This window comes from Mesocricetus auratus, unplaced genomic scaffold (assembly GCF_017639785.1).
Source record: "Mesocricetus auratus isolate SY011 unplaced genomic scaffold, BCM_Maur_2.0 Super-Scaffold_100001, whole genome shotgun sequence".
Lineage (NCBI taxonomy): Eukaryota > Metazoa > Chordata > Mammalia > Rodentia > Cricetidae > Mesocricetus > Mesocricetus auratus.
The window spans coordinates 16,784,517-16,906,412 of NW_024429187.1; the positions used below are offsets into that span (position 1 = coordinate 16,784,517).

General features: G+C 43.7%; 1 long non-coding RNA gene and 1 pseudogene across 3 annotated transcripts; one reads left to right on the forward strand and one right to left on the reverse strand.

The window, feature by feature from the left end:
- The window catches only part of LOC110341397, a 15,507-nt pseudogene extending 9,934 nt beyond the window's left edge, over positions 1-5,573 (forward strand).
- A 7,063-nt stretch (positions 5,574-12,636) lies between these two features.
- On the reverse strand, positions 12,637-114,898 carry LOC110341432. Of its 3 annotated transcripts, none has more exons than XR_002383383.2 (3): positions 114,526-114,898; positions 56,884-57,012; positions 12,637-13,300 (listed from the first exon to the last, which is right to left on the reverse strand). It is a non-coding gene; the product is annotated as an uncharacterized LOC110341432 (long non-coding RNA). The 3 variants fall into 3 exon arrangements; XR_002383385.2 differs by lacking the exon at positions 12,637-13,300 and adding an exon at positions 18,244-18,542; XR_002383384.2 differs by lacking the exon at positions 12,637-13,300 and adding an exon at positions 54,552-54,641.
- Between the last annotated feature and the right edge of the window lie 6,998 nt (positions 114,899-121,896).

The window sequence follows — 121,896 nt, forward strand, 5'->3', positions numbered from 1 at the left end:
ATTAAAAATGAGGCTGGGCGGTGGTGGCGCACACCTTTAATCCCAGCACTCGGGAGACAGAGGCAGGCGGATCTCTGTGAGTTCGAGGCTGGGCTGGACCGATAGCCTCCAAAACAATACAGAGAAACCCTGTCTCGAAAAACCAAAAAAAAAAATTAAAAATGAGATTAATCTTTTTGAAAGATACTATTTGATTTGTTTTATAACAAAAAAAGATTACCTAGCAGTGTATTCTGCCTCCTCTTGCTTATTTTGGAAGGCAAAATATAAGGGCCCAAATTTTTTAAAATAAATATTCAAATTCAAAATTAGTTCATAAACATACAAATAATAGTTCTGAGAATGAGATCTGAATGCAAACAACAGGTTGTCCAGAAGAAAGACACAAGTCCCACTGTAACCCACACCATTTACAAGAACCATCCCTTTCAGCCCCAGCTCAGAATCCCATGGCCTGACCAAGCTGTCAGCTGCTGGCCCAGAAGGAGGAGGAAGCCCAAATACTGTGTTTGCCCAACTCTACTACAGAAGAGCACATCGTGTGGTATACGGAAACAGCACTCAAGCTCACAACCTAGAATTGGCATTGCCTATATCCTAGGGCTACCAGGGAAGACGGGTGGAACAAAGGAAGGGTGGGCTGAAGGGGGAGAGAAAAAAAAACCCATCTTGTGAAATCACCCCGGATTGCTCTTCTTGCTACTGCCTGTTCAGCAGATGCTGGGTTTTGACATAATTCAAAAGCAATCCTGCCTAGGTATTTGACTGTTTGGCTTTTTACTAAACCAATCTGAGTGACACCGCTTCACCGTGCACAAAAAGATTATTCCACAACAGTTTCCCACAAGGGTTTTTTTTTAAATCCCTTTAATACCCCTCACCAACTTTATAACAATTTTTAATAGGTTGTACTTCAAATCCTTAACAATCCTAAAGTTTCATTCCAGATCAAGTACCCAGCACACTAGTCTTAAACTTCCACCAGGACCATCATGGAGCGTCAACAGCTTGTGATAAAAGTGGGAATAGACAGGAAGCCAGGGCATCTAAAGTCCCAATATAGAATTCATGATTAAAGATAGGGGCCCTTGTTTCTACTTGGAAACTAAAAGATTACCATGTCAGAATATCTTCATGACTTACAACTAGCCTTGAATATTGTTAAGAGCCGATGCTGTTCGTAAACATGGTACAGAACCTCAAGCCACCTTCTCTACAGTCTTCCAGGGGTTCTTCGGGGCCAGTAGGGGTGTGACATTGCAATGCTGAGCTTTGTCAAATTCAATTAAATTTCAAAACAATGTCAAAATACAGCAAGGAAATCCTGTCACACCACACTATGGGAGCTAGACACTGCAGGAATGTGTTGCATTACTTATTTTTGGCAGGCATGATCAAAGCAAAAGGGAACCAAGACAGAGAGACCCATCATTACCTACATAGACTGATCAGAACATGCAAACCACATGTAGGCATGGTGGATACAGACCCATGGGTTGCAAAATGGAGCTTTAAAAGCTTAGTGGCTCAGGAAGCCATCAGAATGAAGCTATGGGAGGATTAGACATAAGAGAGCTTATTGCTTTCTATTTGTAGACCCTTACAACTATTAACAGATTAACTAGAGAATTGGGAGTTTTCAGAACTGACCAGCCACATGACATGGGTTTCTTATTCTAATCAGAGGAGCCTTTTAAGAGAGAGAAGGGGGATTTGTTAAAATGCTCCAGGGGTCTTCATAGCAGTATTATATTTGGGGGTGGGAGTCCCAATTCATAAAATAAATGACATCACGTGACACCGTGATCATCAGGCTCCGCTTCTAGGCCCAGTAACCTTCTCAGTTGTGACAGGGCATGAGAACCCAGGGACAAAAGGAACAATACCAGATGTCGGAAGTGCCTGAGACCTGAAAGGAAGCAGCTGGTAGCTGTATGACACTGCCAGTCACAGGTTCCAGGGTGGGCATCTGAGCTTAGCATGTGGGAATGAAAAGGTCCCCCTCCCTGGAACCTGTGGGACAATCCTGTGAAGGAAAACTGCAATAAGGACAAAGGGTGCAGTGTTTTCAGGTTAAGATGGGCCCTAGACACGGTTCACTGCTTACGAAAGGGATGGACCAACTGCGCACTCAGACATGATGATACATTATTTATGATTTATTAAAGCTTGCCTGAGGATTCAGAAAGCAAAGCCAGCCTTAAGCTATAGAGATCAGGAAGTGGTGGTACACACCTTTAATCCCAGGACTCAGGAGAAAGGCAGATGGATCTCCGAGTCCAAGACTATCCTGGGATACTAGAGAGTGAATCAAAGCTCACACCTTTAATCCCAGGATTTGAGAGTTATAAAGGGTAGAGAGGCATTCAGTCTGGGAATTAGTTTCTAGCCATGTTGAGGAGAGCAGAGCAATGTGAGTGAATCTGAAGAGCAGTGAATTTGGAGCAGTTTAAGGATCACCCCTTTGATCCAAGCTGAGGTAGAGGTAAGAGCTAGTGGCTGGCTGCTTTACTTCTCTGATCTTCAGCTAGAAGCATGAACCCCAATATCTGTCTCTGGGTCTTTTATTTATTGTGCTCCTCTGAGGCTGGACTAACCTGCCTTCTACAGCCCTGGGCACTGTTTCCCCCACGCAGAGCAGTACAGCCACGGCTGACAGAAAAGCAGACTTTAAGAGCATCTCAGGATGCTTCTAAAAAATTTGGGGACCCCCAAATTGGGTGCATATATTACAAGGGAAATACAGAGTTCCTTTGGCAGAGGTGCTAGTCTCATTACAAAAGAATTTTAAAACAGAGTTGGTAGGAATGTCAAGAACAATTTTGTTAGAGTCCGAGAGACAAACACCAGGGCAGACCAGCTGTAAGTCTTGGCAGTGGTCAAAGAGAGACAGAAGAGGAAGGGTCAAAGGGAGGCCCTTAGGAAAGCAGGTAGGTTCAGTGTTGGGGATCAGTGAGCACGGCAGACGGGTAGCTGCATGGCAGAAGGGAGGGAGCTTCCAGAAAAAAAAAAGAACGAGAAACCTCAGAGAGTCAGGGAAAGCATGCTCAGACTTTGTCCAGAATCAGAAAGAAAAAGATATTGAAGATTGGAAAAGCAAAAGTTTTGCCTCTCCAAGTAACTCAGGAAATGGGTTGACTGCACGCAACTTTACAGTTGCCCCAAGGGAGGGGTTTCTGGGAAGGATAAGTACATTATCTCATTAAGGAGATAATTACTCCCCCCTCCTCCTTAGCATGGCTTTAAGTAAATCAGCTTCCCTGGGGGATGAACTCCTGGTAGGTGATTGACAGGCCCAGCTGGATTAACTCTGAAGGGAGGAGGTAATAGGATGTAATGTTCTCATTTTTGGAACAGATCAGAACGTCATGTGTCCACCCAAGGCCAGAAGTAGACTTCATTAGGAAGGGGTTCATCCTCCATGCTCTCTGAGGCTACAATCTATCTAGCTACCTATCAAGGACACATGAACTGCTGTTGTAAACACCATACTGGGAGATGCACCACCATAGGCTGTAAAGCTATGCCCCAGACCAGTTCCAATTCTTCCAACCCAGCAACACCAGTTCTTAGAGCTACACTGTTCTGGGTCTGACTGGGGTCTTTCACTTCCCAGCAGAATGACCCCAAGAAAATTCTCAAAACTCTCAGATCCTGCAAAACCTTCAAAAGCACCTGCGTCATCAGGTCCCCAAGGAATGAAACAAATCATAAAGTAATGGGGGAATGTCCTTCTGGATATACGCTTCTCTTATTGGTTGATGAATAAAACACTGATTGGCCAGTGGCCAGGCAGGAAGTATAGGTGGGGCTATGAGATGAGGAGAATTCTAGGGAGAGGAGGCAGAGAAACTGTTGTGCCCAAATTCTGAACCCCAAAATCACCAAGAGGCCAATTTCGATGCAAAAGCAAAGAGTCTTTTATTGTAGATGTTTAAGGAGCTAACCCCATTAGCTCGGGCCCTTCACCCCGCCACTATGGCTAATGGCTGGAGAAAGACCCCAAGCAGCCTGGAGGCAGGGACCTAAAAGGTAGCGTAAAGGGAGTGTCTAGGGGTATGAAACAGTCTCAGGATTGGTGTGCTTCCAGGTTTGGATGACCCGCCCTGTGTTGATTGGTCAACTGGTTATTATGGCCCATAGGCCCTCCCAGGGTGGTTGCTATGCTCTGCAGGTCACTGTTGTGTACTATCCGTAAAGCACACCCAGAGCCGTAAAGCACATCCCCACCAGCTAACTTCTGATTGGTTCCTTGCCACAAGGAGGGCATCTGACCTCTTGCTGACCAGGACAGGAGCAGCAAGCCTGTAATGGCTGCTAAAACAGGAAGGCTGGTCACTACAAGACCACCAGGAAGAGATGCCATGCATAGACCTGAATGATAGGCCAGGCATTCTCCGATAAGGCCATGTAGAAATACATAGACTAGCAGTTATGGGTTAATAATTAATACAGAGCTAGCCAGTAAGAAACCCTAGCCATCTGTCAACAGTTTAATAATTAAATGTCTCTATGTGCTTATTTGGGGCTGAAGAGTGGCAGGACCTGGCTGGACAAAAACATTCATTAACAATAAAGTACTCACCCTGATGGTTTCCATAGAGTGAACTCTGCAAGTTTTAGCAATTATTATCTCAGTGTCTTTTAGCTGTAATGACTTAAAGGGAAGGGGGATTTAAAAAGTAAGATGCCGGCGATCAGCTTCATCACAGATAGACTTCTGCTTAAATAATAAATTATGCTCAGCTTTTGGGACTTGGTTAAATGATTTCCCTGCAACTTTACAGAACAAAGAGAATCTTTTGGCTCTGTACCAAAGGCCCTACTGTCATGTCCCTGCCTTCCCTCAAGCCTCATAGGTCACCACAGTGCCAACAGGTTGTAAATCACTCTATAGATCAATTGAGGGCATTTAAGACACACACAGTTCTTATAAACACGTATTTATTAAGCCACAATTCCACCCAAGTCACAAAAATTAGAAATACATATCTATAAACCAGTTTTAATTTTGCAAACAAAAAAATCTAGATACAGCTATTTTAACTTTTACATGTGACGAACTTTTGGGTTATTTCATAATAGAATTTTTAATATATAATTTTTAATATATAATTTGTATTTTATGCTTTTCTTTTACTTAACTATACAAGCTTAGAAAAAGTAAAACTCATTCAAATTACACGCAGGAGAAGTTTACAGTATTTAATACACTTAGCCCCAAATACTGAACTATTTACAAATATACCCCATTTCACATACCACCCTGTCAACCTAGTGTCCTTTTTCATTTTTACCCAGTGTCCCCACGCAACATCTGAAACCTACCAGGAGCACTAACTTCTAGCTACAAAGGAGGACTCAGCAAGGGGAACCCTGGGTGCCTGTGTCCAATATTAAAAGGTTTGTTCCCAGGGTTGAAGTTGGCATTGGGAAGGGAAGGCGCAGGAGCCAATGATGCCGTGATCGAGCTTCTGAGAAATGGGACAAGGCCGAATCTGCAACTTTTGAACAAGGAGTCATCGCTCTTCTCTGCCAGGATGGAAGACAGTGAGACTGACTTGCTGCTGTGAAGGAGTTCTTGTTCTGTCCCCTACCCACGTGTGATTACAGAGTCCGTGGTTGTTTACCGGCTCCATCAGAGCCGGTACCCATCAACGTTGTCCAGAGCCGCTCTTCTGTGAAATTGCTCATACCAAACAGAGTTGTCCGGACCTGAATTTTCTCATCAGGAAAACACTTTCTTCAAAGTCAGGAATGCTCTGTCTATGTTTAAAGCTTCGCGTTCACCCTTACATACAGAGCCTGGAGAAATGTCTGTTACCCCCACCTCCCTATAAGATGGGACCACACATGGGAAGGATACCGGGTCTGGATTTTCTGGATGTCTCCTGTTTCTCTTCCAGGTGTTTCCTATCCCAAACCCTGTACTCTTCAGCCTAGCCACACACATCCCCTCTTGACAGCAGTTCAGTTTCAATGTGGGACTCCGACAAGCAATGGAAAGACTTGTGCTCCTCGCTTTTCTCATGGCTATGACCAAATACCTACCCGACAAGAAGCAACTCAGGAAGGAAACGTTTCTTTTGGTTCATGGTTTGAATACACACAGTCCATTGTAGCAGGGAAAGTGTGGTGGTTTGAGATATGTCCCAGATGGACTGATGTATTTAACACTTGGTGCCCAGTATGTGGTGATGTTTCAGAAACTTGTGGGACCCTTAGGACAATGGCCTCACTGGAGGAAGCTAAGTTACTGGGGGTAGACTTTTTTAGAGTTTAGAGCCTCACCGCCACTTAAAATTTTCACTCTCTGTTTTGTATGTGTAATTGAGAGATCTCTTGACTTCCTGTTCCACTCACCTGACACTATCCCTCCCCCACCATGATAGACTGTACCCTCAAAATGTGAGCCAAGACAAACTCTTCCCTTAGAATTTACATTTGTGTGTGTGTGTGTGTGTGTGTGTGTGTGTGTGTGTGTGTAGGTGCCCACAGAAGCCAGAAGAGAGTGACAGCTCTCCTGGAGCTGGAGTTACATTCAGGCACCTACAGTGATCTGATCTCTAGTTTACATAACATTTCCCTTAAAGGCCCATGTGTTCACAGCTTGATTTCTAGGTCGACACTATTGGGAGGTAGAGCCTGGAGGCAGGTCCTAGGTCATTGTCACTGGGATCACATCCCTGGAGAATCATGACACTCTGGCCTCTTCCATTCTCTCTTGCTTCCATCTCATGAGGAAGATGGTTCTACTTTACATGGGTTTCCACCATGATGGGCTGCCTTCTCACAGGCTTAAAAATGATAGGTCAATCAATTATAGAGACACTGCTGAAATAATGAACCAAAATTCTTCCTCTTTAAGCTTAACTATCCCAGGTGTTTGTTGAAGGAAAAGAAAGTTGGGGAACACACACTCATATCCATGCACACACACACACACACACAAAGGAAATGCACACTCAAACATGATGGTGAACATCAAGGAAAAATTAAGTTCTTAAAATAAAAAAAAAGAAGCCGGGCGTTGGTGGCGCATGCCTTTAATCCCAGCACTCGGGAGGCAGAGGCAGGCAGATCTCTGTGAGTTCGAGGCCAGCCTGGTCTACAGAGCGAGTGCCAGGACAGCCTCCAAAACTACACAGAGAAACCCTGTCTCGAAAAAAACCAAATAAATAAATAAATAAATAAATAAATAAATAAGAAACCAGGCAACTATTTAAACCTACATGACTGCAAAGATTGTTTGAATATTTGTTCCTTGTGCTCCAATTACTGGAAGGAAACAATGAAACTCTCTAAATCTAATACCAATTTTATGGCTAAGCTATTTTCATTTACTTGAATAAAGTCAGGTAATAAAGTAATATCATGATTTATAGAAATTTTACTTATTACGAAGGCTATTAAAAAGAGAAACAGAATAATGATCTGTGTGCATAGCACAGGTTTTTCTGTTGCCTTGGCTGTGTACTTGGGGGCTTTAAGGATGCCAACAGCTAACCCATGCTTTCCAAAAAAGTATGTTCATTTCCAACAGGGCTCCAGATCATCCCATTCATTGTTTTTTTTTGTCTTTTATACTGTTTTGCTTGGCCATAAAACCTGCATTCATTCATCTTCTTTCCACTGAAATTATTTAGAGGATGGAGACCTAGTACCCTACTATGCCCAAGCTATGGCTTGTGCTGCAACTTCACAACAAGCATGAAGTTATGTACAAGTGTGTTATTTCAGGTTCTAAGATTATCTTTCTTGGTAAAGTAATTCATTTATGAAATTAGTCAATGAATCGATATTTATCAAGTTTAACATGTTCAGGATAAGAATTGCTAGGAGAGGAAGGAGGAGGAGATGGAGAAGAAGACGGAGAAGAAGAAGAAGAAGAAGAAGAAGAAGAAGAAGAAGAAGAAGAAGAAGAAGAAGAAGAAGAAGAAGAAGAAGAAGAAGAAGACAGAAGAAGAAGAAGAAGAAGAAGAAGAAGAAGAAGAAGAAGAAGAAGAAGAAGAAGAGGAGGAGGAGGAGGAGGAGGAGGAGGAGGAGGAAGAGGAAGAGGAGGAGGAAGCAGTACTACCACCACCACTCCCCAGGGTATTGATAATGAAAGAACACAAATTATCAAATTATATCGATAAATAGTCAAACTGTAACTGATATGGATTATAAGTTGCAATGAGTCATGGGAGTAGGGTATAAGAAACAGCAGCACTGGGGAAGCAGAGGCAGGTGAATCTGTGAGTTCGAGGACAGCCTGGGCTACAGAGCGAGTTCCAGGACAGGCTCCAAAACCATACAGAGAAACCCTGTCTCAAAAAACCAAACCAACAACAATAACAACAACAAAAAAGAAACAGCAGCAAATGCACTACTTCATGTCAAACAAAATTAGTTAGAAAGCACAGGTTCACTGGGCAGAGAGAGAGAGAGACAGAGACAGAGACAGAGACAGAGAGAGACAGAGACAGAGAGAGAGGGAGGGAGGGAGGGAGGGAGGGAGGGAGGGAGAGAGAGAGAGAGAGAGAGAGAGAGAGAGAGAGAGAGAGAGAGAGAGAGAGAGAGAGAGAGAGAGAACAAATGGCCTACCCAGGGCAGAAGCAGGAGATGGGGAGTGACAGTAACCAGACACTACCTATCTACAGCTGCCCAAGAAAGACAGGACCAAGGAGGAGGTATCAATGTCATAGACTCTGAGGCCAGATAACATTCCTTTCCGGTTCTAGCTTTGCCACCTACGGGTGTCACTCTCTCCTTCTGCTAGAGATGACAGCAGCAGCTGCCTCTGAGAATCCCTGATGTGTGTGCTAGGAAGCTCCTTTTACAGAAGGTCAAACAACAGTTTTCTCAATCTCACCCCTGCAGAGGGGCCAGGGTCCTACTGAAGGGTCTTGGTGTGGAGTGATGAGATAAATCATTCCTCACTCTGGAAAAGCGTCCACAGTCTTCCTCCACACCCTTGATGCCCTTCTCAGAAGTTTGGCTAGTGAGGCAGCATAGTTTGAATTGGCTTCTCCCTCAGCTGCAGTACTATAAGACAGCCGAGGGCCCCAGGAACAACACTCCCCCTTCAGTCCTCCACCAGGGGTTCCCAGGAACTCTTCAGGGTCCACTCTTGTAAAAACGCTGGACTTCATGGTACCATGGACACGAGCACGGGTGGAGAAATATCTGGGTTTGGAGGCTACGTTTGTCGTTCTTGATGGGTAACCTCCTCACCCGTTGTTTTTCTTGCCTGTGGAAATTTCTTTCTTTTTTTTTTTTTTTTTCAAGACAGGGTTTCTCTGTGTAGCTTTGGAGCCTATCCTGGCACTCACTCTGTAGACCAGGCTGGCCTCGAACTCACCGAGATCTGAGATCCGAGATCCGCCTGCCTCTGCCTCCCTAGTGCTGGGATTAAAGGTGTATGCCACCACTGCCCGGCCACCTGTGGAAATTTAAATCGGGAACGTAACCTGCTTCAGTTATGAGATGATGGCAGCAAAGGCAGATAGGTAACAGAGCCAGGAAGACAGGCATGGTGGTGCACAGCTGTAGCTCCCATTACTCGGGAGCCTCAGGCCACAGGACAAGTTCAAAGTCAGGCTGGGATAGATGGTGAGAGTCTGTCCCAGAGTGAAGGAGCACAGGAAACCCAGACGCGGCGTATAGCAGGCGGCATGCAGTGTTTCAAGAGGTCCGCTGCTTGGCAAGCGGTGGGACCCAGCTTAGTCATAGCACACACAACACAGAGCGTAACATTCACAGCGGAACACAGCACGGTCACTTTCGCCATCACAACAATCCATGAGGGAGACCCTATTGTTATTCCCATTTTACACATAAAGAAATCGAGGCGCAGAAAGGTTCGATAGTTTGCCAGGTCACACACGGTAAGGGTGACCCCATGATTCTACCTGACCCAATGCATCCCCACCTCCTCAGAATTCTGACAGGGTGACCACAGGACACAAGTTGGTTGCCAGGCCCCCCCGGGCATCCCCGACCTACCTAAAGCCTTCAGCCACGAGAATAACTCAATACAAGCTGTACTGAACGGAAAGCATTTACCTATGACATTTTGTCCACAAGGTCACACACACTGTCCTCTGTTCCTGTTCTTTTTCTTCCCAGAAGAGCAAACATGTTTTAGTGAGACTTCCTGTCTTCTTGCACAATTCCGCATCCTTTCTCCTAGTTGTGACCGGCTGAAATCTATAGTCCGATTCCAGTGTGCCCCACCTGAACTGCATAGGTGTCTCTGTTCAAACCCTCACCCCTGCTGGTCATTTTCTCAGAGCCTGGGATAATTGTCATCTCTCTGGCCCCTACTTCCTCCATCCACTTCTGCTCCAGTGCTTCCTAAGGGAACTCTCCACTCATCCATTCTGAGGACACAGGGCCCCACTCTTCAACAGCAGTTTCCGGAGCACTGGCCCACCCCTGTTTTCACTGACATCTCTTTGGAGACTTCCATCCAGCACTATACTGGGGATAATAGCATCTCTCCAACCTAGGTTCTCTCTAAAGTATATGACAGGTCTGAAAATATATTTTTGGATCAGCTACTGCCTCCCTGAATAGCCAGGGCTACCTGTTTAAATCAAAGTCACCTCCGCTAACCCAGGGTAGCACTGGGACATTTTACTCTTCTGGGTGTCTCCTGCGCTTCAGGAGAGAGGAAGTGGGAGTCCACAGAGACAGAGTGTGTCTTCTCCGGGGTCAAGCTGAGTCCCTGCAGCTGGTAAGGTCATAAGGTCACACACGCACCCGAAGGTCACATGTGCATCAGGTCACACACTCACACACACACACACACACACACACACACACACACACACACACACACGTTGGCCGTAGTCTCCACGGGATCCTAGTGTGTGACACTCAGAACCGGGAAAGAGTGACAGATCTGACCCTGCATGTGATGCCAAGGTCTGGCGTATGCATCGTGTGGATGAACCCCTCTGCTGTTTCAGGGTAACTGGGACTTTCAAAGTTTTGCTCACAGTTTCCAAAACCTCCCACAGGGTTGTGTCAGTCAGCGGACGCGTGTCCCGCATCCACAAATTGTGAGAAAACCATAAATTACAAACTAAGCAAGACATTTCAAACCATGTGTTAGCTTTCCATCGATGGATCAAAGTGAGACAAATCAACCCAAAGGAGGAAAAGTATTTTTGCTCCTGGTGGCAGAGGTTCCAGTCCATAGCGGCACGGCCTTGTTGCCTTTGAGCTGTGATAAAGCCTCACATCACCCTAGGTGTGAGGAGCAGAGGAAAACTGCCTAGGTACCTCCCAGCAGCTAGGAAATACCAAGCAGAAGAAGGAAGTGCCAGAGAGTTCTGATACCCTCTTCAAGGGCACACTCAAATGACCTAACTTCCTCCTTCCAGGTCCCACCTCCTCAAGGTCCCGCCCCTCTGGCACCCCCCCCACCCCACCCAAGGCTCCAAACCAAGGCCTTCATTCAACACGGGCGTCTTTGCAGGAACATTTCAGATCTAAACAATCGCCAGCTGAATTCAAAAGGAATTGAATAATTAATCTTTTCAACTGTGACATGCTCCCCGTGACATTCATAATGGACTGCTGTTGTCGGTATTTTTATGATTTCTATTTAAATTTATTTTGCTTTGATTTCAAGAGCAATTTGCATTACTATTTTCTCTTGTTCTGCTGTCTGCAACTGAGACTGTCATAATAGCTATTTCTAGCAATCAGATCCTTCTGCCTAGAGACATCTCATGGTTTCATTACAAGCCCTGTAAGCCACACCGTGATTATGGGGATTACCTGAGACCTCCAGGGTTCTTTCAATCCTATGTTAACAATCTCAGAACATAATTTGGTAACTCTGTTTGTGTGAGTTTGGTTTCTCAGATGTATTTGGTTCATGTCCCAACCATGGGGCGGGGCGGGTCACAAAACTAAATATCCTTTTCAAATACTTAATGGACAAGGAATATGTTTACTGAAGCTGAGTGCGATGCCATGTACCTGGGGAGGCTGAAACGGGAGGATCCAAAATTTGGGCCCTTTCTGCTTCAAATCCAAAAGAGACAAATATACATTTTTAACTAGCCCTAAATAAGCTAGGGCTGTGAATTGAACCAAATACATCTAAGAAACCAAGCTCACACAAACATATTCACCAAATTATGTTCTGAGATTGTTAACACAGGATCAAGAACCCTGGAGGTCTCAGGAAAACTTATTCTTGATAATCCAGGTGAGCCTCATTCACTCTGTTGAAACGCCTTAGGGACAAACTTGAGGTTTTCCCTCAGAAGAAAACAAATTTGCCTGAAGACTATTCCCTGCACCCAGCTAAGAGTTCCCAACCAGCTTCCTTCCCTACAGGCTGTGTACTATAATCTACTAGGGATGCACAATTATAAAAAACCTCTTCAAGACTTTGACAAGAAGTCGTCTCTGAGGCTGGAGAGATAGTTCATGGGTTAAGAGTATATGATGTTCTTTCAGAAGACCAGAGTGTGATCCCCAACACGTATGTCAAGTGACTTACAAATACCTGCAAATCCAACTCAGGGGAGGAAGTCTGGTGCTTCTGGCTCCCACAGACACCTGTACTCACACAGACACACCATGAACACATAATTTCAAAATAATAAAAATAAACCTTTTAAAAAAGATAAATCGCCTCTTGGTACATGCTGTATTTAAGCTCCAAAAGGTCACCACACATACTAATTTAGTGAACACAGGGTTATTGCTCCTCCGGGAGATATGAGGCTCAGCACTTGCAATTCTCTGATCACGCTGCTTTTAAGTTTGTAATAGACTTATTACAAACAATCGGTTTTCACAGCCTTTGAATGATTTAAAGCCGGGGCTTTTGAGGACATTTTGTGCTCCTTGGCGTCTTAGCACAAGGTAGTCTCACATAGTCTGAAAAGCTGCTCCTCCATGAAACCCTTCTTCCTCACCTTGGCAGCTGCTTTTGGAAATCTTCTGCAGATTTCTGATTTGCATAATCTTCCTTACATGCCCGCATCACACATATCATATGGCACAGCTCTGGGGGATGTGTGAGTCAGATAGCGCTTGCCCAGGGACTAAGTAAGCTCTTGACAGACCCTGGGTCACATGGCTGAGCTTTGTCTTTCTTTTGTTCTTGAAGCAATGCTATCTATTATGCTTTTATCCATTATGATCTCAGGAATTCACAAATTCAGCTAGATTTAAAGTATTTTTCTTATCCACATCAAAACTTACATATGTTGTGTTTTTGTTGTTGTTGCTTTGTTTTGTTTTTAACTTTCCTGGTGACTTCCTGTATGGAACAGTGAATTTCTTCTTCCTACAGTGAAAGGAGATATGTTGTAACATTGACTCATTAATATTCCTAATGATGGCTCGCTAACACATGGACTGTCCCAGAAGGCCAAACACAGACTTAGGCTTAAGAACACCAAAGGGAACTTAGCCCAAGGCTTACGATCCACTATAGAGAGTAAATATTAAAAATTAAAAAACTTTAAAAATGAGGGAAAAAACATAGAATGGCACTAAAACACAGTGCACACATACACACACACACATGTGCGTGCATATACAGCAAAAAAAGAACTTGTAAGTGTAAGCATTGAAAGAAGAAGGCACAGTGAGCCAGATGGGTGTGGTGGCATGTCTATAATCACAGCAGCAAGGATTCTGAGACAGAGAATTATAATAAACTCAAGGCCACCTTAGGCTACACAGTAAATCCTGCCTCAAAAATAAATAAATGTGCCGGGCGTTGGTGGCACACGCCTTTAATCCCAGCACTTGGGAGGCAGAGGCAGGCAGATCTCTGTGAGTTCCAGACCAGTCTGGTCTACAGAGCGAGTTCCAGGGCAGGCTCCAAAACAATACAGAGAAACCCTGTCTCGAAAAAAAAGCAATAAATAGATGCATAATTAAATAACAAAAATGAACTAGCCATATCCAACCTCCTCTAAGAATACTTGGGTCAGGCAGCTCCACAAACACGGTGGGTAGTAGATGGATTACCAAGTATGGAATATGGGTATCAAGACAATATGCTCCCATACACATAGTGTGTGTTCATGACTGGGGGGGGGCAAATGTGGGGTGGGGAGAGTGCTTGTGTGTGTCCTACTGCTTCCATTTCCAGATATCACTCCTCAAGTACCCTAGGAGATTCTTTTTTTCCTCATTGGAATTCAGTATTGAATCAGCGTCGAATAAATATTTGTGATTCAACTGACAGGAATGTCCAAGTTTCATAAAACATCCTGGCATAAAATATGATATTAGTGAAGGAGCCCCAAATCACAGATGGCTCGGATGCATGTCTCACAAATGGGGTTGGGTGCTGCAAGTCACCACTGGCAGGATGACCTCATGACAGTATGACCAGAAGGGCAGTGTTCACCCCTTCCGATGCTAACATAGGAGAGATTGCCCCAGCTCATAAAGCTGGAAAGAAAAGAAACCACCCCAAATTATACACGGGATTATTGGTACAGTTAATGCACAAAGCTACACACATGGGCTAATTCTATAAAGGCCAAGTGTCCTTTAGAAAAGCTGAAATTTGAACTAACAGAGGTTGAGGGGTCTACTGAAGGGCCCGGATCTCAGGGTCACCTAAAGGAGATGCTGTGACAAAAACACTGGTTTACTCCTTTTGAAGGTGTTCAGAAAATGCTCTGGTGGTCTGGTGAAAGCATAGACATTTAAAGAACTTCTTCACAATATGGATCCAGGCTAACAATAAATCCAATGTTAAAAATGAGAACACAAAAAAGAAACTGAGAAGTGTAACTCCCTGAATAGCTATAACCAAGCGAGGTGCTGTAAATGGCATTATGTTTCATGCGTTTTCATTATTATAAGATCACCTAAAAGTTACAGTTATCTACAGTGAGATGGCAATGTTTTTAAATGTAGATGAATTTACCCCCCACCATGTCAAGCATACTAAGGAAATTCTCATAACATGTTTGAAGGGATGTTGGGTGTGTGGTTTTCACATGACTGTGACAAAACGGCCGATGAAAGCAACTTAGGGAAGGCTCATTTTTGGTTTGTCAGTTGGTGGTAGAGCCTATCCTGGTAGGAAAGTCATGATCGTGAGGCAGCCCCCATGACATCTGCCATCAGGAAGCTGAGAGGCATGGATGCCAGGACTGAGCTCACTTTCTCCCTTTTCACTGAGTCCAGTATCCCCCCCATGTGATGGTACCCCCACCCTACGTTCAGGGTTGGTCTTTCCTCTCCAGGTAAACATCTCAGAAAAGGTCACAGGCAGACCCAGAGGTGTGTCTCCCAGGTGATCAAGTCAAGTTGACAATGAAGATGAACCATCGTCACACTGTGGAATAAATACATTTATCTCACAGAGTAAAAGAAGATGGGAGGTAGAAAAATTTCAGAAGCAATACCTTTATAGATGTCATGCAAAGCAAAAGACTTGGGGAAAGCAGCAAGAAGAATGTTGAAGATGTAGTAAAAGGAAGGACTACAAGCCCTGTATGGTGGGGTACACCTGGAATCCCTACACCCAGAAGCTGAGGCAGGAGGCTCCCCTGCAAGTTGAAGGCCAGCTTGGTCTACACAGTCAGATTCTGTTTCAAGAACAAAAAGAGAAGGACTAGAAAGAAGAGGAAGAGGAAAAAAAGCCTCTAATGATCTTTGCTTCCTGGAACATGTGCCTTTCTATAATCCTGTCCCACAATGAATGAGGGATTGCACATGTGACTAGCAGAGTATTATAGAAATGATGGTTATGACTTTCAAGGTCTGAGCATAAAGGCAACTGCCACCTGCCCAGCTCTGTCTGCTCCCTGTGGGAGAGCCAGCTATAGTTCACAGAGACAGGTAACCAACCACATGGATTTCCTGCAGGGACAGGAAGAGAAACTGCAAGCGTCTAAAATCACTCTTCCGGGCAAGAGGAATACTTGCGTTATTTATATGTGCTTTCCCTCCTCTTTTTTGGTGGGTAATTTGACCAACGGAAGAATAATTTTAAAATATGGTTGAAAAAGGAACAGTGTGTTCTAGGGTAAAGAATTTAAAAGAAACATACAAAGTATAAACATAGGGTCTCAGTGTAGGAAAAGGGACCAGTCAAAGAAACATACCCTGAGCAGAGCCAAAGAAACACACTTTGACCCTGCAACCAGAACCAAAGAAATGTACCCTGACCCTAAAACCAGTGCCAAAGGAACACACTTTGTCCCTGGAATCAGAGTTGGTGAAAGAAATGTACCCTGGCCCTAAAATTGGAGCCAAAAGGCTTAAAAGGACCAGAGAAAGAAACACACTTTGGCCCTGAAACCAGAACCAAATCTGACCCTAATTCTGTGTAAAAAAGTAACCAATCCCGGAGCAGAGCTCTAGCCAATCTGAGCTCAGCACTGAAATCGGACCAATCCCTACTCTGGAAAAACTTCCCCACCCCCCAAGAATCCCTATATAAGCCCTGTGTATGTTCAGCTTGGCTGGTCCAGCTGCCTTCCAATAAACCCCTTTGGATGAGCTTTGGGTGAAGATCTTCTTTTGCAGTGGCAACAGAGCAGAGGTGACCCTGGGCAGAGCAGAGCAGAGCGAGCAGCGCTGTAACACTTGCCCGGGAAACCTTCCTCGGCAGATCGGAGTTGTTACACTCTGCTCCCCGCTCCCCGCTCCCCTCTCCCTGCTCCCCAGGAGCAGAGCTGAACTATAGCAACTTAGCCCGAGAAACCTCCTGCCAAGCAAAACTGCTACACTAGGCGAACATCCCCAGCTGGAAGACCCTGTCCTGCTGGAGTGGAGCTGATACACCGGAGAAGCCTTTCTCTGAGGCAAGGCTGTAAGCTGCTAAGCTTACTGCAACCTGTGGTGGTCCTTGGCTCCCGAGCTCCAGGATACCTTTCCACCTGAGCTGTGTAACACTAAGTATTCTGTGACTCCCAAGTGCCAGAATACCTGACCCACTCCTGTCCCGACCCATCCCGAAACGCTTACACTCAGGACATTTCATTTCAAACAGGAGGCATACCAGGTCATAGTTACCCTTTCCTCTCACTTGAATTAGCTGCCTTTTTTTTTTTAGAAAGAAAACTTAACAAACGACATACCACAGTTCACCACCGTAAACCTCTGCAGTAAAACCACTTTACCCACACTGAATGCTTGTTCAGACATGCATTCACTTTAAAATCCTGGCCAAAAGCCTGTAAAGTAATTATAACCTTGAAAAAGATCCAGCCCTCGCAAAAGTTGCACATAATTTTTCTCCCCCAGAGGAACAGAATGATCTAAAAAAAATCCATACGCTATTAGGACCCAGGTTTAATTCCTCAGCGAGTTAGCACTTTACAGGGAAGGTGGAGTGCGATGAAGTTCCCGTTTTGCACCTGAGTTTAACGGAGCTTCTGGAAATTGCTAAGCCCAAGGCCCTGCACCGTGGACTCTCACTGTTCTCCAACCCAATGATGATGTGAGTGAGACTACAGCAAATTATCAGCATCTAACATGTGTCAGATGGAGGCCAAATCCACGCAGGACCCACTGGGATAAGGAGAAAAATAGACCCAAACAACACTCTCCATGGCTGCTTTGTTAGGCACTTTTTCCTATTGCTATAACAAAACACTTGACCAAAACACTTAGGGAAGGAAGGAGGGGCTTCTTTTGTCTTGCAGTTTGTTGGAAACCACTCATCACTGTGGAGAAAGCATAGCAGCTGGAAGTAGCTGTAGCCACAATCATGAAGCAGAGCAAGATGAACGCTGGTGCTCAGCAGGCTTTGCCCTTTTCAGTCCGTCTAGTGCTCAAACCAATAGGATGGCGCCACCCACAACCAGGGCAGGTCTTCCTTCTCCCAACTAATAGCATGGTGCCACCCACAAACCAGGGCAGGTCTTCCTTCCTCCAACCAATGGTGCCACCCACATTCTTCCTTATTCTTTCTTCCAACCAATAGGATGGCGCCGCTCACAACCAGGGCAGGTCTTCCTTCCTCCAACCAATAGGATGGTGCCGTTCACATTCAGGGTGAGTCTTTCTTCAGTTTAACCTTTCTGGAAACACCATCCCAAGTCCTGTCAGTTTGGTGGAGGATTAACCATCTCAGTTACTGAACATCCCAGCTGTCAAGGGTTCAACCTCACAAATACAGGGCTGACAACACTGCGAAATCTGGGTCTAAATTCAAATACCTAAGCATCCTATTTTCTCGGTATGTGATTGCCAAGGAAATTATACAACATTTCCTGAGTTCTGTATATCCTAGGGCAAGTGTGGCTTTCAGGGTGTGTGCCAGCCAGAAGCATTACTTTTCTGGCTTAACACAGATACTCTTTAGCATTTTACAGTGATAGAGAGATGAAAAATTAACCCAAATTTTTTGAGAAGTTGAAAGAGGATGTCATACATTTACTAGACATGAAGTTTATCTGAGACCTCCAATTCTGGGAAAATTGTCAGCTCTACAAAGATTGTTGTGCAACAATGACATAACCTGTTTCTTGATGGACAGTAGATCCAACCCGATGCTGCAATGTGCTTGTCACTTCACTTGAAACATAGACATTGAGTTTCAGAAGTTCCTAAGGAGCAAGCCAGAAAAATATATTTCTATTGCTTCTGCTTACTTTCTTGGCCAGCAACATGCAATCACTTAATCACCTGTTCCAGCACAACATTTGCCAGCTGCCTGGATGCAACAGGCAGGAGTTAAATCCCATACCGTGCAATTAGCTAAGCATTACAGATCACCAGGTACTCAAAGAATGATGTAAAGGATGCAGGTGGATGCATGCTCAATAAATGGTCCTTGTTCTAATCTTCCCCAGCAGAGCCAATGAAACACGTGCCCTGTTTGCTTTCCCCAGTCGAGGGAATTCAGATGCATCTTTTAACATAAATAAGCTGCCATTTCAATCTTAAAATTATCAAGATGAAGAAAGATAGACTTTGGAAACCAGCTATGTATGTTTAATACATGTATGAGAGCAGGAGCATAAGACATCATTGCTGTGTGTTCGTTTTGTTTCTAATTACCCATATTGAAGGGGCAAATGTCTCAGACCTCACCGGTCAGTACTCCCTTCAAGCCATATACATCCAGCTGTAGATGTTCAGAAATGATTATAAGAAAGTTTCCATTAATCTTCATGTTCTTCAGGAGAAAATTAAAGTCTCAAACCTTAAATCAATTACTAGGTATGAGTAATAGCACAGTAGTTTCTCCATCCCACAGGACACAAAATCAATCATACCACAAAGACTCCTGATGCCATTTCTTAAATATTAAATTCCTTCAAGAAACAAATAGATACAAAGGAACTCACTTGATATTATCAATAGCAAGCCTCTACAAACATGCAGGATTCAAATATGATTTTTAAAAATCTCAAAACTCTTGCCATTTTTCTAAAAAGTATTATCATTAGTATGAAAAGGCTTGAATAGTTTGAATCATTGTGTTTAAATATCACATTCTTTCTAACACAGAATCACTTTTTTAAAAACATGGGAATAGAAGCCAAAGGCAACCACAACTGTTGCCAAAGACAAGAGCTCTTTTGACACTGCCTCCAACTCCCTCCACTTGTTGTGGAATATAACTTTAACTACTGTAAAGATGTGTTACATTTGTTTGTTGTGGGATATTACTTTTTAACCTTGCAAAGGTGTGCTGCTTTTGTTTATGCTACATTTGCTTAATTATGTAAAGATGTGTTGCTAGTGCACCTTGCCTGCCTAAGGCACCTGATTGGTCTAATAAAAAGTTGAATGGCCTATAGCTAAGCAGAGAAGGAATAGGTGGGGCTGGTGGACAGAGAGAATAAATGGAGGTAGAAAAAGAGAGAGATTGAAAAAAACAAAAAAAGAAAGAGAGAGAGATGCCCAGAGCCAGCTAGCCAGGCAGCTGATAGCAGACAGACAGACAGAGTAGGACATACAAAATAAAAGAAAGGTAAAAAATCCCTGGTACAAAACATAGATGAAAAGAAACAGATTGATTTAAGTTTTAAGAGCTAGTGCGACAAACATAAGATAAGGCCAAGCATTCGTAACTAATAATAAGTCTCCATGACATGATTTGGGAGCTGGTTGGTGGCCAAAATAAAGCCTGTTACGTCTACCACCAGGCAGGTACCTGTCTACCTCCCCATGACTCAGCCTGAGCGGCCACTGTCACACTCACTCATCTGGAAATCATCCACCCCCGTGCTAGTTATGGTGCACTTTCTGCTTAGAGACTTCCCCACCTCCCTTTAGTTGACTATTATAATCTGCTCCAGCTAAGTTTCCGCCATTGGATGAGAGTCTGTGGGCTGTGACTGACAGCACTATACACATACTTCTTATCTTTGTATCAGCACCACTTTTCCACTGCTGTGTAAGCAGCCATCATAACCCACCCCAGGCAGTCTCTTGTGTATGTTCATGTTCGTGGGTGACAGAAATGGTTCCTTGGGAATGGCCTTGAAAAACTGAGCTATCTTCCCAGCTGCTGTACTTCATTTCTCAGAGAAACCATGCAAAGCTGGGCTAGAGGCCACTCCACTCACAAAACAGGAAAGTCAGTCTTTGAAGAAAAGGGAAGTGAAGGCCACCTAGACAACAGACAAAAAGAATTCTCAGAGCCTAGAGGAGGCATAGCATGAATCAGTCAGACTTTTCTACTTGTTCTGTCCAGAAACTAGTACCCCACACCCACATTCAGGTTCTATGAGATCTCCTGCATCCTTCCAGTGAATCCCCAGCTTTTGCTTACCAATTTTGGAAGAATTTTAGTTTCTAGCAAGGTGCTAATATGCAGGAAGGAAGTGTGATTGGGGAATGTCCTTCTGTATATATGTTTCTCTTATTGGTTGATAAATAGACATTGTTTGTCCAATAGAGGCAGGAAGATAGGCGGTACTAGAAGATGAGGAGAATTCTGGGAAAGGTAGGCAAAGAGACACCTTGTAGGGACAGGGAGGATAGAACGTGCCACTTGTTATCTGGTAGATAAGGCCATGTAGAAATGCATAGGTTAGTAGTTATGGGTTAATAATTAAGACAGAGCTAGCCAATAAGAAGCCCTAGATATCGGCCAACAATTTCATAATTAATATAGTGTAAGCATGTTTATATAGGGCTGAAGCATGGTGGGACCAGGCAGGACAAGAAACACCAGCAACAGAAGTGATAAGTAGCTGGGTTTTCACTGAATGATCAGGGACTGTCTTTTAACATTTTAGGTTGGAAGAAAGATTCCCTCTCAGATCCCAACACTAAGCAGAGACTCAGAGTTCTCACCTGCTGTGGGAAGAACATGAATGTTCCAGAGAATAGCAGCTCTGCAGTTTTATAAAAATTTATAAGAATGCCAGAAGGAACTGCGACGGTGGCTTAAACAGAAACGCCCTTTCCCTGCTGTCATCTTCAAGATGAAAAACTAGAAACCAGAGAAACAAAACTGCTGGCCTGAGGCCACACAGTCACAGTCGGGCCCTAACAGGCATGCCCTTCTCCCTCCCCTACCTAAAACATCTCATACTTTTAACGCATATAGGGACATACCTACACGTGGATGCTGGCCTTCAGAAGAGCATGCCATGAGTCATGCTACGTCCTGATGTTTCTAGGAAGCAGCAGTGAAGGTCAATCAGATTAGTGGTCCTTCAGACATTGTAATGTCTTGGTTTCATCATGGTAACCTCTGCCTCAAGAATAAGAGAGACTCTTGGTCTCAATGTTTCTCTGGTGTCTGCTCATTTTTTCTCCCATCATTACAAATTGGGTGATGTAGCAAAGAATTGTTGGAGCACAACAAACTATATATTGGAGATAAAATTCTGCATAAAAAATCAGACAATCATATTAAATAAAATGTACATGATTGTCGCAGCTAAAGCCCAGATTACAATTCTTGCCACACTTCTAAGTAAAATTGCTTAGGCTAAAAGATAAGAAGAAAATCTCTGATAAAGATTAAGGTTACACAATGCTCTATCAACAGCTAAAGCATATTGATAATCGATTGGGCTTAGTTGGGTCCCCAGGCCATAGCATCAACACACATGACTGTTTGGTTTTCTTTCCTTTTCAAATTATGATAAATCAATTGTCTCCTTCCCCTAGACGCCTGGATTTATGTGTTCTTTAAATATTCCACCAATACTTGGGAGGTTAAGTCTTTAAAATCTCACAGTAGAAACTGACTTCAGAAGCTATGTGCTTCTACCAGATCACATATAAATAGCGAAGTCTGTGGCATGCAAAAGATATTGTAAAACTTAACTCAACAAAAAAAAAGACTTCCTGTATGGAAATAAAGCTTATCTACCAAAAACATTAGTAAAATATGAAGGCAGTGAAATGGTTGGGTGGGCAGGCCTGACAACCCAAGTTCAACCACAAGAAGCCATGTTAAGGTAGAAGGAGAGAACTAACTCTACGAAGTAGGACTCTGATCTCCACACACATGCTATGGCATGTGTACCAGACCACAAATACATCAAACATCATCATCATCATCATAATAGATGATTTAAAAATTAGTAAAATATGTGGTTTTGACTAAAGAACTGGTCCCCCTACTTAGTGTTCCTAGAATGTGGTAGAAACTCCAAGAGGCAGGATCTAGTAAAAGGTCCTCCCCGCACTGGCTGTGTGCCCTTAGGGGATGGAGAGGTCCTGCTCTCTCTTCTCTCCCTTGCTCACTTCTCTGCCATGAGGAAAATGGTTTTACCCTACAAACATCTCGCCCCGGATGTGCCACTGAGGCCCAAAGCAATGGAGCTGGTCATGAGTGAGACTGTCACTACCAGGCCTGTGACTTGGTCCCTAAGGCCTTAAGTCACAATAAACCTTTGTACACTGATCATTCCAGATATTTGTTATAGTAACAGAAAGCCAACTATATAAAGCAGAGACTGAAGAGAGGGGGGAGGAAGAGGGAGGGGAGGAGAAGGGAGAGGTACATTTAAAGGTGTTCACAGAAAAGTCAAAAGCACCACGAATATTTTCAGTCCATCTTCACCTATTAGATAAACACGCCCTCCTGGGAGGATCTGGCTTGGCACAGCATCTGATTCCAAACAACACTGGGCTTTATGTTATCCTGGTACATCTTTCCTTCTATTGTATATTTCTTTACGCTGTTTTTGCTTCCTCTCACATGCTAGGAGTCCATAACAAGAACACAAATAATTCATATCATAAACACCTCTAGCTGAGATTTTTTTTAACCATTTTCCTTAGCTTAAAGTAACGGGAAATGCTATAAAAGAGAAACTACCTCTCATCAACAGTTCCTCAGTTGCCTTAGGATGAAGACAGGATTCCCTTACAGCAGCCCTTGTACCTCTATACCAAGTCATCTCCATGGCTTTTTTATATTACGTCACTTACTCCTCACAGTAGTCCTAACGTGCAGGCAGTAGTGTGTCTGCCATTGCATATGTGAAGAAACTGAGGCACAGAGGGCTTCATCAATTCACTCAAGATCATCTACTTGGTGAGTAACATTACAGGGCAAAAGCTCAGCCTGTTCAGGATAAATGCATCCATGCTCTTAGCTACTCTGAATATTGCCTAACTCCTAGGCTTTTTATAATAAGAAAAAAATTACTTGCAAAATGGTTACCATCATCTTGACCATAGAAAGCTAGCCCGCATCATCTACAAAGAAATCACTATGCTGATCACTAGGCTGATGTTTATGAGTCACAGTGAATATTGATGGATCATAAAGTAATATTTATATTTTTAGATTATCTTATATCTATAGTCCTATTTTCTTTCTGCTGGAAAAAAATTGGGCTTCTAAATTCTTTGAAACTACAAAGATTTACTAGTTGGCTTAAAGTTATGTTCTTATGGAGGAAAAATATTCATGTGTCTCCTGTGTTTTCTCAATATAAAAATAATTGATACGTTTTACAATTGTAATCTACTGAAAACAAGGAAGGAAACACGCACATGCACGTGCACGCACGCATGCACACACACACACACACACAGAGGCATGTGCACACTTACAGCAAAACCAGAAGCATCTACACCCCACAGGATATCTTTTGATACATGTTCCTGGTGATATATTGGGAAGCTGATGCCTAAATTTGATTAGTTCCAACTGAGAAGAGGAAGAGTTTATTTTCTATTGACAGAACCTCGCATGAGTGATGAAAAATTGCCAAGTCTCATCCAATCCACATGAAGCAAAATGAGCCAAGGAAACAGTAGCCAGAACCTCTACCAGATGCAACTCAGGAGTTAGAGGAATTTTATCTCCTTCACATGTGATTTATTTGGAAGAGCTTTTAGTGATAATTTCTAAATGAAGCCAAGAAGCATTTTATTGAAATGAGGCATTTCAGTGCTGAGTTCTGTCTAAGGAACAGCCCAGTTTCAAACAAGCATTCAGCATAAAACATCAAAAGAATCTGTGCCTTACTATATACACTGGGGATTTGACTAGAAGGAATAACTACAGTCTTTCATATATACAGAGATGAAAGATTATGGATGGATGGATAGATAGATAGATAGATAGATAGATAGATAGATAGATAGATAGATAGACAGACAGATAGACAGACAGATAGATGATAGAAAGTAGATAGCTAGATAATAGACAGATGATAGGCAAATGATGAAGATGATGATGATGACAGATAGACAGATAGAATCTATCTAACCCAGTCACTATGAAGGAATTAGAGAGGCCTAATTAGGCACTCAACCACTCAAAGAACAATAGAGCAGAACTCTCTGACACAAGCTGGTAAGCCTCTCTTCCCTAAAGATAATATCTAAAGGAAAGTAGTACACCCTTAAGAAAATGAGCAATGCCAATCATTCATGGATCCCATCATTCCTGCTTCTCCTACAATCAGGCAGGTCAGCCAGATACATCCCTCTTTGAATATTTCTTTCAAGAAATTCAGAGGCCCTCACCACAGACTACTCTAAACTTGGAGGCCTTCACCAAAGCCTCATCTGCAGTGAGTACTACTAGAGAGGAATAAGGCCAAGAGAAATAGACATGCCTCGGGCCAGAAGACCTGGTATGCTGTTAAGATCCCTGTGGGAACCCAGGTCACACACCACGCACAACACAGCAATATCCCAGCACTGGTGGAACCGAAGGGCCCAAAGCAGCACTCACTAAAGCTTAGCTGTGCTTAGCTACTGATGGCCTACTCAAGAGCCCTGTGAACATTTCAACTGTGCATCAGTGAGATCCTTGGTACCAGCTAATTTTGCAGTAAATTTAGCTCATGGTCTATGAGGCTCAAAGTCCAAATACATAGGGTAGGCTTGAAGAGGTCTGCCCTTCATTGCCTCACTTCAGGGCTCACAGAGAATGAGAAGTGGCAAATATAGGGAACCAAGAACAGGAGCAGCCCAGGGATTACATCTCCCTCCAGGACAGAAAAAAAATCTCCAGGCTCTAGACCCACCCTGAGAACTGCCTCCCAAGGGCACATCCCCAACCATCTAAGGACCTCCCCATGAGGCCTTGCCCTACAAGTCCCTCACATCCCAGTAATGCCACCCTGTGGACCACACCCTCAATCCTAGTGGACCCAGAAGGGCACAAACATAACCAGCCACAGCACAGGTAATTTATCATTTACATAAAGTTTTCAATATGCCAGGGAACTTCCAGCTCACAGAAAAAAAAGGACTAGAGAGTATATTTAAATAGCAAAGTAGCCAACACACAGATAGACCCATAATTTATTTTACTGTTAGACCTATCAGCCAGACAGGAACTGTAAAATAACCATGATGGTCGTGTTTAAACAATTTAGTAGAAAATACAAGTAAGATGTGTCTGCAAGAAGGGTATTTGTGGCAATTTGAATGTAATTGGCCCCCATAAGGTCACAGGGAGTGGCACTATTAGGAGGTATGGCTTTGTTGGAGTGGGTGTTATATTTGTTTATGCTCTGGAGTGTTTGTTTAGCGATGTGAAGATGTGCTGCACTTCTTTATGTTGTGTTTGTTTAACTCTGTGAAGCTGTGATTGTTTGCCCATCTAAAACATGTTATGGTCTAATAAAGCACTGAATGGTCAACAGTGAGGCAGGAGAAAGATAGGAGGGACTGGCAGGCAGAGAGAATAAATAGATAGAACAAAGAGAAGAAGGAGGAGGAGGAGGAGGAGGAGGAGGAGGAGAAGAAGAAGAAGGAGAAGGAGAAGGAGAAGGAGAAGAAGAGGCAAGATAAAACAAGGAGAGGTGGGTGTCAGGGGCCAGCCACCACCTCGCCACCCAGACAGCCACGGAATAAGAGTGAAAGTAAGGTATACAGCAGTAAGAAAAGGAAAAAATCCAGAGGCAGATGGTAGATGGAATAATTTAGGTTAAGAAAAGCTGGCAAGAAACGAGCCAAACTAAGAAACCTCTGTGTGGGTGATTTATTTGGGAGCTGGGTGGTGGACCCTCAAAAGACAAAGAACCCAAAGAGCAAAGAGCCAAAAGAGGAAAGAAAACAACATTTTGGCACTCAACATGGGACTAAAATGACTTACTGAAGTTAAAGCAAGATCAGATCACCAATTTTAATAGACCTACAACGCTAGTAAAATAGGAACAGTCATTAAGTCACTCAGCCAGAAAAGAAAAGCCCAGGGCCAGATAGTTTTAGCTCAGAATTCTACCAGACTTTTAAAGAAGACCCAATACCAGTATGTCTTTATTAGGGTTTCTGTTGCTGTGAAAAGACCACAGAAACGCTTAAAAAGGAAAACATTTAATTGAAGTGGCAGCTTACAGTTCAGAGGTTCAGCCCTTTGTCATCATGGTGGGGAGCATGACAGTGTACAGACAGGCATGGTGCTGGCTACATCTTGATCAGAAGACAACAGGAAGTGGACACTGACACTGAAACTTAAGCAAAATAGACCTCAAAGCCCACCCCCACAATGACACACTTCCTTCAAAAGGACACACCCACTTCAACAGGGCCACAACTCCCAATAGTGCCAATCCCTATGAGCGTATGGGGGTCAATTACATTTAAACTACCACACAATATTCCTTAAATTATTCCACAAAATGGAAACAGAAGGAATATTGTCAAATTCATTTTAAGAGATCATGGTTACCCTGATACCCAAACCACATAAAGATTCAATAAAGAAAGAGAATTACAGACCGGTATCCCTTAGGAACATAGATCCAAAAATACTCAACAAAACACTTTCAAACTGAACCCAAGAACACATCAAAAAGATCATCTGCCATGATCAAGTAGGCTTCATTCCAGAGACACAGGGATGGTTCAACATATAAAAATCAGTCAATGTAGCCCACCATATAAGCAAACTGAAAGGAAAAAAATGATCATCTCATTAGATGCTCAAAAAGTCTTTGACAAAATCCAACATCCCTTCATGAAAAAAGTATTGGAGTGATTAGGAATATCATAGACAGACCTAAGCATAATAAGGGCAAGTTCAGCAAGCTTACAGCCAACATCAAATTAAATGGAGAGATATTCAAAGCAATTCCATCAAAATTAGGAGTAAGACAAGGTTGTCCATGCTCTTCATATCTATTCAATATAGTACCTGAAGTTCTAGTCAGAATAGTCAGACAACTAAAGGAGATCAAGGGGGTACAAACTAGAAAAGAAGAATTCAAAGTATCTTTTTTTGAAGATGATAAGATAGTGTACATAAGCAACCCCAAAAATTCTAATAGGGGACTTCTACGGGTGATAAACGCCTTCATCAAAGTGGCTGGGTCCAGGATTAACTCAGTAGCCCTCCTATATACAAATGGACTGAGAAAGAAATCAGGGAAACAAAACCATTCACAATGGTCACAGACAATATAAAATACCTTGGAGTAACCCTAACCAAACAAATGAAAGTCTTGTATGACAAGAACTTCAAGTCTTTGAAGAAAGAAATTAAAGAGGACATCAAAAGGTGGAAAGATCACTCATGCTTATGGATTGGTAGAATTAACATAATGAAAATGGCCATCAAACCAAAAGCAATCTACAGATTCAATGCAGTCCCCATCAAAATTCCAGCACAATTATTTACAGACAATACCCCATTTCATATAGAAAAAACAAAAACCCAGGAAAGCTAAAACAATCCTGAACAATAAAAGAAATTCTAGAGGTATCATCATCCCTAATTTTAAAGGGATGGAGCTCCCACAGTGCTACAGAGCTATAGTAATAAAAAATCTTACAGTATTGGCATAAAAACAGACACATCAATCAATGGAATCAAAGACCCAGATATAAATCACATACCTATGTGTAGGGAGAAACTTAGGACTCCATCATTAGCCATGTGGCGCTCTAAAGATGCATATGGATGTGGTAACGAAAGGGCAGAACCACGCCGCTAACCACACCCACTTTGGGCATGACTAGACACAGAGTGGTGTCTAGTCATGTCCCTAGCCATGCCCAAAAGTGCCTGACCCCTTATTCCTATGGCAGCTACATGATGGCTCCCTGTGTTTCTCCTTCCCAGAGTCCTCCTCAACTCCTAGTCCTACCTATTTTGCTTCCCTATCGGCCAACAGTACTTTATTGACATATACACAGGACTTCCCCATCACCTATGGACACCTGATTTTTGACAAAGAAGTTAGAAAGAAACAATGGAAAAAAACAGCATCTTCAACAAATGGTGCTGATCTAACTGGGTGTCTGCAGGTAGAAGAATGCAAATAGATCTGTATTTATAACCCTGAAAAAAACTCAAGTCCAAGTGGATCAAAGACCTCAACACAAAACCAGATACACTAACCTGATGGAAGAGAAAACAGGGAATAGCCTTGAACACATTGGCACAGGAGACAACTTCATAAACAGAACATCAGTAGCATAGGCTGTAAGATCAACAATTAATAAACGTGACCTCATGAAACTGTAAAGCAAAGGGCACTGTCAACAGGATGAAATAGCCACCTACAGAATGGAAAAGATTTTCACCAACTCCACAGCTGATAGAGGGCTAATATCCAAAATACATAGAAACTAGACATCAACAAAACAAATAATCCAATTTTTAAAATGGAGTAAGATCTAAGCAAAGAATTCTGAAAATAGGAATCTTAAATGGCTGAGAAACACTTAAAGAAATGCTCAACATCCTTAGCCATCAGGGAAATACAAATAAAAGCTACTTTGAGAGTCCATCTTACACCTGTCAGAATGGGTAAGAACTATAACACAAGTGACAACTCATGATGGAGAGGATGTGAAGCAAGGGGAACAGTCCTCCATGGCTGGTGGGAGTGCAAACTTTACAGCCACTATGGAAATCAATATTCCCTCAGTTCCTCAGAACAGGCAGTTCCTCTGAGAGTTGGGAATCAATCTACCTCAAGGTCTATCTGTACTACTCTTGGGCACATACCCCAAAGATGCTCCATCCTACCTCAAGGACCCTTGCTCAAATATGTTCATAGCAGCCTTATTCATAACAGCCAGAAGCTGGAAATAACCTAGATGTCTCAACTAAAGAATGGATAAAGAAATGTGATGCATTTACACAATGTAGTGTTACTCAGTTGTTTATTTGGGAGCTGGTGGTCCCAAGAAAGACCTACTACATTTAAGTGCTTCCTCTTTTCATTTATTTATTACTATTATTAATTATTACTATTATGCTTAGAGTATTTAAAACTCAGAGAACTTATAACAGTTAAGTGATGTCATCTTGAGGTAGCCAGTGTATAGCAGTTAAAAGCACTGGGGAACTTTTGACCTGACTATGTGTTTTCAAATTTCAGCTCTGCCACTTAGAAGCCATGTTATTACAGGCTGATCACTAGACTTTCTATGTTTTACTTTCCCTATCTGTGAAATGAGATCATAAAAATATCCTGAATGTTTAATGATGTTAGAATACTGGAGATAGAATAGTTACTAAGTAGCTGATATTTAGCCAGTGAACAGAAACATTAGTCATTACCATATTTTGTGTTGTTACAATACAATTGGTACATAAGCAAGTGCCTCCCCTTTCTCCTTTGCTCACCGCACTAATAACGTTGCAAAAGTCCAAGCACTAAACACCTCCTAACCTGTGGTTTATATTTACCAGGTGGAACCACAAATCTATTTGTACACCTGTAAAGGAAAGGATGATCCCTTTTTGGCAGCCCTTTGCACACCTGTAAAGGAAAGGATGATCCCTTTTCCGGCAGCCCAAAGGAGGCCATGTTGACTTTATTTCCTGTAGCCACGGTAGCCATGTTGATTCAGTATTCACTAATGACCACTAAGGGAAACCATAACAGCACTAGAGACACCACAAAGCACTGGGGCACTTGCTTTTAAATAGCTAATGAAGCACTGAGAAGTTCAAACAACCACAGAATCAGAGTTGAATGAGGTAGATGCTGTAGTTACATCATGGTACTACAATGAGCATAGAGCACAGATACTGTCTGGCATATTGATTTTGTCTCCCTTGAATACTGTGGTAGTTTCTTCTCTCATTGCTGTAACTAAAATACCTGACAAGAAGCAACTTGATAAGGGACAGGTTTATTTTTGGTTCAGTTTGAGAGAATGCCATCATCGTGCCAGGGGAGGCATGGTGGTTGGTGCGAACCTTAGGTAGCATTTCACGTTGCACCTGTAGTCAGGAAATAGTGATGAGTAGTGGCACTCAGCTTGCTCTCTCCTTTTTATTCACCCTGGGACCCCACACCATGAGATGGTATGGCCCATGTCTAGGGTGGGTCTTCCTCTCTCCATTGAACTTTCTGGAGACACTCTCAGACATTCCCAGAGACGTTTCTATGGTGATTTTAGGCCTTGTCAACTAGACAATGAAGATCAGCCATCACTGATATATACCGCACAGTAGGGTCATCATTGGACCACATTGTAGGTTTTCATTTCTATTTTTTAAGGAATTAACTATTATTTTCCACATTGTGTTCCATAATGGCTATACCAACCTATATCCTAGCCAATTATGTGCAAGTACTTCACAAAAGCCAAAATATGGAACCAACCTAAAAGGGTGAAAATAAAGGAAATGTGGTATCTGTGTTTATAGTGGAATACTGTTTAGCCCCAGAAAAGAAAATCCTACCATTTATTACATCCTGGGTGAACCTAGAGGACACTATGTTAAGTGAAATAAGGTATTCGTGAAAAGACAAACTGATTTCACTTACATATATAAACTAAGATTTAACTCGTAGTCACAGAGTAACTGGTGGTTACTAGACCTGGAGCCAGGAGGTAAGAGAAACAGAAGCAGCTGGTTACATTGCACCTGCATGTAGGAAGCAGAAAATGATTAATGCTGGTCAGATTACACAAAATTTATCATAAAGGAGAAATAACCTCAAGAAACCTGTCATAGTCTCCCTTTTCTTTACTGGAGATACAGTCCAAGCCTCCAGTGGATGCCTGAAACCATAGAGGACAATACTTACTGGGTGTAAAGCCCTGTATACGTACCAATGATAAAATATGACTTTAAGTTTTGACAGTTAATTTTTAAAGCCAGTAGTAATATTGTACAATTACAACAATTAACTGTAGTGAGAAGGACTATAATGTCCTTCTCTTGAAAAAGTCAAGGCAAATGTCAGCCATTCCCAGATGTCAGTTGACTGTAGGTAACCATGACGGGTGGAACCACAAGTAAGAATTTCGATATTGGAGCCCAGCGTTGGTGGTGCACACCTTAAATCCAGCACTCGGGAGGCAGAGGCAGGTGGATCTCTGTGAGTTTGAGACCAGCCTGGTCTACTGAGCAAGTTCCAGGACAGCCTCCAAAACAATACAGAGAAACCCTGTCTCAAAAAACCAAAAAAAAAAAAAAAAAAAAAAAAAAGAATTTCCATAATGGATAAAGGAGCCATTCACCCAAGAAACATAGCAACCTTTGATATGTATTCATCAAGCTGCAGAGTTTAGATATACTGATAGAAAAGAAGCTAGCAAGTTTTGTCAGTGTTTATAGTGAAATACTGTGTAGCCCCAGAAAAGAAAATCCTATGATTTATTACATCCTGGATGAACCTAGAGGACACTATGTACTGCTTTGTGCTCCCCATGGAACCAAATACAGATACAAATTACTGCCTCCTGGGCATCTGTTATCATTGCTTTTCCTGAGTCACCATGTTGTGACAGCGGGCTTAGCATCACTATCATAAAGGCCTACAACTAGGCAGGAGAGCTTCTCCCTCACAAGGAAATTAAAATATTCATAGCAACCTAAGTTTCACGACATCTTTGAACAAAGACATGAGAAGATGGGAGAAGTGACCGTTAGGGACACAGAGAAGGGAGGAGGGAGTGGGGCACAACATTTCCAGAAAAATCTACAATTCCACCCATTGTCATGGCACCCATAGTCAGGACAATGTCTAGACTATTATGCAAGGAGTCTTTTCCTGTGAATTAGTCCTGAACTCTGGTGGGGAGATATTAAAGTAAAGGGAGTTTGGCAAACATCAGTGTAACATGGAGACTTATTCAGCCTCACACCTTGTTCATGTTGACAGACAGCGGCTTAATGACATCCAGAACTATCCATGTGAGCCCAGTATGGGGGTGGGATTACCTTCCAAGTTAGTGTCCTATCCCATGTACTCTTAGACTCTCAAACTTTTGCATAAGACAAAAATCTTCATTTGCTTTGAGAGATTAAACAACTTGAAAATTATACAATGTCTTCTTTGGGGGAAAATGACAAAGCACGAGACCCCTGCCAATAAAACAGGACCTATCAAGAATGAGTCACCAACCCCACGGGGCCAGTTAAGATAACTTGGGAGCCTCCTTAATTCTCCAGTCCTTACAATTTCACTTCCATGCCACCCATGAAACCATTCTGAACCTGGCCCTGACCCAGGACTTGGCCTTCCTGACTTGTACAAGGACATGGAAACAGGGACTTCTGAGACCCACTGGGTGGGTTTCATCCAGTTTACAGGCAGACCAGATCCGTTTACGTGTGCAGGATTTTTGTCCTGTTGACTGCCACATTTTCTCTATAACGATGGCACCCGGTGTATAACAGGAACTCAATAAACACTGTTAAAAGAGGGAATCTGAAAGGGCTTTAAAATAGGCTTCTCAAAAAAAAAAAGAAAGAAAGAAAGAAAGAAAGAAAGAAAGAAAGAAAGAAAGAAAGAAAGAAAAGAATAACAGCAGCCAGGAATTTGCTGAGCCAAGAGCTGTTTCAATGAGTCCTATGGTGTTGATCATCAAAACGTGAATACACATACATATGAAGAAAAAAGGAAATCATCAGGTACATGCTTGTAATCCCAGTACTCAGTGGGGGAAGGTGGGAGGATTGCTGCGCGCTCAAGGCCAGACGGGGCTATAGAGTGAGATTCCAGAGTGAGTTCCAGGATAGCCAGGACTGTTTCATGGAGAAACCCTGCTTCGAAACAAACAAACAAAGAATAGATAAACATGAAGATAACACTGGCCGGCAAAATGACCCAGTGAGAAAATATGTGCGCTGCCAAGCTGAAATGACCTGAGTTCAACCACCAGAACCCATAGTGAAAGAAGGACACTAATTCCAGAGTGCTCTCCTCTGACATCCATACAAGCACCACACACACACACACACACACACACTCTCTCTCTCTCTCTCTCTCTCTCTCTCTCTCTCTCTCTCTCTCTCTCTCTCTCTCTCTCTTTTCATAAATGCATATGGAAGGTTACTGCTACAGAAGCTTCCTATAATATATATTACACTAGACAGACAGACAGGCAGACAGACAGACAGAAAGTGTAAGTGAAGTTACCCTGTAACACAACAATAATGCCACTGCTAGGCACCACAGGCTAACAAACAAAAAAGTCCAGTGCCAGGAATGGGTGTCTCTTTTGGAGTTTTTGACCAGTGAGGTCACATTGACCACTGACATTACAAGCTACTTCCAGTGCTCTCGGTTACCTTGTTGCCAAAGGTTTCTTTTAAAAGTAAAGAACTGGAAACTGAGTTCTGATGCTTCTAAGACCCATTCCAGCAGTGGGATTGCTTCCACAGCTTTAGAACTTTGTTAAGACGGCGCTCAGAGATGGGAGCAAAGGAAGAACTCTCCAGAGATGGGATGAAAAGCGGAAAAGATGTAGGTGACAATTACCAGACAGCCTTTAGACACTGAGGATGCTAATTCACACAAAAAGTTTAAAAGATCACGACTGGACCAGTGAGTTCCAAGCCACAGAGAACACTAATTCATAGGGAAGCCTTAGATGTGGACCAGCAGAGAGAACACTTGTTACCATCCACTTGTCGGTGAGAAAAGTAGAAGGAAATTGAGAGACAGTTTTGTTTTGTTAAATTAACAGACTTGATTTTTTAAAGGCATTTTCAGATGCACAGCAGAGCTGAGCACAGTGCTGAGTTTCCATTGACCTCCTCCTTGTTCCCCATGACTAGTTTTTGAGAAGGGATCTTTACCAGACAGAACAAAGCAGAGGAGATAGGGGCTAGGTCTCTGATAAAGAAGGTTGGCCTGTTAGTGCCTAAATTTTAATTGTCCCTCTGGCTAAAAAGAAAGAAGAAAGAAAACTCAACATGTGGCCAAGGGTGCTTGGGCTGGTGGCATTTGGGTCCTGGATCATTTTATTGTAAAATCTATTCTGAGCTGAGGTTAAAGTCACACTGGAGCCCCACTCCAGGGGCTCCTTGGCAGGGGATTTATAGAGGCTGACAGAGTATCCCTGCTAAACCATCCCCAATTATCAGCTTCACAGGCAGGGGCATGATTAAAATTTAACAACATATCCCAGCTTGTTGCCATTCGATAGAGCTGCCGCCATCCTCCTGTCAAGGGGGATAAAGAAGTGGGAAAGTTAAAAGGGGGGATATTTTTGAGGTAAAAGTCTTCCTTTGACAGGGTAGGAGAATAAATCAGCCATGCAAAGAAAAAGATCAGAAGTAATGTTCCCCGATAATGACTGACTTCGATTCTGCATGTCAAATAGTTACTATTTATGGAAGTAGTGGGGGAAAGAATTTCTCAGCGGGTGTTTTAACTTTTTATCTGCTTAGTCATGGCATTCTTGCCAACGTTTTACGCATTAAAATGCCTACAATTTACACCTTCCTCAGTTAAATGGACTACTAGGGCTGTACTTTCATTTTAATTGTATATATTAAGATAATGTAACAATTCACCCTTGGGGTTCAAACAGAACTTCTGTGGAGCTGCACTGACCACGTCCCCAATGGGGCAGTATTTTGCAACACCACTAAGGTACCTAAAAAGGTCCCAAGGGCAGGAGTGCCCTTCGATGTGGATGGCACCGCTTGCATACATTAATTGAAATTCAGGTAGCTGTGCAAACGGAGCTTCACGCTGGAATGGCATGGAGACTCTAAGGAAGGCTTTGAAATCACATGCACAAGCTCTGGAGATTCATGAGACTTTAGGTGCATAGCATTATGAGCCAGAAGCTAGGACTCTAGCTATAGCAATTTTTCACTGAGACTTAAACTGTAAATTACCTCTGTGTGATCATGAGACATGACAAACGCAATCGTTTCCCCATCTCATTAATAACCCCAGTACAGTGTGGCCTCAAGTTGGCTCTTTTGAGGTCTTCATCCTAGTTGGCATAGAAACAGACTTCAGAGCAGCATCTACTGTGGGGAACTCATGGTGTGGACAGCGATCCTTACTTCAAATGGCCTTAGATCATTGCTTCAGTCAGTGGAGTAGCTCTGTCTTTCTCTTCCCCATCCTCGTTCTCTGTCTTAGCTTTGTCTCTATTGCTCTGATGAAATACCATGACCAAAAGCTACTTGGGGAGAAAAGGGTTTATTTTACTTTATAGCTCTCATAGTCCATCACTGAAGGAAGTCAGGGCGGTACGGTCTTGCCTCACACCCAAGGAAAGAACACGGAAGCAGGAACTGAAGCAGAAGCGTAGAGGAACACTGCTTACTGGTTTTCTCCCGTTGAGTTGCTCAGCCTGCCTAAGTCTTATACAGCCCAGGACCTCCAGCCCAGAGGTGGAGCCACCTACAGTGAACCGGATCCTCCTACATCAATCAGTAATCAAGACAACACACTACAGACAATCTGATGGATGCAGTTCCTCAACTGTGGTAACTCTAGCTTATGTATCAAGCTATCAAGAAAAAATATCAGCCACTACATGGCATCTTCCCTGTCTCTCTCTGCCTACCTCTCCCAGAATTCTTATCTCCTAGTCCTGCCTATCTTCCTACCTCATTGGCCAAACTGTTTTATTCATCAACCAATAAGAGAAACATCTATACAGAAGGACAATCCCCCATCATTCCATCATACTGTGAAATGATATTAATATTCACTGCTAATGGGATAAAACTAGGAATCACCTAGGAGACACACTCTGATGATGCCTGTGGGGATATTTCTCGAGAGGTTTAACTGAGAAGAGGAGATCCTGGATGAGTGTGTCACTATCCTGTAGGTTAGGATCCTGGGATGAATAAAAAGAAGTAAGGTGGCCGGGCAGTGGTGGCGTATGCCTTTAATCCCAGCACTCGGGAGGCAGAGGCAGGCAGATCTCTGTGAGTTCGAGGCCGGGCTGGACTGACAGCCTCCAAAACAATGCAGAGAAACCCTGTCTCATAAAACCAAAAAAAAAGTAAGGTGAACACCAGCTCTCATCTCTCTCTCTCTCTGTTTCCTGACTGTGGGTGCATTGTGACCAGGAGCCTCACGCTCCTGCTGCCACGCTTTCCCCGCCATGTGATGGACTATACCCTCAGATTGTGAACCAAAATAAGCCCCTCCTTCCTTAGGTTGCTTTGGTTATGTGTTTTCTCACAGCAATGAGACACATAACCAACAATACACCTAGTGACTTGTCTTTCCACTGTGTATTGCAGACGCCCTAGTGTTCCCTCCCAATATGCATCATCCTAGTTGACCCCTGCAGAAAGCTTTCAAAGTTCAGCTCCACCCTATGCCAGGGTCCTTGTTGCTAGGTAACAAGGCATGGTCAAGATCTAGCATAAAGCTCCATCTTAGGACTGCTTTCTGGGATGGCTCCTTTGACCCAGCCTTATGGGTTGGACCCTCAACAGGAAAATCTAAAATGGAATTTTTCTTGTCTGATGCTTTTGAAAGAGTACCCTTGAGATGAAGTTCTCTGTGCACCTCTTTGATCAGCTATTGACTGTTGGCTGCTCTAGGAAGGAGCAACCAGGACACTTATGGTCCTTCAGTTGAAGCAATCTGTCAAATGTCTGTCGGCAATCTGGAATGAGGTGGAGTGGTGACCAGAGGGATGGTCCCTGAACTGCAGCTCCTATGTGTGGCGTCTGTGTGCTTATTTGGGGCTGAGAGGAAAGTGCAGAAAGACCACAACAATGGAATTGGTGGGTTATTGCTTTGACAAACACTGCTGTGGAAGCAGGGATGTGAGCACTCATAGCCAAGATGTTGATCACTGAGATGTGAGAGTCAAGGAATGCTTAATCCCTCACAGAGGCTTCACCCTCTGCAGAGGCTGAGTGGAGCTGAGGGTAAGATACAGGACTAAGTACCAGAGGGATGGCAACTCCCATCCAAGCCCAGTCCACAAGCTGACACCAGGCCTAGGTAGGGAGAAACATCTGATTAGATTCCCCCTGTATTTTGAACCCATATATCAGAGTCCCCAGATCACTGTGGATGATACAGAAGTGGCCCACCCCTCCTTATCTGGAAATGACCCTCCCCCATCCTTGCTGGATGAACTACAGAGGTTATCCCCTCTGGATACCATGCAGTTCTCCTCAGCAGGCAGGCTGTGCCCTGAAGCTGCTTCAAGATAGATCACCCAGTACTCATAACAAAAGTACACATGTATCCTGAGGGCCATGACAGAGGATGGATGAAAAGAGATCACCAATTTGCAAACATTCTTCAGGGAAACAATATCTAGCCAGTTTGCGGGATTGAGGAGCAGGGAGGTACAAAGAAACAGAAGTTGTGAACTTTCTAGGCTCTAAGAGACAGAAAAAGTGACAATCCAAGAAGTAGCTAATTGATCTTGGAAAAGGCTGAGAGAAAGGCAAAGCAACAAGGACATACAATGCAGAGTCTGGGAACCCACCAGATGGCTGTGTTCTTCAAGAAGGCCTAGATGGCATGCTAAGGCAGGTGGCCCATATCTCGTGTCTTGAAGCCAGGAATGACAGGAGGGAAGGCCAGCATCTGCTATGCTCACCAACTGCAGTGTGGAAGGAATTATCCCAGAGTAGCAGAGTCCACTGGGTAGCAACCAACTGCCAAAATCTGGCTAAGAGCAATTATCACAATGAGCAGTAAGACTGGACCCTGAGAACCTGACCATAAAACCCTTGCTGTGGTTAGAAAACAGTGTCCAACAGGCTAAGCAGATGGACAGTCAACAAGGACACCATTCAAGTTTGCATCATCAAAGTAGTTCAAGCATGGATTATGAGGAGTCCGAGGAAACTTTCTCCTACAGACAGACAGACAGACAGAGATAGATGAGAGAGAGAGAGAGAGCTAGATAGATGAGAGAGAGAGAGAGAAAGAAAGAGAGAGAGAGAGTGTGTGTATATGTGTGTGTGTGTGTGTGTGTGTGTGTGTGTGTGTCCTTGCAGAATTTCCAGATATGAGTAAGTTCTACCCAGAACCTACTGGCAGAGGAAGGGGGCAAGTGTAGAGGAGGGACTCCTCAACTCCTATGAAGTGAACTCTACAGGCTCCCCCAGATTCATGGTGGCTATTTGGGGAAGCTGTTTGATTTTAGGGTGAGGCTTACTTGTGGGAAAAGGAGTGAGTCTTTGAAGACAGTGTTTGGCAGTTGGGCCCCTGATTCCTGCTGTGCTAGCTGCTTCCTGGTCAGCCATGATGTGACCAGCTCCCCACTACATTCCCAGCCACTATGATGTCCTGCCCAAGCTTTTGGGACCAAGAAGCCATGGGCTAAAACTCTCTGAAGCCACAAACCAAAATGAGCCTTTTCTTTCTTAAATTGCTCGCACAGTCTTTTGGTCACAGCGATGCAAGGAAGTACATCACCCTGTAATGTAATGGATGGGCAGAGGGAGGAGCCCATACTGATAAATGTCCATTTCCTTTGGAAACTGTGTTGAAGGAAGATCTACACATCTTATTTTTTTGAGCCAGTAGGCATGGGCCTAAATTGGCATCCATATAGTCTGTGTAGGTTGGTACATATGAGAGCCAGGGGGCAAATGGAAGACTGGGTCTACTGTCCAAGGTGGTTCCACAGGACGGACACATCTGCCCCCTGACCACTTTCGAAATCTCTGAATATACAACTAGAATAGAAGTAGTCGGTAGGTGGATTCATTACTTCTCCCATTGCTGCAGACAGATACTTGACAAGACCAACTTAAGGCAGGAAGGATTTGTTTCTGCCTTATAGCTCAAGGGCATACAGTCCATCGTGGTGTGTATGGTGTGGTGGCAGCAGGAGGCAGGTGGTCACATCCATAACCAGAAGGCAAAAAAGGGACAGGAAGTGGGGTGAGGCTGTAAAACCTCCAGCAATGTCACACACACACACACACACACACACACACACACACACACACACACAGCGACCCACCTTCTCCAGTGAGGCTCCACCTTTTAAAGGTCCCATGACTTCCTAAATAGCATCACCAGCTGAGGACCACATGCTCAAACACATAAGTCTGTGGGGACATTTCAAATTCAAACCATAATAGCATACAATGCTATGATTAGTGTTATCTAAACGGTAGTGCCCCCAAATTCTTCTACTCCTCATATTAATCTAGTATGATCTAGTTTTTGATACTATTACAATTTGAAATCTGCTATGTGGTTCTAACTCCAGATTGTGGTGTGTTTTTGTTGTTATTGTTGTTTACTGAAAAGACAAAAAGTGTTTGGGGCATGAATATAAAATGGTAATGCGCTATCAAAATTGAGAAGCTACCTAGCACCAAACCCTCTCTTCCTCCTCCTCCTCCTCCTCCTCCTCTTCCTCCTCCTGATCCTTTTCCTGATATTGTCCTGTATCACATTGCCTATACACTTCTATAGAAACTCATCGTATGTTCTAAAAATAAATAAAAACAAGGCCAGTGACTAGGTCAGAAGGTGCTTGCTACCAAGGTTGTTGACCTGAGTTCAATCCCTAGACCTTCATAGTGAAAGGAAAAAGCTGATTCCCCCAAATTGTCCTCTGACCTCCATACATATGCCCTAGCATACACAACACACACATACCACGCACACGCATGCACACTAATTTTAAAACTCTTATTAAAAGTAAATAAAGCATAGCACTAACCCAGATAAACCCATCAGCCATGATCAGGTTGGTTTTTGTGGTCAGTGCTAACCACTGGAGCAAGAGTGATCATTTACTGCTGCCTCTCTGTGTCTGAGAAATGTTCCAGCTTTGCTCTCCGAATTAACTTATGGTCAGGAAATAGGTGTCAAAAGTGCGGCCAACAATTTGCAAATGGCCAATTGCCCAAATCTGTTGCAATTGCTCTGAAAGATGGCAAGAACAGCTTGGCTGACCCAGCTGCTCTCCAAATACCCAGGGGCCCTATCACCTATAAGGACAGCCTCACTCAACCATCTGATTTCATTGTTATTTGCTTAATGCCAGACCCTGAGGTCACAGACAATTTAAACAGTGCACAACTGAGTGTTCAATTACCCATCTGCTGGGCCGCTTGATGCTAACGCTCCCCAGAAAGCCCTGTCATCAACACTTTTCTGTCCACTGCATCAACAGAGGGCAAGGGCGTCTGTGGTGACACATTCCGGTCATCATCTCTCTCACGCACACTTGCAAGACAGAAGCCTACAGCAGAGAAGGGCTTTGGGTTGGAAGACTACTGAGCCGCCGCCGTCACAGTCCCCGTTCCTGAAGGTGCGCAGGCCAACCTCCATGCCCAGCTTCATCTCTTAGCTGAAATCTCCAACTCTAAATAAAATAGGATTTCTAACTGCATTAAACTCTGAAAGCAAGATGAAATTCTTGACTGGTCCTTACTTAAAAGATTAAAATCTGACCAAGAGTGGTGATGCCTGTCTGTAACCAGACACCTGGGAGGTGGGAGCAGGAAGGTAAGTTTGGGGTTAGCCTGGACTACATAGTGAACCTAAGGCCAAACCAGATATAAGTAACTTTTATTAAGTCATGATTTAGACTTCATTTTTTCCCCCCTTGTTTTTCATGATACTTCAAATTTTTGCAATCCTGCTACCCCTGCCTCCTAATGCTAGGATTGCAGATGTGTATCATTCCATTGGCTCCAAATGCTTTCAAGAATATATAAGCCTATAATCCCAGATTCAGGCAGTAGGATCACAATTTGAGGCCAGCATGGACTACATTTTTTTAAAAACTGGTAATAAGAAAACAACTAAAGGAATATATGTGCTGCTGAGTCAGAAAGGTTCCTAAGTTTTTCTCTGGAAAGTCTAAATTTTTATAACTTGTGTAACAGTTTCCTCCAGAATTGAAACATTCCATCCTACAGGGAATTTCCTTCAGCAGGAAGATGAACAACTCACATAGCTTCAGGAAGTCCCTGAAACTGACCAGATTCACCAGGCCCCTCCCTGCCACAGTAAACAATAAGGGCTGAGAGTCCTTCTCATTCATGCCAAGCTGTAAAGAAAACGGACACCAGAGCATCTCCTGGAAGAAGCAGAAACCAGATGATCCTCCTGAAAGAGACCACCAGCTGAGGCACCTGGATAGGACACTCTCCAACTTGCCAAGCTGCTGCAGGCTATGCAGTGTGCTCCAAGTTCCCATCTTTGTGAGCTGCTGCCTGTGCCAGGGCAGTCTGTAGTGATGCAGCTGTCTTTGAGTCATTTCTGCTCCTATAAGCCAGCCTCACCCACATCCCTGTAAGTAACCCCAATAAAATCCATGGTTCATCAAGTTGTACTTTGGTGGTATCCATACTTCAGTCTGTCAAGGTTTCCTTTCTGGAGTGTAGATGTGTTTGTTGCCTCTTCCCAGGAAAAGTTTTGTCACACAACGTAACTATACCATAAATGTCATACTATCACCTAAGTATTTTAAAAATTCTAGTCTTCCCAAATCTGCTCTTGTAAAACCTTGAGTCTAAGTTAGAGATGTATTCTCCTACCTAGTTTGTCTTCATAAGCTTCCAGTGCTAGTTAGCTGTGTGCCTGTGAACAAGATTTTATCCTGAGCTTCACGGACCTGTGAGCTTTTTACTAGATAATGAACCACTTCAGGGCTTGATGGCTCTAAAACCAAAGATGAAGGATATTCCTAACACGGCATTGCGCGGCTCAGCAGCTGGGGCTGCATTCTGCTGCTGCGCGGCTCCGCCATCTTGTCCTGGTTCACGGGTGCATCTTTGGGCTGCTGCAAGATCACTGTTGCTGACCTCAGCTAGCCTCTTCACAGGTCTGGGCACTCATGGAGGGCGGCTCGTCTTTGCTTCACGTGGCCTTTTATCTTCTCACCCTCTGGCAGGAGAGCTGAGTCTGTTCATGTGGAGGTGTCAGGGACCGAAGAGAGGAAGAGACGTAGGAAGATCCATGTACCCCAGGCTTGCCCCATCGGTACGTTTTCCTTTTCTTTTCTTTTCTTTTCTTTTCTTTTCTTTTCTTTTCCCCAGGGTGCTGAAAAGCGAACGCAGGGTCTTGCACATGAGAAGTGAGCACTCCACCACTGAGCTATGCCTCCAGCCCCATTGTCACCCCCCACACTGTATTCTAATGGACAGAACAGGGCACAGGCTGGCAGAAACAAAGTCTAAGAAAATAAAAACAATCACATCTTTGTGGTAATAGAAGCATTTATGGTTATTTTACAATGACCTCCTTGTCTTTATTGTCTGCAAATGTTTTTTTTTTAAATCTCATTAGTCATGGTACTAAATGGAACCACTTATAAAAAAAAATCACAGAGTGTGTTGGTGTCTTTCAGACCAAGGATATGGAGCCCAAAGCAATGAATGTCCTTGTGTGGCTTGTAAATACCATCTGATTAACTGAAGGTTTAAACAAGTGCTTTTCGGGGTTTACTTTGATTATCTAATAAATCTGTAGATAAATACATTACAGTTGACTTAATTATCCCAGCACTGGGAGGCTAAGGCAGAAAGAGTACTAGCTCTAGAACGATCTGGCTGCGGTACAAGATCCTGTCTCAAAAGACCAAAAAATAATAGTTTAATTTCATGCTTCCATGGCTTTGTCACCTACAACGTGCTACACTGATGTGCTATTTCATGGCTGCCTCCTCAGAAATTTGATCAAGGGTCTACTCTAAAGAGTCTTCCTGTTTTTCACTCCGTGGTGTAATTCGATTTCCCGGACACACTGTGTCTCACCTCCTTTCTTCTCCTCTCCCACCCTCCTTCTAAGGTCTAAGGTCTTCTCTAACACGCCTGGCTGAGTCAGACTCTGCCTCTCACACCTCTTTGCCCTTTGATTATGTTTCCATGGATTCTTCTTAGTGCCCAAGTATGTCAGGACCTTCATGAAAGGTCCTTTCAGAAGCAGAACAGTCTCCTCTGCATAGACCCCTCTAAATTCTCAGTATGCGATGGTATTAGCGAGCTTCCTGTGGTTTGACGAGTTCCCTCTTCACAAGGCTTTGGCCTGGGGAAGTAGTGGCCAGACCAGTTTCTTTCTCCTAGTCATTGTCCTCACTATGAGCACTGATTTTTCTTTTTTTTTTTCTTTTACTCCCTCACAAAGTTTTATTTTGCTAACAGTCCATGGGGGGGGTGAACGGCACTGAACTGCAGATCTCCACGGTGACTGCTGTTTCCCATATACTAACTTCCTATAATTTTGCTTAGATGCTGAGCATTTTATATTCTCCACGCGATTGGTTTCTCTAGCCAGTTTGTTTGGAAAACTTAAGATCAAAGTTCTAGGGTGAACTGTTAATCCCCTCAAGATACATCTTAAAGTTCTAACACTAAGCCTCTTAAACCATCACGATATTTTAAATTGGGCTCATTAAAAGGCTTAATTAGATTAAACTAGTGAGTTGGGCTCTGGTTTAATGATGGCGTCTTTACAAAATCTGGATACAGGTGTTCACAGAGATAAGATGATGTGAGGATACAGAGATGTGGTTATGTAATTGAGGAATCACATCTAAAAGCCAAGGGGCACCTGCCTGCCTGTTTGCAGCTGAAGAACCAGGCATAGTACATTTACCTGCACCTTCAGAGGGAATACGGTTCCACAAACAGTGATTTTTGTTTTGTTTTGCTTTGTTGTTTACCTCTGACCTTCAAATCTGTGATTCATATATATACTTGTGTGTGTGTGTGTGTGTGTGTGTGTGTGTGTGTGTGTGTGTGTTCTTTTTGGCAACTCAGTACGTGATGGTTCATTATAGCAGTCTTAGGGTGCTAATAAAATCCATGCTGAAGGGGTTTCTTCTCTTTTGGCACATATTTTTCTATGGGGAAGAAAACAAGACCATACTGCCTACGCAAAAAATCCTCTGGACACTTTATCAAACTTGGAATCACCCCTCATGTGTTTCCCGAAGTGTTTTAACTGTGTGCTAGATTTTGCTTTTCAACATTGGTATTTTAAAGTTTTCATCTTAGGGTCTGTCGGGTCCTCCGGAGATCACTCTATTTCAGACCCCAGTCCAGTAAGTCTTTTGACTGGAATTACAGGTGCACATTTGGGCAGTGCCATAGCAGGCCGAATGCATTGATTGAAAGCAAGCAGTGCGGGCATAGGGCCCTGGCTTCCCATCACCCTGAGGGATAATCTTGGGTTTCTTTATGCACGCCCACTTATTGGAATTTGAAAAATGGAATCCTGATGTGTCGATCAGATTGACTGCTGTCTTGGTACCACAGTCTACCTGGTGGATGACCCCATCCACTAAAGGGAGATACCAAGTGTGTTCCACCCTTGCAGTCACAGGGTTTCCCCATCAGGTGAGTCAGGATATCTCTGGTGTCCTGTGGGTTTTCAAATCCCTAGATTCGATACAGGGTTGGAGTCCAGCTTAATATGGGCCTCAACTAGGTTGGGTCACAAATTAACAACATAAAGCCTGTCAGAAAATAAGTTAAACGACTCTTGAATAGTGTCAAACGCAAGAATGACAGCAAACAGCTCCTTAAATTGTGCTGACCCCTCAACTTCATGGGAGACTGACTTTATGGTCACTGACTCTTTACTGTGTGTGTTTAAGGGGGAGGGAGTAAATGACTAGGGAATCCCCCCAGATGGCCCCATCAGTAAACAGTAAGAAAGCCAGGGTTGGGCTGAGGTAAAAAAAAAAAAGTCTGGGGGTGGCCTCCATTCTACCCTAGAGAAGGAGCTCATCCATTTGTGAGGACCTTAGTGACAATCAACTTTACCCAGAAACCCCTCAAGAGCCATAGCAATCCTGCTATTGTTTCTCTAAAGCCAGGAGAAATCTGTTGTCTTAAAGGGAGTTACAATAAGATGAGGTTCTGTGCCAAACAATCGGACAGAGGTGCCCCTGCCCTTAATGATACAATCAGCAATCTGATTGATAATTGAATAAACTCTGAGTAATACCATTCATATAAATATAGAATAATATATTAGGATGACCAATCAAGGAAGAAAAAAATAAGTAACATATAATACTGACAAATAGGAGGACTATTGACCATGCCCTGGGGTAGGACGGTACATTCAAATCTTAGGTCTGGCCTGCAAAAATTTGTTGAAGGTATGGAAAATGCAAGTTTTTCTACATCATCTGGATGTAATGGGATAGAAAAAAAAGTCCTTAATATCAATAATAGCTAAATAATAGGTGTTGAGAATGGCTGGAATTCAAGGGAGTCCCCTCTGGGGGGTCCCAAAAGGTATCATTCTCTCATTTATATTCCTCAAATCATATAAAAGCCTCCAAGAGCCATCGATAAGGGTAAGGGATGGCAGACTGTTGAAGACATGTAGAGAACTGGTCAGCAGTGCCCAAAAGCATGCCAAAAGTAATTGGGACCATGGGGCAGACTTTCTGATTTCATTCAACTTGGATGCAACACTCGTCCTGAAAAAACACACTCCACTTCAGAAACATGGAGACTGGGAGCACTTTCCTAGCAAGGTCCTTCCAATCCTGAGCAGTACAATGATGATGAAGAGCTAAGAGACCTGGAGGATGGTCACTGCCCAGGGTGAATTAAGTCTGTCCTCTGAGATGGCCTTTTTGAGCTCTTTTAAATCATGTGCTTCCTAGGGGCACCAGGAGGCCCTAGGGGTTAACATTGACTGGAGGTGCCCAGAAAGGATTAGTGGGGGGATCTGGAAGTGGCGAACCCTTAGAGGGCCAAGGAGCACTTTCTAAAGGGTCTAGGGATAGATATAGGGGCTCAGACTGGTGTGAGGGACTAGGATTTGGCTTTGGTTTTTCCTGTTTCTTTATCCCCCTTTGTCCCTTCCTGGATTGATGCCCCACTCTTCTCCCCAGGGGTCTGAGGGGGGAAGCAACTCTCTAAAGCAGACACCACACCATCAGGAGGGTCCCCAGAGGAGGGATCTCCCCTTTTTCCACCTGAGCTCTCCTAATCTGGGTTTCAACCCAATCCCAAGTATCCCAATCAAAAAGGTTACTCTCTGGCAGCCAGAGAGCAATCCTGAGCAAACAGTCCCAGGCCTGCAGGGCTTGATTATCAGGAAGATATTAAGGCCTCTACTTTTAAGTAGGACCTATAATGAATTTGATTTGGACAAGGACTGCCCCATAATTTATGAGGGTACACTCATCCGTGGAACAATTGGCCCATCAGCATTCTTCCTCAGCTGGTCTCTTCCCAGGGCTTAGAGGTGATGGTAAGCGTCGACAACTCAGACCCTCCTCCCTCCAAGTTACCAGGGAGAAATACACTGAGTCGGGAGACTTGTGGAAGCAGGATCTTGATTTATTCCAACAGGCAGGAACTTTTATATAGGGTTGAAGTAGGGGGTGGGAATCTTAGGATAGGGTAAGGTGATGTGAGGATTAAGGGCCAATAATATTCCACCAAGCTGGCAGGTAGCTAGCCAGGGGGTAACCTTACATCAGGCCTTGCTGAGTCACCCCCACGTGGAGGTTACAGGCCAGAGACAGGTTGCCAAACTCTAGCCAGGCTCAGGAGGTTGCACTGGGCCTCACATCCGAGCCTTTTTAGGCCCAACAAAGTTCAATTCATTGAAAGGCAGCCACTGCAGGGACTGTAGGTGCTGGTATAGCAACATGAAACAAGCGGCATCACTCTTTTTAGGTGAGATGGGTAAGCATAGTGTAGATCGGTGACCTAAGACTTGGCTTAAGTTACAACAAGTCCCTTTCCCAACATGGAACCCTCCCCTGTCTCCAGCCACACACCCCTCCATTTCACTGGGATCCTCCCCTGCCCAAAGCTGTGTACACACCCCTCTGCTTTCCTTCAGAAATAACACATCTGAGAACCAGAGGCAGGAGGTTAACCCAGCCTGAACCAGTTTGGAATGCATGATAATAAGGCAAACTACTGTGTCTGCCAAGTGAACTTTTAGGAGAATTCTCGTTTCAATCACCTTATGGCTATGCATGATTGGGCATTCAAACTGTTAAAATTGGGATCATTGTAAAGGAGGCTTACATGACCCAAGGTTATCAATCAAAACAGATAGCCATGCGCACTTAGCAACTAACTCCTTTGAGACCCAACAAAAGGAAGCCTCAAACAGTAATCAGTACTGCTACATTCTTGCCCATCTTGTGCTATCTCTTTAAATAAATCTCTTGCTACTTTTCCACTTATGGTACAGTTTTTTTATTATTTCAGTAAGAGTTACTCAAGACTCCTCCTCCTCCTCCTCCTCCACTTCCTCCTCCTCCTCCTCCTCCTACTACAACTCCTGCTAAACAGACTACTGTCTACAAGCACACCAGTGGTGTCTGAACAGAGAACCAACAAAAGCCCTTGCTCCTCTGTGTATATAAATGTAAATAACCTCATCCTGTAGTCTCTCTTTTCCTGAAATCCACGTGTGCTGGACAGTCTTATGTCAACTTGACACACGCTAAAGTCATCTGAGAGGAGGGAGTCTCAGTTGAGAAAATACCTCCAGCTGAGAAAATGCTTGTAGGAAATTTTCTTAATTAGTGATTGATGTGGGTGGCCCAGCCCATTATAGGCTGGTGGTCCTGGGGTCTATAAGAAAGCAGGCTGAGCAAGCCATGGTAAACAAGCCAGTAAGCAGCATTACTCCATTGATGGGGGAAGTACTTCTGTGTATATGTTGTCTTATTGGTTGATAAATAAAGCACTGTTGGCCAATAGGGAATCACTGGGAGTCGAGGAGGATTCTGGGAAATGCAGTAAGAGGAGAGACTTGCCATGTGATCCATGAAGAGAGGATGCATGAGGCTGTATCCTCAGTAAGACCTTATTAAAAAATATATATATAATATATTAGTAATTATGGGTTAATAATTAAGTCAGAGCTATCCATTAAGAAACCATAGCAAATGGCCAACAGCTTCATAATTAATATAGCGTCTTGTGTGTCATTGGGGGCTGAGACAGTGGCGGGACCCAGGCAGCTGGCGGGGAAGAATCTCATTACACTCCATGGCCTCTGCATCAGCTCCTGATTCTAGGTTCCCACCCTGTGTAAGGTTTGACTTCCTTCGATGATGTACAGTGATATGGAAGTGTAAGCCAAATAAACCCTTTACTCCCCAAGTTGTTTTGACTTTATCACAGCAATAGTAATCCTAACTAAGATACCACATAGCAAATGTCCCTCAACATCACTCTATTGCAGTATAACACCTTTCCATGCTTGAAATCCTTTTGTTTATTATTTCATTTCTCTACATCAAAGTATACATACAAGTTGATTTTTCTTTATAGGAAAAGTTATAAAGTGTTGAAAAAAATTATTGCAGATTAAGGTTATCATTATAATTATAACTGGTATATAAATGCATTATGATTTTTGTTAAATATAAAATTATACCTCTTAATAAGATGGTTGTGGATTGTTGTCTCTATCCATTTTCATGGCTATAACAAAATGCCATAGATTAGACAAGTTACACATAACACAAGATTATTTCTTACAATTCTGGAGTCTTAGAAGTCTATAGCTAATTTCCCATCAGATTTAGTGTGTGGTGAGATCTACTTTATCATGGATAACATCTTCTCATTGTGTCTTCATAGCCCTTTATAGCCTTTTTTAATGTGTATGAATGTTTTGCTCAGTATCCAAGGAGTTCCAAAGGGGGCATCATATTCCCTGTAACAGGAGTTACAGATAGCTGTGAGATGCTTTCTCACAGGTTATTTGCAAAAGCAAGTGCTCTTAACTGCTGAGCCATTGCAGCTCCAGAAGCATCCTTTTCAAAGGTACCAATCCCACCAATAAGCTCTACCCTCAAGACTTAATCTTAAGTAAACTTCAGAAGTTCGGCTTTGACACACTCAGTTTTCAAGACTGAATATTCAGGCTGTTCTGAGCATTTGTGGTTGTTTGCAGGAAGGGGGTATGGAGTACTTATTCTTGTATCCCAGGTTATTTTTACATGTTGCTACAAAAAAAAATCATGAAGTACCCACTCTAATCTAAGTTTTGTCTTTATTGGTTGATTGTGTGAACCAGTGAGAATAAAAGAAGGGACTATAGCCCAAGTCTTTAAACTCTCTCCATCGCATATACCTCCCAATACTGGTGATCTATATTCAAGTGTGCATTTGTTGACACATAGGCCAACAGCTCAGCAATCTGTCCATTTTGCTGAAAGTACATAGCTAGAATCCACTCCACTTGCTAAGTAACCTGCTACCCTGTCCTTAGAGTTAGTCACCTTGTCCGCTCCTGAAGTCCAGCAGGGGCTTGTTGTGGTCTAACTAAATCCTGGTGCTTATGTCTCGCATCCTTTTGCTAACAGCTGTTTACCCTATGAACAATTTAGAGAAGGAAGGTATGTCTCTGAACCTCTCCTGTGGGATGTGCCACCTCTGGCTTCCAACGCTCCTTAAACCTGACCTTTATTTGAAAAAACTTAAGCTGTAGAGACAATGAGATAGTCATAGAACCTATCTCCCAGCTAAAATTCTTTGTGTTTTAACCAAAGTCTTGGAGCTGTGAATTAACTAGCCTGATTTATGTGCAATAGCTACCATCGGCTTAACTGATAAATGTCTCTAGACTTTGTAAGTTGTGGTCAAACAAGACTTCTTTCTCTTTGGAGGAAAAGAAAGGATGGATGGCTGGCTGGATGGCTGGATGGATGGATGGATGGATGATAGGTAGGGGTATGTGTGTGTGTTTTTCTGGAGATCAATCCCAGCATTATCCCAAGCTCTCTTCGTATTTATTTTGAGACAGGATCTCACTATGCTACCACAGGTTGGCTTTGAACTTGCTCTGTGACCCAAGCTGACCTTGAATTCGGACTCTTCCTATTCTGTCTCCAAAATAATTGCTGTGACAAGCTTGAGCCATTGATCCTGGCTTAACTTTTAATGTTTAAGAATCCCTTCAACAACTAACTCTTTAATATAATCCATTACTACCAAAGATGATGTAGGTTGAAAGTCCTACTCCTGAGCCTTCTCTGAGCTGTGTTAAGTGGCTGCTGTCTTGGTACAAAAAGGTGTCCTGACTCCTATATTTCAAAACCAGTGCCGAAGGGCCTCCACAGTTCTCACACTTATAGTGCAATACTTTTAGGGAGAGGTGTGTCTCTTGCTTATAAACTGAAAGAAATTTGGCTGTGGGAGATAAGAAAACAGGAACTGGCACAAGTTCACAATCGCAGGTACATGCACAAGCCGTTGTAGGAAAATGGAGGTGGAAGATTTGAAAATATGTTCTTTACAAATGCCAAGCCTACATGTCCTTGTAATGCCTCCCTGTACCCAGCTGGCTCAGTGTTAGTTATCTGCAGGTATCCTGAGTGTGACATTGGCTTCCTACCACTGCCTTGGCACATGATCCAAGGCAGGTCACATGGCCAAAGCATCCACACTTACTTGTGACAAATAACTTTGCCCACAGGATATCTGTGCTTGGATTTCAATAGCTCTAAATATAATGTACAGATCACATCACTCTTTCTGGTTTGAAGAATATAATGCTAACTTTCTTTGTTACCCATCAAAGAATTCTACACTGGAAACACTGGCGATATAAAGGAAGAGTAAGGAAAATTCAAATTTAGAAAAACATGATAGGTAAGAGAACAGATGCTTACTTCTTAAACCATCTAGGCTCTTGTAATCTTAGAGTAAAAACTATGGCTCTTATTCTTACTTATAAAGATAATAGTTAATTAGAAAAGAGTGGGTCCTAGACATACAACAAAGGCAATCTTGAATTAATAATAAAAAGAGGCTGCTGCACAAATCCAACTAATTATTTATAAGGATTTTAAAAAGTACCTTGGGTTGGGGGTATTCTCTGATCATTTAATACAATTTCAATTAAAATAAAACACTCAATTCTAAAAGAAACAAAAGGATCAGTCAGCTTTTACAGTGTGTCTGCCCGTTATTACATGTTCTAGTCATATTCGTTGCTCCAATGTGTGAATGGAATCTAGACACAGACAACACTGAGCCAACAGTAGGTCCAGGTCCTTCAAACCCGTTTCATCACAGGCATGTGCTTGCTCAAGAGTTACTAGGCAACTGTTGTATGGTTTTTTCCTCTTCAACTCAGATAAGGCACCAAAAAAAAAAAAAACAAAGAAATATTCCACCCAAGTCCAGCTGGATGAACCTGAGAGCTTTTGGGGGATTACTTACAAGAGTATGAGTGATCAGAAAACAGCTACATCCCTAAAACGTCCACCCCAGCATGGGTGACACTTAACTAGCCATTGTTTACTAATAGCTTTTATAACATTGACTTGGGGAGGGGCTGGGGGGGCTTGTGGCTTTGTGAGCTCTGCACTATACCTGAGTCTTGTAAGTTTCATGAGCTTTCTGAGTCTTAAGAGCCTCCTCCTCCCTCCAGCAGGGAATGCTTCAATTGGGAGAAAATAGCTACACAACAGCAATATAGATGGTATTCAGCACACAAGACACATTAGCTGAAAACAGACCATGTGAAACTTGAAATCAACCAGTGCCCAGAACACCACGAACAGAGCAAAGGACATCTTTGTTTGTAAAGACAAACTACACAATTAATAATTAGCCATTGTCCCGGCATCTATTGCTCCATGTATCAGAGCAAGCAGCCCTTTATCCCGAACTACCTATGATCAGCCATAGCAAAGGCAGTACAGCAATGTTCTGAAAAAGTGGTTTTCTGTGAACAGCTCCTTCCACTGGAGGTGAAAAGAACCCCAGAACAGCAGGGGCCTCCCTCCTAGACCCCGGATTAAGGCACAAACCACACCCAAACACCTCTTTCCACAGAGACAGCCTTTATTAAGCAGGGAAGAAAAATTACAGTGGCTGCTGTCTGACTCGGGCAGAAAACAGCAGCAAATGACCTTGCAGGTGTAATGTTTAAAAGGAGGAAAAGGGGAGGTCTGTGTGAAAATGGTCTAGAATGCAGTGGTAAAGGATATAGGGGATGAGGGAGAAGGGACAAGGGACAAGGGAGGGACAGAGGATTGCCTCTACATAGAAGAGAGACAGACTTTGGTAGTCAGCCTCAGAAGGAGGGACTAGACCTTGGTTGCTAGCTTTAGGAATGTAATCTAATGTTTTTTTAGCAAGGCAGAGTGAATGGGGGAGAAGGGCAAAGCCTGTCAGAGTCACATGTTCAAGTGGGCTGGTGTCACTTCCGGAAGTGTGGTACAACCCATTTGTGTTGGGAAGCCATGTAGGTTCCTCATTTCTGCCTTCTGTCATTTTGCATATTTTAAGGACTATGTGTTTGCTTGTAGACAGGGTCACTCTCTACCGCAGGCTGACCTGGAACTCACTATGTAGCCAAGGATCATGTGTCATCACGGTGATTGTTAAGCCTTGATGTATATGTTCACAAATAGGCTGTCCATGACGAGGAGGAACCTGCTGGTGTCTTGTTCTTCCCACCCTTGAAGCTGCCACTAATCTGATTTCAAATTTAGAGGTCACTCCACCCCCATCCAGGATCAGAGACTACATGGTCCTCATGTGCAGCAATTTGGAAGATCTTGGGTGCCTTTGGGGTGTAGTCCAAACCTGCACCAAAGCAAAAGGCACCAAGAGAGCAACCGTCTTCTAAAAGGCAACATATGCACCTCTCAGAATTTGTTTTTCCTTCCCCTCTGACCAGTCTGAAGCCCCCTGTAACACACATGCCTTCCTCTGAGTAGGATAAACATGCATCAAAGAAGTAAAGATGAAGAAATGGCTCCATCCTGCATCTTCTGTATAAAGAGGCAGGGGCCTGGTGGAGCTCTCCTGGATGTTGTAAAGACACTGCTCCAGCCCCATACCAGGATGCCACAGGCTGACAGCTTGGAAAAGCCTATAACAGAAATGGACTGTGGGTGGGACCAGGCTATAGTTCGTGATCCTCTCTATTAAAGGCAGGAAAACAAAGAACACAGTGTTAGCCAAGCTCTGATGGAGACCTCAGTGTAGACCCAGGGGGCTCTATGTGGGGTTGCCACCATTGGTAGCAGTAAATTGAATGGTAGAGGTGATGGGTTGGGCTCATGGGATTCAAAGCATCCAAGTGCCAGAATGGTCCACTGTGATCCAGAGACTGTCAAGTCTACCCAGACGTGAGTCTGGGAGGACTAAAATGACGCTGTGTTGTATAATGGGAGCAACGGGCTCAGGCTCCTGCTCCTATCAGCAGGGGAAGCAAGGTTGCTTTATGCTGGTTTACAGAGCTGCATGTTAAATAACCAAGAACTTTGAAATCCAGTGGTTAAACACAACTAATACTAAAAATTAAATTATACCAACTTACAGTTAAGTACACGTATTAAAAACAGAGGTAAGAAAGCCTTAAACTTTATGTCATTGCACTGTTCAACATTCTTTCATGTCTAGGTGACAAAAGAAAGCAGTTCAAAAACCTTCCACCATTGTTGAATTTCTGTGAGTCATGCACATGCTATTATAAGACTACACAGTCCAAGAAGCTGTGCTCTGGGAACACAGGCTGTTCAGTGTCATGTTTGTAGGGCCCGCTCTGCCCTAGAAAAGCAGGTGCTTTATCTGGCAGGAATAGACAACTATTCTATTGTTGGCTTTTGATGAACTCAGAACCTCAGCAACATCACCATGCAGAGGTTTGCAGCATGTCCAATTCGATGCACCACCGAAAGCTTCCATGGCCTTCTTCAAAGTCAGGGTAGACCATGGCCATGGGGCACGCTGGTATCCTGGCACTCCATGCAGAAGCACTCAGTTCGGTAAGCATTGTGTGATGTGGGATGCCCCTCTCTATGCTGTGAATAGGTTTTGCTACCATTGGTTAACAAAGAAGCTGATCTGGCCAATAGCCAGGCAGAATAGAGCCAGTCGGGAAATCCAAACAGATATGGAGAAAAAGAGGCAGAGTCAGGAAGTCACCACGTAGCTGCCAGAGAATTACCAGTAAGCCATGACCATGTGGTGATACACAGATTAATTAAAAAATGGGTTAATTTAAGTGTGAGACCTAGTTAGTCATATGCCTGAGCCATTGGCCAGACTATTATAATTAATATTAAGCCTCAGAGTGATTACCTTGTAAGCGGATGCAGGACTGGGTTGAATGCATAGAAGCTTCCAGCCTCAGGGGTAGGGAAAGCTCCTCTCCAGAGAGCTCAACACACTGCAGTAATTTCCAACAGGAAGAGAACAGCCACTCAGGAAACAATGAGTGGAAGCATGAGCAGTCACATTTCAGCAATCCTTTACCCGCCCCCCCCTTTGGAGAATTTTATAGCACCTGTCCCCCAAACCATGAGCCCTGTGCACTTAAATATTATTGGAGTTTCTTTGTCCCGCCAGGTCCCACAACCCTTCTCAGCCCCAAATAAGCACACAGATGCTATATTGGTTATTAAACTGTTGGCCGATGGCTAGGGCTTCTTACTGGCTAGCTCGGTCTTAATTATTAACCCATTACTCTTAATCTATATCCATGCGGTCTTGGCTTTACTGGAGAATGCCCAGACCTGTTACTCCTTTGCCGGCTATGTGGCATCCCTTTGTGGTCCCTCTCTGCCTACCTTTCCCAGAATTCTCCTCGTCTCCTAGCCCCGCCTATCTTCCTTGCCTCTATTGACCAAACAGTGTTATATTTATCAACCGATAAGAGAAACATATACACAGAAGGACATCCCCCATCGCTTAAAGGTTTCCATCTACAGACAAGGGACAAAGCAGAGGATTCACTGGCCAATATCCACTGCTGTAGTTCAGGAACCCTCAGTTGACAAATGGAGGCAGCCTCTTGGCCAAGTCCATTGGGCCAGATCGACAGGATGAGACAGTGTGTCTTGTGCAATGAAGCAAGTGGAACACGTATGCACTCAGTGACTCAGTGGATTTCCACTTGCTTATCTTGCCCAATGTAACCATGCACAAAAGCCCTGGTCTGAGAAGAATATGGCAACTAATGTGTTGTGTGTGCTACATACCATCTACATTGCTGTTTGTGTAGCTATTTTGGCCTAACTGAAACATTCCCTGCTGGAGGGATGTGGTGGCTCCTAAGACTCAGCAAGGTTTTGAGTCACACTGCCAGGCAAGCCTCCCCCCATACCTGCAGAGGTGACAATTAAGAAGGAATAACATAAGAGCAATGGCTTTGAATATAGGTCACAGCATTGCAAAGAGTCACAAAAATGAGGATCTTTGTTCAAAATCCACACCGCGCACCCTCTCAAGAAGCCTGTGGGGACTATGGCATTTGGCTGTACAGAAAGTAATGGAAGGCTGAACCACAGAAGCTATCGTGTTACCTTTCTCATAGACTATCAAGAGGAGTCTGAGCAATGGCACCTTCAAGGTTCTACAGCATTGCCCAGGGCACCTTCTTCCTGAACATGACACCACAATGGGCATCTGGGGTCTGGCTGCTTCTCGAGCTCAGGACTATCCCACCTGGAGTTCTTTGCCCTGGAGCTCTTCACTGAACTGGTCACAACCATCTCAGATCTACTGTGTCTGAGCTCCTTTTATCAAAAAGCACCTCCTCCGTTCACAGGGGACAGATACGGCAGCTCCTGCTTTTTCTATACTTTCTTCCATATACCTTTCTTCCCACAGTGAATCTTGTACTCTGAATTCCAGCTTAGAATCTACTTCCTAGACATCCCCAAGTGACTCTTAGACTCACTTGGTCGATAGCGAAGACATAACTACAGCATAGGAGGGGAAAGACTACATTTTAAATAATCAGTGAAACGTAGACCCCAAGCTCCACTCTACACATAGAAATCGGTTGGGCATGGATTTTAGATCTAAGAATAGGTTTTTTAAAGTTATCTTAAATGGGGCCAACAAGAAATGAAAAGTCTGACACATTGGATTTCACCATATCAAGAGTAATTGTTCATGAAAAGACACCATTGGGTGAAAGGAAAACACTGTCTAAGTTTCTTTTCTGTTGCTGTGATAAAACGCCATGACAACAAGTGACTTAAGGGAGAAAGGACTTATGTTATCTCACAATTCCAAGTTTCAGTTCATCACTGTAGGGAAGTCACAGTGTCAGTGGCTTGAGATACCTGGTCATATATACCATAGCCAGAGCAGAAAGGGAATAAATTCATGGTTTCTCTACTTTTATACATTTCAGGAACCCCTAGAACCTGCCTAGAAAATAATGTCACCCACAATTGGCAAGATCTTCCCACATTAGTTAACTTATTAAGATAATCCCCGAAAACGTGCCCACACACCAGCCCATCGTAGACAATCCGTCACCGAGACGCTCTTCCCAAGAAATTCTAGGTTGTATCAAATTGACATTAAAGCTAACCATCACAGACCCTGAATGAGATAAGATGTATTAAATTTATGTCTCCTCCAGAGACCCTATGTCCAGAAAATATAAAGCTACTTACAATTAACTAGAGGAAGACAGCTCGGTTTTAGAGTGTATTCAGTTCCTAGAGCTGCTGTGACAAGCTCCCACACACCTGGAGTTGTGTAGCATTCTTGCTTCTTCTCTCACACAGCTGGAGACCAGACGTCTGAAACGATGCCAAAATCTGGGGTTAGACATCGACCCTTCCGGTGACTGCAGCAGAACCAGTCCTGGCATCACTCAGCTTTTGGAGATCCGTGGGATCCCTTGATGTACGGCCTTCCGTATTGGTCAGCCTCCATCGTGGCCATGGCACCTTCTAGTCTCTCCATGTGGAGCCTGCCCCTCTTCCCTTCTCTTAAACAAAGGCACATGAGGCTGCAGAGGTGGCTCAGTCAGTAAATTACTTGCCTTGCAAACATGAGGACCTCAGTTCAGCAATAAAAATGGCCAGAAAACATACATACAAGTTACATTACACAGACTGAGCATGTTATATTTAGGGATGTATGTGTGTACATGCATGCATATAACAACAATTAATGAAAAAAAAGAGGCCATGGATTTTAAAGAGAGCAAGGAGGGGTATGTGGGAGGTTCTGGAAGGAAGAAAAGAAGGGGAAATGATGTAATTATAATGTTAAAAATAAAAGAAATAATTTTTAAAAAATTTTAAAAACAGGCCAACAAAGGAAAGGAAAGTTTTCCTGATATGGTCCAGTACTAAGGAGGTAAGACAACTGATACCGGGGGCTTGCTGGTCAGCCAGCATGGCTTACTTTGTGAGCTCCAGGCCAGTGAGAGAAAGTCTCTCAGAGGGGAATGGCTCAACAGGTTAAGACACTTGCCACTGAGTCTGATAGCCCAAGTCCCATGCAACAAAGCATCCTTCTAGGAGGGAGAGAACCCAACTGTCCGAAATTTTCTTCTGACTTCCATGTGCCTATTGCAGTGCATGCCCCCACATACATACATACACACACACACACACACACACACACACACACACACACACACTTGTAAAAAGTACCAGAGGTGAACAGAGCCTGAGGAATAACATCCAACATCCTCACGTCTACATCCTGGTTCACCCATGTGCACATGTACCCCACACATATGTGTGTACCTGTCCACACAGAAATATACACACACAGGTGACTGCATTCAGAACTCAACCAGACAGCCCAGGGCTATCTTCCTAACTCTACATCTTTAGCTCATCACCACCATAACAGTCCGTTTTCAAACAAGGAAACATTACAGCTCTCAGGCACCTTGGGGCTGTGATTCCGTCCACGTGAGAGGAAGGACTTTCGTTCCGCTTCACACAGGGGGTGTTCAGATGGCAAACTGTCTGCCATGGTCTTAAACCCCCTCCAGTTCTAAACTCCTGTCATTCTATTAAAAAACGGGGTTTGTAGTTTCACACGTGGTAACCACAACAAGACAGTCGCGATTGCTGTATCGTTTGCGGGACAATTCAGAGAGTTTTAACAGAGAAGTTTACTGTCAGAAATGAGGTGAGGAAAAAGTGAGGGAAGGATGAACTAAAAACAGACCGTGAGAAATGGAGTCAGGGGAGTAAGAAAAAGCAAACACGGGAAGTACCTTCAAATTTCTATGACAAGCCAGGCTCTACACACTTCCCAAGATGGCAACTGTGAATGAATTCATTTCCCTGTTAGAGGTCTGACCATTACTTAATGTGTTGGAAGCCGGAATAAGACCGAAACCAATATACCACTGCCAAGCAGTACACCCGTGAACAGCCTCCTATTCCAAGTATGCCTCTTGGGAGGAGCCCTGAGTTCCTATGAAACAAAGCACATATCACGTAAGATTACTTTAACACAGAGAGATCTCCCTTTCTCTCCCCCGTCTGTCTCATTCTGTTCCTCTCCCTCTTCCTCTGTGTCCCTTTCTCTGTCTCCCTCTTTGTTTTCTTCTCCCAGATTCCCCATATCTTCCTCCACTCCTTCCGACTTCTCTGGCTTCCTTCCCCCACACACACACCTTCCCTCCTCTTCTTCCTCATCTTCTCATCAAGATTACACCACTGGGAGAATCTAATGGTTGACATAGGTCCCCCCCACTGCCACAAACACTCACACTTATAATCTCAGCACTCAGGAATCTGAAGCTGGAAGATTGCCACATGATCAAGGCTATCCTCGGCTACGTAGTGAGTTCTACAGTGTGAGATACCACCTCAAAAAAAAAGGGAGGAGAAGAATAAGAAAGAGAGAGGTGTCTCCTTGTAAATGGGGAGCTGCATCTAACGGGGACTGTGATTATTGAGTAGATAATTTATGGATTCTCTCTCAGGGCTCAGTAAATTGAAACAGGGAACATCCAAATACACCTCCAAGTCCATTCACAAGCATTCTAAACATCTTACTGCAGCCCCAGAGATCTCACTACCTTCACAGAGTAGGTCAGGCCTGAGAGCTAACAAATCCTGGTTAGAAAACGTGCCTGGTGAGAAGGGTATTAAATAAGATATAGCTCACTTAGGTTGCTTCAATCTCTCCCTTTTCAGACATTTCAGTAACAAATTGAAAAGACTTCAGCACATAAATTCCCCTGATGTGTAACATGAGGCATCCATGTGACGTCAGAGGTGGCAGACACTTGGCGTGAGCGAGGCTTGCTGCTGAGCACCCAGCTCTCCACAGAGAACTCCCACATCCTCAAGTGGGAACACAGTGGGGAAAGGCCTGTGTTCTAGAACAAAGAGACGCTGCAGACCTTGGAGTTGGGGAATCTAGGTTCCAGTTCCAAACCTACCTGCTCCGTGCCTATGCCAACACTCCTGTATCTGTAAATGACGGGGTGACTGGACAGCTATGAAGAACTCTGCCTCCTCTGAGACTCAATGGTGCTTGTTCTCTTTTTCACTAAACAAGGTCTTTGTATGCAGCCCAAGCTGGACTCCAACTTGTGACATTTCCAGTTCAGCCTCACTAACGCTAGGTTTACAGGAATGCAACACCACACCCAGATTGGTGATTCCAAGTGTGACCAAGAAAAATGCAGCGGTAACACACGGCTTGTGTTGAGTCCTTACCATCTACCAGGCATTGCGCCAAAATATATATAGACACTGAAGCCTTTAAGGAGCAGTGTGGGCCTGAGGCTCCTACCAGGAAGAGTAGGAATAAAAGCAAAAAAAAAAAATGAAAGCAGAGAGGTCTTCTGGGGTTATTCCTCTAGAGCCTCAAATGTCTGGGATTCGAAGGAATTAGAGGTGCAGCAACACAACTCTGATGTCACTAAGCCCCTCTGTAGCTCTGTGTTTCTAAGTCCCAAATGTGTCACTGCAGATTCTTCCCAACAACAGAAAGAATGTGTTTCTGTCACACAGGGGCTCTCTAGTGGCAGGCACTCTCTGAAAACAAGCCAATTACCCAATGTTACTTTGATAAATCATGCTACACCTAGCATTTTATTATTATATTTCACATATTCTTATGGGTAAAACTTTTGCTTTCATTAAGTCAAAACCCAATTATTTGTCCTTTTTTTAAATGACAGAATACTGTGCCTACACTAAGTGAATGGTAATTTTGTCTTAATTTTCAAAACAACTTCAACATATAAAATATGCTTTCTCCACTCTTAATCCATTTATTCTAAGAACAGAGTTCTGTTTCCTTCATTGTTTCTTTCCATTTGTCCTTCTGACTACCACTGAAAATGGAGGTCAGAAAGACAAACGCCACTAGGATCTATCTAACAATTGACTGGGCAGGTTTCATGCTTTCCAGTATGTGCTATTTTGGTTTGCTGGGTTTCATTTTCATTCCTTTTTGGCTGTGTGTAGTTTCACGATGTGATTAATGACTGAACTCGTTTTTGGTCTCCCTGCAATTGTCTTGAAAATTTGCAATAGCAGATTTCTTCACTTACTATAAATGCAAAACAGAGATGTGATTCTCAATGCAAATGTTGCCCCTTAAAAAGCAAAGATATTTATCACCAACTGCTTTTGTAATCAACTTCTTGTATTTTGCACACAGTATGGTAACTACTAACTTTTGAAAATAAAATATTGTCTCTGATAATTACCCAACTCATAACATCGCAAACTGAACTCATTCTAGCTAAAGATGGCATCACAGTGGAACAGCCCTCTCACTGTGCACACCTTGGAATTCTCCCTAATAAGGGCCATGTACTTGACTAACGACCAGTTTCCCCCTGGGGTACAATGTTAACCAGGCTTCAAATAAACGGATGCATAAAGTGACTGTCGCCAATAAATTGACCTCATATCTGACCTTAGTGGATCTAGATGACAGATCTAATAAACACTAGACGTCATCCCTCTGGATTCTTTTGGTGAGCTACCTGAACGTTATTCTCTGAGTCAACAAAGACCACTGCCTTTCTTGAGTTAGCAGTATTAAAAACCCATCTCATTGTCCAAAACTACAGACCTCCGTGGTGGTTCTGAGCCTGGCTCAGACTTAGATTGGCTGAGCAGCCCCTCTCTGCCTCCAAGAAACATTTATCACTTGGTCTGCTAGTCAGCTTCCATCAGTATGACAAAACACCTGGGAAATGCATCTTAAAATAGGAAAGGTTTACTTTGGCTCAGAGTTTCCGGGGTTCCGGTCCACAGTCAGCTGTCTCTGTCGCTTTGGACCCGAGGCAAAGCAGAATGTTGGAGAGAACCCATGATAAAGAGAGGCTGCTCCACTTGTGGCAGCCAGGAAGCAGAGAAAGAGAGGAGGGAGAAAAGGTCAAGATACACTTTTCTACCAGTTTACCAAGAGTGCCATCAGATTACAAATCCCGCAATAAATTCGTGGCTTGATAAGTCAAAACCCTCATGACCCAAATGTTTCCCAAAGGCCCATCATCTCACAACTGAGCCAAATCCCTGACATGTGCTTCAGGGGCATTTCAAATCAAAATCTTTGGACATGGTACACTGTCTGTCCCTCCTTCCCCACAGTGAAGTTGGCAGTGGGCCATAGAACACAGTACTCTAGTTGGGCACTAGAGAAATCTCAGACCTCAAACCAAAGAGGTACAAATTTTTCAGTGTGGTAGTGCATACATCTGATAGCTTGCAAATGTTAATGCTATTTGACATCCAATTTTCCGATTTTCATTTAACTTTTTAACTCAAGAAACCTGATCAATAGTTACAGAAATTGCTCTAGCTAAGAGGAAAAGCTTCCAAGATGCGTGAAGCTGCCAGTGCTTCTAGTGTTAGACAGTAGATGTAGTCTTTTTTCATGGAAGCTATGCTCATCTTGAGTAAAAACAAGCATTTTTCAAGATTGTGAATCTTCTAGGTCTTTAGCACCAGACTGGGACCAGATATAACCTAGTAGATCCTATTTAGTCCCAAACTAGGGTATCCAGCCTCATTGACTAAGCACCCAATTATAACTCCACTTAAATTCTAGTTTTAAAAAGGTTTATTACTTACTTGCTTTTTACTGTGACAAAATATCTAACGAGAAGCAATTTAAGAAAAATGACAGTTTTAGGGAATACAGTTCATCACGATGGAGAAGGCATGGTAGTAAGGGTGTGAGGAAGCTGGTCATTGTTGCATTTACTGTCAAGAAGCACAGAGATGAACACTGGAGCTTAACTCATTTTTCTTCTGTATTTTTTCAGTCCAGGACTCCTGGCCAAGGACAACATGACCCTTGGCTCTTGGTGCTCCTGCAGGGAGTCTAAAGAGCCTGTTACATGGAAAAGATCAGTGGTTTGCTAGGAAAAAGCCACAGCACTTAACACATAGAAGGTGAGCCTTCCCCAAGGGCACATTAAATGACACTGATGCTCAGAGTATTCTCTATGTTTCATAATTTTATAAGTCCATATCCAGAATTCATAAGTAAACTGCATAAATGTTTTGCGGTATCAGAGAAAATTAATCTAACATTAAGAATACTTTAATGAAGTTATTTTTCAGTAAGTCAAGATTTTGTTTTTTCAGTTAATGTCCAAGTTCACATTTTTGCATGACAAAATGATAACAGATATACTTTTGCATTCAACTTACATTATTCCTGTTCTGTTGAAAAGTATATTTTCATAGACAGTAAAAAGAAGAATGTTTCATAGTCACAAAGGACTTGCATTGTAGAGATGCATAGCTGATAGTTCCTTAAATTAGTGTGGCCTTCAAACCTAGTGATTTTAAACTACAAAGAAGAAAATAGCCTCACCTAATGGATTATTTCATTTAAGCCACAGAATTAATGCTGTATTTATCTTGTGAGTGAGGGGAATCAACAGAGCACAGCAAATAGTTCTCAATTCTCTCCATGAAACTTTCAGATTTTCCAGTGTTAGATATGAACCATTTACATGAGATTCTTAACCACCCAGTAACCCGCTAACATTCATAAAACAGTCTGAGAGCTGGCCAAGGAGGGAGGCTGAAACTAAAAGCTTGTATCAAGTAGAACAGTTATCTCAGCAGTCAAGTATGTGGGCTAAAGAAGAGATGTGGTTTAGAGGATGTATATAACTGTCCTTCTAATCTTCAACAGACAAAAAATGAATACACAAACGAACCTGCTGTCAGCATTCAGAAAAGGCTGGCATTCAAGGGTGTGCACGTATTGTGCAACACATAGCCATATTATTTCTTCTTAAAAATAGGATTTTTTAGCATGTAAGATACACATATGGGCTGAGGATGTAGTTTGGTTGATAGAATACTTGACTAGCATTCACAAAGCCCTGGCGATACACAGCAACACATAAGCCAAGTGTGGTAATGCATGCCTGTAATCCTTACCCTTTGGAGGTGGAAACAAGAAGATCAAAATTTCAAGACCTTCCTCAATTACACAGTAAGTGTGATGACAGGCTAGGTTATGTGAGACTCTATGTAAATATAATATTTGATAGAAGAGCTGTCTCGCCCCTCCACCCTCCGGTAGAGAGGGAAGAAAGGGAGAGACCCAACCTATACCCTCTGGAAGAAGAGATGGGAAGACAACAGTATAAGAACACTTATATCCAACAACAGAAAGACTTATATGACACTACCAGAGTCTAGGTACTCTACACCAGCAAGTCCTGGACATCCCAATGCAGATGAAACAGAAGAGAATGACCTTAAAAACAACTTCACAAAAATGATAGAGACCCTCAAAGAGGATATGAGGAAATCCCTTAAAGAAATGGAAGAAAAAAAAACAAACCAAAAAATATGAGAAATCAGAAAATCTCCTAAAGAAAGAAAGGAAATCCAAGAAAAAAAATCAAACAGATGAAGGAAACAATTCAAACAGTTCAAGATGTGAAAACTGACCAAAAAAAAGAAAAAGAAAAAAGCCGGGCATTGGTGGCGCACGCCTTTAATCCCAGCACTCGGGAGGCAGAGGCAGGCGGATCTCTGTGGGTTCGAGGCCAGGCTGGACCGACAGCCTCCAAAACAGAGAAACCCTGTCTCATAAAACCAAAAAAAATGTGAAAACTGAAAGAGAGACGATAAAGAAAACACAAATTGAGGGAATGCTGGAAATAGAAAATCTGGGTAAACAATCAGGAACTACAGATGCAAGTATAACCAACAGAATACAAGAGATGGAAGACATAATCTCAGGCACTGAAGATAAACTAGAGAAAATAGATTCATCAACAAAAGAAAATTTTAAATCCAACAAATCCTTAACACAAAATATCCAGGAAATATGGGACACTGTGAAAAGACCAAACCTAAGAATAGTAGGTAGAGAAGAAAGCAAAGAAGCCCAGCTCAAAGGTGCAGAAAACATATTCAACAAAATCATACAAGAAAACTTTCCCAACCTGAAGAAGGCCATGCCTATGAAAGTACAAGAAGCCTACCAAACACCAGGTAGACTGGACCAAAAAAAACAAAGTACCCTCACCACATAATAATCAAAACACCAAACATACAGAATAAAGAAAGAATATTAAAAGCAGCAAAGGAAAAAGTCCAAGTAACATATAAAGGAAGACCTATCAGAAGTACACCTGACCTCTCGATGGAAACTCTGAGAGCCAGAAGGTCCTGGATAGATGTCGTAGAAACACTAAGAGACCATGGATGCCATCCCAGACTACTATACCCAGCAAAACTCTCAATCACTATAGATGGAGAAAACAAGATATTCCATAACAAAACCAGATTTATACAATACACATCCATAAAGCCAGCCATACTGAAAGTTCTGGAAGGAAAACTCCAACCCAAGGAAGTTAATTACACTCACAAAAAACATAGGCAATAGATAATCTCACTTTACCAAAAGTCAGAAATAGGGGGAGAACTCACACACAATTCCACCACCAAAAATGAATCCAAAACAAACAAGAATCAACAGCAATGGTCATTAATATCCCTCATTATCAATAGTCTTAACTCACCTATAAAAAGACACAGGCTAACAGAATGGATACGAAGACAGAATTGATCCTTCTGCAGCATACAAGAAACACACTTCACCTTCAAACACAGATGTTACCTCAGAGTTAAGGGTTGGAAAAAGATTTTCCAATCAAATGGCCCTAAGAAGCAAGCGGGTGTAGCTATCCTAATATCTAGCAAATTAGACTTCAAACTAAAATTAATCAAAAGAGAGGAAGAAGGTCATTTCATATTCATCACAGGAAAAATTCATCAAGATGAAGCCTCAATTCTGAACATCTATGCACCAAATGCAAAGGCACCCACACTCATAAAAGAAACATTACGAAAACTCAAATCACACATTAAATTCCACACACTTATAATGGAAAACTTCAACAACCCAGCCTCACCACTGGACAGGACTACCAGGCAGACATTTAACAAAGAAACAAAGGAACAAACAGAAGCTATGACCCAATTGGGTTTAATAGACATCTATAGAACATTCCATCCAAACACAAAAGAATATACCTTCTTCTCAACAATACAGGGAACCTTCTCTAAAATTGACCACATACTTGACAACATAGAAAACCTCAACAGGTACAAAAAAGTTGGAATAACCTCCTGTATCATATCAGACCACCATGGCTTAAAATTAGAATTCAACCACAAAACAAATTGCAGAAACCCCACAAACTCATGGAAGTTGAACAATGCTCAACTGCATCATTCCTGGGTAAAGGAAGAAATAAAGAAATCAAGCACTTCTTAGAATTCAATGAAAATGAAGGCACAACATACCCAAACCTATGGGACACTCTGAAAGCAGTGCTAAAAGGAAAGTTCATAGCACTAAGTGCCCACATGAAGAAACTGGAGAATAGTCACACTAGAGAATTAACAGAACACCTGAAAGCTCTAGAACAAAAAGAAGCAAACTCACCCAGGAGGAGTAGATGCCAGGAAATGATCAAATTGAGAGCTGAAATCAATAATACACAGTCCCCCCAGTGAAGCAGAAAGGGACAAGAGCCCCTGTACAAATGGGGGGAGTGTGGGGGAAGGGGAGGAAGGGAAAGAGGAGGGGAAAAGAAGAGGGGGGAGGCAAACCCGAGGGATAAGGTAGATTGAGTGGGGAGAGGAATAGAGGAGAACAAGAAAAAAGACACATCAATAGAGGGAGCCACTATAAGTTTAAAGAGAAATCTAGCACTAGGGAATTATACAGAGATCCAAAAGGATGATTCCAACTAGGACCCTAAGCAATAGTGAAGAGACTACCTTAAATGCCCTTCCCCTATAATGAGAATGATGACTACCTTAATTGACTTCCTAGAGCCTTCATCCAGTAGCTGATGGAAACAGAAGCAGAGACCCACAGCCAAACACTGAGCCAAACTCCTGGAATCCATTTCAGAGAGGGGGGAGTAATGAACAAAGGGGTCAAAACCACAGAAACACCTGACCTGAGCAAGTGGGAACTCATGGACCCCAGTCTGACAGCTGGGGAACCATAGGACCAAACCAGGCCCCCTGAACATGGGTGTCAGTTATGAGCACTGAGCAGTCTACGGGGCCTCTCGCAGTGGGACCAGGTTTTATCCCTAGTGCACAAACGGACTGCGGGAGCCCATTTCCCATAGAGGGATACTCTCTTAGCCTAGATACACAGGGGAGAACCTAGGCCCTGCCCCAAATGACATGACAGATCTTAATGATTCCTCATGGAAGGCCTCGCCCTCCATGGGGAGTGGGTGGGGGATGGGATGGGGGCCATTGGGGGGGTATGGGAGGATGGGAGGGAGAAGGAACTGGGATTGATATGTAAAATAAGATTGTTTCTAATTTATATAAAAATACTTGATAGAAGATATGATAGGTAGATATTTAACAGATGACTGATAGATAGTTGATTGATAGATATAAATAGGTAGATAGATGATAGATAGGTAAATAGATAAATGATACACGTAAAATAGAGAGAGAGAGAGAGACAGAGAGAGAGACAGACAGAGAGAGAGAGAGAGAGAGAGAGAGAGAGAGAGAGAGAGAGAGAGAGAGAGACTAAAACTGCCTGTGATACGAGGGAGTTTGAATGGGAGTGAACGGTAATTTGACTGTGGGGCTGTCAGAGCAATAGCATCACCCATGGGTGCTGGTACTGGCCCAATTAGAATTCTGACAGCCTCACTAATGATCTAGAAAACGGAGTGAATAGCTCATTAGTGAAATTCAGAAGCAAAGGGGAATGATGGGTTGGCTGCAAGAAGGTATTATTAGACCAAGGTTCAGCTTAGGGAAATGTTCACTCATCTAATTAAGCCAAGAGTCACCAATGTGAAACTCATTTCGTGGGAGTAGTGTATCCAGAAAACACTAATGCCTATAGAGACCAGCTAGTGACTAAAGGCGATAGAAGCTGTATCCTGTGGTCAGAGGTTCTCCTTGGAAAAGCACCGAGACGCCCAGCGGATGCTCACATGGCTCCTGACCAGCACCCTCCACCAGTTCTGCCTTCTCTGGTGACCAACCCAGATGTTGCATTTCTGGCTGGGGACGATGGCTCCAGTGGGCTCCTGTGGTTGCTCTAACCTAAAAGTAGATAGTGCTTAGCGCTGTGATGCTTTGGGGGCAGGAAAAATGTCAAGGCCAGGGTGTGAAATCCAGGCTTGGGGCTGGAGTTTGGGTATTCCTGGATAGACCTGGGAAATATGTCTTAATCTCTAACCTCCACCTACTTCCAGGTTTACTGTGGTGAGGTTGGAACCAGGCAACATGCTCAAACTACTTTCTTTCCAGAATTTTTGGGAAGTAGGGTTGTGGTCAGTTTGTTGTTTGCTGCATGTATCACTTTCATTAACAGGAACATCCTAAATAAATCTGAATAAAATTTGTGTTTGGAAACTACTCCTGCATAACCCTATGCTTATCTGCTCTCATTGCCTTCCTTATTAATGGCTGCTCCCATGACTGTCTTCAGTGATTGACTGCTTATTCATTAATAACAATCACTTTAACTACAGAGTAAGGTAGCTATGAAAAAAAGGAGTGTCTCCTATTAATATGCATAAATTCAGTCCTCGATATATGTAAGCGAGAATTGTCCAGGGGTGGCAATGCATGCTTTTAATCCCAGAATTTGAGAGGCAGAGGCAGGCAAATCTCTGTGAGTTCGAGGCCAGCCTGGTCTACCGAGCTAGTCAGGACAGCCAGGGCTACACAGAGAAACCCTGTCTCAGAGAAAAAAAAATCATTACAATTCTTATTATTTCCAAATCAAGTAAAATCGATGTACATTGGGAAGATGGCTCATATCTTCATTTGCATGAAACTTGAAAGACTTATTCAACCTGGAAAAATGTTGACAGAGGAGCTCTTGGCTTGAGTTTGTGGTGACCACCTGGAAGATAACCTGATGCTCACATTCCTGTCCCATCTTAATGATAAATGTCATGGATATTTGCAGCCCTGATACCCAATATTGCTGGGACTGTATGGGCTGGCATGGCTATGGGTCCTGCTCATGGCCACAGCACTGTGGGTTCCATGCCCCAGATATCCAGAGAATCTCTGGATAAGTCCCATACCTCCTGTGATTGGAGTAGACAGGTCTCCACCAGCCAACACCTAACATGGGGTGGGGGGGGTTGAAGTGGATGCTCTCCCCATTCACCAATGTGCATCAGGTAGGAAAAATGCTCTAACCCTGCCCCACGACAAGGGTCCTTCTCCAACCCCTCTGAGAGAATGAAATAATTATCCCCTGGGTAAGACATTGGGAAGTCATAGTTGTCAAAATACCCCCATCCCCCCAATGAGACTCCCTCACTAAGTCATTCATGAGCCTAGTGCTGGGCGGTGCTGGGCTGTGTAGGGTCTGGGCCAGTCTCAGGGACTCACTGTGGTAAAGGTTCTCCTGGTTCCCTCCTGCTAGGATCAGTGTCCCTTGTCAGATGTCACTGGATTCTCGTCCAACAATTGCAACGGCCCAGTAGCTGCTGGGATGACATTCTATGTCACCCTTAATTAACATGACAGGATACAGCTCCACCTCTACCCGAGACTAAGAAGAGAGGCTCAGGGTAGGGTAACAGAATGGGCTTTTATGTTCCTGGCTCTTCCGTAGGTAAATGTCTCGGAAAATTGCACTTTTATTGTTTCCAGGACCTGAGCTCATGTTTTAGCAGCCCAGGCCTGGAAAGTCCTGTCAACTCATCCATCAGCTTTCACAGGGTGGAAACTCGTGTAAGACTGGGGCCACTCAGCACAGTGGGAACGCTAATGACAGGGTCCCAGCAAATGTCAGTCCTCATGCCCGGAGGTGGCAGCCTTCCTGTTCACCCCTGCTCCAGCCAAAAGAACACTGTTGTAAGGGAACTTTCTGGAAATCGTGTGTGTGTGTGTGTGTGTGTGTGTGTGTGTGTGTGTGTGTGTGTGTGTGTGTGTGTGTGTGTGCTTATGTACACATGTGAATGCATTCATGTGTTCCGAGGCAGGAATCAAGACATAGCATTAGAAGGAGCAGATGAAGCTTTTCTGATGAGCCGTTGTCTCTGTGGAGATTGAAGTCTGTAAACCCAGGATCACCACAATCTCTGATGCAGTGACAGACTGCCACATATTTCCTCTCCATCCATGGTAGAGTGCACACAAGTCCCTGAGTTTGAGCTCCAGTACCACAAGACAATAAACGCATGAATAAATCAATCATCTTCTTACTCACCCACTAGTTCTCACCTAACGTCTGAATTGTATGCGTTGCCCAGAAGACAACATGGACAGCCTAGCTGAAAAATAAATAGGAATGTTCTACAGCCGTAGCCCGACCAGCTCCTTTTAAGTTCAGGTATGTTGAGTATTAAAAAAAAAAAAACAAAAAAACAAATGCATAGCAGATAACATCCTGTTTTTTCTGAATGTGTTTTCCCATTACAAAGCAGAGAGAATAGCTGCATCTAGATTACTTCGGGTATCTCTTACACAGCAGCTACAAAATGCCCTTGGAAATTCTAAAATCGAAAGTTAAAAAAAAAGTAAACTGTTTAGGGCTGGGGAGAGATGACTCAGCAGATAAAGTGCTTGCTGTACAAATGTGGGGACCTGAGTTCAGATTCCCAGCACCCACATAAAAAGCTGGATGTGGGTGAATGTGTCTGTCATCCCAGTGCTTGGGAGGGAAAGATAGGTGGATTCCTGGGAGCTTGCTGGATACTCAGCCTTGCTAAATCAGTGAGCTCCAGGTTCAATGACAGAACCTGTCTCAGAAACTCAGTTGGGAGGAGGTACTCGACACTGACCTCTGTCCTCCTCACGCACTCGGACATGCGTGCTTGTGAACCTACGTGTGTGGCGGTGAGGGGCATTAGACTGCTCTTTGGAAAGTGACCCAACATCAAAGAACATTGCAAGAAAACTGTAGAGAGAAGCCTTTTCCTTGCCAGCCGCTTTGGTTTTTCCCCACCAGTTGCCTGGGCTCTGCCGTGTTGTAGTCCCCAAATAACACACAAGACGCTGTATTAATTATGAAGCTGTTGGCCTTGCTTGTTTCTTACTGGCTAGCTCTGACTTAAGTAATTGCCCCATAATTGTTAATCTAAGTATTTCTCTTACCGGAGAAAGAGGTCCAGACATCTTACTTCTCTGAAAGGCTACATCATGACTCCCTGTGTTTCTCATACCGAGAGTCCTCCTGGACTCCTAGTCCCACCTATCTTGCTTCCCTATTGGCCAACAGTGCTTTATTGATATATACACAGGACTTCTCCATCAGAAAACATTATAAATGAAAACCTAGACTAACTGTATTAAATTTGGCCTTTTAGGTTGTTGAAGCCATTTTTTTCAGCTTTCCTGCCAATAAATGTAAACTTTCTTCTAACTCTGTAATGATGTGCATATATATCCTATTCCTGTAAGGCATTGTGCACAGACAGAAAATATCAGAAATAAGAATTTCATGTCTGCCTGTAGAATTCACACCATCCATTATGATTATGACTAAGCACTAGTTACTGTTTTAAATAGATTACCTGAAGCATGTAAGTAACAGATTGCTTAATACACTGATTTTAAAAGGCAACTTGGGGGCTGGAGAGATGGCTTGGCCGTACTTGGTGCTTTTGCAAAGGACCCAGCATTCACACGGTAACTTCTGATCCAGGGATCAGATGCCATCTTCCGGCCTTGGCAGTCATGTATACACACACACACACATGCACACACACATGCACACACATGTGCACACACATGTGCACACACACTGAAATCTTTTTAAAGGGCAACTTGATAAGATTTGGAAGTATATGCTCACATTGCTGGAAAGTTTTGATCGATCATCTACACACTTTAAAAAATTATGTTTTATTTCCACTCAGAAAAGATTTTCTAAATTATAACAATTATTAATAAAAATCAGACATTCAGAAGTTTGAGGATATTTTAGTTGTTGTAGGACATATATGATCAGGATCAAAAGCTACAAGATGAGAGGAATCAAACTCTTACTACAGAGATGGTATCCTTAGAGGGCAGAAGGCTTGGTTTGTTCATTGAGACAGGGTCTATTGTAGCCCAGGCTGGCCTCAAATTCACTGTGTAACCAAGGCTGGCTTCAATTTCTGATGCTCCTGCTTCCACCTCCTAAGTGCTAGGATACAGGTGTGCATCTCTGCACTGAGCTTCAAAATGTATCAAGATTCCTTCCTAAATTTGAGCTGATTAAGGCAAAGGGACCATGAATGGGGAGTAAATATTCTTGCCTTGTGAAGAATATTCTTCTCAATGAGCTACAAATTTATTGAAAATACCGATAGTCTTTTCCAAAAATAAGCTGAGGTGGTATAGATTGTGCCTGCTGTGTCATTATCATTGTGAACAATGGGAAACTGATGCTTGCATAGGTCAAGACAGGTTGAAACAGGGAGGAAAACCCACCATTTCCTGGAAGCTTGGTTAAAATTTACCTAGCTCTTACCAAAGGCCTACATAGATACCCACTGAAGAAAGTCAAGCTTTCTCTAAATGGTGAAAGACGTGCTACACTGATCAATTTTCGTTAACTTGATACAAACCTAGAAAAACCTGGGAGAGGGGGGATCTTAATTAAGGAACTGTCTCCCTCAGATTAGCCTATGGGCATGTCTGTGGAACATTTTTCTCAATTGCTAATTGGTGTAGGAGGGCCCAGCCCACTGAAGCAGTGCTATCCTTATGCAGGCAGGTGCAGAAATTGTAAGAATGGTAGCTGAGCCATGGAGAGCAGGCCAGTGAGCGGCGTTCCTCCATGGTTTCTGCTTCAGTTCCTGCTTTGAGTTCATGCCTTGACTTTCCTTGTACTCCATAAGCCAAATAAACCCCTTTCTATCACAAGTTGTTTTGGGGGTATAAAATGGTGTTTATTACAGGAATAAAATCAAAGTAGTTCAGGCATGTAAAGGAATCTTTCACCTAGGAAACCTCTAAAATTAATAGCTAATACTTGCAAAGTGTTTCATAAACCACACATCTTTCTACTGTGGATAGATTATTGAAATCATGAACCAATCTGTGAGAAAGAGGAAGCCAGGGGGAGCCTGGAGGCCCTAGTCTCCTCCACTCTGTGCAGAAGGAGACCTCTTCCTCTATTCTCTGAGTTCACATCCTGCTGATTTGGCTTCTAAAGTGTGCTTCCAAGTCGGAAAATCATTTTCCTCCTGTGAACTATTAGATAGCCTTTCTGACAGACATTAAACTAACATGTATGAAGCCAGTTCCACCAGGAGTCTCTTCCCTAGATTATCTGACCAATGAAGCATGCATGTTCCAGATCTATTGAGTCAAGAGAGGCCACCTGGGAACATTATGAGAAAGTTGTCTTTTCACTAGTCCTCCCTCACTACATTACAGGCTCAGCAGGTTATATTCATAATTCTTACATTATAACCCCTTTAGTTTTCACATTCAGTGACACTCGCCTGTTTTATTTGTTTCCTTGCTCTTGTTTTTTTGTCTTAGTTTTTGGTTTTTTGAAACAAAGTCTCACTATGTGGTCCTAGATGACTTAGAACTTACACTGCAACCCAAGCTGGTCTCGAACTTGGGGCAGTCCTCCTGCCATGCCTTCTAAGTGCTGGGCTGACAAGTGTGTACTACCACATCCCTTTGAGCCAATGTTAGAACAATGGTGTTCTAACATGATGAGAGTCTCAAGTATCCACAACCGCAAAAGTACTTCATGCTTAAACACTAGACCCAGCTTTCCAACCACAGACAACAGATTATTCACACACACTCACACACACACACGTTCATGCACATGCACAAACACACACTCTCACATACACACACTGCAGTGCTGATGATTGAACCTAGGGCCTTATTTATTATCCTAGGCAAGTGCATTACTGCTGAGTTATATTCCCAGCTCAAAACAGTCTAAAAGTAATTTATGAGAATCTATCCCCACTTTTATTTCCCCAACCAACAAATTATTCAAGGGAGAACCTGAACACAGACATCTTCATGTATAAGGGATTGTGAATGGTAAAATGAATACACAAATCTCTATAACACAAATACAAGAACAGTAATAGTTCTTCATATCTCTACTGGTCATAATTCATTGGTATCTCTGTGGATGAGAATTACTTATTCTGTAAACTGTGGAATTTCAGCATAGCTGAAAAGCAGAGAAAGACACAAACCCATGAAGAGTCAGATAACTGCACCAAGAGACCCCACTCAACACCAGGGTCCCAGTGTAAAGAAGTCTTAGTTCTCTGCCATTTTTTAAGTTTTTTACTTTTTTCCTGAGAATTTAATTTCCAAATTAAAAGATTTAGCAAATATATATCCCTGGGATATTTCCCAACAAAAAATGGTGATAACAAAAATATTCCTACCTCCATGGTTTTCTTTTGCCACTGCCATTAGTATATTAGAGCAAAGTATGAAAGCTCTTCTCATTAAAATATTAAATTTGCATAACTTAAGAATAAGTACCACTCATCAAAAAAGAAGCATTTGTCATCACTTGACACAATGTCTAATTATCCTGTTGATAGCGTGAGATCAGAAGCAAATCTGCACTTCATTCCATTGGAGTTTAACAAGCAGGATAGAAGAAAAAAATGAGTTATCTTCTACTAATTGGTCTATTATAGTCTTTATCCTTTTCTCAGGTTCTAGGTCAAAGGGCAGTTCACGGGGCTGAGCAAAAAAAGACATCCAGTAATGTTGGCACAGTTTTCCTTCCTAAGGAAACTGGAACTTCATGGGGTTCTCCAAATCCTGCCTAATTTAAAAGTAAAACGCAAGCATGTCTGTGTCAAAATTAGTTCAAATCAGACTACGAACAGAAGAACCCTCGGGGATTTTAAAGATCACCTACTATGATAGCTCTGCGATAAACACATTCCTTGTGATTTTTTTTTAACTGATAAATGTCACATGTTCTTGAGTCAAACGGCTGAGGGCACTAGTCCTTGATTGGGTGACTGATTGAGTAGCAGAGAGGCAGCAGACGTTTGGTGGGATGACTACCAAGGAGCTACTTGTTGGATTCATGGGAAAAGGGTGAGCACGATGATAGTTTGCTGCCAGCATGTAGCCTCTATATCTGAAAACTTTGAGGTGTAGAGGTCTTCTGGCTTTTTTCAGAACATCAAAACTTCCTGAACTAGACCTTGGCAATCTGTGGGACCTTGGAGAGTGGACCAGTATTTATTCCTGGCATACAGAGGGACTCTGGGAGCCCATTGCCACGTGGAGGGATGCTCTCTCAGCCTGGACACATGGGGAAGAACCTGGGCCATTCCCGGGATGATGTGATGGACTCTGGAAATCCCTCATGGAGGCCCTTGCCCTCCCTGGGGAGTGGAGAGAGGATGGAGTGGGGGTGAGGGTTTAGGAGGATTGGAGGGGGTGGGGGAGGAGGGGAGGGAGAGGGAACTGAAAGTGACACACGTAAAAAGTTAAATAAAAAATATGGAAAAAAAACTCCCTGGACTACAATTGAACTGTATTTGCAATGATTTCTCCAAAACTAAAGAATAAACAAGAATCCAACCCACTCAAATTATAGACAGACTGGATGTTGGAAGTCACTTTTTACTAATTCATTGAGTAACCAACTGATCTATAACCAATGGATTTTGCATGGCTTCCCTCGTGGTATTCTAATTATATTTACAATCTCTATATATCTAATGCAGACTCAATTTTGACAGATTTTTGCATGAAAACTAAATGTTTTTTTGACAAGCAAGAATAATCTCTAATTTTATGCCATCGATATGATACTCTGAGTCCTACTGTTTTTTGAGCTCATGTACATCTATGGCAAAGCTGTTCTCAGATATCATGAGCTTGCTTTTTATAGCTTCTTTCTTCTTTTTGTACAGAGTCTCATGTGGCATAGGCTGGCCTCAAACTCCCAACATAGTGAAGCCGGCCTTGAACTCCTGATCTTCCTGCCTCTACCTCATGAGTGCTGGGATTAGAGGAGTGTACCACCACGATGGCCTTAAAAATGATGTTGTTCTGTACTGGGTTTTTTTCCCCATCCTGTTCACACTGAGGAATACAGAAATGAGCACAAATTAAATCAATCATTTTTCTCTCCCCTTGAATACAACAACAGCTGGTGAACAAGAATTAAAAAGGCCGCTAAAATATTTTGTTTATCTTTTATAAATGGTAAACTGTGTGTTTGCTTGACAATCTCCCTGGGTGAGTGATAACAGTCATTGCCATTGAGCATTCAGGATGAACATGCTTTTGAAGTTATTAAACATCATTATTATCGTAACTATGAAGAGCTGTAGTCTTTCACTGAAGAAAGCTGATGCCCCAAGGTGCTCAAAGCAGCAAATACACATGAGCAACTGTGTGTCTACACATTACTCCTGCTGCAAATCATATCTTACCATCTCTCATCCTGCTTTTTATTCATAGTCTTTATGATGTAGAGCTGTGTAGATGGAGAGCTAGGAAAGTCAGCCTGGCATTCTTCGCATAAGGATGAGCAGCAAGGTGACCCACAAATTATACTCCACATTATTGCCTATGAAGCGCAGTTAATTTTAGAAAGAAAAATATTGGTGTTCTCGTACGATGCAGATGTTCTCTGGCTCTAAAGTCCCCTTCAGGTGATGCACCGGACAGAAGTGTCACCTCAGTAACCATAGGCAACCCAAGCCAGCTGCAGTGGGGATCTACATCCCTCAGGTTGAATAAAGATTCCCCAAGGAGCACAAGGCACAATGATTTTTAAGAACTCAGTACCCTTATGTTTAATTCCCACCTGCCCTTTCTAATATCAACTGTCTGAGAACACACCCTTGAACACAGTTCTTTCTCACTAGGATTCTTTACAAACACAAGTCATAAATCCCATCCAGAATTTTACTGAGGCTGTTTAGAAAGACATTAATGATGGTTTGAAGCCTGCAATCCCAGCACTTGGGAGGTGGAAACAGGAAGACCAGAATTTCAAGGTCACCCTCAACAGCATAGCAAACTTGAGACGAGTCTAGGGTACATGACAACAGGTTTCAAAGAACAGGCAACAAATGAAGGAAGGAAGGAAGGAAGGAAGGAAGGAAGGAAGGAAGGAAGGAAGGACGAAAGAACCTGGAACCCAATAAATGCCAAGTTGGCATGGTGGTCCACCTGTGATTCCAGCCTCAGAAGACCCCAGAACAAAAAGCTCCCTAGCAAGGCCAGCCATATGGATGAGGTCTGGGTTTGACTGAGACACCCTGACTTGGTGAGTAACATGCAAAGCCATCAAGGATGATTCTCACCTTCAAAATTGAACCTCCACATGCACAGGCTTACACATGCAAATCACACACACACACACACACACACACACACACACACACATACACACAATGTGGGAAAGGAAATAGGTAAATAGGGCATCTAGTATTTTCCCTGGTGTCTGACTGCCCTGAATCCATGAATGAGACAGTTCTCAAAGGGATATGTTTCATAGCCTTATTTGAGTTAAAAACATGAAATCACATTAAGTAAGTCTAATCTGTTATTTGGGTCAAATAGGTCAAATGGAAGACATCACTCATAAGATGAGTATGTTAAACCTGGACATCTTAATAAAATACTCAAAACAAGTATTTGTATTACATGAAAATATATAGCACGACCATTTCATTTTAAAGTATCTTATATATCTTAGAGTAGTACTTGACAAATACATCATGATATTCCCATTAATAACTGATTCTGACTTCTTGGGTTAAGCAAAATACCTTTTAAGAGAGTAACAGCCATCAGTGAAAATTCCTTAGATGAGGCAAATCCTGTCTGTATGTTTTCCAAAACCATGGAGAGGAAATAACACTGGTACAATGAGTTTCTGTCTTTGTGGTGAATGAAGAAGAAGAAGAAGAAGAAGAAGAAGAAGAAGAAGAAGAAGAAGAAGAAGAAGAAGAAGAAGAAGAAGAAGAAGAAGAAGAAGAAGAAGAAGAAGAAGAAGAAGAAGGGAAGGGGAAGGGGAAGGGGAAGGGAAGGGGAAGGGGAAGGGGAAGGGGAAGGGGAAGGGGAAGGGGAAGGGGAAGGAGAAGGAGAAGGAGAAGGAGAAGGAGAAGGAGAAGAAGAAGAAGAAGAAGAAGAAGAAGAAGAAGAAGAAGAAGAAGAAGAAGAAGAAGAAGAAGAAGAAGAAGAGGAGGAGGAGGAGGAGGAGGAAGGAGGAAGAGGAGGAGGAAGAGGAAAGATTTACTGTGGGAGCCAACTGGCTTCATTATTGAAGGGTTGTGTGTGGTAAGAAAGAGCGTCATGGAAGGAGTGTGTGGTAGAATAAAGCTGCTTCCCTAATGAGAGAGAGAAGGTAGGTTTTGGGGCTGTCCTACCAAGGGACAGTCCACCACCCTGGGAACCAAACCTCAACACATCACATTTAGGAGACATCTGAGGTCTAACCCATGGCTAGAGAGATGAAATTAAGAGTGCCCTTGAAAAGGAACTACGTTCAGTTCCAGCACTGTGCCAGGTGGCTTTCAAATAACTGCCTGTCATTTCAGATCCAGGGGATATGACACTGTCTTCTGGCCTCCTCAACCAATTGCACTCAGGTGCACAACATTCACACACACACACACACACAATTTAAAAAAATAAAAATCTTAAAATATATATATATATACAATCCATAACTTGGAGTGTTAAATTATTTTTGTATCGGGTGAGTTCCTGATGTTTGTTTTCAACAAAGTAATTGAGCAATCAGGGACAGAGCACTGAAGATAACTTCTGATATTAAATTACTATGGGTTCTGGCATACCAAAAGGAGTCTTCACTGTGTCATAATCCTTCCCTTTTAAGTGTGGGAAAAAAATCTATGAAGAGGAAACAGAAGTCGCCTGCAATGGGTAAGAGCTATTCAGACATAAGCAGCAACCTCCAAGGTGTGTGTCGACATTTAATATCTAATTATCAAACCCTGTTTTGTGTGTGTGTGTGTGTGTGTGTGCATGTATGTGTATGAGTGCTTTGATGAACTCTGTTAATAATACAGGACATGATAGTCTTAATTGAATTTTTGACATTTAAAACCTTACAGCTATGAGAAATTAGAATTCTCAAGTTTATATACATATTTATAATGTTTGGAAACAGAACCGTTAATAAGAGTTTTTAAGTCTTATTCACAGTGAGCTGAAATGCTGTGAGGGAAATGGAACAGAAATAATTTGTTTCAGGGAAAAAGAATGTAAACTATCCTAGATATTAAGAAATAGCTTCTGGGGGTTGGGGATTTAGTTCAGTGGTAGAGTTCTTGCCCAGCAAGTGCAGAGAGAGAGAGAGAGAGAGAGAGAGAGAGAGAGAGAGAGAGAGAGAGAGAGAGAGAGAGCTTCTGGGACTGGGAGATGGCTCATTAGCTCAGGAGATAGTTCAGTTCATGCTGTGCGTGATGCCCGAGTTCAGATCCCCAGCCCCCACATAAAAGCCCAGTGTAGCCATGTGAGCACATGAGCCCAGCACTGTGGGGTGGAAGACAAAAACAGGAAAGTCGCTGAGGCTTTCTAGCAGGAAGGAAGGAAGGAGGGAGGGAGGGAGGGAGGGAGGGAGGGAGGGAGGGAGGGAGGGAAGGAAGGAAGGAAGGAAGGAAGGAAGGAAGGAAGGAAAACCCCAGGTTCAGTGTCTCAAGAGATAAGATAAAGATAGAGAATATACAGTGTCCTCCTCTAGCCCCCTCACTTGTGTGCAAGAATGCATACTACACTACACACACACACACTCACCAGTGTCCTTCTCTAGCCTCCTCACCCGTGTACATGGGTACACACTCTCATACACACACACACACACACTCACCAGTGTCCTCCTCTAGTCCCCTCACTTGTGTGCATGGGTACACAACACACACACACACACACACACACCAGTGTCCTTCTCTAGCCTCCTCACCTGTATGTATGGATACACACACATGCACACATGCACATGCACACACACACATCTCTAGGGTATCCAATGCTGCCTTCTGGCCTCCTTGGAAAATCGCAGTCATGTGCACAGACCCACACACATACATGGAAATTAAATAATTCTTTTAAAAGAAAGAGCAAGCCTCTTGATGTACATATGAACGAGGATGAAGAGAGTTAGATTCCACTGGGTACAATTAAAGCAGAAATGGTGACATTTTACCTTAAAATATCAGTATATATGATGAACGTAAAACATTTCTATTTAAAATTACATCGCCAATTTGATCTAAAAGATGAAGAGGATACATAAATTGTTAACTCCAGTTGGAAATTCATGCTTACCTCAGCTTGGAGATAGTTGTTACAAAAACAAACAAACAAACAAACAACATATAAGAGGACACGGGTAGCCATCTCACTTCAATGCCCTAAGAGAGAGCATGGGAGCTGCAAGCCGCAGGTAGCCTCTGGGAGAGTGATCACTGATGACAGAGTTCAAGCTGTATCCTATCAGAAAAGAAGGTTCTATTTGAAACATGGCCAGAAAATTTCCCATCAGATCCTGTTACTAGGTGACAGGAACACAGGGCAGCAGGATAACAGTAGCCAAGGAGTCTGCCTGCAGACACTTTCTCAGGTGGGATGTGGCAGGGGCCATTTGCAGCTGCGCGGAGCTGAGAAAGTGGAAAAGAGTTCAAAACTACATTTTGAAATGAAAGGGTGAGAGGCCCCTAGGCTCCATCCAAATACTGCAAAAAGAAGAGAAAAATAAAGACACAGACTTGTTTTAAGTATCTAGCCTGGGGGCCACCAAGATGGTTCATCAGGTAAGACTTCTCCCTGTACAAAGCCTCTTGACCAGAGAGTCCGGACCCCAGAATTCACACTAAAAAGCTAGATGTGCTGGCACGCACCTGTACTCCCGGCACGGCTATAGGAGATGAAAGGACGAGACGCAGAGTCACCTGGAATCCTATAGATCAGCCTGGACTGCGCAGAATGGTCAAAACAAGGTGGAAGGGGCAAACCGCCTCCCAAAAGTTGTCCCCTGGCGTCTGCGTACGTGCTGTGGTACAAGCATGGCACCCTATCACAATCAATCAACCAGTAGGACCTCAGTTCACGTTTCTAATCAGGAAGAAGAAAAGAGATGTATTCTGCGGAAAACATAATGTAAATTATACTTGTGTTTATCATAGTCACACTGATAACGTTTCTTTTGCAATGATGAGAGGATCCCACGCTTCCCCTGCGCCGAGCGTGTTCGCCGAGCGTGTTCTCCTCACTGCCTGTGCTGAACCGTCTCAGCAGGGAAGCAACTGCTCTTTTGCCTCTTCAGCCTCTGCTTTCTCCTAGTGTGGACCCCGAGGTAGGAGATCCACGTGACCAGAGAGGCAGTGAGAGGCATACGCGCTAATGTCAAAGACAGCAATCGCCAAGCCTATTAAAATTAATGATCAAGCTGGCTAGAATTTTTAGTCACTTATGAGCTTCAGATTAAAGAAGTTTCGGTTTTGCAACCCATTTTCATGAAAAAAAATATGCTCAGCTGTACTTGTAGGTGTTTCATGAAGGTTAAGCACACGTGGAGATTTTCTTCCCCTTTCAAACTCATAAATAGAAGCTATTTGACAAGAGGACTGAAGTTCTTAATGGCAGCAATTAAGAACTTGTCTTTTTTTAAAGCTTGTTCTTTCTGTGATAAATTTACTCTCTGCCTTGACAGATGAAAAAAAATCACCTTTAAAAAAAAACCTGAGAGTCTTTTTTTTTTTTTAATGTTCTGCGGCTTCATGGTTCTTGATATGAAAATGACAAGTGTGCTGTTGAGTGACAACAAGCTCGGACAAGTGAAGACATTCTGACTATCTCCCTGCCTGGAAGGTGATCCTTGGACATTCTTCAGAGCCTGGGGCTCTGACAGCTCCCCCGTGGATCAGTGCAAGGAGCCTTTACTACTCCCCCATGTTCATGTCAAGTGTGGGTGTCACTGCAAAGGCTGGGTTAGTACCCTGAAAGCAGGAGGCACCAAAGGCCTGGCCCATGTGAGTTACCGCAAAGTTGTCTCAGCTTTAGGGAGCAGCCTGGAGACCCCTCTTGTTCCTAGCTTGCTTCCTGTGACACCTCATTCCTGCTTCCCACGTTGATGGGGAAGTCCTGTGTATATGTCAATAAAGCACTGCCGGCCAATAGGGAAGCAAGATAGGTGGGACTAGGAGTTGAGGAGGATTCTGGGAAAGAGACACAGGCAGACATCATGTAGCCACCATAAAAGTAGGAAGTCCGGACCCTTTCTCTGGTAAGAGAAATACTTAGATTAACAATTATGGGTTAAATACTTAAGTCAGGGATAGCCAGTAAGAAACCAGGCAAAAGGCCAACAGCTTCATAATTAATACAGTGTCTTGTGTGTTATTTGGGGACTGCAATTGTGGCAGGGCCCAGGAGGATGGCAAGGAAAAAAACTACACTCTACACCACCACCCTCCTGCTTTGCCTCACTGACCACCTGAGAGTTGAGGCGTCCAGTCAGATCTGTCCTGCAGTTCATCTCCCTCTGGTCTACGGACTCCTCCAGCAGATTCTCTCCTCTTCATCCTGTCACCGCTGAGCCATGCTCTTCTCAAAGAGGATAATTGGCTCTTTTGTTCTCTGAATGCCCTTCCCTGACCTTCCTAATAAGCTAGCAGAAGTTCTGTAAAGGAACAAGGCTGCTGTCCTATAGCTAAGAAAACCCATAATTCCCAGCACCAAATTCTATGCCTTTCAAAACAGCTTGCTCTCATACCCTACAACTTCACCTATGGGGATATTCATTCATCCGTTCATTAAACCGTTCATTCTCTTTCAGTGTGTATTCTGTGCCTAGCACTCTGCAGGACGTTAGGGACAGGCAAATCCGAGAACAGGACAGGCATCCTACCTGTAAAGGCATCCCAGTCTGGCGAGGAGGTGGACACGTCACAGTAGTGACTGGTTACAACCATGGCACCGCTAATGGAAGTGTTCACACATGATGTTATCTAATGCCAGACACAGAGGACAAGGAGACTGGTGGAGGGCAGACGGTGATCACTGAGTGCTGACCACATGCCAGTCAAGCATTGCAAGACACCAATCAAACAGGGGCTGTGTCTATTTCCATCTCACAAAGAGGAAACTGAGGCATCAAGAATAACCAGCCCAGGGGACTGCAGTTCAAAACAGGTTCTTCCGGAGGACCCAGTTCAGTTCCCAGCTCCCACACCAGACAGTTCCTATCACTCCAGCTACAAGGGGTTTGACATCCTCTGCTGGCTTCTGGGGACACCTGAGCTCATGTCACGTGTGCATACCCACACAGAAGTGCATGAGTGCACACACGCGTGTGCACACACACACACCATTTAAAATACGTGTTCAATCTTTTTTTAAAAAGTATCCATTCCATGCACCTATAACAGCTGTGGCTGCCTTCACAAGATCAAGTAGTCAGCACACCAGCATGGATGGAGTAAGGGCTTACCAGACCCCACCCCTATCTGGGGAGTTTTTGGCAGCTGATGGCTGCTGAGAGATGAAAAGTCCTTTTCATTTTCTTCGGGAACACAATCACTGGTAGGTTGCCCATGCTCTAGTGGATGGCCCTACAGCCATGCACATAATGGATAAAGTAGGTCACAAAATTTAAAAATAAAAAGAGGATATGAAGTAGGGAAGGGGGGATGGAAGGAATAGAGAAGTTGTGAAGGGTAGATATGCTCAAATTAACTGTAATTGTATATAAAATCTCAAATATTTTTAATTAATAAGAAGGAGTGATACCTATAATGAGGAACAGGGTCAGAATCTGGACCTGGTTCTGTGTGGCTCTCATGCTGACATCAATAAAACCGTGGGCATCCCTGTCTCCCATACGTGGAACACAGGCCACGATCAGAGACTGCAAAGATTGGGCTACTTAGCTATCATGGAATATTTCTACTACATCAAAGGGTGTTGGTATTTGAAGAGTCACATGTCCTTGGAAAATGCAAGCGAGGTGGCTACAAACCCATAGAGGACTCCCCTTGCAGGCAGACAAGGTCTGTGCTCCCTGTAGTAATCTTGGCTGCCCCTCTGTCTGATCCAACCAACAGAACATGATCAAAGTTTCACTTGTTCCAGGCCCAAGTCTGATGGGACCAGTGGTTTTTACTCTCTGCCTCCTGGAACACTTTTTTTTCTTTTTTTGAGGGAAGATGAATTCCAGGTAAGAAATGCAGTGACCCTGAGACACCCATACTTGAAGGAGGCTCAAGTCAGACAGTTGGAGAAGTTGGGATTAATAAGGAAAGATACCCCAGCTATATCACAGCTACCCTAACCAAGGCCTCAGAGACGAGTAGGAAAAACGCCTTGGTTACTCATGTTACCACCGCAGCAAGGAAGAAAGTTCGAGATATAAGTCATCCACCAAAATAAGACCGCAAGCATGAGTAGCAGTGAGCACCATCCTAGCTGAGGTCCCTTCTCAGCACTATGAAGACTGAGCTACACCATGTGCCCTGCTGGAATTCCTCACTCAATGCTGAGAACCCAGGGAAACGCTTGGCATTTTGTTTTTAACAAATTATGGGGTGGTTTCTTACACAGATGATGTTTGGGGATGTAATGGAAGCAATGTACCACTTACGCTTACACACACACACACACACAGCACACACACATACACAGAGAGAGAGAGAGAGAGAGAGAGAGAGAGAGAGAGAGATTGTGGGATATTTGTACACTGTGTGAAGATGTTTCACTGTTTACTGTGTAATAAAAAGCTGAATGGCCAATAGCTAGGCAAAAGAGTGTAGGCAGGACTTCCTGTCAGAGAGAACTCTGGGAAGAAGGAAGCAGGATGGGGAATATGGAGATGAGGTACTGAGCCTCATGAAAGAACATAGATTAGAAAAATATGGGTTAACTTAAGTTATAAAAACTGGCGAGGAACAAGCTTAAACTAAGGCCAAGCTTTTATAATTAATAATAAATTGTCCTGTCATTATTTGTGGGCTGGCAGTCCCAAAAAGAAAGTAATACGAGAGAGAGAGAGAGAGAGAGAGAGAGAGAGAGAGAGAGAGAGAGAGAGAGAGAGAGAGACCATGTCTGTCTCTGGAACTTATCTACTTATCTGTTTACCCTATAGCAAATCTGAACCTTGGAACATCTTAAACATCTTAAGTTTAATAATTCAAGCTATAGCAAAGTATAACAATGTCAAAAAATGCCAAACGCCTTTCCACATGGCAGCAATATTTTCTGTCTATATTAAACTCAGGCTGCAAGAATGGCATGAAGGCTGTTTTATCAAACTCCTTCTTTCTCTTCTACTTTTGAAAATAAAGCTTTGATAGACTCTAATAAGAAATGACTACATCCATTTCCACTGTTTCCACCATACACTCATCAAATCTTTTTTAGACGGTGTCTTAATGTGTAGCCCAAGCTGACCTAGAACTCTGGGCCCTTCTGCCTCAGTCTCCCAAGTGCTAAGTTTATAAATATGTGCCACTAGTCCTGAATAATCTTGACATACTCATCTTATTTTAAAATTGTATATAATTGAAATCTCTTTTCTCGCTCGCTGTTTCAGCCTTTCTCTTATAAGACTTATAAGTCACCGTCACCCTGAATTTGTCCTTTACCATCCTTATCCCATGTAAATAAAGACACAAAATAAAAAGCAGCATGGTTTGCTTTTCTATTGCTGTGACAAAAGTATGACTACCTGGATGTAGTGGCCCATGCCTTTAATTCCAGCACTTTGGAGGCAGAAACAGGCAGATCTATATGGATTCAAGGCCAGCCTGGTCTACATAACAAATTCCAGGCCAGCCATAGCTACACAGTGAAAACCTAGGAAGAAATAGGAGCCCGTTATGACCAAGGCAACTTATAAAAGAAAGTATTTAATTGGGCTTACTGGTTCCAGAGGGTTAGAGTTTATGATGGAATCACGAACAGCTGAGAGTTTGTCTCTCCATGGTCAGGAGACAGACAACACACTGGGAATGATTGGAGTCTTTTGAGACCTTAAAGCCCACCCCCAGTGACACACCGCTGATGGGGGACGTTCTTCTGTATATATGTTTCTCTTATTGGTTGATGGATAAAACCTGATTGGCCAGGCAGAAAGATAGGTGGGGCTAGGGGACGAGGAGAATGCAAGAGATGCCATGTTGCCGAAGGAGTAACATGCAGGATTACAGATAAGCCACAGCCTTGTGGCAATACTTAGATTAACAGATATGGCTTAATAATTTAGAGAGAGATAGCTAATAAGAACCCCTGGACATCGGCCACCAGTTTCATAATTAACATAGCGTCTGTGTGTTTATTTGAGACTGAAGGGCAGCAAAACCTGGCAGGAAAGAAAACTACAGCAACACACCTCCTCCAACAAGGCCACACCTCCTAATCCTTTCCAAACAGTTCTACTAACTAGGGACCAAGTATTCAAATACATGAGCCAATGGGGACTATTCTTATTCAAATCATCACAATTACCATGTTCCCCCCAATAAGTAAAAATGTATAAATTGTAAAATAAATCATATCCCAGGGGTTCCAGAGCTAGCTGGCTAGCAAGACTAGCCAAATCAGTGAGCTCTGAGTTTGATTGATCAACTCTGCCTCAGAGAATAAGTGATCCAGGATGATTTCTGATGTCAAGGCAGGCCTCCATGTATACTTGTGTCCACACACATGCAAACATGCATGCAGTCCACATGCCCCTCTACTAGAAAGAAAAAAGGCAAGAGAACCCCTCCTTTTTATATAAGAACCATGGTTATGGTTTCCCCATATCCCATACTCAATGTGACCCTAATGAGGTGTTGTAATGAATCATATGTGTGCATGCATGCATGTGGGGCGTATGTGTGTGTGTGTGTGTTTTGTCCTGTGCCACCTGGCAAAGCCCTACACACCTGGAAAAGTGAAGCTCTGAGTCAGTTCTTTGAGTGTGACCACTTCTCTTCCTATTTTTTCTGTCGCTCCATTTCTGCAACATCTAAGATCAAATTTTTTAAAAAAGTATCTAGAAGCTGGAAACACAGCTGGAAGCTCTCATCTGGCCGCAGGGTGCTGAGCTATGCTCTTGAAGCCTCAATAAGACAACAAATGTGCCCCTGCTTCCCTGATGGAAGAGCCCCAGCTGGGCACAGAGAACAGGTGCTTAGTTTTGTGGGGAGGAAAGAAGACACTCCCTCCCTGTTCTTTGTGTCTGGTATGAATTTATTACGGCACAAATATGAGAAGGAGCCCAGGGGACAGAAGAGGAAGGAGGCGATTTTCAAAGCCTTTTGTAATGTTTTTCTGCTTTCTTTGACTCCTGAGTTCAGCAGCATCTGGTAAATCGGGTGCACAGTCAACAGGCCAAGTTAACATTCTAACAACCACAGAAACCGTTCATACCGAGGGTATTTCAAACCCTCACCTTCTGTTCAGCCCCAGCCAATGCTCTCTTTCTGGGTCTTGCTCGCATTCTCCGTCTGCCTGTGCAGCCATCTGCAGCTCAACAAATAGATGATGAATGTCCATGATCTCCCCAAGCACCGTTCTGGGACCAGAGACATCCTGGTGAATCGTGGAGACAAGGCGCGGCTTCCTTTCCAAGTGAGAAAGACAATGATGGAGTGTGGAGCGGGAGGTGACAGAAAGGAGGGTGGTCCAGCTGGGTGGGCTTCAGCAGGTAAAAAGCCTGAGCCAACACCCCCCTTACCCTGTGAGTGGGCAGCCAGTCTCTGCCAGAGGGCTCCAAATTTGAGGGCAGTGAGCAGGTAGAGGGATGGGAGAAGGGTCAGTCGTGATAGCCATCCTGAGTGGAATGAGACGTCTTGCGTCTGTTAAATTTGGGGGTTTTACATACTGGAGTGATGAATAAATTTGCTTTTATAAAAAAGAACAATCAAAGATCAATAAATGGTTCTGTGGGGGGCGGCGCTTGCTGCCAAGCCTGACAACTTGAGTTCAGTCCCTGGGACCCACGTGGTGGAAGGAAATAAGTGATTCTAACAAGTTGTCCTCTGACCTCCACCGTCACACACAAACACGCACAATAAATAAGTAATTTTCATTACAATATCCAATGGTTGTTTGAATCAAGGATGCTGGTAGCAAGTGGGTTATGTTGCTAATGAGAAGCAAAAGATCCTGTGTTGTGGCAAGGAAGGGACAACGGAAGCTTAAGGGTTCATTTCTTTATAGAGTGAAAATTATCTACTAAAGGATAGAATGAGGGAGAAAAAAACTTGCAACGTTCCTGGGTGTGAGACTTAACCGTATAGAGAGAAAAAGAAAAAGACTAGAGAGGAATTTGCCGAAATGACTTAAGAGCCGATAAACTCTCAAGACGGCACAAGATTTGCAAGAAACAGAAGAGGATTTGTGTATTTCCTCAGAAGGACAGGGTATGGCGAGAGGTATCAGTAGCCTGATGCTTGAACTTTTAATGGGAACTATCCCCCACAGGCTTGTGTGTGAGCACTTGGTGTCCAGCAGGTGGCGCTGTTCCCCAAGGCCATGTGATCTTCAGGAGGCAGAACCATACTGCAGGAAGGGTTTTATAGACTAGTTCCACTTGCTGCGCTTTCCCGTCTTTGTAGTCATCTAAGATGAGTCCAGGCAGCTTCACATTCCTGCTGCCATGCCTTCCCACCATGGCAGACTGTCCACGCTCCTTCCCTTACATTACTTTGTATCGGGTCTCAGTGACACAAGTAAGCATGTGAATACAGCAACATCAGCAGAATGCTTCCTGACTGCAAGTGTTGTAATTTAAGAAAGGCAACCCAAGCCGGGCGGTGGTGGCGCACGCCTTTAATCCCAGCACTCAGGAGGCAGAGGCAGGCGGATCTTTGTGCGTTCGAGGCCAGGCTGGACTGATAGCCTCCGAAACAATACAGAGAAACCCTGTCTCGTAAAAACCAAAAAAAAAAAAAGAAAGGCAACCCAAGAGAGGAAGACGCTATGCGACAGGGTTCAAGCAGAGGGTTTATTATTATTATTATTACTATTATTATTATTATTATTAAGAGGGATCATAAAAGGAGGGAAGGAAAAGGAGAGAGACTGACCTCTGGAGACAGGAGCAGCAGGAAAGAGGAAAGAGGGGGGAGAGAGGGACGAACAGACGGCGGGAGGGAGAGAAAAAGGGAGAGAAGGATGGGAGGTAGGCAGGGCCATTTTAAAAGGGGATAGAGTGAATACGCACAGGTGGTGCTCTCTTAAGTGACAGCAGCTGAAGGAGTATCCTGTCAGAACTCCAAGGACAGGCTAGTACAAATGCCTAAATACTAACAGCAAGGGCAAGACTCCTTCAGGTACTGCCCATGTCTTTTAAATTTTTTTTAAGTTTTTCTTTGTGTGTGTGTGTGTGTGTGAGAGAGAGAGAGAGAGAGAGAGAGAGAGAGAGAGAGAGAGAGAGAGAGAGAGAGAGAGAGAGAGAGAGACTGAGAGGCAGAGAGATAGAATGTATGCCAGGCACATGCATGCATGGGTACCCACAGAAGTGAGAAGAAGGTGCTGGATCCCCTGAGGTTGAGAGATGTGGGTGCTGGGAAATGAACCCAGGTCCTCTGCAAGAGCAATGTGTGCTCTTAACAGCCGAGCCATCTCTCCGGCCACAGATACCACTCACGTCTGTTCTCCACTTTCTCAGCACTGTGCCAGGCAGTGGGAGGTGTTGCAAAAACACAGATTGAGTGAGCAGGACACACTGGAGCTACGTGCAAAACACTAGATTGTAGCACAACTGATAAAAACCCAGAGACAGATATTGGGGTTCAAGCTGAAGATCAGAGAATCGAAGCAGACCACTAGAGAGCTCTCACCTCTACTGATGCTCAGACCGAAGTCGCACTCCGCCCGAACCCCAGACTGCTCCCGACTCAACTTCTCTTCAGACTGAACTGAGCTCCTGTCTTCTCCTGCCTTATATTCCTTCCTAGCGCTAGAATTAAAGGCGTGGGATCCCAAGTGCTGGGATCACCTCTGTGTGAGCTCTGTTTCTCTTTTAGACAGATTCAATCTCAAGTAGCCCAGGGTGGCCTTGAACTCGAAGAGATCCATCTGCCTGTGTCTCCCGAGAGCTGGGATTAAAGGTGTGGCCACCACTGCCTGGCCTCTATGGTTAACTAGTGTGACTACTGGGATTAGAGGTGTGTATCACCACTGCCTGGCCTCTATGGCTAGCTAGTGTAGCTACCTTTGCACTCTGACCTTCAGCCAAGCTTTATTTGTTACATCATAAACAAAATATCACCTCCCTTGATAAATTTGCAAAAGACTAGGGAGAAAATAAATGTTAGCTGTCAGAAATACCCAATTTTAATATTTTATGTTAAATTCAGTGCATAAGGAAAACATGAACATTTTCGCAGTCATAGGAGAGAAAACTCTTAAGAGGAGAGATGACAAATCCAGACCAGGAGAGGACCCTTGGTGCCATTAAGTTCTTCTATAAGGGAATGAACGACGTGTTATCTGGCTCTCATGCACAGGAAGTGGGCTAGACTTGATACCCATCACTTCTCTCAGCCATCACATCAGCCCCTTTAGTGTAGAGCTGCTGCATACGACACAGGATGCCCAGTAGACTTCAATTTCAGGGAACAGAAGATTTTGTTTTCTCTCATGCAATGACTTTAGATTGTACTGCATGCAACGTTGAAGGCACTCTTAATATTCTTTAAAATGCTGTGCTTATCTGGAATTCAAATTTAAGGAGGTCACCTATATTTTTACACACTAGTAACTGGCAGATCTACTTTGAGGTAGATCATCCACAATGGCCATTGTATCTGAAAGCCCCTGAGAGTCTGAGGCATTCATTAGTACCTTCTACATAAGAGCTGATTTATAAGTGGCAAAGTCAGGACTGGGACACACTATCTCACTCCAGAATCCACAAAATTGTTACCCATTGCGGGGTGAGTTGGAGGCCATTGCCTCAAGTTGGGGCTCCACAAAGTGGGCAGGCCCTTTGCAGTCTCCTGATTAATCCTCGGGCACAAGAAGTTACTTAGAAATCACTTCTGTGTCCGTGAAAAGAAGCATTTCCCCAAAGTTCTTAATGTACTTCCATGTGGTTTTATTTCTCTAATACATGTGGACTAATGACAGGTTTGAAAGATGATCAGTAACCCCTGGGCTAATTTGGATAATGAGGACAGCTTTGCTAAAAAAAGATATGGGTCAGAGATCTTTTCACAGTTACATTTACAAGGAAGGAGGCTTTCTCTATTTGAAATGCAGGCCTGTCAGAGTCCCGGAATGACCAACACAAGCTAACCACCCAGACCCACATCCAGGGCTTTGAGTTGGCCCACCCCAACATCTGCCCCATCTTTGACCTGCTGGAGTACATGAAGGAACTGGTCCTGTGAAACTGTAACCACAGGATCTCCATGACTCGGGACAACAGGACGTCCGAGAGGAGTCTTGGTGAGGATCCATTATTGACGGTGTACACCAGAAGCCAGAGGCATGAATCAGGCCAACAACTCATTGCAAAGAAGAATTTCAAATAAAGCTGCTTAAACAAAAGGTATACTGTGCAGACACAACACTGCAGCTCCCAGTGCCACTAAGATGAATGCAGACGAGATGCAGAATTGAGAAAGATGAAGGAACAAAATGCGGTTTGTTTGGTTTTTTTTTTTTTGGTTGGTTGGTTAGCTGGTCAGTTGGTTGGTTGGTTTGGTTTGGTTTTTTATTAATATTTTTATTTTATTTTGAGGAGAGATGCTACAAGGGTGAAGGGCTCGTGCAGAGGCACTGAGCGATGAGTGGGATTGGGGTGCAGGATGTGAAATTTCCCCCCCAAAAAAAACTTTAAAAAATGTGTATCTGTAGGAATGTTTTGCCTGCATGTGTGTGTGTGCACCACATGCCTGCCTGGTGCCCACAGAGACCAGAAGATGATGTCAGGAGTTACAGATGGTTCTGAGCCATCATGTGGTACCTGGAACTGTAAACAGGTCTTCTGCAAGAACAAGTACTCTAGACTGCTGAGAGAGGACTCCCCAGCCCCAAGCTATCATCTTTAATGGGTAAATATTAAATTATCACTGCAGCCTGGTTTTGATGCTTTTGGAGAGCACAACCATGAATACCAAAGTGTCTAAGAGGTAATGCAGCTCAAGATGAGAACCCTGAATCTGAAGTCAAGGAGGATGGGATTGGAATCTTGGCTATTATCACATGTTTGAAATGGAGTGACACGATATTTTTTTTAATTGCCGACATGACTGAACTAAAAGCCATGCAGATTTAGCAGATTGTGAACGCTCTAGCCTAGTCAATATATTGATCCCTTGATTGATAATATCATGGCATTATTGGGAAGTTGTAAAAGATAGTTGTTGGAGCCATGTTGGAGGAAGTAGGTCACTCAGGATGTGTTCTTGGGAGCTTGCCCTTCCCTATTTCCTCTTTCTGCTTCCTGGCTGCGTGGTGAGAGCTGCTCTTCTGACACTCCGCCCCCTGCCCCGCCCAATGACAGCCTGACACCTCCGAAACAATGAGCCAGATTTATCTTCCCTCCTCCTTTAAGTTGTTCTTTCGGGTGTTCAGTCACAGTGACACAACAGTGACTAAAGCATGGGCAAGTTACTTGGCAAAAGTTAGCCACTTAGTGTCCCTCTTCTCCAGGATACGGATAATGGTGATGGCAAGCGTAGCACCATCCCTACATGGCTGGCATGAGGGCCAAAGGAGCAGTGGCAGGAACCGAGTACCACGGAGGCCGGCAGCACCATCGCATCTGTGTCACCAGGGCCAGGGACATGCTGCTCCGTCCCTAGGTGCTCTGTAAACGATAGATGGCACCCTACAGGCTGGTAAAAGGTTTGTTAAAGGATTGTGTTATTGTTGAGCTATGGGAGCTGCCTGTGATGGGGAGCACTTGTGGTGCGAATGAGACAAATCAAACAGAAAATCCAATGGGCTAAATGTTTGCACACATCCCCAAACAAGGACAGGGGTTTCAACGGGTTCCATTTCTTTTTTTTTTTTTTTTTTTTTTTTTTTTTGGTTTTTACGAGACAGGGTTTCTCTGTATTGTTTTAGAGGCTATCATCCAGCCCGGCCTCAAACTCACAGAGATCTGCCTGCCTCTGCCTCCCAAGTGCTGGGATTAAAGGCGTGTACCACCACCGCCTGGCTGGATTCCATTTATTTATTTAGAGATTATAGGCAACTTGGTCTTTGCCTTGAATGGTAAAAGCCTTTCTAGGGGATGGAAATATTAGATACACAGAAACAGAATATGAATAAAGCTTTAATCAATTTTGTCTTTTCACTGTATTGCGCTGTGTGCTGTTGTCTTAGTTGAGTTTCTATTGCTATGAAGAGACACCATGACCACAGCAACTCTTATAGAGGAAAACATTTCATTGAGGTGGCTCAATTACAGTTCAGAGGTTCAGTCTATTATCACCATGGTGAGACATGGTGGCATGCAGGCAGAGTTGGTGCTGGAGAAGGAGCTGAGAGTCCTACATCTTGACTTGCAGGCAACAGGAAGTAGTCTAAAACTCTGGGTGGTACCTTAAGTATGTGTGAGATCTCAAAGTCCACCTCCACAGTGACACTTCCTCCAACAGGGCCACACCTCCTAATACCACCGCTTTGGGGTACATTTTCTTTCAAATCACGTCTCTCACCCACTGAAACACTGAGTTCATGCCCACAGCTTTCCCTCCTACATTTGAAAACCCAGTTAATTCAGCAAGAAATCTTAGATAGTCTTGCTACATAATCCAGGCTGGTCTGCCTAAAGCTTTCTATCCTCCTGCCTCTGCCTCCTCACTGATGAAGTTACAGAAGTGTGTTGTGGCTATACCGCCAGCCTATTCATTCTTCCGACTGACTTTACTTTCCCTGGACAGTAGCCAAAGTATGCAAAAAGTAAATGTTTTTCATTTTGCTTTATTTTGTTTTCTTGGGAACTCTATAGTTCAAGCCACCCTGGAATTCATTACATAGCCCAAGATCATTTCAAACTACTAGGCAATCCTCCTGCCTCAGCCTTTGTAGTGCTGGTATTACCAGTATGGGACACCATGCCTATTTATAGCAAACAATTCTTCACTCAAAGAATGAACTCCAATAGTTTGTGGATACTTCTCTTTTCTTTAGTAGCCCACTCAGTAGTGCCAGTTCTGTTTAAGCAACAAACATTTCTCGCATATTTATGACATGCTAATCACCATGCTAGGTGCTGGAGGCTGGAGCAGCCCACAGAACAAAGCTCGGCTCTCAGAAGTTAGATAGCAATAGCCATCAATTTGGTTAAATTTCTCTTCCCGTGTGGATGAGAGGTAGGCTCTCACTCGGTGACTCTAAGAAGTCTTTCTTATAATTACCTTTACATAGTCAAGTAAATCAAGACATTAAGAGAGGTTAGGGAGCAGAGAACAGCTTCATGCTGGGTATTAAATTAAAACCACAGGGTATTTAAAATTCAGGAGACTGAAGCAGGCATATAAATACTGTGACCTTCACCATGGAATGCTTAGCTAGTCTTTTTTAGGGATCATTTTAATGTTGCATTTTCACAGAACTTACCTCGGAAAAAAAAAGTCTCCGCAAGATCTGCCTAGTCATGCTTTAACATCCAAGGTGAGCGCTTGAGTTTTCAAGGCAAACATGGTACCTGAGGCTGGCAAAGTTGCTGACCTCAGCCGTGTGTTAGTGTTGAGAGGAAATCTGTGAATTTTCACCATCTCAATGTCATGTATCTGCGACCTTTGATGAACTGACTGTATGAACCAATGTCATGTATCTGTGACCTTTGATGAACTGACTGTATGAACCAGATGCGAGGGAGGTGACAGAAACCATCAGACACAGGAAGTATCTTACGTTGTAGGCTTGTGTTTGTCTAACCACAAGTAATCAACCATCTCGGAACTCAGTGGGGTTGGCCAACAACCACCATGCTAGTCTCACAGTTTCTGGGGTGGGGTGGAGGTGAGGCACTCCGAAGAGGTACCCCAAGGAAGCATCCTCTTATCTCCATTGTCTGACTGAACCCCATCTACCATGACTGTCTTGTGAGGGATAAACTGACCGGTTATGGGTGGGGTTCAATCCCGTATCCATCACTGGGACCAGGATGCCGGTGGGAAGCCACATCCGGACTGTGAAGCAGAATGGCTACACACGATGTCTCTAACACGGTGCCATAGGCTGTGCAGGCTTCTTCCTCAGTGCCTCAGTTCTGGGGAGCAAATGTTCTGAGCGAGTAGTTATCACTGCATCACCACAGCTGTACTACACAGGCTCAGGCAGCCACAAGCACACCAGGATTTAAAGGAAGTAGAGAGACCCTGCCTCTCCACAAAGGCGCATCCAAGAATCTACAGCCATGTTCCAGTATCTCCACACCCCATCGTTTTCAATACCTTGATGAAAATTAAACCTAATAAATGAATAGATGTCAAAGGGAAGAGGAGTTAAAGAGGAGAGGGCCAACCAATTATCTGCTGCTTATTTTGTGTATCTGTGTGAGGGTTTAAGTTTCAATCAGGCTAAGCAAGAGCTTAACCACTTCTTACTGCTTTCCTTAGACCACACTGTTGTTGTTTTTTAATTTTGCAAAGTTCCTCTTCTTTTACACTCAACTCTTTTAGTCCTTTCTCATATGAATGTCCTTTGTTTGAGAACATGTAAAATTCTTCCTTTTCTTGTGTTCTAGGATTACTTGGGTCTTTTCATATAGGCCTCACGGTGGCTACAGCTACTGCAGCTTGGTTCTTTGATGGCAGCAAAGTGATGATGTGGGGACCTGAAGAAACAGCCACCTCTCCAAGCAATATTTAGCATCAAACCAACTGCTGTCATTGCCACAAAACAAGTTTGTGTCGTTTTACACACGATTCCACCATCTGAATATACTTCCTGCTTCCTCATGCCCTTTTCAGGTCTTCAGTTCCAAACGCCCCCAATGGTTCTACACCATTTAAAAAAAAATACATCTGTTCAGCAGAGTGGAACGAAGATGGCTTCTGCTAACACTTGGTGTCCTGGGGTATCGACAAACCGAGTGTGTGCTGAGACAGTGCAGAAAGAGGTGGATGATGGGAATATCTTACTAGGTAGAGGAACCAAATTCTCTTATTCTGTTATAGAAGGGACAGAAGTGGTAGGGACTATTGCAAACTAGCATACATGGTTTGTATTAGTGTGGTCTTCCTGGCTTCTTTACCTTTTTTGTAAGAACCAATAGAAAATGGGATTACATCCTATAAAGTTCCCCGGATGTTAAGATTCTGCATGCTAATTGATTTACCCCAGTCTGAATCTCAATTTGCTTTACGATGAGCCCACAAACATGCAGAGCTTTCCCAGAGAGCTGTACCTTGTCAAGGCTACAAAGCTTGAGAGACGTTTTAGGGAAGCTGAAATCATCACCTTCAGTTCCTAAACATCAGCAGAGGATTTATTTCCTTTCTGAAGCAGCCCCAGAGCACATGGCTAAAGAGAAGACACATCGGTGTGTTTCCTGAAAGCTTATTGAAAATGGCTTTGATGGCTGAACTGAGCTAAATATTAAAATAGATCACCGTAATAAAATTCTTCTTGGCGTCTTCCAGAACTCAGCACTAAAAGCCTCTTCCAGATAAATCAAATGCTAAGACGCAAATTCCTGTTAATTTATGGGCAGTAGTTGGCTGCTGATCATCCTTAGATCACTTCGCTTGGCGTTGCCCGGGAACCGCGGCTCAGCAGCCTTCAGCCCCCCACGCAAATCTCAATTAGTGGACATCCCTTTCCCTTCTAAAACAGTCGGCAGTTCTCAAGTGTGGTCCTCCAGAGCCTGTGGACCGGGTGCATACAAGAGCTTTCCAATGCTAAATGAAAATGGCCGTGACCACCTATCTAACAAGAAGCAGCTTGAGGGATGGTTCACTGTTCTGGAGACACAGTTTACCACATTAGGGATAGCAAGGAGGCAGAACTAACCCCTACCTGCGGCAGAAGGCTACTTGCTCACATCTCAACGGACCAAGAAACATTAAGAATTGTGTTCAGGAGGCTTTTGTCCTTCTTTCCTTATTAAATCCAGGAACGCAACGTGCATTCATGATGGGTGCCATCCACAGCACTACCATCTCATTAACCCTCTCTGGAAACAGCCAATGGTGAGCCTCACTGTGTCCTCGGCATGTCTTAGTCCAGTCAGGCTGACAATCAAAATCACAAATGGGTTCTCAGAATGAAAAGTCTATGATGCTGTCTGCCTTTGTCGCTGTGCTGACCCTGCAGTGGCTGAGCAAAAGCAATAGTGGAGGAAAGTTCTCTCGGCCCAAAACCAAGGCAATGACAACGACTGTGTGTCTTTACTGTCAAGAACTTGAGGTGGGGTGGGAGGGTTGGTTCTATTAAATCTCCTCCTCTAGAGTAGTTTCTTTTAACCTTTAGTGGGCAGAATTAGATGTGTGCATATAGCACTTTCTTCACTGTTTCACAAGTCGGGTGCTCCTGGAATCCTGGGATAGCTCAGATCCTGCACCCTTTCCAGGAAACTCTGTTGCTTCAAAACCTGGCTGGCAGACTAGCCATGTGTTGCATGCTGATTTTAGTTGGAGGCTATTAGTTGGGGTTTGGTGTGTGTGTGTTTGTTTGTTTGTTTGTTTTTTCTGAGTAACGGCCTCATTTGTTCACCTGGAATTTACTTTGTGAACCACGCTGGTAATGTTTTCTAAGAAGATGGCTGAAGAGAGTTTTCACTTCGAAGAAAACAACTGACATTATTCATTGCCAAAGGCAAAACTTGTCCTTTTGACAGAAAATTAGAATCATGGAAAATCTGCCCCTGTACCAACAATTTCCCAATCCTAAAAACTTTTTTGGTAACATAGATTGAGTGCTAATGAACATAATTTCTCAAATTATGTAATGAAATGATTTATCATTCAGGGAATTTGCATAACTAAGTGAATCAATGATTTACAAATGAAAGGTGATATAACAAAACTGTGAATTAATAAAAGAGCTAATGTTTCAATATCACAAGATGTCAGAGGTTTGTTTTAGTAAGGTTTCAGAGTCCAAATTTCCTCAAATCTTCAAGAAATGGCCATTTAACCAGTCAGTGCAGTTATCAAAGAAAATATCTGTTTGTTCGTTTGTTTGTTTAGACATAGTCTCATTCTATAGGCACAGATGACCCGCAACTCCGCATGTAGCCCAGGTGTTGCTGGAGATTTTCTTATACCCCACCAGGTCCCACTGCTACTTCAGCCCCAAATAAACACAGACACTATATTATTAAACTAGGGCTTCCTATTGGTTGGCTCTGTCTTAATTATTAAACCATTTCTATAAATATATGTATTTATGTGTGGTCTTGGCTTACCAGAGAATGCCTGGTGCATCCTATTTTCCAGGAATCTACATGGCATCTCCCTGGTGGCTCTCTCTACCTACCTTTCCCAGAATTCTCCTCAGCTCCTAGTCCCGCCTATCTTCCTGCCTCTACCGGCCAAACAATGTTTTATTCATCAACCAATAAGAGAAACATATTTACAGAAGGACATCCCCCATCACCTAGGCTGGTCTCTGATCTTGCCTCAGCCAAATGTTGGTTTATAGATGTGAGCTACCTCCCAGGTCATTTTCTTTGTAGAAATTTCTGCTGAGGGTGATTTTTTTAAACTGATATTCATTTCCTAGCTTATTTATAAATTACCATAATGTTTAGTGCAGATACAAAAAATACTAAAGATTTGTATGGCCTACACACAAGAAACACATCTTCATGGACACAGCTCTGTGTAAGGCATCATTAGGAAAGCCCTTAGCTTGTCCATATTCTTCCTGAAAAAAGTAACTGCTTTTAACTATAATTTTTTAATCTATAAAACTTTTTAAGCCAGCCAGAATACGTGTGGGGGATGGTTCTCAAGTAAAGGGTCAACACTGTGCTCTGTGTAATTATTGTTCTGTTGGAGACGCTCCACAGCCATCTCCTGTGTGCATTTTTAGGACCTCCAGGTTCAATACTGTGCCTTTAAATTTACTCAGTGAACAAGTGGGCTTCCTGTGGATTAAATATGCCTCTTGTTACTACCACGGTGTCTCATAAGATCTGCAGCCATTGTTCTGGGAATGCCGTCCTGAGCCAGTTAGATGGCTCTGCAGGGTAAGGGCATCTGCTGCCAAGCCTAAGGGCTTGGGTTTGATCCCTAGGACCCACACAGTAGGACAGAACCAACTCCTGAAGTTGACCTCTGAGCTCCACACTGTGGCGTATGCACAGTTGCATGTACACACACACACACCCCAAAAAGGAACATAGTTTTTCCATTTTTAAAAAAAAGAAATGACCTCTTATATGGCCAATGTCCCATCTTCTGGTTACCTTATGTCCATTTGCCTGGAAAGCACTTTCAGCTTATGATTGGATAGAAAAGTTTAGTGAAAAGATAAATAAACCCTGACCCTAGGCAAACACTAATCTGGGTCCAGATGTGAACTCCACTAATGCAGCCTCGTTTCCTCCCTCTTCCTCTTCTCTCTACCTGCTTCTTTAATAGCAAGTACACTAAAATAATCTTACCAATAAATAAATACAGATAAAACATACAGGTTAGAATCAAAGAAAAGAAAATAATTGGAGAAAAGTTTAAAACCAAAGTTCCAATTGGGATAACTGGAGACATTTTCACAGACTGTTTACACACATGAATAGGCCAAGACACAGTTGATGCTATGCATAACAGAAGTACTAGGTTTTTCTTCCAGGCATGTAGGGGAAAAGGTGAGCAAGTTGCTACTACACTGGAAGAAGTCTGTGTGGAAAAGGCTGCACTGAATGAGCAGGCACAAATACTGACACAAGATTTTCAACATCTGCCCCATCACCACCACCACCACTCCCCACCCCACCCCATCCTGGACTCTCAGAACCTAGTCTGTTACTAATGGTTTCTTCCCCAGCCTAAGGCATTTCCCAAAACCTGCCTCCTCATCTTTGTACCTCTGAGAATACTGTTTCCTGATCCTGCATGGGGGGGGGGGGGGAGATAGAGATAATAAACAAGTCTGACATTCAAGAGATGCTCTTTTCTGATTTCCTAATCTTGCTATAATTTCCACACTATTTGGTTTCTATAATCATAGCACTCATATTTTTACTGTTCCTTTATAAATCCATCCATGTGTATATAGACATACACGTAATAATACACTTTGATATCCCACCACCATTATCCTCTGGTTCCCCTCCCACTCACACCATACCCCTCTCTTTACCCCATAAGCCCCCCATTTAATACATTTTTGTGGCCCTCTGCATTTCATTAAGGTTGCTTAAATGAGCGTAGGTGGAAGGGCAGCTTCATGGTGACTACACCCTAAGGACTATAACTCTACTCCACCCATAAACCATTAACTGCTTGTAGCTCCTTGGAGGAGGGGCTCACTTTTTTCTTTCCTTCCTTCCTTCCTTCCCTTCCTCCCTCCCTCTATTCCTGAAGACAAGGTCTCCTGTATCCCAGGCTGACCTTGAACTTTCCATGTCGCCAAGGGTGGGCTTGAACTCATATCCCTGCTGCCTCTCACTACTGGGATTATAGGTTTGTGCTGCCAAGCCCAATTCATGTGCTGATGATTGGAACCAGGGGCTCGTGCATACTGGGAAAGCAGTCTATCAGCTGAGCCACATACTCAAGCTTGCATTGTGTAGTTTTGGAAGCAGTTTTAGACAACCCAGAACAGTGTCTGGTTTTTCTCTCCCTTGCTGATGAGCTGATACTCAGTCACTCGGTCAGAGGCAGACTCCTAAGTCTAAACAGATCTATACATGACCACTTTGGTCTTGGAAAAGACCAAAAATTCAGAATGGAATTTTCCTCCTCTTATAAGCAATAAGTCCTTCAGATTCAGGTCATGTCTTCCAGAAACCACTGGCATATAAAAGGACACAAATGCACAGGGGGGAGGAGGCGGCGGGGGGGGGGGACGGACATCAGTCTTCAGAAGAGATGGAATAAAATTTCAACTTAAATATTTGGGTTCTCAGAAGCAGGATTCTGTGTTGGGTACCCCCACCCAAAAGTACTCCCCCTCTGTCCCTCCGATGACTTGAAATGCCCAGCAAGAGAGAGGAGTTCCACTACCCACACGTAGGGAACTGCTGTGTAAAGGGGGCCAAATGACGTCTCTAGAGAAATGGCAGAAGTCTTTACACTCAAACACCTCACCTCCACAGGTACGTAGTTAATTATGATCTGGGAATGGGCAACATGTTCATAACTCCTTGAATTTACCCCACGCATTATTTCATTAACAGTATCATTCGTGTCTTTCAGGTCTGCCTTTAGACAGCATAATCTTATCTAAATGAGGGCATCTCACAATTAAAAAAAATGGGCAGGTTTAAGTTGAGTTTCATAAAGGTTTTTAAGTTGTCATTGATAATTTTAGAAATAATATATATGCATCATTTGACTTTTATAACCTTTGGTCAACTCTCCTACATTAATTTTTTCACTCTTTCACTAAATCTCATATGAAATGCTAAGGGGATAAGAAAGAATTCCTGCAGAGAATATACATTAGGAAGATGGCAAGTCCATGCCCAGCTGGGCTACTTGTCTGAGACCCTGTCATCAAAGCAGAGAAGAAGAGGAAGAGGTCAGATAAGAGGAGGAGGAAGGGAGGAGGGAAGAGATAAAGACACAAACACCTTTGCATCTAGTTCCGTGATTTAATTCTGTTCATTGTTTCCACTTTTTTTCCATTGTTACCATGTTTAAGCCTCTACACTTCACAAAGCTGAGTTTTGTCTGTTGCTAAATAGATTGCAGATTGATAGACGGCAGATGGACAGGTAGATAGGTAGGCAGAGACCAACTCATTCTGCAGGGAGTCTTTGGAGGCCAGCTTTTCCCAGTCAGTGTTACACCCTGAGATTTACCTGACATTTATATAGCTTCATCAAATTCCACTTCTGATGGTTGTACCCCACACATACTTGACTACACCATTTGTCTATAGTCCCGTAAATTCCACGTCTCTAATAATCAAGTCATTTTTTACGGAAACACTCATGGAAGGGATATTTAATGGCACAGACGAGCCATAATGTTTCCTAACATGATCACTCTATATATTATCCTGCATCAACAGAGCATGATAAGAGGTGTCAAAATTACCATAAAGTTTTAAAATATCGCAAGTCTGGCAGGTATAAAATATTTTCTGACTGTGATTCTGCTTGTTACCAAGAATCCTAATGATACTTTGAGCATGTTTTCATCTGCTCATCATTGCCATGGGATCTGCTTCTACATGAAGTGTGATTTTCCTATTGGCATCTTGGAGTGCTAATGAGGACTCCTATTCCATGGACTGGGCAGTGCCATCCACTGTTATAACTGCAAGCACACCTGTAAATTGCGTCTCTTGTCAACACAGAGAATCCCCAGCTTTCCCTGATGCTCTCTTCTACACTTTACCTGTCTGATCCCATACTCCAGAAACAACTAGACTTCTATGCTCACAAATTTTACCTGTTCGAGGATTTCAACTGCAATTGGATGGCGGTGTTTGGCTCTGTTGTTGTGAAACAGGGTCTCACTTTGTAGCCCAGGCTAGCCTCAAAATCATGGCAATTCTATGTCAGCCTCTCAAGCGCTGGAACTATTGTGATGAGCCACCACGACCGTGGTAACGTGCTTTTTAATACTCTGCCTCTTTTCACCCACTGTAAGAGTTTAATATTCCTTAGCACTGCTTCACACTAGAGAATCTAACTTTTAAAGATTTGGTTATTTTTATTTATGCATATAGCTGCTTTGCCTGCATGAACATCTATGCACCATGTGTATGCAGTGTCTGTGGAGGCCAGGAAACGGGGTCGGACCCCCAAGGGACTAGAATTACAGGTGGTTTCCATGAGAGTGTTGGGAATGAAACCCAGATCCTGGGAAAGAGCAGCCAGTGCTCTTACCACTGAGGGTTCTCTCCAGCCTGAGAATCTCTTTCCTTTTTAAATGTCTGTTTTCCCATCTGTATGAACATGCTGTTTTTGGTATTCAGCTAGGGTGACAATGTTGCCAGGACAGACTTTTAGTGTCTCCCTTGCACTTCAAAAACTAACACCACAAACATCTAACTGAAACAGAGTGGAGGGGGCGCAATGGAAGAACATAGGGTGCTGACTCCTGTACCCCCATTCTAAAACTACAGGGTTCTCATCAGAACTCAATTTCAAATCCTGCCTACCAACAATTAACATTTGCCAATCATAACTCTAGCTATATAAGACTCAGCCAGCACCAGTTCATCCCATAAACTCTTTGGCCCCTGTTCTGCAGCCACAGGAGACAGCCCTGGTCTGTCTGTGCGAACTACAGTTCAACCTCATATGTATTATTCCCAAATAAATCCTGTGTCAGAGATCCCTCAACAGAGTTTTATTTCAAGCTGATGCTAATCCCAGCACTGGGGCCAGTTCTGAGTTGGTTATAACTAGCTAGTCCTTTTCTGGACTGAGGGATATGTTTTCTTCCTTGGCCTGCCCCGCTGCCTCTGATTAGAGTTCAGACAGACTTTATGAAAGTTACCTTGTTGGTGATGGAAATGATTGGATTCTTTCAAACTGTCGTGGGCTCCGTTCTACTATTTAGTAGTTAGCTGTTTCTAGGTCTTTTAGGACCCGGAAAAGTAGTTGGACATACTGAAACGGCGCCCAGGCCATGCAATTAACTTTTCACTTTTGAAATATCTGCTGAACACTTTTCCCAATCTCTGGGATTTGTGAGTCTTTTTCCAGTCTGACTGCTAGGAGTAGGTTTTATTTCCAGCCCTACTTGGCAGCCTCTCTTCCCTCTATCCCTTTGGGGGGCCTTTCCTGGACAGTTTCCTTACGCTGCCAAAATCTCTTAAGGTGCTCCCTCTCCTGTAAAATGTGTGCCATATATCTCTAAATCTGCAAGCAATCACCTAGGAATTCAAGTAGCTCATGCCAAGGAGATTTGAGGCTTAGTTATTGACAAACATGAGGTGTGAGGTTGACTTTTGTTGTCAACCAGAAAGTGGTTCCTCTGACCTGCTATAAAGACTGTCAGGCACCAGGATCCAAAGACCTGGGACTTACAAAGGATTGCTGTGTCTTCCTTACAGGCCTGGACACTGACCCCAGCAAAGCAGTGCTGCCTGGACATGGCATAGGATGTCAGAAGACAGTGAGGTCGTTTCGGTTGTTGCAAAGAAGGGATGAATGAGAGAAGCAGAAACCAATTATAAACTTCTAACTTTACTGGGAGGGGGAATGTTGTTTTGTAGTGGTATCTAGCCTTGTCAGTGAAAATTGCAGTAGCTGCCACACCCTTTTGGGCATGGTTTCAGGTGCAGCCATGACTGCTTGAAGACAGAGAAGCAGGGGCCAGCCCTCTCACTTGGGTTGCAGAGAGCATCAGAAAGGCAGAGACTGCATCTTCTGGAGCAGGAAGGCCGCCGTGGTTCTTTACTGTAATCTGTGTAAGCTGCCCCCCAATAAAACACCCATTTATCATCTATCTTGGGTCTGGTGAGCTCGTTAATACCCTGGTCTAGATTGCAAAATTTGCCTGCAAAGAGCCCACCCTACTGAGGACCCTTCTTGCAGAAACCTAAGTCCTGTGCATCTGATGGAGATCTGCCTGTGCTGTGGGCTGGACATCACCTCACACCATTTTCTTCCTGCACATAATGATGGTGAAGTCCTTTCTACTGAAAATATATTTTATGCTTTGTGGATATCACACCATTAGAAAACCATGGTCCACTCATAGGCAAAGATAGATAATTCAAAAACTTTTTAAGTTTTAAACCCATTTGGAAATTGGACAAGCGTCTATAAGAGTGTGACCTGTTTGTAGCCCGGCATCTGAATTCCTTCAGAGAAAAGAGAAGATATGGGGCTCTGGGTCACCGGTTTTTGCTTGCCCCAAGCTTTACTTTTATGCTTTTGTTTTAGAAATCTGTGACATCTTCCCTCAAAATTTTCATTTCCGTTGTTGTAGATTGATGAGACATGTTTGGATACCACAAGATGGATTCGTGATGATTAAGTCTGATTGTCAAGAAATGCCTAGGTTAGGGTTCAGGACTGAATAAAAGGGGGGAAATGAGACTTCCAGCGGCATCTGAGCTCATTTCTCTCTTCCTGATCTGCCCAGATGTGAAGAATCCTCAAGATCCTGCCACCATAGCCAGGAATCCCTCCCATCACCACAGCCAGGAATCCTCCCCCACCACACTGCTGCTGTGCTGTCCTGCCTACAGACTGTAGTCTTCCTTTCTTAACTTGCTTTTGTTAGAAACTGGTAACAGCAGCAACAACAACAGAAAAGTGTTTAATATACCAATGTATCTTATTTTACATGGAAATGCACTGCCCGCTCTAGTGTTTCCTCCATTTCCCCTCATGCTCCTGCTTTATTTTTTTCTGTATGTGGCAGGCAGAGTGCTAAGCACCTTGAATGGACTCTTAAGCTTATCCACCTGTAACTGTCTTCCCACTTTGCATGAAGCAGGGTGAGGCTCTGAGAATTTGAGAGAGGTTTAGACAGAGGCATAAAGTGAAGGAATTTCAGTCATGTGGGTAACTTGTAGAATGCATTCCAAGTAAAAGGGAAGTTACCAAGGCCCTGAGTTCTGGAGAACATTCCAGAACAGCAAAGATACTGGGGACAGCTGGTGGAGAGTGGGCCATGGGTGGGTGTGATGTCAGGGAGTGTTACTGTGAGAGAGAGAGAGAGAGAGAGAGAGAGAGAGAGAGAGAGAGAGAGAGAGAGAGAGAGAGAGAGAGAGAGAGAGAGAGAGAGAGTGCGTGTGTCTCTCGGTCTGTCCCCGTGCGTCCGTCCGTCCCCGAGCGTCCGTCCGTCCCCGAGCGTCCGTCCATCCGTCCGTCTGTCCGTGTGTCTGTCCCTGTGTGCATGTGTCTGTCCGTGTGTCTGTCCCTGCGTGCGTGTGTCTGTCTGTCTGTCTGTCCCTGCGTGCGTGTGTCTGTCTGTCTGTCCCTGAGCGAGTGTCTGTCTGTCTGTCTGTCTGTCCCTGAGCGAGTGTCTGTCTGTCTATCTGTCTGTCCCTGAGCGAGTGTCTGTCTGTCTGTCTGTCCCTGAGCGAGTGTCTGTCTGTCTGTCTGTCCCTGAGCGAGTGTCTGTCTGTCTGTCTGTCTGTCCCTGAGCGAGTGTCTGTCTGTCCCTGAGCAAGTGTCTGTCTGTCCCTGAGCAAGTGTCTGTCTGTCCAAGTGTCTGTCCATGTGTCTGTCCATGTGTGTATCTGCCTGTGCTCATGCATGTGTATATGCATCTGTCTGTCTCTGTATGTGTCTGTCTGTCTGCTTGCCTGCCTGTGTGTCTGTCTGTATGTGTGTTTGTCTGCTGCCTGTGTGCCTGTGTGTGACCTGTGTGTGACAGGCAGACAAACAGACAAAAAGGAGGTCATGAGAGGAGAGGAAGAGGTCTGAAGGCAGAGGGAAGAGAGTGCAGTGGAATACAGGGTAGTACAAAAGTATATGGGGATTTAGCAGGGGAAGAAAAGGAACAGCAAGAGATTTCCAAGGAAGAAGGGAACTCGGTGGGGTTAAGGGTGGGGTGCTGCATTAGGAACAAACATGTAATGACATCTATATGAAAGTGCTGTCGTGAATCTATTATACCGTATGCTAACTTGAAAATCAATTAAAACATTTTTAAAGAGATGGAGACTACAGCCACTCGCCTCCATATCCCTTCCATTCATTCTCTGGATATACCAGGGCCAGATTCAACTTTATTGGATGTGGAGATGTGTTTAGAAATTCAGTATTGAACTAAGTCCATTGTCAATAACGTATTTTGAGGTGAACTAATTTGCTCTCAACTCTTGTGATTATAATAATCACTCCCCCTGGAATGTAAGCATGGCAGAAATAAACAATATTTAAGCAGTGAGGGCTGCTCACTCTATTTTCTTGTTTATACCCAGGAGGGGCACAGGCTGAAGATGCACTTGAGTTTCCCTTGCGGCTCTTTCAGATTTAAGCTGGACGAGGCATGCAGCTTTGCAATAAAGGGTAACATAAATCAGGAAAATAGCTGACCCAGCTTTGATTGTTTAAGAGAATTAATGCCGTTGCTTCTATTTTTTATAGTTCCCCTGCCTCTTGCATTCTCTAATGTAGCTCCCTGCACCACCAGAAGCAGAGACACTGGATGTTATTGGTGAGCGATGTGCTTGGAGGTGGCTTTCCATCACGTGCTCACAGGCTGTCTTGAGATGGGGCATGCCTGCAAATACAGAGCCTTGCATGGGGCTCTGGCAAGAGAAGACAGGACTTGTCTAATTATGACTCAGAGAAGTCTAGGCATGGATACGAGCTGTGGAACATCCTTGGCAGGGTGACTTGAAGACTTTTATGTTCCCTAGAAGTGACCTTTTCCCCTTCCATCCACTCATCCAGGTACAGGCCTTCTCCAACACCAGACACTTCATAACCAATATGAGCCATAAAGCACAGCTCGGCACCTAGAACACGATGGTCATCTGGTACACAGGAGGGTAGCTGCTTCCTGACCTGTGTAGTGACCAGAAAGTGACAGAGCGGTGAAAATGCAGGGTTGAGATGAAGCGTGGCCTCTTCCCACAGAGGCAGGCTTGTCCATCTTGGGTTGAGATGCTCATTTGTACCCTGGCTTTTTCAATGTTGTTATATTGTTTTGATTTATTTTCTAGGACAAGAACTCCTCCTTCCCTGACTCTTATTCAACATCTAGTATGATTCAGACTCATCTCCTTCATCAACCAGCTTAAGAGGCCCACAGCTCTCTGACAAAGATCATCAGACAGATACTTCTCCCCTGACCCCAAACACATCTTAAAGAGACAATGAAAATAAAATACAGAGTACTAATACTCTATTGGTTAATAAATGAAAATCCTTGGTGGGTAAAAAGAGTACATGTTTATTACCTACAACCTCTGTGGGTTAGGAGTCCAGGCATGGTTATTCGGGTCCTCTGCAAGACTTAGTGTTGGTCTGAAGGCTTACTGGGATGGTCTACCGTCATTCAGCTCCTGGTAACATTCATGTCCTCGATGCAAACTGAGGCCCCCCACTTCTTACTGGTGCTACGCTGGGGTCACTCACCAGTGGCAGCCTCCTCCCAGTTCCTTATTGCATAAGCTCGTTTACAACATGACTGCAGGCTTCTCCAAAGCCAACCCCTCACAGCAGTCCACAGCCCACCAGCCAGATGAAAACCCACACAGTGTGTGGAGCCACAGATAAGATGAGCTGGAACATTCACCAGCCGCTAAACCCTAGGGAGGAAACTACACAGAGACAGGGACAACGGGAGGCAGGGGCCATGGGAGTCACCTAAGAGTCTATCTACCCACTGCTGCAAGGGGACTCTCTATTGAATTGATATCTCATCTTGATCCAGGAAGTACTGATTACAGGTAGATAGTCTAATAAGGCAAACCACTGGCCTGCAAGACAGGAAAGTGAAGAGGAAGCTGAATTTATTGACAGTCCAGACAAATCACTCTCAAAGCCTAATGAAATGGGCACCATGTTTTAATATACACAGTAGAAAATCAGGTTGCATTCAGAGAGTGAGGAGTGTGGTGAACACCAGATGGGTCTGAAGCAACGCCGCTGGTACTCCCTTCTGGATGATGGTTCCCTTCCCACGCCCCACTCACTCCATGCTCTCCTCCCCTTTCTGAACTCAGTCCGTAAGAATGGCCTTCATTCTGGTCACTTTCTGTCCATACCAGCATGTTCCACATCAGGAGCTCTGCAATCATGTTGTGTGCTACCATTGTCTGCCCATCCTCAGTCACTGATGCCTTGGGCACTGCCATAGCCCCTCGGTGCCCATCCACATCTTGTGGCCAATAGAGGCAGGGAGATAGGCGGGACTAGGAGAGGAGAATTCTGAGAAGTGTGGGCAGACAGCAGACACCATGTGAGACCGTGAAGGTAGGATGAGACCATGTGGAAATACTTAGATTAATAGAAATGGGTTAATAATTAAGACGGAGCTAGCCAATAAGAAGCCCTAGACACTGGCCAACAGTTTATAATCAATATAGCATCTGTGTGTTTAGTTGGGCCTGAAGTGGTTACGGGACCAGGCTGCCGGGGCGGAAACTTTCATCAACAACTTGCTTTTGTCATATTCCCAGTTCAATAACTATGACTAAGATTGGTACTTACGCTATTCTCAAAACATGGGATTTCTGTATACATCAGAAGAACTTGAAAATAAGCTTCCTGGTGGATTTGACAGTGTCGGGATATGTAGAATTTAGGTTTACTTTAAAACGCATCTTGTTTAAAGATAATGACTGCCATGGTTGATGTTAATTATCAGTGTGGCACAGCCCAGAGTCATTTTGAAAGGAGAAGCCTTGGTTGAGGAATTGTGTAGGCCAAGTTGGTCTGTGGGCCTGTCTACAGGGGTTATATTGATTACTGACTGATATAAGAGGACTTAGCCACTGTGGGCCACACATTTCTTGAGCAAGAGATGGTCCTGGGCTACCTAAGCATGAACCTCCAATGAGCCTACAATCAGCGTCCCCCATGGTTCCTGCTGTACTTTCTCAGCTGCGAGTTCCGCAGTTGGAGGTAATTCTGCACGGAACAGCAAGCCGCACTGCCCTGAGTTCCTGGCCTGATTGCAACAGTTGACTGTGGACCCGGAAACATCAGCATTTTCCTCCCTGAGTTGTTGCTTCCAGTCGTGGTTTTTATCACAGCGACACAACGGAACCAGAACCCCGCCTACCAGGTGGGAGTTCCTACACCCAGGATGCTCTCCCTCATGCTTGCTACGGTGATGCAGACTGACTCCGCCTCTGTTTCTCTATGTGGGATTCCCTCCCTAAACCCACAGCTGCCTGCTTCAGGGGGACCTTTGCCACTGCCGCAGCCTTCCTCCCCTCCCCTCCCCTCCCCTCCCCTCTCCTCCCCTCCCCTCTTGCTCTATAGACAGCTGTGTCACACCATCATCTTTCATCTCAAGCTCCCCTTTCCCCCATCACTCTCAGCGGATGGCTTGGCTTTCTCTTTCATTGGGAATGTGGGAAGCAGCGCTAGGACAGACCATCTGCGCACACTCCCTGCTTACCCCATGCAGTAACCATCCACTGAGGAAAACAGGCAGGAAAGGGTCGGGAATCGCCCCATCCACGACTCAGCCCTCCTGGCCTCACAGCACTGACCGCTGCACAAACCAGCCTGCAGTGGCTGGGATCCCTGTTGAGCATGTCCTCCCACTCGTCACTGGCTGCCGAGCCTTCGCAGAGGAGACTTGAAATTGGCACTAACAGCCAGATACCGAGCTCACGTCTGTCATCTCAGGACTTGGGAGGCCAAAGCAGAGGGAGCCCCATCAATTCAAGGCCGTAAAGCTGCCTCAAAAAATGTTGATCTGTTTTTAATCAGCACTAATTACCCACGTGGGTAGCCTCGGCGGCTTCTACTCCTGACAGGCGGGTATGACTTAGGAAGAAGACCGTGTGGGGACGTTCCCAAGGGGAGAATAAGACTGGAGTTAGATGAGAGTGTGGAAGACCACCACCACCTAGTTTGAGTCCCTAAGAGCAAGCTGGGGCGCCATGGGCCATCTCGCACTTGGTGCTGAGCGGAACACTGACACTGGGGCTCCGGAGAGTGTCCACAAAGTCTTGCCTGAGTGCTTGTCAGTCACCCTCTGGACAGGGTCACTCTCTGGCACTCTGCCCTAGTGTTGCAGGTCTCAGCCATGATTCACTGTCCTTGTGGGAAGACCCAGGAAATTGCCTTCCCACAAAACCCTGCTCCCTGACTCAGATACTCAATAACTCCCCATGCCCAGTAGATAACATCTTCCCTCCACACTCGGTCTTTCTTTCCGGCGATTCATTGGCACACATACTGTACACATTACCTCAGAGCTACTGCTGCAGTCTTCGGGCTCAGGGACGGCGTGGTGGTTTTCCATTCACACTCTCCAGACGCTACCGGTGAATGCTCAGTGTGCCTGCTGCTGACTTTCTTCCTTTGCTTCAGAAAGGAAGGGGACACGCGTTCCTAAGAAAGTTCTAGAGACGTCCCCGCCCCAATTCACAATCCAATGTGTCACTTTTCGACTGATTTCCTGCAGAGCCCCTCTCTCTGGCTACCGTCCTAGTTTTCATTTCTGTTGCTGTGATAAAATACCCTGACAAAAAGGAAGTTAGGGGAGAGAGGGCTCATTTCCACTCATATTCTAGGTTATATAGTCCATTGTTGAAGGGAAGACAGGGCAAGGACTCAAGGCAGCTTAGTCACATCACATCCAAGAACAGACAGCCATATCCACTCATCCACATGGTTCCTTCCTGTTCCTTGAGTCCCTCCTCCGGGCCAATCTTCTGTAACCCTGATTTCTCTCTTCCCACCAGTGTATATGTGGCTTCTGGGGACTCCCGTTTCCTTGGTTACAGAGTAAAGGAACTGAATTGAGGGCCAAGGGCCCTTCTAGCTCTATAGGAAACAGACTTCACAGACCAGTGTCCCAAGATAGATAGCACAGAGGAAGGACTGCCTCGATGCAAGATCTAGGGCAGAGGCCCTGGAACTGGAAGGGGTGGGGGGAGGCTGGGAGTGAAGAAAAACAGCCTGGATCTGAACAGAAGTCAGGCTCTGCAGCTGGCCAGCTGTGTGTACCTCCCCAGCCTTTCTGTGCCGTGCTGCGAGGGTCAGAGAAGGGTATGCCATGCCTTGGGATGGTCTCAACGCTGTGAGAGCACTGAATATACACACACCAGCTGCACACAGGGTCTGGTCGTGATCGTTGTCAAGTCATCCTCAAAGGGGCACAACTCAGCTCCAGGAACGACACGTCTTTACAAAATGTCGGGAAAGCAAGAAGGAAGGAGGCCCGATTGACTAGCTTTTCAAACTATGGATTTCAAGACCCGGACATGACCCAAAATATATACGTGACGGTGAAAAATGAGCCCACTGCCCTCCCCTTCCCCCCAGTTTGGATCCAACGACATAAATTCCTGTTCTAAACTCAATACTAACAGCATACTTCCGGTTTTGATGCTCCTGTTTAGTTAGTTGGGATAATATGCACAAATGTAACAGAAAGGCAGAATGACATCAAGCCATCCTATTAGAGCTGAAATTCTGGAAGAGAAAGTGTTACAGAGACAGGACTCCCCAGGAAAAGACCACCAGACTTCATTCAGATTACAATTGCCCAAATTTATTAAAGCTGCCAGTCTCTAAGGCAAATCACAAGTGCACCAAGTAAAAAGGGGATGATGCTTAAAGGCAAAAAACCACAAGAAAACCTTGAGTATCTGTACAAGCAGCCAAGAGCTGCTCTGCTCTGCCAAGCTTAGATACAGAAGGCAACCTCAGAGTAGTCATTGACTGCATAGGTAGATTACAACCCCCAAAAGAGCAGATGTTCACACTCTATATTTCTGGGTGGCAGTCACTGAGTCAAGGCTACTGGGAACTTATCTTCCAGGGACTGGAGTCAGAGGCAAAGGACTAGTGGGGTATCAAGATGACTAACACAAAGTGGAGTTTCTTTAGCCATCACAAAAGCATTGAAGAAGCCGGGCAGTGGTGGTGCATGCCTTTAATCCCAGCACTCGGGAGGCAGAGGCAGGTGGATCTCTGTGAGTTTGAGGCTGGGCTGGACTGACAGCCTCCAAAACAATACAGAGAAACCCTGTCTCGTAGAAAAAAAAAGCATTGAAGTTTGCAGGAGGCCCTGGGTTCCATGCCAAGCACCAAAGTCAGAGGAACTCAACATAAACTGCTTACCCTGGGAAGCAAATAACGGGGGAAATCCAGTGACAAGCACAGAGGGAGGCAGTGTGGGTATTTTTTCAACGAGCATACAATTTAAGGAAAATCAACCAAGAAATGGGAATGAATTGATCTGGGGTTTGTCATCACATCTGTTACAGGTTGCTCAAACCCCTTGGTAGTAGGTCCCAAGCAAAATGATGGTTAGAAGTTAAATTCAGCAGTTACCTGAAAGGCAGAATGTCTGACTCCAATAAAAGAGTTCCTTTCCACCAACAGTTAACAGTCAGGTCACCAATGAGATTAATCTCCCACCAGGGCTCAGTCTTGTCAAATCCCTCTCCTAAGGTTCTGCACAATATGTCATTCTAGAACTGGTCTCTGTATGGAGGTGTGGGTTCGAATCCCACTTCTGACACCAGATAATGATGATACAGCCGATGCTATAGGGGATACAATATATTTATTTACCAGAGAGAGAGTCACACAAGCTAGGAGTTCAAAGCTCAGCTGGCTTCCAAAAGAGGAGGTCCTTTTTCCTTTCGCTTCCTTTTATCTCTACCTGTGCTAATTTACTTGTCCCCGCCTTCATGGGTGGATAGCTTTGTGAGGCTCACTCCTACAGCCCTTAATAATTTAACGTTTTGGAGTTTACAGACACTTCCAAAGTATTTAATAACGAGGTTGGTTCGTGTGAGCTCCTCTCCTGTGTGGTCCTCACCCATTCACCAATCACTAAAGTTGCTAGGCAAGAACTGGGGTGGTGTGAAAATGAGAAGGCCAACAGCTTTCCTTCTAGTCTTTTTCTTACATTTTGCTCTGATAAGAGCTTTGTTTTAGTCTTTATGACTCTCAGCGAGATCTTATGATTTGTACTATGATTTCATTGTGCAAAAAAAGAGAAAACAACTTTGAAGGTAGAGTTGGTTTTTCGAGTCAGTGTTATTTATCTTAAATGCTTCAAGTTCATATAAAAGGAATGTTTTACTGCACAGTCCTGGTGAACTTCTGAATTTTTCAAAACTGCTAATAAGATCAAAAGATGTGTTTATTAACTCTTGAGCCATTCAGCCCTTGCTGTTTCTATTCAAACTGTGAAACACTCATTTAAGGAGACTCGTCATGGTCTACCCTAAAGAAATCATGGGTTTGATTGGTAACAAAAACAGCTGAAGCCAGTTCGAAGGGCAGAAAGTCTGCTGGAAAGTGCATGTCTTAACCACTTGGGAAGCGGAGGTTTATTTAATCTTGCACTTCTGGTTAACAGTTTGGCAGTTCGGTTAATAGTTCCTTGCAGAAGGGAGTCTCGGCAGGAACTTAAAGCAGAGCATGAACCTGGAGGCAGGAACTAAAGCAGAAGCCATGAAGGAATGGCTTACAGACCGGCTCCACACAACACAGCTTAATCAGGTTTCTTAATACAACTCGGGACCGACACTGTGGGGTGGGATGGGCCTTCCCACTGTGGGGTGGGGTCTCCTGGGCCCTCCCACAGCAATCACTAATCAAGAGAGACCCCACAGACTTGCCTATAGGCCACTATTTTCTCAGTCGTGGCTCCCTCTTTTCAGGTAACTCCTCTGTGTCAAGTTGACATAAAACTAACAAGCACAATTTACCCCTTGTAAATTTGAAACACAAACGCATCGCTGTTCAACTAAAGCATTTCCTTTCTCATTTGTCCCCAAGATGGCAAGCTAATATTAATACCACAATATAAAACATTGCAACTTTTAAAAGTCCCAGTCTTTTGTTTTTTTGTTTTGTTTTGTTTGAGATAGGGTTGTTCCGTATAACCCAAGCTGTCCTGGAACTCGCTCCGTAGTCCAGGCTGGCCTCAAACTCAGAGATCCGATACCTGCCTCGGCATCCTGAGTGCTGGGATTATAGGTGTGTACCATCAAGCCTGGCTGTAGTCCAGTCTTTAAAACTTCAAACACTTTAAACGTGTCATCTCTAAAACACTTATTTTCTCCAATTTCAAACCCTCTCCATACAAAACGGCACTAAAATATATAAAGTCTCTCTAAAACACCAGTCTCTCTGAACTGTGGTCTCCGGTTAAAAATCAGAAATAAGTTACATACCTTCTTGTGCCAGGAGAAGAATCAGGGCACACCCACAATCAAATCAATGCAAAACCAAGCTCCAGCAATGTGAACTCCATTGGTGTTCGCTGCCTGGGATTCACTCTTGATTTTCTGAGCTCCAAAGGGCTTGAAGATCCACACATATCTGGTTCTGCCATTCACAGCACACACAGCTTGTCTCATAGGCTCAGATCAGCTCCACCACACAGCTGCAGCTGTCCTTGGTGGCCATGAGATGGTACTGGATTCTCCAAAATGCTGGGTGTTCACTGTAACTACGTTGCTCCTTCACCGACAGCCTCTCCTGGACCTTCTCCAGCGGTGCGAGCCTCAGCCTCTCTCACCATGACCCATTCAACCCTCTCACCCTACCTCACCTCAGCTGCTTTCCATGGCCATTCCTTTAAAACTAGTACCACGTGGGAATCTCTTGCACATTATCAAGTTCAGCTGCTACGAGAAGGTGCAACCTCGGCCGCCTCTGAACACAACTACTGTGCGCTGACTCCAAGGCACAGGCATACCCAGAAGTGTGGTTCCCTAAGATCCCAGGTGTCTCCCTGTGCAACTGAGTTGATAATGACAATTGGCCGTCAATGGAGAGTTTACGCAGAATGGGAATTTCTGTCATCAAGTGCATTTCAGAGCCCTCTGGGAAATGTGGGCTTGAGACAAAAGTGAACAGGAGAGTAGGAAAGTGTGTGTACAACAATGGGTCCTTCCAGACACTAATTATTACGCCTACCTTTCCTCGCTCCTGCCTTCAAGAATAGCAATAGCCAGAGCTGGAGAGAAGGTTCCGCAGATCAGAGCGCTTGCTGCTCTTGCAGAGGACCGGCATTCATTCCCAGCACCCACATCGAGTGGCCCACAACTGCCTATAACTCCAGTTCTGAGGGGATACAACACCTTCCCCTGGCCTCCGAGGGCACGGCACTCACACAGTGCACATATAGACAAGCCAGCCCACGCATAAATAAAATAAGTCTTTATGAAGAGGCGAGGAGAAGGTGGTAACAAGGGAATCTACACAGAATTGTGTCTTTAACATCACCTAAATAAGGATTCCTTTGGAATTTTTTGTTGTTGTTGTTTAAGTCATTGAGAACTCGCCAAGGCAACGGTAAGATGAGAGCCTGAGATTCCCTTCCACGTTCCAGTTTCCGGAGGGCAGAAACATCACTTGCCAGTCCTGACAGCAAAGGCTGTGATTAGGACCGTGCATGTTTGGCTTTGTCCCCGTAAAATACATCTTGACATAGGGTAAACACATGCTGGACACAGAGAAGGGCATGTGGAGATGGTATTTTCACTGCAAGAACTCATTCATCACATGTTAAGTGGCAGTTCCTTCCCCACATAAAACCAAAGTGACACCATATATGCAACTCAGTTTTCTGTCTCTCTCCTAAGTTTTCAGAGATTCTCCTAGTGAATCCTTGCAGAGTGGAAGCCACATGATTGGACAGATGGCTCGGAAAGAAAACATGAGGCACAAAAGTAAATAGGAAAGGACAAAAACCACAGAATTAAACCATGTGGGTCTGCGTGGCCATTTAAAACTTATCAGGGCTAACACTGGATTGAAACCATGTGTGTTGACTTGAAACCACATCTAGAACCAGTTGATTGGTATAAACATAGCTCACCTGGAGTCCATGCTCTCTGAGGGCTGCCACAGCATTTCCAAACTGCTGTCAAAATACTAATGCCAGAGGTTTATTCAGGGTGAGGAGTGTCAGGAGGTAATTTTACTCCAGTTAATTTGGTAGTAGCCAAGCTGGGGAGTTATGCAGATACCATCATCCTTGGATGGGAGAAAACTGAGGCTGGTTAGCCCATTAGCTAGCTCATCAGCCTCACTGTACTGAATCCAACCCTACCTGGTCTCCACCCTTCCCAAAGGCTATGAACCCGGTGTGACTGAAAGAGGAATCATTCCCCCGAGGAGCTGCATACTCTTTCTCAGGCAGCCTGCTGCGCAAGGCAGGGGAAGACAGCAATTAGACAGAGCAGGGGCTCTCTGAGCTTGAAAGAGCAGATGGCGCAAACCTCACTTTGTACTTGTTTGCTAATAAATATTTGTACTTCCAACTGCATTTTTATTCAAGTCTTGATTTCCGTGTTACAGCCCATCTGGCTCCAGACACCACTGACCAGCAGTGTTTCTGAAGGTCGTGCATCTCAAAGCAGCCCGGCTAGCTTAAGTGAATTCCTAAAAACAGGACTCCAGTATTTGGAATTTGCAATGACCCAATGACAGGACTGTTTTGTAAATCAGCCTTTCAGGACCACTGGGAAAACTCTAGACTTTCAAACCTACTAAAATTCCTTTTGACACTATTAAAATTTACCCAGTGGACTCTAATCACTTATATACAGATACTATACAAAGAAAACCACAAACCTTATTTGATGGGGAGTGGGAGTTCTTTGTTTCTTTTTCTTTAATTCATTCATTGTGTGTGTGTGTGTGTGTGTGTGTGTGTGTGTGTGTGTGTGTAATAGCTCAATGTCATCGCCATACAATTGTTAGTTTTATTCTTTGCCTTTGCTTTTAGTCAAGCATCTTTGTTTCTACCACCTTGAAGGAATTTTCTATGAAAAAACCCTCATAATGTGTTCAGTTCTCATTGCCTCTTTATCATGTCTTGAAGCTTCATATCGATCGATCCTGTAAAGTTTCCTGGCAACATGGCTCAGTGGCTAAGAGCACTTGCTGCTCTTACAGAGGGCCCAGGTCAGTTCCCAGCACCTACATCAGGTGGTTCACAGTTGTCTGTAGCTACAAGTACTCTTTCCTTTTCTTTTTTTTTTAAGTAAAGGATTTTTAAAGTATACTTTTAAGATTTGTTATTTTCCTTTGTGTGTATAAGTGTTTAGCCTACCCATGAGACTGGTACCCATGGAGGTCAGAGGAAGGCATCAGATCCCCTGGGACTGAAGTTACAGATGGTTGTGAGCCACCATGTGGGTGCTGGGAATTGATCCTGGGTCTTCTGCAGTAGCAACAAATTCTCTTAACCACTAAGACACCGCTTCAGCCCTCTCCAGCCCTCTTTCTAACAAGCCTCTTCTGTGGTCAGCTGCATTCATGTGCATATATACTCTAGATGGGTACAGACATATACACACCTCAAAAAATTTTTTTTTCAAAAAATTAGATACTTATTCATAGAAGTCTCTTTCTGGGGCGGATGTCTTTGATGTCATGTGCGGTTTTATTTCTCTGTCTGTTGCCACAAGCGATGAATCAGTTATAGTTCCATTTAAGTGAAGAGGAAAGCTGTCCCCATGCTTTCTTTTGCAGAAGCGAGTTGTTCTTTCAAGTGACAACCTATGATAGTAGCTTGCTTTATTTATTTGCTTGTTTACCCAAGTTCTGTAATCTGAGCTAGCCTCAAACTCCCTCCGTAGCTGAGAATGAGCTTCTTACCCTCCCACCATGCCCATTTTAGGCAGGACTGGGAATTAAACCCTGAACTTCCTGCTGGCTGGGCAAACATTGTCAACTGAGTTACCCCTCCAGCCCCTACAAGGAGTTTCTTAGACACTTCTTCAAATGTAAAATAATCTATTATACCTTTATCCCCATGCATCTCAGTAGTAAGACACAGGGCTTTGCCCAAAGAGATACAGCATGTTTTGATTACAGATTTTGTTTCGAATGAATATGGTTGAATGGCAGGGATCAAGTCCTCCATGAAAGCACCTTTCCAAGAAGCTGTTACACAAATATGTCTTTATCTCCTCTTTTAACCATTAAAATGGAAACTTTCTGAGTTTACTGTTTCTTTCATGTGGCTTGAAGTAAGTCAGGAATTAGCATCTTATTATTGGAAAAGATTTGTATAACTGGTGAAAATCTGGCTGCCTTTGAGAAATCCAGTTTTTAAAGCATTTAGACCTCTGTCAAGTAAGCAAACCACTGTGTCCTGTGGGGTAGTTTTTCCTTATGGATTTCAGGTTGCAAAGCGAATAGCCTATTTTCTATGTGTTAGTCAATAAATGATAGAAAAACTGAGGTGTGTTTGCAAATATAAGTAATCTGATTTCAATTTGCCTTCATTGCAACCTCTCAGTGAAAAAGAGTTTGGACACAGAAAAGCTTTATTTGGAATTGTCTAAAATAACCTGGGGTGTAAAGGTTCAATTTTGGCTCCCAGGGGTCTACTGTCTCATTTAAATTTTGTCAGTAAAGTTTGGAGCTAAATCAGGCAATGAGCCCCAGGCATGGCACCCTGCTGTGCAAACTTCCAAACCATCATTTCCTCCAACTCAGCTTTTGTCCAGTCATTTTGGGAATACAGAGAAAGTTGTGGCTCCCTCCCTGTCTGTCTCTGCATTTGAGACATGTGTGGCTTGTGCTTACTTGTGTAGATCTAAACCTGGGTCTCCACCAGAGGCACAAGCATTTAGCTGTAGCATGAATAATCTAGCTTCCTACGTTATTAATCTTTAATCTGTGTCTCTGCATGGCCATCTGGGTCTTCCAGTTTATACATTTGCATCTGCCTGTTAATCTGCCTCCATCTTTGCTTCCTTGGCTGTACGCCAAGCTCTGGAAGCTGAGCTATGGGGAAGACAGATAAAGAAGCTTCCAGGACACCCAGTCTGGGTGCTGTGACTCATCTGTGATAATTTGTAGGCTGAGAGAGGCTGCTGCTCTCCTATGAACTATTTAGCTACATGTGTGGCTCACACTTGGTCACCTTGGAGACTGTAGCAAGAATATGGAGAGAAAAGGTCAGCCATTTGAGGTTCCCGAAGATGCTTTTCTATAGCTCCCCAAGCCAAAAAGGGAAATTCAAGCCCAGCCTTCTGGCCACAGGGGAGACAATAGCATCCTTCTGCTTCTAGTTTCATCTCTGCTGTTCAGTTCAAAAGCAGTTTAGGGGACAAAGGGTTTATTTCAGGTTACAGATCAAGGTCCATCACTAAAGGGAAGTCAGAGCAGAAACTGAGTCAGAAGCTCAGGCAGAAACCATGGAGGAAAAACCTTTGCTGGCTTGCGCATGGGTTCATGCTTAGCTAGATCTCTTACACAGCCAGCACTACCTGTCCAGGGAAGGTGTTGTCCACAGTGAGCTGGCCTGTCCTATATCGATTATCAAGAAAATCCACACAGACGTGCCTATAGGTCAATTAGGTCTGTTGAATCCTTCAGTTTGTAAGAGTAGCAGTAAAGGCCCCAATAAAGAAAAATAAATCCTTCTGGTGAAGAAAATAGAATCTCTGGCTGGACAGTGACCTAACAGTCCAGTTGGGCCAGGTCAACCACCAGGGGAAAGGACCATCCCTAGGAAAGTGGGCTCACCTTGGCTATGCTAAAGAGACAGAAGAAATCATTTTCCTGTACTTTCCTTCCCAGAATCCCATGCCCCTCCCCACTCCATCACAGTCCGTATAAACCACCAAGGAGGCTCTGAAGCCTGAATCAGAATGCATAACGTTTCCATTTTCTGCTTTCTGTCTCATTTTTTTTGGGGTGCTAGCCAGGACCTAGGTATGCTTCCTCTGATACTCTAGGCTTCTGTTCTCTGTTCTAAGCCTCCCTCCCTCCCTCCCTCCCTCCCTCCCTCCCTCCCTCCCTCCCTGCCATACAGCTGCTTATCAGCCATGTGTCTTAACTAGTTCAGAAAGCACGGCCTTTTCCTTCAGTCCTCCACACAGTTGCTGAAATTTACAGCTTGCCTGGATCAGGGTAGGGATTCTTTTAAACTCTGGGAAAATTGTCCTTGAACTTCTGTTTGAGTCCTTAAAAAAAAAAAAAAAAAAGATGTGTATGGGCATGTGAACATGTATGTGTCTATGAATGTGTGTGTGTGTGTGTGTCTGTGTGTCTGTGTGTCTGTGTGTCTGTGTTCCCATGAAGGTCAGAAGGTGCTAGATCCCCTAGAACTTGAGTTATAGGCAGTTGTGAGCCACCCATGTGAGTGCTGAGAACTAAACCCTGTTCTTCTGTAAGGGCAGCAAGTGCTCTTAACTGCTGAGTCATCTCTCTGCCCTGTGGGTCTTCTTAACTTCTTTTATTAATGAGACTAAGGACCCCAGGAGGGACATCACTTCTGTGGTTTTAGAGGTTCTCGTCCATGAGTGAGTCAGCAGATTGTAGGTAAGAGTGAATGCAGAGTAAGCCATTGTCTCGTGGCAGCTGTGACATCTAATCATTATTGTTAACATAACAAGATTTAGGATCACAGAGGAGACATCTGTAGGTATGTCTGTGCAGGTGTTCCCTACAGTGTTTTAACTGAATAGAGACAACACAAGTGTGTGGCACCTCCATGGGCTGGGCCTCCAGATTCAATGCTTCAAAAATTCAGCCCAAAATTCACAGGTTGGTCAAACTCTGGGGCAGGGTATTTGCTAGGTAATCAGTGTTGGATGAATTCATAGTGAGATCTGTAACTTTGCTAAACAAGGGGCAAGCTGAAGACCACTACTGCCGGACTATGGAACAGCAAAAATGGCAGGAAGATGCTGGCCCCATGGTATCTGTCTTTGGGGCCTCCAGAACTGTGAGATGTTCTCTTTATATATTACCCAGTCTGTTGTATTCTGTTATAGCCACAGAAAACGATCCAAGATCTCACTGTATGGTCCCAGGGTCAAGACTTTTATTGGCAAAATATGTGAGAATAATCTGTCTTTCGGGTGACAAGATCCATTTTGCAGGCGTCCTCTGTGAACAGGCAGGCACATGGCATGTTCATTCCATAAACTGAGGCCCCAGTTTTAATCTAAGGAGACATAGAATTTCAGATCTTTTCCTCAGGATTCAGCTATATGTCAAATGACTAAAGTGTCTTATGGTTGAAAAAGTCAAAACAGCAAGAAAAATTGGATAAGTAATAGATTCTGATTAAACACCCACAGGTTATAAGACAATTCACTCACTTCAGTGTTAAAGAGAAACTTCGGGACTCTTGGAGAGATGACTCCAGCTGGGAGGCTAACAACTGCCTGTAACTCCAGCTCCAGAGAATCGGATGCCTCTCAATCTTCTGCCACTCATACGCTCTCCACACAGAGACCAGCACATGTACACGTAGTTAAAGATAAAATAGACCTTTAAAAAGAGAGAGGAATAAAATTCTAAACTAATAAGAACATGTGTAGGTTGGAACAGGGAGAAAGTCAAATTTGGGAAGACAGATGTCACAACTTGGAATAGGATTTAGACTAACAGAACACAGACAGAGAGCTGTCATAAATATTTAGGGAAAGAGGAAAAACTAAAAACAGTCACCAGCTTATAAAGAGGGGTGATTCCTACCATGGGGCTCCAACAGTGCAGAGACTTGAAACGGAGAATTTTTTTTTTGAGACAGGGTTTCTCTGTGGCTTTGGAGGCTGTCCTGGAAC